This window comes from Cibotium barometz, chromosome 11 (assembly GCF_041138505.1).
Source record: "Cibotium barometz isolate CiBa-2024 chromosome 11, ASM4113850v1, whole genome shotgun sequence".
Taxonomy (NCBI): Eukaryota; Viridiplantae; Streptophyta; class Polypodiopsida; order Cyatheales; family Cibotiaceae; genus Cibotium; species Cibotium barometz.
This window is the reverse complement of record NC_141056.1, coordinates 52582876-52705481: the sequence shown is the minus strand read 5'-3', so window position 1 is coordinate 52705481 and position 122606 is coordinate 52582876. Positions and strand designations below refer to the sequence as shown.

The following is a 122606-nucleotide window of genomic DNA, read 5'->3' as shown; positions in this document are numbered from 1 at the left end:
TATACATAATGTAAAATCGTAAATTGGAAAAACTAATAGCTAATTTAATAAATTAACTATATAATCAAACACAAAAAAACATATATTAAACTTTAGGATATATTAATGTAAAGTAATGATAAATATAACAATAATTAAAAAATGAAATGTGAAATTAGCAACCCCTTCCTCTATACCATTAGGAGGGTAGACAATAAGAAACTCTTGCTCCTTGAGGCCCCTTTTATGTGAATCCAAAAATAATATCATTTAGTGAACTTTAGTGATTAGTATTTTTCGTAAAACACATATATCCATATCACCCAATGATTATATATTTACCCTAATAGACTTATCCCCATTATTCAATTATGTTTCTAAATGAGAGAGGTGGAACCATTGTCCATGTAACTATAAAATTTTAGAATGATTTTGAGGAAACCCATTGTTACGCTCTAAAAACAAATTCGCATGCACAACAAACAAGTTGCATTTTCTTTGGTGGAAATTTACCAAAATTATTGATTACAAGCACGAAGTCGTTAGATGTAAAAAATAAAGAAGGCCTATTTTTTAAGCAATGAAAGTACGGCACAAAGTCATTAGATGTACAAAAATAAAGAAGACCCTTGTCTTCGTTATTTTTAGAAGACCCTAGTCTTAATTATTTATAGAAGACCCTATTCTTCTAAAAATAGAAAAGGAATACAATATTTTAGTCTCTCATTATACGAAGATAAAACTGAGCAAGGGAAGTTGTGGGAAGGAGGGGGGGTGTTCATCATGCATACTTAAGAAATGATGAACACACTCACTTATCGCAAAACAGTGGCTCAGAGTGACACTCATGGAGGGTGTATATGTAATATCTATTGCAAAACTTAGTGTTGATAAAACCGAATTTAGTGAGTGCTTTAGGGTGGCATTCATGGAAGGTTTACTTGGCATTAATGATAAACATCATATACAAAGTGCTATTTAAGGGATATATATAAAATTCACAAAACTAAATCTAGGCCAAATCTTGATAGGAAAAAATTACTAACCCCTTGAGTTTATGAGATCAAAATAAAAAGGTTTGAATAACCTTAAAGTGCTTAAAAACCTTGAGTAGTAATGTTTCCATCGCTATTAAATCCTATCCATGAAAAGCTTTGATGCATCACACTTTACTATCCTTCATGCCCATTAAGCAAGACTTCTATAAAGCATGAAAGCTAGGCTTTGTAGTATATATGATAGAAAGGTATATAGATTGCTCTCAATGTTGTAAGCACTAAGACACTTATGACTCTTAAGTGCAAGAATATCTTGAAAAGGAGGCATGTTTAATTAATCCCCCACCACATTTGAGATGAGTGTTGGCTTAACATGTACTATAAGAAATTGTAGCTTTGATTTGTTATCTATAAACTCAAAGGCATTTAGAAAGAAGTTGGTGATATAAAGGATGGATGTAACTTGTTGGGTGACTGATAAGACAAATGCGCTAAAAGCTTATATCAAGGAATGGTGTAACGTAAGAGATAGATATGCAACACATCAATGTTTGATAAATTAACAATGCACTAAAAGGAGTTGCTATATGTTGACAAGAGACCCTTATGTTGGCGTTTGAATAAAATAAACGTACGAGGACAAACACGGTAAAGTTACCTAGTAAAGTGTTTTTCTAAACATGGTTGTCATGTTTTACATCCAAGTTCAAGATGCATGGACATTGGTAGTAAAAAGTGTCCAAAAACTATGCACTATTGAGGGACCAACTAGTATATATAGAACAAGAGACCAACTAGTTTGCATTTAGTCATGAGTTGTATTGAAATCAAATTAGATCTTGGGCAACTATGTCACCTCACACCCTACTTCACTTCTATTGGGGAAAACAAAGTCAGGGTCAATGTAGCTTCATAACATTATAAATTCGATCCTAGCTTTGCAACTCGTGTTATTCTTGTTCTCATGTCTGTGAGTGCAATTGGAGTGTTGGATTCCAAAAATGAAGGGAATCATGTGAACATACTCAAATTAGTAAATCTACAAACACTTGAAATTTTACCATATGTGCAAATGCACTCCCACCTTCACAAGATAAACAAAATTGTAGCCCCATGTATAAGCTCATATCTAATAAATCCATTTCATTTGTTGCATTTGTGTCCCCTCAAATTTGAAGTGTGTGACCAAAACCTCATTCCATCATGCATTTCTATGTGAAGAGATTGGAGGGCATAAACCATGACTTTCCTTGGAAGGGCAACTATTTTCACCATCTTGTGAGGTGTAAACCTCCCTTTTGAAACTATCTTGAGATTCTAGGCATCTAAATAAGAGGTGTGTTACATATTGTCCATGGGAATACATGGAAGGGATTGCACAATGATGTCTTCACTATTTCAACCCAACTTTTAGTGTATAAAGGGGAGTCCCAACATTCACCGTATAGTGAGACACACATGCAAGGTATACATGGGGTGTGTGTCTAAATTGTTTGGGATGGGTGGGTTAAGGAATCAAATGACTTGCACCCAAGAGATTCATTCTCCCCTTCATGGCTGTTTTGTCAAGCACCCTTCTTATCTTCTTGTGTTGTCCTTATGTTGGGAGTCCTTATCATTGTTATCCAATCTTGTTTATAGCAAGGATTACACTATTAACTTTAGAAAACCTTATGAAGTTCACAAAACCTCAGGTTGGGGAATGAAACGATATGCATTACAACCTCATGTAGCCATTGCATCTCTCTCTCTCTCTCTCTCTCTCTCTCTCTCTCTCTCTCGTATTAACTGCCCTCCTTGGGATACTAGTTCGCTTTAGATGTGGTGGCTTCGGGCACATAGCCAAAAGCTGTGTGTGGGGGGGGGGGTACACGTAAAACATGAGAGTGAAGTAAAGGAGATGGGAGAGACTTGTGGGGGTAATAGTGCTAAGGGAAAGGAGACATGCACTGGCAAAGCTGAAGAAGGAAAAGGGAAGGAGACCTTATTCAATGAAGGGGAAACTCAAGGTGAGGGAGCTTGGAAGGCTAGGAAAGCACTAAACAAAGGGGTTGTTAGAGAAAATCAAGGGAATTTGAGTCCTCTGTTGGTATTCAAATATCCTTTTAGCCCCTTAGGTGATCAGAATATTATAGCATCTCTAACTTTAGTGGAGAAGAGTGAATATATATGGTGGAATGAATGTATGCCAATGATTCTATACTGTTTTCAATAAAAAAAACTAAATTCAGCCACGTCAGCATCAAGTGGATAAAACTCTAAGATTGTTTAAGATCATTAATTTAGATCTGCGCTGAGATGAAAACATTTGAATAAAAAAATGATTCCTCTCCCCCCTCACCTACTGCGTGCTCATGGTGGAATTTTTGTCTCTCTTTCGGGGATGACGCGTTTTTGCCCTCTTTTTTTAAAAGCCCCCTGTTTTTCGTTGAGCTGTGTCTTTCGCCATAGCCACCGAGCTTTCTTGCCCCCCCCTCCTTCCTCCTCCTTTTCATCTTACCAAACTTTCTCCTGCTTTTAATGAATATCCTGAGTAGTTAAAATTTGCTTTTCTTTGCTTTTTGCCAGTAAACAGTAAACAGTAAACAGTAAACTGATTCCGGCCGGCTCTTCGTTTCGATTTACCCATAGGCATGGAAATGCATAGGAAGCAGGGTTCAAACCAAGGGACAGGGCAACACAGGTAACTTTTAATCTCCCTGATTAAGGCCTGAACCCCGCGCATTAGGTCATTTGCGCCTCTTGAAACCCTAATCTGCAGAGAATTCAGCAGAAACGTCAAGAGTTTCACCGCATCTCGTGTAGGCCACACAGCAGAGGCTTATGAAGAAGCAGATTTTGATGTTAACCTCAACCCTAATCTACAGGCCACTTCTGAATAAACAAGTTCTGTGGTTGACCCTAATTCTAGGTTACAGATCACATCAGAGACCTTTGAAGGGATTGAATTAGTGTTTCCTCTCAAATCTTAATCAGAGGAGATTAGGCTCCTAAATTTTCAACACAAATGCTTGCAAAGGAAGGTTAATCTGGCCTCCAAGTCCCTAATCAGCAGGTCGCATTTTTTGATAAACTTGTCTTTGCAAACCCTAATCAGCAGACGACTGCAAATTATGACCTCTGCTAACTCTGCCAGTTAACAAGAGCCTGGAAGGTTCTTGAAGAAGCTCAGGCTAATTTTGTCTCCAAACCCCAACGTGTGACTGCAGAACTCTTGAAGGAAGGAAGCCTGTTTCTGCCCTCACCATGTAACCGACTTTTTTCAAATGGTGATTTGTAGCGCTCCCCCTTAACTAGACCTTACAAGGTCAGCATTTTGTGTCAAGATGCCTTCATGGTTTGGCAACAAGTCTAGTATGAAAGACGTAAAGAAAAAGAAGAGCTTCGAAAACATATTCAATGGTGCCAAACGTAAACTTAAGCTCAACAGAGAGGAGAACAGGTCCTCGAGCTTGGACTCGGGCTCGGATGCTTCGAGCCTGTGGTCAGGATCTAGATCACCTGGCATTGTGGCACTTGATGATGCCCTGACACATGCCCCAGAAGCACAGCCTCATCCTTTGCCATGTGTCCCCCCTGCCAGAACAGACTCAGGGAAGTGTACTCAGACTGCGAGCTCACCTTCATTGCCGCTGCCTTCCCCTGAACAGTCATCGACTACTGAGGATGTAACAGAAGGTGAAGGATGTATTTCTGCGTATGGGTCGGGATCGACTTCAAGTGCGTGCTCTCAGGAGAGCATGTCCGTCACGGCGGATGCATGGTCAAACAATGGCTCTTCTAATTTGATGTTTCCTTCTCTGAGTACTCCTGCCGAAGACTCTACTAATGGGTTTGAACAGAAGGGTTTTGGGTGAGTTCGGCACCTTCACTCTCTGTTTTCTTTTGCTGCTCTTAGCCGGACAGCATTGCATTGTACTAGGTCTTTGACACCATACTCTCCTCCCTTTCTCCTCTCCACTTATTTTCTCCATTGTTCACATTGTTCATATGCTTTGAGAGAGAGAGAGAGAGAGGTGACACCAGTTTACGTTGGCATAGAATCTAACATGACTGCAAATGCAGGATTGTACAGGCAGGTTTGTCACCCAGATACAGCAGCATGAGTGCAAGGCAAGGCTATTCTCAAGCCAGCAGCCCCCATCTAATCCGGCGTTTCTCTGACAACCATGCAGATGCAGTTGCTCATGCTAGCAGCCCCCTTTTACACCGGCGTTACTCAGACAACCATGTAGATGCCGTTGCTCAAATCAGGAATGGAGTTACAAGCCATTTAGATAGCCCTGCAAGAAGTCCAAGAAATACATTTGGTGCAGATCCGTTATCTGGTGTCTTTTTCAAGGTGAGACTCAGGCGATGTTTTGCTGTTGGGTTGATGCCAGGGATCCTTTTTGTAGTATGTTTTAGCGTACAAATTGGATGATCATTAAATCAAGCAGTTCGTGTCTCAGCAGGGCAGAGTAAGTCCAGAGCCATCTGCAGCTCCAAGTCCAAGGGGAAGGAGCCGAGGTCCCAGTCCAGGTCCCAGCCCTCGGATACTAAGTGCTGCTGTGTCTCCATTGCATCCTCGGGCATCTGTTGGGGCTCAAGACGCTCTGAATGGTTGGCACGAAAGTGAAGCCCATCCCCTACCATTGCCTCCCAGTGCGCCATCTGGGTCATATCCTCCTTCACCCCCAGCTGTTCTCCGCAGTCCGGAAAGACCTGTTAACTTTCAGACTGGGTGGCGCAAAGGGACACTACTTGGCTCTGGGACCTTTGGTCAGGTCTACACTGGCTTTCACAGGTGGGCATAGTGAATCTTAGGTTGTCTCTCTAAGTAACCATTTTGAAAGCTGTTTTTATATGGATTGTGATCAATAGGTTTTTAGAAACATCTGCAAAGGTCTTGTGTTGGCATCATGATACTTTGTGGCAAGTTTGTGCATATGTTTGCGTGGTATTTTTCATGACTTTGAAGTCTTTACTTGAGCATTAAAGTGTGTAGATGACATTCAGGCTTCTATCAGCGGGCATCCATACTAGTTTCTTGTGGGTTGAATGTCTGTTTTGTCCTGATAGAAAGAATCTTTCTCTCTCTCTCTCTCTCTCTCTCTCTCTCTCTCACACACACACACACACACACACACACACATGTACACGCTTGTGCGCATGCATGCTTTTGGAATTCTAGGGATTTGATGTAATGCTAAGTTGAAGTTTGTGTTCTAAGACTCAAGCACGATTCAGCTTCCGCATGCATGTCGTAGTTGGTATCAAAGCATCTAGGATTTTTGTAGGCAGTGTTTTTTTGCATTAGATTTGTCGGAAGTGCATGCAACAAATTAGGGTATGCATTTATGCATGGGCTGCCAAATTAGGGTTTGTATTTTTGCATCTGCAACCAGTTCTGTGTATGTGCATAAGGCTTCTATGCATAGATCTTGCATGTAGGAATAGTTGCATACATTTAGGTCAAGTCTAGGTAGGCAGATCAGCATTACTCTTCATGGATTCCATATGGGAGCAGTACCTATACAAGAGTGTGAGGTTAAAAATGACTGGTATCGCTGGCACAATGAAGAATAGCTTGGCACAAATGGGAAGACGAGGAGTGCCAAGCTGGAGACAAATGGCAACACAAATGATCACATGGGAAAAGGAGGACTTGAAGCTTGGCATCGACAAAAGATGGAGTAATTTGATATCTTGCAAAAACAAGCGAAGAAGCGCGTCAAGCATGGCTCAGAGAGGAACACAAGGCCCAGATTTGCAAACAAATGACAAGCAACCTTGAAAAGATGACGAACGACTTTAAATATCACCGTATGTAGTTTACATACGGTGATATTCCAGCTGGGGTGCAGCTGGTTGAGATGTAGATGCCTGAGCCCGAATGGGTTTTCTAGATGTGGTTGTCAGAGCAGGAGCCTGATGACAAGCCAAACTCTGAGGATACTCTTGTGAGTCTCTCCAAATCCAGTGCGGAGGAGTATGAGATTACGGGTATACAATAGTTCCCATGATAGTCATGTCATTAGCGGACCTAATGAGCAAGTTTGGGCGAGGGCTTACCATTGGGCGGCAAGACTAGTGGAGGTTTGTTTTGTTCGCGTGTGGTGCTGCCCGACAAGCGGCTTTGACAGCCCTCCCTCTTCACCAGCTTCCCTACCTTTTGGTTGGGTGTTCCCGGTGAGTTTTATTGGGTCTGTTTTCTGCTGTCCATCCTGGCTGATTGGTTCTCGTGGTCGATTTCATTGAAAAGTGCGGGAGAGAAGTCTCGGGGTGGTGAGATTTGAGGTGGTACTTTGGCGTTCTTGTGGCAGTGTTCTCTTGCTGTAGATATGGGTCCCCTCTGCATGAACAAGGAGGACAAGCTGGACAGAGCTAACTACGCTTATTGGAAGCTGAATATATGGGCTTGGTTCATTTATAAGGGTTTGTGGAATATTAGAAGAAGCCCGAGCATCCGCAAAACTTGAGACGTTGGAGGATGAATTTCTTGTAGAGCTTGAAGGCTGTGAGGATCGTGATTCTAAGGCGCACTTGGTGCTTGTGTGGACCATTATGAAGGTTGTCTCACCGGCCGTGCAAACCCTAAGCAGTGCACATGAAGTTTGGTCCAAGTTGGCGGATCTCTATGCTCAGGATTCCTCGATGCAGGTAGGTACTTTGCAAGGTTAGCTCTATAGTCTGGTGTGTCCGACAGGAAGTTCTATGCAATCGTTTCTTATGAAGGCCAAGGTCATCCATGACTAGTTGCCTTGTCCTCTACTCAATTGGCTGCACTAATCCTCACGAAGCTTCCTTTGGAGTACGATGTGGTTTCTTGGGCTTTGTGGTTCGAGGTCAAAGAAAGCAAGCTGGATTTTGATGACCTCAGTTCCCTTCTCTTGGAAGAAGAGTTTGTCCTCGACTCATAGGGTAAGGTGAGGTGTCTCTTAATGGTCAAGATCAGGCACTTGCTACAATGCTAAGAAAGTTCGGAGCTGGTGCTACTCTTGTGGGAAGAAAGGTCACTTGGCAAAGGATTGATTGTCCAAGAAGAAGGACAAAGCCAAGGTCAAGGACGAGTCTTCATCAAAGAAGAAGGGCAAGGACAAAGAACAAGAAAGTGCATGTGATTCTTCTACTAGCACTTTCAGTGCTCCCAGGGCCCTCCGTGGATGGTGTACTTCTTTGGCCATAAGGACAGGTTTCCCCCCACGTGTCATCATCCCAATCCTGTCCCGAAGTCCCTCTGTCATCATCCATCCTTGGGCAACCGTTTTCTCTGAAAACCCGGTCTGTTCTCCAAACCACTCTGTCTCTGATGAAGATCTATGCATCTGGTCTTCCTCTAGTCCACAATCCATTCCTGCCCTGACTCTGAACACCGTCTTGGTCTTCTTTCCTGGAACTGAGTTTGGCACTCTCACATCACCCTTGGAGGATCAACCTCCCTTGGGACCGTTGCCTGAGAACCTATCTGGCTCATGGCACTGCCATCCCCATCTGGCACTCTTCTTTCAGCCCTAAACACTCTTGGAAACCTTCTGATGCAAAAACGCACCATCTGATGCAAAAACGCAGGTATAGAGAGAGAGTAGAGAGAGAGATGTGCTGGAAATTCAGTATATTTCTATGATACAAAAAGGTATCTGAATCTGCAGCCATGGGCTGCCTTACATAAAAGGTGATGACACCTAAATCTATCCCCTATGGGACCTCTAATGATCCAATCCCCTAGTGGGAGAGAATGAATGAATCTATGAGCACTTGGGCCTTTTTATATGGGTCTTTGACCCCCTTTATGCTGGCCAACTGCTGGTCGGCCAGTTCCACAATCATAAAATACTTTCAGCGCTGCTCGACTTGTTGTAAACGCTGCCTGACTAGATCTACTCCTTGCTCATGATGCGCCTGCTGCCCACACTCTGCTGACGTCAGCCGACAGCTCTTCTGGCAGCTAGCATCCTTTGTCCTGCACAGCCGACAGCCACCTGATCCATGCTTTGCTTCAATCTACACTGCAAAAAGGTGCTCTGTGTTCTGTGCTCTGTCATCCTGGTTTGTCTACCTGGTTCATACTCTTTATCTGGTTGCCTTTTCTGGATCTAGTCCTGAGAATGTCCATGGCATCTATGATGCACATGACAATTGTTCAAGGTTTTGGGACATGATATGTTCACAGTCCACTATTGGGAGATTATGGGCGTGGTATGTCTGTTAGCTCATCAGTCTATACTTGGAATTCATTGCATACTGGTGTGGGAATTCGGAGCCAAGCAGATTTCCTTGCTGTTCAGGGTGGCATTATGTTTTGAGGAGATAGGTTGGCAGGTGCATCTTCCGCAGTGCCAAGCACTCCCTAATTGGTGTAGCCAACTGCTGCAGTCTGCTATAGATTGCCACAATGTAACACGCGGAAGCTCTGAGAGTCTTCTTTCAGCCCTAAACACCACTTAGAACATGCTGATGCAAAAACGCAGACAGAAGGGAGAGTAGAGAGGGAGAGAGCTGGAAATTCAGTATATTCATATGGTACAAAAAGGTACTCTAGATCTACAGCCATAGGCTGCCTTCTTGAAAAGGTGGAATATACCAAAACAGTCCTATACTAAGGACCCACTCCATAAGGGAGTGAATGACCAACATAATGAGCATCTATGCCTTTATATAGGCTCTTGGACAATAGAAGAGCTGGCCGACTGCTGGTTGCCGACTGGCAGATTTCTCCATAAATGTTGATGCGCCTGTAGCCGCCTCTCATCTGGTTCAGCCGATAGTCCTTCTTGCAGCCAACAGTACCCTCCTTGCAGCCGACAGGTCATCCCTGTCCCCTTCTCCTAGTCCACACCAGCCAAAACAGCACTTTATGCTCCAACTTCTGGTTCTTATCATCTTTTTCTGGCTGCCCCTTCTGGACTAGCGTCAGGATATGCCCATGGGCAAACATGCACATGACATCCCCCTCTGCTAAACTTGATGACGGGATTCCAACTTGTTCTTGGATGACTGTCCCATTTTTTTCCCGAAGTCCCTCTGTCATCCATCCACCTTTGGCAACCCTTTTCTCTGAAAACCCGGCCCGGTCTCCAAAACCACTCTGACTCTGAATAAAATCTATGCATCTATTCTATCCAGTCCCCAATCCATTCTTGCCTTGACTCTGAACACTGTCTTGGTCTTCATTCCTTAGAAATGAGTCTGGCACTCTCACATCACCCCTTGGAGGATAATCCTCCCTTGCGACCGTTGCCCGGAAACCTATCTGGCTCACAGGACTGCCATCCCCTCTTGCTTTGTGGAACACCACCAACAAACCTCCTGGGAGCTCTTCCCGATCTTGTGTTCCTTGCCTTGGGCTTCGTACCCGTGCACTTTCCTGTACCTCGGACCTGGACACCATTATATGGGACTGAATCAGTGTTTAGCTTTGCTGAGCCTGATGCTCTTATACCAATGTAACACGCGGAAGCTTTGAGAGTCTTCTTTCAGCCCTAAACACCACTTAGAACATGCTGATGCAAAAACACAGACAGAAGGGAGAGAAGAGAGAGAGAGAGTTGGAAATTCAGTATATTCATATGGTACAAAAAGGTACTCTAGATCTACAGCCATAGGCTGCCTTCTTGAAAAGGTGGAATATACCAAAACAGTCCTATACTAAGGACCCACTCCATAAGGGAGTGAATGACCAACATAATGAGCATCTATGTCTTTATATAGGCTCTTGGACGATAGAAGAGCTGGCCGACTGCTGCTGGTCGGCCAGCCGATTGGCAGATTTCTCCATAAATGTTGATGCGCCTGCAGCCACCTCTCATCTGGTTCAGCCAACAGTCCTTCTTGCAGCTGATAGTACCTCCTTGCAGCTGACAGGTCATCCCTGTCCCCTTCTCCTAGTCCACACTAGCCAAAACAGCACTTTATGCTCCAACTTCTGGTTCTTATCATCTTTTTCTGGCTGCCCCTTCTGGACTAGCGTCAGGATATGTCCACGGGCAAACATGCACATGACACACAAACCAAGTGTGAGCTGTGTCTCTTTCACTTTTGGAGGCCAATAGTTGGTAGTGTCCCTCTTTGACTTAGAACTCTATGAGCAGCAACATAAGTAGTGATTTGCGAGCATGAAAGCTTGTACTCAACAAGCCTCACAATCAACAAACACTTACGGATCTTTGAGAGCAATGACACGTTCTGCCTGAAGTCGGTCTTCAGCCTCCTTTTGGCTTCATGACATTGATGTGGAGAAAGTCCTTAAGTTGCTGGAAAGCAACGAGCTCTACGTCAATGAAAAGAAGTCAGAATTTTATCTGTTCCAGGTGCATTACTTGGGATATATAATTAGTGTTGAAGGCATTCGACTTGATCCGGCTAAAGTGGCCGAGATTGTTAACTGGGAAGTACCTCAGACAGCTTATGACATTAGATCATTTGTGGGTATATGCCAGGCATATTCTACCCACATCGACAAGTTTTCTGATCTCTCGGCAGATCTCACCGACCTGCTAAAGGGAGTGAAAACAAGAAGGCAAAAGATTCGAATGACTCCACGAGCGTTGGAGGCATTCCAAAACCTCAAGGTGGCTTTATCAGAAGCGCCTTGTTTAGCCCTTCCTCGTGGGACGAACTATTTCAAGTGATCACCGATGCGAGTAACATCGCAATTGGAGGTGTATTGGAACAGAATGCCCACCAAGTAGCTTACATGTCTCGTAAGTTACTGCCCGCCGAAAAGAACTACTCAGTCTATGATTGTGAACTCCTAGCAGTTATACAGGCTTTGAAACATTGGAAACATTTCCTATATGGCCGTGACTTCGAGGTTCGCACTGACCATCAGGCTTTGCGCTGGATTCAGACGATGCCAAGTGCACAATGGAGTGATCGACAACACCGTTGGAGTCAGATATTCCAACAGTTCGGTGGTATGATTGAGTACCTTCCAGGAAAGGCCAATCCAGTGGCCGATGCTTTGAGCAGGAAGGGACAAGTATCTACGATTCAGACCACTAGACTTGACCTTGTTGGTACAGGACTAGAGGACATGAAGCACATGTACGCGGATTCAGAGGAATTCGGTACTCAGTGGGAACAGGCATTGGATGCCACAGGACCATGCCATTTTCTGATTCGCGATGGTTGGCTTTTCTACAAAGGCCGACTATGTGTCATGAAGTCATTCAGGGCAGCTCTTCTCCATGATGCCCATGACGCCATTACAGGTGGTCATAGGGGCATGAATTCGACTCTGAAGAAATTAGAACGGCAATACTATTGGCCAAAGATGAGGCGTGATGTGTTTACATATGTACAAGGCTGTGTCATTTGTCAAAAGGTGAAAGCTCCTTGTGGAAAGAAGATAGGGTTGTTACAGCCCTTGCCAATTCTTGAGGATCCTTTCCAGGACATTTCGATGGACTTTGTCACAAATCTGCCTCCCAGTCCGAGTAAGCGTAATACGCAGTGCTTAACTATTGTTGATAGGTTTAGCAAATTTGTTATGCTTATTCCTTGCAGGGCCAATGTGACCGCCGAGGATGTTGCCCAGTTATTCATTCGGCATTGGAACCCAATTGGCAGGATTCCTAGAACCATAGTGTTAGACCGAGATGCCAAGTTTACCAGTCATTTTTGGAGGGCATTGTTTGATAATTTTGGTACTAAGCTGAATTTTTCCAGTGCATTCCACCCACAGACAGATGGCCAGGCAGAGATTATGTCCACGATCAGCAAGGTAAGTGGGAATCGTATTTGCCTTTAGTTCAAGCTGTTTTGAATGACTCTTTTTCTTCAGCTATTGGCAGGACTCCGTATGAGGCAGCGTTTGGAAGACCTTTCCAGTCGTTGTTAACCAGGACTTCGTCTTCGGCACCGGAGGCGAACAGAGTGACGGAGTCTTACCAGGAGATTTTAGAGTCAGTAAAGGACAGATTGGCTAAAGCGCAAGAGGCCTACACTCGACAGGCCAATAAAGACCGAAGGGATATGAAGTTTTCGGAAGGAGATTGCGTTTATCTTCGGATTATGAAGCAAAGACTGAAACCGGTGGGCGAGCGATGCCCAAAGTTGTCTTTCAGGAGCTTCGGACCATTTCCCATCCGGAAAAAGATTAATGAGGTGTCTATGCAGTTAAAGCTACCTCCGAGTTGGACTATGCGCGATGTATTTCATGTCAGTTGGTTAAAGCCATATGCAGGTCCACCCCCTTCAGAGGTCAAAGACGAAGCGGAACCAAACATTGTGGATGAAGTAGAAGTAATGGTTCCAGAGCAGATCCTTCTGCACCGTTTCAAGCATGGCTCAGGCCGAAGACTACGACAGTTCCTCACGAAGTTTCAGGACCGAGGAACCCATGAAGCGGTATGGCTTAACAAAGAGTTCTTCGAAGACTATCCGGCGTTATTGACGGATTATTTGGAGGCTTTGCAGCTTCTGTCAAGTTAAGCAGAAGGGGATGTCACGTGCATCCCGCACTTGGATGCCACGTAGACATTTCTGTACAGAAGGTGCAGGACATGGGATGGTGAACTGGTCCCATGTGAGCCCAGTCCGGGACGAGTTAGCCAAGGATCCATCTCAGTCGTCTGAGGTCAGGTGTGCATTGTCGTGCACATGAGACTAAGGTCAGATGTACATTGTCTTGCACATGAAACAGTGCCAGTCCGCGATGTGAGTCTCCCTCTAGAATGATGACAGTGGTTCTGTGTATCTGGTATGGTACCGGATGCCAGATCACTGAGTAGATAGTGGTTAGGACAAGGGGCCAGCCCATAGGGCTACCCCGGGTCTAAGTGGGGGCATGGGAATGGTATAGAACCACCCCCATGAGGGCCAGGAAGGCCCAGGCTGAACCCACCAGCCATGGAGGGGCTGTAGGACAGCCCTAGGGCAAAGATAAGGCAATTTCCAGGAGTTAACAGCCTTTATATGGCTGTAGGGCATGTATGGGGCAGCCTATACAGGCTGCCCAGCCCTGGGATTGTGGGCAAAAGCTGCGTCCAGCCAATCAGAAGCAGGCGCATCATGTCCAGGCTTTTAAGGAAAAAAGGAAGCATTTTATGTGAATATTTTCAGCATTTATTGCTGAATTTTCATCAGTCGTGGGACATTTATGCTGGCTGCCTGTTTGTCTACTGGCCGACTGCTCCTGATGGGGTAGTATAAATAGTGGAGGCCACAATCCCATTCAATCATCTCATTATTCACCAAGTGCTCAAGCAAATCAAGGGCCAGACAAGCCAAGGGACTTGCTAAGCAAAGGGGTGGAGATCTGAAGGTCAAGGGCAGGAATTTCCAGCCAAGAAAAGATCCAAGATTGCTGTATTTTCTTTCAGATTTATCATCATTCTAATAAAGCAAACACCATCCGTGGGTGGGGGCCCTACAGAGGGTAATTGGGACCTAATACTGTGTCCTCTCTCTCTCTCTCTCTCTCTCTCTCTCTCTCTATTTTTTGCACTTCTCCTTTCAAGTGTTGTGCGTTAATTTCCGTCGCAAAAAGAGTGCTGAATTCTGAGTTTTGAAGTTACCGATCTTTCTCCGAAGCTTCCGCATATTACACCAGCTCCCGCTTGATGCCATGTTCTTCACAAAACCGCACAAAAGCATTAGAAGAGAATTCTCCTCCTTTGTCAGTCCGAAGAGTCTTCACCTGCAATCTGGACTCCTTCTCCACCATAGCATGCCACTCCTTGAACCGAGCAAAAGCTTGGTCCTTCTGGGAAATAAAATAAACCCATGTAAATCTGCTACAATCATCAACAAGCAGCATTAAGTACAAAGAACCTCCCAAGGGTGGGGTCTGCATAGGTCCACATAAGTCAGTGTGTACCAACTCCAAAGGTTTCAAAGCCGGCCTAGTAGCTTGCTTCGGAAAAGATTCCTTCTGTTGCTTACCACGAATGGAAGAACTACAGTGTCCCTGCCTGTTGCCAACATCTGGCAAGCCATTCACCGTCTGGTCCTGGAAAGCCCGTCGCAGTGCATCCACATTCAAGTGGCCAAAACGGAAATGCTACAAATCACCGATCTGAGTGCTGAGAGTTTGTAGATTCCATTCTCCACTCCGCCTTCTCAAACAACTTGGCCTGTTGCTTTGTCCCATAGAGCAACAAAATGCTCATCAAACTCCACCTGGATGCCAATCTTACAAACATCATGCATTGGCAAAAGACGAAAACCAAGTGTTGGGATGTAAAGAACACGAGAGGATTGCTTTCCCCCTTTGCCATTGGGAATAATCTCCATTTCGCCCTCTTTGTGAATCGGGATAGTGGAATTGTCGCCAATGAAAATGCAACGTGACTGTTGCTTAAGATCTTGTAATAACTCTCGGGAAGGAGTCATGTGCCTGGAAGCACCACTATCGAGAATCCACTCCCGAGTATCCTTGGCGGTGAAACCAACTGCCTCCCTGCTCGAAGAAGATGAAGCATTTGTGTCCATAATCTCCAAGTGCACAAAAGCTGGAGTCTTGGTAGCTGCAACTGAAGAATCAATACTCTTCTCGGTACTCCACTTAGGAATTTTCTCCAATAGTGGCCTTTCTCGCCACAATTGTTACAGGTCCGCTCGGCCTTCAAAGCATCACGCTCTGAAGCGGGCTTCTTCTCAGAAGACTTCTCCAATGAAGACTTTCTCTTGCCCTTATTGTTGTTGTTGTTACGACCTTTTGGTCGCTGGCCAATCAAGGCCTCAGAACCTCCGCCCTGTGGAGGGTTCGTAAAACGCTCTTCCTGGTCCAAGACCATAGGCACAAGCTCCTCCCATGTGATGGTGCTAAGCCTCCCATTGGTGATCAAAGAGGAGTAGAAAGCTGAATACTGAGAGGTAAGATGAGACAGCAAAGTGATGGCCATGTCCTCTGAAGATATCTCCTTTCCAACTTGAAGGATCTCCTGCTGAAGAGCCTGTAGCTTGTTGATGTGCTCTCGCATTGTCTCGAAGACTTTGCAGGATTCATCACCCGCATGTGTAGTTCCAAGGAAATCCGCTTCATGGGTGATACCATGTTATACAGAGAAGCCAAATGCTGCCAAATCCCTCTGGCCAGCTTATATGTTTGATATGATTAATCACATGTGGTGTGCAATTAAGGAAGATAAAAGAACGCACACGGGCATTGACATGATCCCATAACTGTGCTTGAGCCTCCCATTCTTTCCTAGTAGAGGGTAAAAGCTCCCCGTCCTCCAACTCTGGCTGTGGAACACCAACCACAATGAAATCAGGCTAGTCATAAGACAACAAGACAGACTCCATCATTACCTTCAAGATGCCATAGTTGGTCCCGTCCAACTGTCGATCCACAGGGAATGTGGGGATCTTCACGTGCTTCTCAACCATCTCAAGGGTTCACAAGGTCTTGTGAAGGGAGGGTGGGTGGGAAAAAAATGAAGAGTCTGCAAACACTATGCAAGGTGGCTGTCCAACGGTGATGGCTGCCTTCTACCCGATCTCCAAGTCGTGAATAGCCCAAGAAATCTCCAATCAGCCAACCCCCAAGCTCTCACTGTCTCCAAGCTTCAAGCCACTTGGGGCTTTGATACCATGTCGGAATGCATAGCGGAAAATGAGACAAGTGCTGTGGAAAACAAAACGCAGAAGTGTAGAGAGAGAGAAGTTGTATAAACTCTGCTATATACACAAGAATCTGATACAAAATAGGTGTGGGGGGAAAGGGTGGTATTTATACCACCCTCCAATACTGGTCAGCTAGGTCAAAACAGCCGACAATGTGCTTGGGTTGTCCACGACTGAGAAAAAATGCAATCGGCCAGCATATCATTAGTCGGCCAAGACAAACTCACAAGTCGGCCAGCACAAAACTGTCCCACGACCATAAAAAATAGGGAAAACATGGAAAAAATGGGGAAAAATGAGAAAATCTCTTGGGTGGACACACACACAGCAAAGGCCCTCATTGTACAGATAGGAGATGACTGCTAACAGAAGCATGTGCTGAAAATTTTGGAAACCCTACTTTGTACAGTGTAAACTGCTCCTTGGGTTGCTCTTTCTTTTCTTCGGCTTCTTTTGCTTGCTGTAGTTGTACCTTGAGTAACATGTTTTGCTCCATTAGCTTTTGAAGGAGTATATTTGCGCTTTGCGGAAGCGTTTCTTATTTGCTTGTGTCTTCGTGGACACTTTCTTCTATAGCGGTGCCTTCTTTGAAGCTTCTTTCTTCTTCTCTTGACATGGTGAATGGCTGGGTGGTTTTTCCTCACCTCGGTTTTACCATTCGTGGACTTGCTCTCTCTTTAGGTAGTCGAGCTGTGTCACAACTAGAAGCTCTGATACCAATGTAGCATGCAACTAGTTTGATTGTGTAACGCACAAGACCTTCTTTATACCTTTATGTTAGTTATAGATTAGATCTAATACCATTGATTAGATTCAATGTATACATGGCTATAGATAGAGTGTTTGGATCAAAAAATAAAGGGAACAATAATTGAAGTGACATAGTACTTTTACTTCGTGACGTTTGTAACATGCAATTGCTTTGATCGTGTAACACACAACAAGACCTTCTTTATACCTTTGTGTTAGTGAGTATGAAGCAATCCACTTTTATCTTTATACACAGGAGGTAGAGCTAGAGAGAGAGAGAAAGAAAGAAAGCTGTATTAACGTCTACTAGAGGCCGAACTTGACCTATGAGACAAATCAATGTACAACTGTCAATGTCTTCTGGATGTCTAGAAAAAAAAAAGGACAAAATGAACATGAAATAAACTATGAAAGTATTGAGCTAGTGGGGGGGTGTGATGGATGGAGCACTACTGCGAGAGGCTTAGTATGCAACCTATATGCATAGTGTCACGTGCATCCCGCACTTGGATGCCACGTAGACATTTCTGTACAGAAGGTGCAGGACCTGGGATGGTGAACTGGTCCCATGTGAGCCCAGTCCGGGACGAGTCAGCCAGGGATCCATCTCAGTCGTCCGAGGTCAGGTGTGCATTGTCCTGCACATGAGTCCAAGGTCAGGTGTGCACTGTCCTGCACATGAAGCAGTGCCAGTCCGCGCTGTGAGTCTCCCTCTGGAATGATGTCAGATGTGCTGTGTATCTGGTTTGCAACTGGATGCCAGACATCTGTAGGCATGTAGGTTTGCATGTAGAGATGGGGCCAGCCCATAGGGCTACCCCAGTGCAAGGATTTGCATGTGCATACTTAGTATGGGCATGGGGGAGGTATAGAACCACCTCCAAGGGGCCAGGAGAGCCCAAGCCTTGCCCACCAGCCAAGGCAAGGGCTGGGAGGGGCTGTCGGCCAGCTGTACTACTGCTGGACAGGCAGCCGACTGGGTCCAAAGCCCTAATCTGCAAGTCGGCCAGGTGTAGGGGCAGTCCCCACACCCATGCGCAGCATGCCCAGCAGCCAGGGGCTGTCCCAGAAGCATGCGCAGGCTGGACAGCAGGGTGGCCTAGTGTGGATGCATTTATATTTAGTGTGCAAGCATTTTATGGGAATAAACTCAGTCGTGGAGCTTTTATTAGCTGGCCGACTGGATGAAAGAGGGGGTATAAATACCCCAGCCCATAATCCCATCATTTATCTCATAATTCACCAAGAGCTCCAAGCAACCAAGGGCCAGGACAGCCAAGAACATTGCTAAAGCTAAGGGGTGAAGGATTGAAGGTCAAGGGCAGGTTTTCCAGCCAAGAAAAGGTCAAGTACTTTGTATTTGTTTCAGATTTACATCATTCTAATAAAGCAAATACACCATCCGTGGTGGGGGCCCTACAGAGGGTAATTGGGACCCAATACTGTGTCCTTCTCCATCTCCCCCTTCTCTCTCTATTTTCTGCACATCGTCTTTCAGTTTTTGTGCGTTAATTCCGTCGCGAAAAGAGTGCTGTTTTCTGAGTTTTGAAGTACCGATCCTTCTCCGAAGCTTTCCGCATATTACAGTGGTATCAGAGCTCACTTCAAGGACAAAGATTCAGCAAAGAAAACCAGAAAATTTTTTCGCTCGTGTGGTTGGTTTTTAGACGCCGGTGGACTACCCCTTTCGGAGTGACTCCTGTCCCTCGAAGGACGGTTGGTTTTTAGCCTCCGGAAGCCTCCGGAAGTCTCCCACACAGATAGTGGATGGTCAGATTGCGTTCCGGAAAGGAACTGCATTTTCCCGCTATGGCGAACTTCGGCGACGAGAGAGAACCAGAACCATGGGACCAGAGTGCACCAGGCAGCCCAGCTAGGGCACCCGGCTTGAGTGTACAAGACATGTTCCAGCAGATGATGCGAGCAATCGCAGACCAGACAACCAAGTTGGATGAGCAGAAGGCGCGGATTTTGGCTCTGGAGGAGCGTTCTCGCTCTCCAGCGTCGCGTTTTCCATCTCCTCCTCCCTCTCCTTCCGTACCCCAGATACCAGATCCTCGTCACAGGGACCCTCTCGAGGGGTCACAGCCGCAGCCAAGCTCCTTGCTTGAGATGCAGTTGCGCGCATTGGAGATTCGACAACGCGAAGACGACGCCATGCGACGAGTGGAACACGAGCGTTACCTCAGAGCCTTGGATGCCAGATTGACACCAGCGGCGCCCTCGAATCATTTTCCCGAGAAAATGAATTTCAGTAAGTATAATGGTAAACTCGATCCCACTACTCTGTATTCATGGTTACATCAATTTGAAGCTTACTTTGCCGCAGTTAGGAAATCGGATATTGACAAAGTGATCTTAGCCAGTTGGTACTTGGAAGGTGAGGCCATTCCTTGGTGGACTCAGTGGGCTCATGCCCACACCAGATCAGGTATGGCAGCTTATGGGTGGGACGAGTTCGTCCGTGACCTTAAGCAGCGGTTTTTACCGCCCCACTACCTTGAGCGACTTGAAGACGAGTTCAGGGGTGCGCGTCAGAATGCGCAACCAGTCCTTCAATTTGCCAATAGAATTTCGACCTTGTGTCTACAATTAGGCTTATCTGATGCGGACAAGAAAGGGCAGTTTCTGTATGGCCTGGACACGCAAATCCAATGGGAGGTGCGTATGTTTAGGCCAGCCACCTTTGAGGACGCACTCTCGCTTGCGCAGAGTGCAGAAATGAAACACAATGGTGGCAAGCCCAAGACTTCCCAGCCGGCTTCTCCCAAGGCTAACACCTCGGGGGGCAAAAGCCAGAACCAGACGGGGTCTTCCCTAGGACAGAGCCCGGTAGCCTCTGGCTCCAAGAACTCGAACAATGCGTCTAAGCTTACTCCAGACCAGAAAGCGGAGGCAGGCAAGACAGGTGGCAAGTTGAGTGCTGAGGAGCTTTCTCAGTACAGGAAGGAGGGTAGATATTACTTTTGTCACACAAAAGAACATACTTCTCGGGATTGTCCGAAGAAGCCTCCAAAGGCCGCCGCCGCCTCCACAGCTTCCGTGGTGAGCACAGCTCCCACACAGACCCCAGTGGCTACCCCTAGTTCTTCCACCCCCGGTGCTTCAGTTGGAGCAATTATTAGCCGGGAGCTCGAAGATAAGCAGAAGGGCGCCCATGACCAGGAGTATGAGCGCAACGAATTGCTCAAGTCCTTTGGCTACATAGGTGGCCAGAGAGTCGTTGTCTTGTTTGACAGCGGCAGTACGAAGGATGTGATCACGGAAGAGGCCGCTAGGCGTGCCCGTTTCGAGCTAACTCCGGTGGACAAACAAGTTGAGGGTTTTAGCACAGGTATGACAACGAGCGTCAAGTATGAAGCTCTAGGTGCTAAGTTAGTGATTCAGGGCATAGAGTTTGTGCGTGACTTTATGGTGGCCCCTCTAGTAGGAGCAGACATAATTTTGGGTATCCAGTGGTTTCACAAGTTTCTTCCTGATGTCAAGTGGGACAAGCACACGTTCCAAATCGATCGGAATGTGTCAAACACCTCGGTGACCATTAAGTGTGAGCCAGGTATTCCAAACTTTCCGCTCATAAGCCACTTGCAGGCTAAGTGAGCAGTCAGGAAAGGCGCACAGTGTGCGATGATTTACATCCAGACAGCCCAGACGGTGGCCAGTGCTTCCGAGAAGTACTCGGTGCTCCATGAAAAGTTCCAGAAGATTTTTCTTCGGGACAGTCTTCCTCCCCAGCTTCCCCCGTCCAGACCGGAGGATCACAAGATTGACCTCCTCCCAGGCTCGGAACCCCCAAGCAAGTTTCCGTATCGCCTTTCTAAGGCAATGGAATTGGAGTTGGACCGCCAACTCCAAGAATTGTTGCAAGCTGGCTTCATCCGCCCCAGCGTGTCGCCATTTGCAGCACCGATCTTATTTGTCAAGAAGAAAGATGGGTCTTCTCGGTTGTGTGTCGATTATCGTGCACTCAACAAGCTGACTATCAAGAGCAGATTCCCGATGCCTCGAATTGACTATATTCTCGAGAGGCTGAATGGAGCTAAGGTGTTCTCTAAATTGGATTTAAAGAGTGGGTACCACCAGGTTCGGATTGTTGAGGGGGACATCCCCAAGACAGCTTTCCGTACAGAACGGGCCCACTATGAATTTGTGGTCATGCCATTTGGTTTGACGAACGCCCCAGCTACATTTAACCGCATGATGATGCGTATTTTCCGGGAGTTGATCGGAGTGTGTGTGTTCATATTTCTGGACGACATACTCATATTTTCAGCTACAGTTGAGCAGCATGACATTGATGTGGAGAAAGTCCTTAAGTTGCTGGAAAGCAACGAGCTCTATATCAATGAAAAGAAGTCAGAATTTTATCTGTTCCAGGTACATTACTTGGGATATATAATCAGTGCCGAAGGCATTCGACTTGATCCGGCTAAAGTGGCCGAGATTGTTAACTGGGAAGTACCTCAGACTGCTTATGACATTAGATCATTTGTGGGTATATGCCAGGCATATTCCACCCACATTGACAAGTTTTCTGATCTCTCGGCAGACCTCACCGATCTGCTAAAGGGGGTGAAAACAAGGAGGCAAAAGATTCGAATGACTCCACGAGCGTTGGAGGCATTCCAGAACCTCAAGGTAGCTTTGTCAGAAGCACCTTGTTTAGCCCTTGCCTCGTGGGACGAACCATTTCAGGTGATCACCGATGCGAGTAACATCGCAATTGGAGGTGTATTACAACAGAATGGTCATCCGGTAGCTTACATGTCTCGTAAGTTACTGCCCGCCGAAAAGAACTACTCAGTCTATGATCGTGAACTCCTAGCAGTTATTCAGGCCTTGAAACATTGGAAACATTTCCTGTATGGCCGTGACTTTGAGGTTCGCACTGACCATCAGGCATTGCGCTGGATTCAGACAATGCCAAGTGCACAGTGGAGTGATCGACAACATCGCTGGAGTCAGATATTCCAGCAGTTCGGTGGTATGATTGAGTACCTTCCAGGAAAGGCCAATCCAGTGGCCGATGCTTTGAGCAGGAAGGGACAAGTATCTGCGATTCAGACCACTAGACTTGACCTTGTTGGTACAGGACTAGAAGACATGAAGCACACGTACGCGGATTTCGAGGAATTCGGTACACAGTGGGAACAGGCATTGGATGCCACAGGACCATGCCATTTTCTGATACGCGATGGTTGGCTTTACTACAAAGGCCGACTGTGTGTCATGAAATCATTCCGGGCAGCTCTTCTCCATGATGCCCATGACGCCATTACAGGTGGTCATAGGGGCATGAATTCGACTCTGGAGAAATTAGAACGGCAATACTATTGGCCAAAGATGAGGCGTGATGTGTTTACATATGTACAAGGCTGTGTCATTTGTCAAAAGGTGAAAGCTCCTTGTGGAAAGAAGATAGGGTTGTTACAGCCCTTGCCAATTCCTGAGGATCCTTTCCAGGACATTTCGATGGACTTTGTCACAAATCTGCCTCCCAGTCCGAGTAAGCGTAATACGCAGTGCTTAACTATTGTTGATAGGTTTAGCAAATTTGTTATGCTTATTCCTTGCAGGGCCAATGTGACCGCCGAGGATGTTGCCCAGCTATTCATTCGGCATTGGTACCCGATTGGTGGGATTCCTAGGACCATACTGTCAGACCGAGATGCCAAGTTTACCAGTCATTTTTGGAGGGCATTGTTTGATAATTTTGGTACTAAGTTGAATTTTTCCAGTGCATTCCACCCACAGACAGATGGCCAGACAGAGATATACAACCAGTTGGCCTTTGATGTGCTGAAGTGTTATGTCCACGATCAGCAAGGTAAGTGGGAATCGTTTTTGCCTTTAGTTCAAGCTGTTTTGAATGACTCTTTTTCTTCAGCTATTGGCAGGACTCCATATGAGGCAGCGTATGGAAGGCCTTTCCAGTCGTTGTTAACCAGGACTTCGTCTTCAGTACCGGAGGCGAACAGAGTGACGGAGTCTTACCAGGAGATACTAGAGTCCGTCAAAGACAGATTGGCTAAAGCGCAAGAGGCCTACACTCGACAGGCCAATAAAGACCGAAGGGACATGAAGTTTTCGGAAGGAGATTGGGTATATCTTCGGATTATGAAGCAAAGATTAAAGCAGGTGGGCAAGCGATGCCCAAAGTTGTCTTTCAGGAGCTTCGGACCATTCCCCATCCGGAAAAAGATTAATGAGGTGTCTATGCAATTAAAGCTACCTCCGAGTTGGACTATGCACGATGTATTTCATGTCAGTTGGTTAAAGCCATATGCAGGTCCACCCCCTTCAGAGGTCAAAGACGAAGCGGAACCAGACATCATTGATGAAGCAGAAGTAATGGTTCCAGAACAGATCCTTCTGCACCGTTTCAAGCATGGCTCAGGCCGAAGACTACGACAGTTCCTCACGAAGTTTCAAGACCGAGGAACTCATGAAGCGGTATGGCTCGACAAAGAATTTTTCGAAGACTATCCGGCTTTATTGACGGATTATTTGGAGGCTATGCAGCTTCCGTCAAGTTAAGCAGAAGGGGATGTCACGTGCATCCCGCACTTGGATGCCACGTAGACATTTCTGTACAGAAGGTGCAGGACCTGGGATGGTGAACTGGTCCCATGTGAGCCCAGTCCGGGACGAGTCAGCCAGGGATCCATCTCAGTCGTCCGAGGTCAGGTGTGCATTGTCCTGCACATGAGTCCAAGGTCAGGTGTGCACTGTCCTGCACATGAAGCAGTGCCAGTCCGCGCTGTGAGTCTCCCTCTGGAATGATGTCAGATGTGTTGTGTATCTGGTTTGCAACTGGATGCCAGACATCTGTAGGCATGTAGGTTTGCATGTAGAGATGGGGCCAGCCCATAGGGCTACCCCAGTGCAAGGATTTGCATGTGCATACTTAGTATGGGCATGGGGGAGGTATAGAACCACCCCCAAGGGGCCAGGAGAGCCCAAGCCTTGCCCACCAGCCAAGGCAAGGGCTGGGAGGGGCTGTCGGCCAGCTGTACTACTGCTGGACAGGCAGCCGACTGGGTCCAAAGCCCTAATCTGCAAGTCGGCCAGGTGTAGGGGCAGTCCCCACACCCATGCGCAGCATGCCCAGCAGCCAGGGGCTGTCCCAGAAGCATGCGCAGGCTGGACAGCAGGGTGGCCTAGTGTGGATGCATTTATATTTAGTGTGCAAGCATTTTATGGGAATAAACTCAGTCGTGGAGCTTTTATTAGCTGGCCGACTGGATGAAAGAGGGGGTATAAATACCCCAGCCCATAATCCCATCATTTATCTCATAATTCACCAAGAGCTCCAAGTAACCAAGGGCCAGGACAGCCAAGAACATTGCTAAAGCTAAGGGGTGAAGGACTGAAGGTCAAGGGCAGGTTTTCCAGCCAAGAAAAGGTCAAGTACTTTGTATTTGTTTCAGATTTACATCATTCTAATAAAGCAAATACACCATCCGTGGTGGGGGCCCTACAGAGGGTAATTGGGACCCAATACTGTGTCCTTCTCCATCTCCCCCTTCTCTCTCTATTTTCTGCACATCGTCTTTCAGTTTTTGTGCGTTAATTCCGTCGCGAAAAGAGTGCTGTTTTCTGAGTTTTGAAGTACCGATCCTTCTCCGAAGCTTTCCGCATATTACACATAGGGTATACAAGAATGTAATGCAGATCTGTCTAGCTCCAACCAGTACCATAATGGGGGTGTAATATGTGATACATAGGTGATATCGAGGCAAAAATACCTCGGAGCATCATCTCTGAGTGTGTGTGTGTGTGTGTGTGAGAGAGAGAGAGAGAGAGAGAGAGAGAGAGAGTAGAGACGACACTAGATTTGGTCCCAATCTACCCACTTAAGGCTTTCTTCCCCAAGCAGGAGTATTTGCTTTTATTACTTTGGAAAACTTATGTTACAATGCAGAGAACTTATTGAGTATGATTGATGGAGACTGCCAAACGCAAGGATGTTGTAGACTGGACGTCTGCCGAACCATCAAGCGGGTTGAAGACAACTTTGAAGCCACTTCGGAGAGCCTTATGCACACCTAGATCTGCTGAGGGAGATGCACTATCGAAGGCTGAATGCTGAAGCAAAGCTTTGGGCTGCCTTGGGACTGAAGCACTAGGTGCTTTGGCTGAGAATGATTCATGCAAAAGACAGGAGTCCTAAGCACACATATTCTGCATTGTTCTATGACTGAATTGGATGAAGAAACGATATGATTTTAGACAATGAACTGAGGGCTGCTTTTATATGCATCCGTGCTGCTGGTTGATAGCTTTATGCTGCTGTCGACCTGGTGAAAAAGCCCATGATTTGCTGAAAATGGTCATTTATGACAGCCGCCTTCACACGTGTGAAGCGCCTATCAATATGCTGGTGGCTGACTGCAGTTTACATACCACCGACTGGCTGTCCTATGCTGCCACTGCTACCGAGTGGATGCTAGGCACTTTGTATGCCCCTTAGGTATGGCCCATGGTGCCCACAAACCCCAAGGCTCATAGGCTGGCCCCCACGGGCTGGCCTAGAGCCTTAATACCTCTGTTGAATGCCTTTAAATGCTGGGTAATGCTAGGATGACCTAAATGAATTATTGTTCTCCAATTGGGTTAAGTGATAGACTCTTCTAACACCTATGGCTTGGAATGACCTACGTAGCTCATGCTTGACATAGGGCTCATAGACGTACGACAAATGTTCCTTAAAGTACACACACACACACACACACACACACACACACACACACACATACATACATACATACATATACAAGTATAGCAGTAATGATGTGATATGCATTGTGGAAGCATGTTCTTGATTAATGCTAAGCAAAGAAGATTAACGCTAATCCTATGTTTAGCAAAGACACAGAAGAGAAGGAGAGATAGACCTAATCTATTGTATATTGCCAAAACATGCTATATATACAATGATCTTGTTGATTCATAGCTTCATGAATCATGATGCATACCAAAGATCCGTGTAGCCCTCTACTTGTAATCGGACAAGAGAAGCTCTTGTTGATCCGCCATTGTGTCCTTGCTACCTTGCCGGCTCTGACAAATGTATCCTCTTGATGTTTGAATGATGATTCTAATGAATGCCTAATAATCGTATTTAAAGAGAAAAGATAGAAATTCGTTATTGAGTCGGTTTTGCCTTTTTTGCCCACAAAACTTTGTCCAAAAGTTATATTTTCTGTTCATAGTGTGTCCAACTTGTACACCAACCATTGGGCTATGTCGTGGGCACTTTTGGACATCGTTTGGGCTGCGAAGACTGCGCAAATTTTATCATATTCTGCCTCTTATCTTGCCCATACATGTGCTGATGAGGATAAGCATGTCCATGAGCATTAGGATTAACGGATGCACATGACATTCCCTCCAGCTAATCTTGGAGCACTGGGGTAATCTATACACCTTTGCTCCGATTTCATTTTGGTCCAGTTGAAGACTCCACTTCATATCCACCGGCTCAATCCCCAAGCTCTTTGACTTGGTCTTCAAGTTCTCTGGCTTGGTATCTAGATCTTCTGAATCACATGTAGTCTCATCCTCCTCCTCCCAAGATTCGGAGAGATTTTCTGGAAGCTCCTCTGAAATTGTCAAGCCGACCTCATCCTCCTCCAAATAGGATTTGGAGAGATCCACCTCCTTGGGAACTATCGGGCTGACCTCATCCTTCTCCGAATAGGATTTGGAAAGATCCACTTGCTTGATCGGTAGTTATGGTTCTGGTTGGGCATCTGGCTCTAGCTTTGGCTCAGGTTTTGGTTTTGGTTTTGGTTTTGGTTTTGGCTGTGGCACGTGCATCTCGAGTAATGGCACCTCCTTGAAAACACTTCCTTCTGTGGTCACGTCTCACGAGAACTCGTCTTGGAAGCTTTCCCTTTCTTGTGTCAGCGTTCTCGGTTTTGGTTTGCTTCACAACCCTACGTGATTCCTCATTGACCTTTGTTGATGTTGCCATGAATTGTACCCATGTTTCCCTAATTTGTGCTCAACTTTGCTTGTACAAAAGCTGGGCTTGATGTGGCTCTTTGTGAAGCTTTTCTTGACGTGCTTCTTTCTCGCGTTGTTGACGGTCCTCTTCTATGAGTTGTTGTCTATACTCGGCCACGGTTTGTTCATAGTGGGCTTGGAGTTCTTGTTCTCTTTTGTATCGTTCTTCATCTTCTCATCTCCAACACCTTTGCGTAGTCTCATACTAAAGCCGTAACTCTTCATTCCTAGCATCATTGCTCTCCATTGAGGTGAGGATTTGGTGGAGGGAGTAATTGAAAGAAGTCTTTTCCTTCCTAGGTGAGACCTGGGCTAAGACTTGTACATGCAAAAATGAGCTGAAACCCTAAAAACCAAAACCCTAATTTGCCTTTTCCACTTTCCACATTGAATCTAGGGCCGAAAACATTGTTGCTAGGGCTGAACTCATGCAAAATATTAAAATCCTAATTTTGGCATGCAAACCCTAAAATACAAACCCTAATTCAGCATGCACAAGATGCAAGCTAAGGGCTGTCCTAGGATGACCTAAGCTTTGATAGCAATGTGACATGCACGTGGAAGCGTGTTCTTGATTAATACTAAGCAAAGAAGATTTAACGCTAATCCTATGTTTAGCAAGGACATAGAAGAGAAGGAGAGATAGACCTAATCTACTGTATATTGCCAAAACATGCTATATATACAATGATCTTGCTGATTCACAGCTTCATGATGCATACCAACGATCCTTGCAACCCTCTACTTGCAATCGGACAAGAGAAGCTTGTGCTGATCCACCCTTGTGTCCATGCTGCCTTGCAGACTGTGATCTTTGAATGATGATTCTAATGAATGCTTAATGATCCTATTTATAGGGAAAAGATAGAAATTCGTAATGGAGTCGGTTTTGCCTTTTAGCCCACAAAACTTTGTCCAAAAAGCCATATAATGTGTTCAACTTGTGCCGCAACCATTGGGCTATGTCGTGGGCATTGTTTGGGCTGCCAAGACTTATCAAATCGGACCATATTCTGCCTCTTATCTTGCGCTGATGAGGATAAGCATGTCCATGAGCATCGGGATTAACGGATGCACATGATAGATGATGAGTTAGTGTGTCACATTGCAGCTGAGTGCATAGGTGCATGTGATAGGTCCCCACTATAATTTGGATTTGTGAGAACGCTGTTGCTATGTTGAGAATCTAGTACCTTTGGATTTTTATGGAACAGTTGCCAAAGCTTGCCTTCCATGCTTTTGCTGTTGGAAGGTGTATGTGAACCAACAAAAAAAGTTATTGCATGTATAAATTGCTTACTAAAAAAAGTACGCTTTGGATTCTAAAATTTTTCTTTGATTTCCAGTGAGAGTGGGCAATCTTGTGCAATAAAAGAGGTGGTGATTATTCCAGATAATGAGAAGTCTATGGAGAGTGCAAAGCAACTTATGCAGGTGCCTATAAGCCTGTGTTCAGTTGACTATATCTGATGTCCCTGTATGTACATCTCTAATGTCACATGGTTACATTCCAACATCCTACTCATAAAATGTAAAACCTCTGTCTTTTACAGGAAGTCTCTTTGCTAAGTCAGATGAAGCATGCAAACATTGTACAGTATTATGGGAGCGAAATGGTAAATCCCTCTCTAAGAATAAGTCCCTCATTCATTGGTTAGCTGACAAGTTGTGTCTGTGTCCAGGTGACTTATTTTTGTGTTTTTGCATTGGCTGGTGTAGATTGATGATCGTTTGTATATCTATCTTGAGCTTATGTCTAATGGATCTATTCATAAGCTTATCCAGCAATATGGCCCTTTGAGTGAGAGCTGCATGCGGGTTTATACCCGACAGATTCTTTCGGGGCTGTCCTATCTTCATGGAAAAAACACAGTGCACAGGTTCTTTTTCTGGACTGACTAAAGAGCATGAAAAAGTTGTTACACTTATGTTTTTTGCCATGTTGATATTCTAGCAAAGGTGCCTTTACAACACTTAATCACAAAGGGTAACTGATAATGGACAGGGAGAATTGTTAATTTAGTATGTGCTAATCGGTATCATGGGCTGGCTTTAGGAATGGGAAAGAAGCAAGAGAAGTTAGTAGCAGGAACCGGTAGTACAAATCGGCTAGAAAGGTGCTCGAAGTTGCCTTCACCTAAGAATATGGCTGGACCAAGGGATTTAAAAATTCTACACTTCAGATCTAGCCTTTTGCACGTTGGGACTAGACTGCTAGTATTCAGCTTAAATGAGTTTTTCTCTGGTTGCAGGATTTTTTAGAACAGTCAGTAGACCTGGCAGACCAACCACCTTCCAAATGTTCCACACTTTTTCAAATGCAGCCTCCAGCAAAGTTTGTCCACCAGCGGCATACTTTGCACAAATATAGAGTGGAGCCTGAGAGGGATGTTGGGACTCTTGTAGGAGTGGGGAATGTGTAAAAGGGGAAATTTGCAGCCAATGAGGTGATAGCTCAAGTGGTGAAGGTGTTTGCCTAGGACCAAGAGGTCTTGGGTTCAAAGCCCCCCTTGGTGCTTCCTCGGCGGCATCGCCTATACGGGTGGATAAATAAGCGCCTGCGGGCGGTTGTCTACGGACGGTGAAATTTGGTAACTATGGGAGGATCTTGGGCCAAAGGCCAATTGGAAAAAAAAAGGGCAATTTGCACTGGCATAGCTTGCTTATATACCCGAGTTTATTTTGCGATTCCAAGTTCTTCCCGCTCGGTGATCTTTGCGTCTCTTAGGAACTGATTGCTTTCTCATTTCTGGCTTCTCATTTTCACAACAATTATTCGTGAGTTTATATTGAAAGTATTTTGAAGCTTTGCAAGGGAGTCTGTTTACAGGTAATAATACAGTTTGGAATGGAAGAGTCAATTGGATAGATCACCCCTTGTCAAGGCGGAAGTTTTAAGGGCTCAAGATCCATCGATTCCGCTCAATCCTATTGAAAGTCTTAAGGAACCCTGCTTGTGATTAGGCAAAGACAGTCTTAAGGTGAATCAATGGGATAATATGTGCAACACTAGCATCTCAAAGGAGCTTCAAGCCTACACTCTTGGGCTTTAGATAGATGGAGGGAATTATATTTTTGCTAGATAGAAATACCATTCATTCTTTCATCCATTCCTTTAGAATGCACACTAGTGCAAGTACAACCTTGTTGGGTATTCGGAGCTTCGTATGTGTGAACCAGCCCTTGTATGTGTGTGTGAACACTCACTTATGTGAGTAAGTGTGTGTGAACAAACTCTTATAGCCGTTTTCTGCGAGAATATGATAAGCAGTGATGTCATTGCCCCAGTTAATGTGATGTTTCAAAGATAAGGCTTTTAAGCCTGTAAAAGCATGTACTTGCTGTAAGCTTTATAATCAATTAAGCATTTCATTCAGTCGTACAATCTCTGGTCCTCCATTTGAGTTTGTTACATTTTTCTCACTCTCTACTACCCATAGCTCTTGCTTCAGTTCAGTTCTCTAACCCTAATTTCTCACAATTGGTATCAGGGCTAGGTTAGGCTGCCGCCTATTGCAATCATCTGAAGATCTCTGTTAAGCTGGAGAGTTGCCACCTGCCAGATCCGAAGTAGTCTGGTGCCACCTCCTTCCAACTGCTGCTATTGGTGCCAATGCCTTTGAATCGCTAAGAATTGTGCCTGGCTGCTCTGCACCACTCTGCTGACAACCGACTGCTGTTTGTGAGAGATCATCACCAGCAGCCAACTTTACAGCCTGCCGATATTCACCTGGATTCTCTTGCCAATAGCGAGCTGCCACATGTGCGCTACTATCAACCACCTGGTGCTGCCTATTGCAGCCGCCTGCCTGCCACCTATGCTGTTTCCTGCCTAGTGCCCCTGCTATGCTGCTGCTCGCCGCCAACAATCTGCTGATATTGCTGTTGCTGTTGCGGCCCAGCATCACTCACACGTATAGGCATCAACTGCCTGCATCTGACGCTTCTGCTCTACCCGTGCCAATCATTCCTGTACATGTCGTCAGTAATTCGCCTGCTCTGGCAGCGACACTATCTCAGCACGTCTCCACAGCATGACCAGTTCGTGCAAATTCCAGAGTAAAAATCGTCTAATTAGAGCTCTCACATTTTTAAGATTTAGGGTTTTTTGCAGAAATCAATGAAAATCAGCCAAGTTGAAGATCTTGCATTCTCCTGAATTTGGGGGTTGTCAAAAATTAAGGCCACTTCAGTATGATAAATTTGGGGCTTTCCCATAAATGTTGATTAAGTCATCAATTCGGAGGCATTGCCACAGCAAAATTTAGGGGTTTTTCCCAAATATGGAGACAGTCAACAAATAAGAGCTCCTTTTCTTTGGGGCTTTTCCAAAATCAGGCATCCTGCATCAAATTGATGCCTATGCATCATCAAAAACCTTGGTTTCTTCATTTGTAGCTTCAAATTTGTGCACATCAAGGTTCTCTGCCTTGGTCCCTGAGCCTAAAAAGACAGCCCAAGCGTCAACGTCGATGCAAAAGGCCTACATTGACATATCGTTGGCATGGAAGTCATTAAACTTCCAAAAATTTACCTTTTCCAATTTATGTGTGAGTCATGGGTTCTCTTCCGAGTCCCCTAAAATCTGAGTGAAATAACCCCTATGTGTTCTTTCCTTTATTTGTATCGCCTTCACTTATAAAAGGTTCCATGTTATCTTTTATCCTTGCTAGGAGGGGTGACGAAGAGATGACTTTGCTAGCTCGGTCACTTGCTGATTGGAGGATGAGCATGGCACGGGAGGTGCGCATGGCTGGAACGCTCCCTTGTAGCGTGTGATGGAGTTAGAAGGTAGCTACTTCCTTTGCGTGTTGGGTCTCACCACCTCTGCTCTCCAAAGGGGGTTTGTTGGATAATTGAAGCTTCATGTGTGAACGAGCCTTCGTATGTGAACGCTCACTTATGTGAGGAAGTGAATAAGTGTGTGTGAACCACCTCTTATAGCCGTTTTATGCGCGAATGTGATAAGTAGTGATGTAATATGATGTGTCAAAGATAAGGCTTTTGAGCCTATAAAAGCATGTACATGGTGTAAGCTTTATCATCAATTAAGCATATCATTCAGTCGTGCATTCTCTAATTCTCCATTTGAGTTTATTACATTTTTTTTTCTCTCTACTACACACACCACCGTGGGCATCTTCAAGCCTCCATAGCTGTAGCTTCAGTTCAGTTCTCTAACCTTAATTTCTCACAAACCTTAAGCACAAAGCTCACGTATATCGACCAGCATGATGCACACATAATGATAATTATGGTTACTATTTCTGTGCAGATGCTAACGTAGATTATGACACAGGTGCACGCATCTTTACACAAATACACAGCTGGAAGATTTTGTAGTAGTGATTTGTTATGGACAATGCACACATGTCCTAGTTTATCTAGATACATATGGGTCCTTGTTTACCTATTATCAATGCGTATAGGCATGTCTTTAAAAAAAAATATCGAGTAGAAAAACGAGAAAATTATATTTTTAAAGATTGATTACGGAGCACAGTCGCGAAGACACAGCAGGCCACAACAGAGCAGCAAAGCCACCAGTGTCGACTGAGGAATCACCCAACACGAAAGAGTGGAAGCATACATGCAAACTTTTATGTGTTTAGATTCTGATTTTGCATTTTCATAGAACATGTCCAATGTAACATGCAACTTTATATGCAAACTTTATTTTAGGCATTCAGACAGGCTGCTGGGTTTTCCTTTTTGTTTGTCAGAGATTTTAGTGTCATGAAATGGTGCTAGATGTGAATATTTTGGTTACACTTTCAGAGATATAAAGGGCGCCAACATTCTTGTTGACAAAGGAGGTGTTGTAAAGCTTGCTGACTTTGGAATGGCCAAGCATGTAAGTTGCTTTGGTTTCAATATGTATTGCTTCTGACGATCAATTAAGTCAAGTTCACACTAACAAATATATGTCATGGCAAGAGACTTCACCTCAACACCTTTTACATTGCTTACACAACAAGTTTTCTCTCATGGGTTGGTGCAGATTTCTGCTCAATCGTTTCCTCTTTCATTAAAGGGGAGCCCTTATTGGATGGCTCCTGAGGTAAGTTCAACTGATGAATTCAGTAAGTTCTTAATGCTGGTATGATGCTTAAATTTCATTCCTTATCTTTGGATTGCTGTGCGCTATGCAATCCATTTGATTGGATTCCTTTCTTCGATTTGTAGTCACATGGATGATTGTTACACGTCCTGAGGGTTTTTCTTTTGGCCTAAGGGGGCTAGGTAATCAGGACCTAGAGGGCTGGCCAATGTGTGTGGAAGTGGCTGTGATTTGAAAATTAGGTCCAGTGTCTGTGGGGTTGGACCAAGGCGTAAATAATCAAAGCTGAAGGAATTTGTAAAGAACACCTAAATTAGGCTGAGGATCTCTTTCTTAAGCCTAAGTTAACCGTGAATATTAACGGGCTGATTATCTATGTAATATCTCTAATTAGGTTTAATTAAACGAGGTATTTCAGAGGAGGAGGGTGCACGTGTCTGCTGACGGCCTGCTGGAGTAGGAGGAGGGCAAGCGTGGTCAGGGCCTTGGCGGAGGAGGCGGTGGCGTTGTCTGTGGGCTGTTGCATGCTCGTCTCTCGCTGTTGAGCAGAGGCGTTTGCCAGACCGTAGGATACACTACGGTAGTGCGTATGAGCACAGGTGTTTGCCAGACCTTAGGATATGCTACGGTAGTGGGCATTAATAAATTAATATAGGGTTTAGAGTGAATATATATATATATATATATATATATATATATAGAGTGAATACATATTATATTCAGCAAATCCCTTCTTAAGATAAAGGAAAAAAAGAAATTTGAAAATACAGAAATGAATCAACCCACAGATAGTATGAAGGCCAAATATCAATTTGATGTACCTTGGTTATATGCTTGTGCATGGCCCAACTCTTAGCCTGTGTAAGGTAAGCCTTGCGGAAGCAATTTAGTCGACACGATTGAATTTACGTTTGGGTTGCATAGACAACAACAACAAAAAAAAAAACTGAACTATTAGTATCCACTTTAATTATACGAGAATGAAAATATGACGACCTCGTTGTGCACAATTTTCGGTCTACCTCCTTCCGGTTCCGTCCGTCACTTCCCGTCTGGTACTTTGCATTTGGATCTGTCCGTCAATTTTCATGGGGTTCTGATTGCCGTGACGGCGTGAAGGGGCAGGTTGGTTGCCTGCCTCTCATGATTTCAGGTGTCTGAGACTTCTCACAGGGCACATGTGGGAAAATTTGCTGCTCTGGGGGCTGAAGTGGAAGATGATGATGAATGAGAGGATTAGGGGCCTTTCATAGGGAAAATCCCTTCCAACTAACACAAGTCAGTCAGCCCGAAAAAACTGTGACAAAAGTCCCTTGGTGTGTTTTACTAGGTCTAAAATGTGCCCGGTTATAGCCAGCCTGGTCTGCACAAGATTTGGCTGCCCAAAATTGCTCCAAAGGCTAAAAATCTGTCCCCGTTAGTCAGCCTGGTCTGCACATGCTTAGGCTGCCCCAAATCGCTCAAAAACTGCTTCTAACCTGTCCATTTCTGCTCCATGCTGATTTGCTACTGATTTTGCCATAACGCAGCGTTGCGTATTCCAACCATGTCGAATAACCGTCTTCGTCGATCTTCAGTTCTCGGCTTTATCATACTCAAAGGCCATGTGCCTTGGGGCGGCTATAACTCCTCATAGGCCTGCATCTACATCTTTTGCGTGTGCAAGCCCTGACCTATACTCACACTCACTCAATGCCACACTAAGTTCCACCCTCTTTGCCTATGTTTACCCTTTACACGTCTTCATGAAGTCATGTCACATGCATGTGACAACTCGGAATTGTGCAGTTGACTCTCCTGCTGTTACATTGTTCTCTTCCTCCTGCCTTGCTGCATCTAGTCACCATCTCCTTATTCTTCTGATCCTCTTCTTTTTTCTCTTTCTCTTCCTCTATCTCCTCCACCTTCCTCATTTCTCCTCCCCCCCCCCCCCCCCCGCCAGCCTTAGACCCAAGATCCTCCCGTAGTTACCATTTTTCACCACCCACAGGCACATTTTATCCTACGTTGCGAAGGAAGCACCCTGTGGGGATTTGAACGCAAGACCTCTTGGTCCTAGGCAAACACCTTCACCACTTGGGCTATCACCTCATTGGCCCACTTTCCTCTTCTTTCCCTTCTCTCTCCCCTTTTTCTTCTTTTCTTATTCCTTTTCTTTCCCTTCTCTCTCCCCTTTTTTCTTCTTTCTTCTTCCTTTTCTTTCTCTTTTCTTCTTCCTCCTCTTATCTTTCTTCCGATTTCCAAATCACTGTTTAGCAGTACAATGTAGACATATCTTATTGCTTTGACGTTTGGGAGTGGATGCATTAGCCGACTCCATGTGACTTCAGGATGAATGTCTTTGCAATGCAAGTACCTGTAGACTCCCTTCTCTATCACATAGCTTATGTGGAAGAAGACAAAGCGGTGGGCATCCTGTGCCTCCCACATGATACAAGTTGTTTGGTTCATTGTAATTGGAGCAATTGAGCCCTATTTTCGTTGTTGGCAAGGCCTTGTTGATGGTGTCTGTGCAATGAATTGGGAAAATTTGAAGACCTAGTCGTGAATACTGGTTGCATTTAAGACACAGTCCCACTCCCAAATTGGGGACACTCAGTGGAAGGAGAAGATAGTGGCCCCGACATCATGCTCGGTGGGATGGGCTGATGTGGGAACATAGACACAAAGAGGCGCTAGCACTTTGATGAAGGAGCTCTTCTTGATTGGGAGGCACTTGAAGAACGCATAGTCCACTAGGTGCCCCACAATCTGAGGGGGCCACTAGGGTTGTGTGGGGGGAGAGCTGATGCACGAAAGGAAGCAATAATAGTCTCCCCAAGGTTGGAGAAGCGTTGAATCGATTGTGAGAATAGTAACATGAAAACCCGTTTTGTCCCCTATGGAACCTATGAAATGTTTCTATGTCGAAACGTTTCGAAACAAGGCGAAACGTCTTGTCCGAAACGTTGTTTCGCCCAAACATCTTTTCTTACCGAGCATAGAGGTCTTTTGGAGTGGTGATTTCGCTTCCAAAATTTCCTCAAGTGACTCATGCATTTTGTTTGGACCAAAACCAAAAAGATAGTCAAATTCCCAATGTCACTTTCAATCAATAGTCCTCCCCAATTTCTCATTCAGCTCTTCATTTTGACTATTTGCACTTCCAATCATTGAGATTTTTTGCAATTTCTCCACTACTTGCCCTATTTCTAACTTTTCTCCAATTTTTTACACTTTCTATGGTATAGAATCATATTTATATAACAAGTGTCACTTCAAAACCTCTCTATTTCGTCTAGGATTGACAAACAAAACCCTTTGAAGCGACGAAATAGATGAAATGTTTCTTGTGACTATTATTCTAGGGCAGGGGCCACCAACGGTTGGGGGGTGTGAATTGCTGAGTCGACTGGCAATGAATCTGCGGGAGCTTCGGTTTTCTGGTGTTGGGGGGGGGGGGTGTTCTCCAATGGGGTAGCCAATCGAGGGAGGCCCCTTGGTCTGGTGACACTCGTTATATGGGAGGGGGGCTTATGAAGGGCCCTTGTATGGGACCTCGCGGAGGAAACGGGAGTGGTCTCACTTGCCCGACTATTCCTCTTGAGGCTTTGGCGGGAGTGTACTAAAATAAATGTGAGTTAACACTTCATTGTGGGACCGTTATTTCGGTATGCTTGGTGAGTGGTCTCACTTGCCCGACTATTCCTCTTGAGGCTTTGGCGGGAGTGTACTAAAATAAATGTGAGTTAACACTTCATTGTGGGACCGTTATTTCGGTACGCTTGGTGAGTGGCACCGCCTTTGTCTAGTCCATTTCCATCATGGGTGGCGGTTGGGGGTATGCCATTCCTGCTTGGGTCCTTTCTTGCTCTTGCTTGTGTTTGTGCACTTTCTAGGAGGAGGCGTGTCCCACCCGTGAGGGGCTAGGGGTGGAGTGTTGGGATAGGGCGGCTTGTGAGGCGTCGGAACTCGGGGGATGATGCCTTGGGGGAGGGGTGTGCACTAGCCCTAAGTGAGAGCAATGGTGGTGGTGAGGGTAGGGGCGCACAGTGGGTGTCAGTGGCCCACATGTTGGTGGAAGAAACACTACCATGGTAAACCAAAAAACTCACTTTGCTGCAGGAAATGGGAAATGTCTAGCCATGGGATTGGGAGGTGCCAGAGGAGGTTCTTTGGAGAGGCTATGAGCACTTGAAGGGTAGGGAGTCCTATGCATGGCGGTAGTCACTACTGTTGTATGGAGTCTCTCTAGAAGTTGGCTGATGGAGCATCACCGGAAGATGCTCGAAGATAGGCCCGGGAAGCAGACCATGATTGGGAAGTTGTTTACACGAGCCACGGGTGAAAGTCTAGAGAGAAGAAGCCCTATCTCCACCTAGTAAGTACACATGGGTGCCTTGTACTGTTATGGAGCTCAATGCCATGGTATTTTTTGTGAGAGAGGCCTAGTCGATTTCAATGCAGATGTTCGCAATGCCAAGGAACTGGATGTCAACCATGCACCCCTGCTCGCAAACAAGGGTGGCTTGCAGATCTCAAATCTGGCCACAAGTGGGAGTGTTACCAACAAACTCGGAAACCAAGGTGGTGGTTCTCATGGAGGTATGGAAGAGGACAGAAGCTGGAGGTCCTCATCAGAAAATTGGCAGTTGAGGGCAGTACTGGTCGGGGACGATGGAGTGGCTGCCATGGAGTTCATAGTCATAGGAAACGGCCGTTTCATTCCCTAGAAACGCGTTTCTCCGTTTCAGGATCCCATCCGTTTCCATGGCCGTTTCTCGTTTCCCAAGTGATTGTGTCACAGGAAACGGCCGTTTCCACCCCTAAAAACTTGTTTCCCTGTTTCCATTCCTCGAATGTTTCCGTTCCCGTTTCTCGTTTCTGGTGACTATGATGGAGTCCTCCAAAAGGAAAAGATGAGAGGGGCACTCGTGGTCATGTGAAGAAGGTGTTAACTGGGCTCCCGGATGTGAAGTGGGGAAAAAAACAGGGGGGAAGTGTGGGCCAAAAAGGGGGGGCCAAAGAATGGGGAGTAGGGTGGAAAATCCAATAACAGGAAAGAAAAAGGGGGGGTCGTGAAACAAAAAACAGAAAGCGGGAGAAGGACGAGGCACAGGAGAGAAACAGGTGAGGGGGCCAGAACTAGGTGCAGAGGGGCAGGATACAGGGGCAGGGGGGGCAGAAGTAGGGCGGAAAATCCAATAACAGGAAAGAAAAAGGGGGTTTTGTGAAACAAAAAACAGAAAGTGGGAGAAGGGCGAGACACAGGTGAGGGGGCCAGAGGAGCAGGAAACGGGGGCAGGGGGGCAAGAATTTGGGGGGAGGGGGGGTGTGCACTTCAATGCAAAAAGCTTGTGGGAAGGGAGAAATGCCTGGGAAGGGCTGACAGTGTGGGCAGGAGACAAACGGCAGGGAGGGTGCGTTGGAAGGAGGGAGGTGGGGAGCTCATGTCTAGCGGGGCTCCCCCAGCGCTTCCTTCTATAACAAAGTTTCAAAAAAGTGAAATGGATAAAACCTCAAAATGTCTCTCGTGATAATGTTGGTTGGGTGTCATAAAGAAATTTAGGGTGTCAGCATGTGGGACATCATTACTTCAGGGGAACCATTATGCGGAAATGTCACTTTTTAAGAAAGTATAAGTCAAATTTCTGAATCTGATCCAGGCAGGTTTGGTTTTTTGAAGGTTGTTAGAAACATAAATGGTTATGATTTTGCTGTGGACATTTGGAGTCTTGGCTGTACAGTTTTAGAAATGGCCACCGGTAAACCACCATGGAGTGAATTTGAAGGGGTGAGTTCTTTTGCAACTCGATTCAGTTTGTCAATTGCGTTACTAAAGGAAGAGTAAAAGGAAGTTGCAAATCGGTGCTCCTTGTTCCTACATTTTTAATCAGCAGCTAACAAGGTCCTGTAGGCTAAACCAGATAGCAGCTGTGTTTAAAATTGGCAACAGCAAGGAGATCCCTTTCATTCCTAAGTTTTTGTCAGAAGAGGGGAAAACATTCTTAAGAAGCTGCTTGCAACGTGACCCACATAAACGCCCAACAGCTGCTCAACTTCTGGAACATCCCTTTGTTAATATACATCGATGCGATTATCAGCTGGGTGTAACAGAACTAGTAACTTCAGCCATGCAAGGAATGGTAAATGACACTCTCTGAATATGCTCTATGTCTATAACCTGGTTAAAAGCTAGCAGATGGAGTGTTAACACTGCTTTATTGGATTGCTTGTTGCAGAGAGTGATGGAGGCCAAGTGGCATCAGAGCACTGTTTCTTATGGTGGCAATATCTCTATTCCACCAACCCCTTCTGTGAGCTGTCAGCCTCAGTTCTACACTGAGGATCCGAATTTCAATGTTTTTCCACCACTATCTTCATCTTCTCAAGTGCCCAATTCAACCTTTCCGGCTGGAGTGCATGGAGGTGTTGCATATCATGGAAATACTCTGATGAAATCATCACCTCTTCATGAAATTTTCATGAAGTCTCCAAAGTCACCAAGGTCACCCAAATCACCAGTTAGAGTAGATTTGAAGAAGTACTCAGGTGCTAGAACTGAACCTCGTTGGGTCAATAGTCAGACTCCGGATAGCAGTCCAAGACACCAAAATTTGCACCCGTGGGGTGAAGAATTTTTGGCCACTGCTGCATGTCGCGCCCCAGGTGATGAAATAGAAGCATCTCAAAGATTCAATATGGGCAGTACGTATTACAGGATGGAACACCATTCTCAACGCTTTGCCCAAAGCCCTCAGCAGTATTATGCAATGCCCTTGCAACCAGGGTCTCCCACTTTACTTGGCCATGTCAAAAGCCATGATTCTAGCTATCATGCCGATTCTAGACACAGGATTTGACACGTGAAGTTGAAGGGCTTCCCATTTCTGAGGTTGCAATGGGTCTGGTTTGCAGACAACTCTCATAATGTTGGAGATTTATCTAGTGGATTCAGCTATTTTGATGAGTGCTGATGGAAAGTATCCTCCATTGGACAGTAAGCTGTAAGAAATTGCTACTGCAGGATTTCGAGGGCAATGCAAGATACTCTGAGGTAACTGCTGAGTTTTATTTCTGTTAAACAAATGTTCAACTCCGGAGGAGCAATTCAAGTTATGCTATGAGTGGGGCTTCATAGACTAGGTTTTTTTAAAGTGATTTTTTTTTTTTTTTTTGGGGGGGGGGGGGGGGGTTTCAGTTAACAAATTCCGAAGGTAGAAAACACACTTTTTTTCAACAATATTTCTTGATTGACATGAGTCAAACTGCATTCTCACACAAATGTCTTTGCTAGGGTTTTAAAAGCGCTCTCTTTCTTTCTCATGTAGCATCACATGGATACTTTAGCTTATGTTGCTAGTTTTGTACAATTTTTCTTTTCCATGGTTCAATACTCATCATGGATACACTTTTGGTCTTATAGACCCTTTGGGTCTTTTGAAGGCATTCTCTCTCTCTCTCTCTCTCTCTCTCTCTCACATCTCTCCCCTGCTCGCCGCCTGCTGTCGCCTCTCTCTCTCTCTCTCTCTCTCTCTCTCTCTCTCCTGCCTGCGCCCCCCCCCCCCCCCCCCCCCGCTGCCCTCTTCGCTCTCCCCTCCCGCTGCCTGCCTGCGCCCCCCCCCCCTCTCTCTCTCGCTTCCGCCGCCCTGTTAGCGCTGCCTGCTTCGCTTCCCCTCCCGCCTGCTGTTCGCCGCCCCCTCTTTGTTCGAACTTTCTGTCACCCCCTCCCGCCTGCTCGCTCCCGCCGCCTTCCCTCCCTGCTCGCCGCCGCCGCCCTGTTCGCTTCCGCCGCCCTGTTAGCGCCGCTTGCTTCGCTCCCCCCTGCTGCCCTGTGCGCCGCACAGTTGTGCTGGCAATGGCCAGTCTATCTATCCGTTAGGCTGTGCGGCCCCCCTTTCCCCACCCACCCTTGCTCAGGCCCCCAAGGCAGCAGCAACTCTCTCTCTCGCTTCTTCCATGGCTTCCCCCTTGCGCAACCCGATGAAGGCGACCTTTATGGTCACAAGCAAGAGGATAACAAATGTGGAAAAGGAAATGAAGGAATGGAAGGCAGAGATGGAGGGATGGTGGAAGGAGAAAGCCAACTTTCTCCAAATGGTATTCAATGAGGGTAAGCGGTGGAAAGAGGAGAAGGAGGACCTCTTAGCGGAAGTCAAAGACCTTCACGGGGAAGTCAACACGCTCAAAGGCGTAATTTCAGCTCTTCAGAGGGAGCTTGCAGAGGCCAAGGCAAATGGTGGACTTGAAGAAGGTGAAATTCAGCCATCAATGATAGAAGAGCTGAAGGTTATCAAAGAACAAGTACGGGCAATTAAGGAAGAAGAGAAGCAAAATGAAGCAAAGACTTCCTCATGGGTGGAAGTCATCACCAAGACGCAAAAGAAGATGGATGAAGCGGAGAAGTGGATAGAGGTCGCCAAGAAGGGTAAAGGTAAGGAAATAACAACTCCTACACCTACAATCATTAACATGACTTTGGAAGAGGAACAACGAAGACGTACACGTGCTTTGCATGTGAGGATTACCGGCCTTAAAGACAGGGATAAAGTTGAAGAGGAGGTGAAAGAGCTTATGGTGTTGATGGGGATTGACAGTCCGGCACACGCAAAAGCTTGGTGAGTGGGCAGAAAAAGCGGAGGCAACGGGGAAACATCAAAGGAAAGAGCTCTCATACTTCGCTTCCCCTCTATTGAGGCGAAGAAGGAGTTCTTGAAGAGACGACCCACTTTAAAGAATACAGGCATTTTTCTTGGTGATGATCTTACTCTTTCACAGCTTGCACATATGAAGGAAGTTATGCCAGAGATTAGAGCGGCAAGAGAAAAGGGAAAGATAGCATTTTATAGAGAAGGGAGGGTGGTCATCGTGGAGCGACGCTCTACATGACGGTGCGAGACCTATGGGACCAAATTAAAGCTGGCAGCCTGGAATTGCAATGGATCCCTCAGACTTGATGTAGGTGCCTTTGAGGACGGCTTTAGAGATAGAGATATAGTCTTCTACTCGGAGACTCACCAGGCTCCTGGTCAGATGATGCCACAGGTGACAGGATACAGATGGGAGACAGCTTGCAGAGTAGGGACGAGATCGGTACACAGTAGTAGAGGATCAGGAGGGGTGGCAGTTCTTTTCAGGGAGGAGCTGCAACCGCTTCTACACATCGTTAGGAGAGATGATCAGGCCAGATATATGTGGGTGAGACTGAGGGCCGACACAGGCAGATTCCTATATATTGCCATATGCTATTTTGCTCCTAGTACATCGACATATGCAGCACCTAGAGGGCAGTCTCCTTTCTCTGTGCTAGATGATGACATATGGGAGTTCTCTAGGGATGGAGACATCATCCTGTTAGGGGACTTTAATGCCCGGACGGGCAACCGCCAGACAGCCTTTTATGATACCTCGGAGGAGATGCTGAGAGAGCTGGACACTTTGGATATGGGATTAGATAGACGCTCACAGGATGTGGAGTGCACAGAGTATGGGAGATATTTGGTAGATATGGGGACTGCACATGGGTTGGCCATACTTAATGGCTTGCAGAGGTTTCCGTCAGCAGCTGGATTTACTTGCTTTCCACATAGACATGGTGCTAGCACAGTGGATTATGTTATGGCTATGCCCAGCTTTGTTTCATGCATTGAGGACTTCACAGTTGGACCTCGGCCCATTGGGGTAGTAGTGGATCATGCATTGTTGACATTGACTATCTCTTTTCACTTTACCACAGCTCAGAGGACACGAGGGGCAGATCACACTCGATATACTTTTACCTCAGAGACTGATGCTGTCTACACAGATGGGATTTATAAACGTCTGTACACAGAGGAGCCAGGGAGACCTTTGGAGGAGTTGACCCATATACTGACAGAGACTTTACATGATGCAGCGAGAGAGGCATATCCACATACTCAGCCTGGACAGAGACAGCGTTCTAGATGTATGCCCCAGAACAGCTGGTATGATGAGGAGTGCAGAGAGACCAGAGCCCGACTGCAGCGGGAGGTTGCTTTGGGAGTCACTACTCACCGACAGTCACGTATTGCCTTCCGACGTCTTGTGCGAAGGAAGAAGCGGGCCGGCCTTGCTCAGCTAGAGCAGGAATTATACCAGCTGTCCTTGAGCCAGGATTCGAGGGAGGCTTGGCGTCTGTTTCATGAGTCCTCCCCTGCTTTGGCCATCACTTCTACAGAGGGCTGGGGTAGTTATGCAGCATCTCTATATACAGTTCCTGGACAGACACCTTTTCCTGACCCGCCAGCACCATGCCCCCAGACATGTACTTTCTTTACCGCAGAGATGGTAAGGAAAGCCATTGATAGGATGAAGACTGGGAGAGCATATGATCATGATGGATTGGTCGCTGAGCACTTTATTCATGCGAGAGACATGCTGGCAGAGCTTCTAGCAGTGATGTTCAATCGTGCTATGTGCGAAGGCTTACCCGAGACTTGGAGTAGGTCCACCATCGTGCCTATCTTCAAGTCAGGGGACCCTATGGAGCCAGGGAATTATCGCACTATTATGATTGGTCACACACTAGCACGATTGTATGCATCCATTCTTGAGCAGCAGTTGAGTAGATGGGCAGAGAGAGTTGGCATTCGAGCAGAGGGACAGGCAGGGTTCAGGAGAGGTTTCTCTACTCTTGACCACATCTTGACTCTCCGGGCCATTATTGAGGAGGGCAGGTCGCATGGGCGACGGATTTATTGTAGCTTTGTGGACTTCCGCAAAGCATTTGATACAGTGCCCAGAGCCAGATTGATGAGGCGATTACAGGAGATGGGGGTACCCACAGAGCTCATATGGGGGATTATGGCTTTATATAGATCAGTTGCAGGACAGGTACGCACCCCAGAGGGGGTCTCTACTTTGGTTCACTCCACTATAGGAGTGAAGCAAGGTTGCCCGTTATCTCCTTCACTGTTTGGTATGTATGTGGATGAGGCTTCTGACTACATTGAGAGATTGGGGGACAGAGGAGCCCAGCTAGCAGGTACATGGATCCCACTATTGTTATATGCTGATGATATTGTGTTGATCTCTGATTCCCCTGAGGGTATGCAGCGTCATCTGGATGCTTTACATGAGTTTGCACATGATAGTGGATTGTCTGTCAACCTTGTCAAAACCAAGGTTATGGTGTTTAACACCACGCCACAGTGGGTTAGGCGATCAGCTTCCACATTTACATATGGGCAAGAGATTGTGGAGTATACAGATGCATATACATATCTTGGGGTAGTATTCAGTGGGCCAGTGTTTTCGATGAGGAGAGCAGCAGAGACTAGATTGACTAGAGCACATGCAGCCCTGGGTGGTTTGGAGAGGATGTGTTCGCAGGTTCAGTTTCAGGAACCTCGAACGAAACTTTGGCTTTTTGACACTCTAGTGACATCAGCTATGCTTTATGGAGTGCAGATATGGGGACCTTCAGTGGGCCATCACAGCACAGGCGGGTGGAGAGGTATGGAGAGGCCTTTGGTATCTATGATTGCTAGGATTATTAGAGCCAAGGCCGTGGTACCTCATGAGGTTATTCGAGCAGAGCTAGCGGCTGCCCCTCTGGTGATTGAGGCTCTTACGAGATCAGTCTCCTACATACATGGCTTGTGGGATCTCCCCCGAGACAGATATGCACGCCTCGCCCTGGAGTCCTCCCGACAGTTAGCTTTACAGGGAGACACGGCTTGTTGGTATGGACAGATGACATCTTGGTTCCAGGCACATGGTTTTAGCATGGACAGATTGCCTCCCTTCCAGTATTCTCTGGAGGCACCCTCTCTCACTCTCACACGGACAGAGATTACCAGACTCATCCGTCAGGATTTAGTTCAACTGGACATTAGGAGGACATGGATACAGCCGACTGAGGAGCTGGGCACGAAGATGGCTTTCTACAGAGAGCATTTTCTTCAGCTCACAGCAGATGGTTTTGTGATCAGACCCAGTTACATGGATGTACACTTGTCTCATGCAGTACGATGTGCTATTGGTCAGATTCGCACATCCTCACACCAGCTTGAGATTGAGATTGGCCGATATAGAGGTATACCAGCTGAGGCCAGGATATGCCGAGTATGCCATGGGGAGCCAGAGACAGAGCTGCATTATATATGCCATTGTACTGCATACTATGAGATATGTGGTCGTTTCCACTGTTTATTCAGAGAGGGTTTTGGACCACTTTCCAGAGGTGTTTGGGATTGTTCTTGCTTGAGCTGCGGAGACATAGAGATAGCCTGCTTAGGCGCACAGAGAGCCAGACTCAGAGGCACATTACAGATTTCTTTAGTCCAGCCATCACTGCGCCATAAGGACCACAGCAGCAGCAAGACATGGATACCGCCCACACCAGGGGTACACTGATTGATCGTGCGATTGAGCTTGGGTGGTCCAGACGCCCACGACTACGGAGGGGGGCATCCCAGCATAGACGGAGGTTGCAGCGGCAGATTCGGATTATTCTTGCGAGGCATGCGGGACACCCAGTCAGGGTGCTGACCACAGAGGATATTGAGGAGATCCGCCAGTGTCCGATGCGGCACATGTTATGAGATGGAGGCACCTCCATAGTGTACCCCTCCGTCCCACATGATATTGTATCCCCTCACTATACTCCACTCACCTCCATAGCGTACCCCCCCCCTCGCTATATTCCAGTTCCAGTTTCATTTTCTAGGTGCCAGTAGTATCATCTTTATTTTTCTTTTTCTGGGTTTTTTTATCCAGACATTGTATCAGATCCACCATGATGTAACTTTTGGTCTCATAGGTCATTATGGCCTTTTGAAGACGTTAATATAACATTTCATTTCATTTCATTTTTCTCTCTCTCTCTCTCTCTCTCTCTCTCTCTCTCTCTCTCTCTCTCTCTCTCCCCGGTGAGATAGCTATGTTTTGTTCTATTTTATTTTCCGTTCCATGATGACATATGCCATGGAAATTATTGTATCACTTTGGTCTCATAGGCCCATTGGGTTTTTAGTAGATGCGTAATATGTCTCTCAGATTCAGCTTTTTTTTGTTCAGTACTTTTTCATTTTGTTGGGATGACAGAGGATACCCCATACAAGTACTCCGATTTGTCTCATAGGCCGAGTTCGGTCTTTAGGAAGACGTTAATAAAATCTTTCTTTCTTTCTTTCTTTCTTTCTCTCTCTCTCTCTCTCTCTCTCTCTCTCGGTCTCATAGACCCATTGGATTTTTTGAAGACGTTTAATATAACTTTCTTTCTTCCTACCTCGACCTCTCATGGCAGGAGATCAACAGGTTAGATCTACTCAGACTACACATACATCAGAGGTGGGTGTCCTTGTCAGAGATTGGTAAGAAATGTAAGTTCTACAAAGATCACTTCTTGAGACTCTCTGAGAATGCATTCTTTGAGATCCCGAGATACATACAGATACAGAGAACAACTGCAGCAAGCTGTGATAAGTGGCAGCATGTTTGTTAAGGATTCAAAACAGCAAGGCAGAGATTAGTTCATTGGAAGAAGCGGTCTTTCTTGAAGATATAGGCAGAACACATGATCAGGAGTGTTGGAAATTTCTTGTCTCCCAACACGTATCACAGACCCAAATATTTTGAGAATATATGCACAGGCATTGCTTGATGTCCTTAATGAACTGCCACCTGATCTTTCAAACTTCCGAAGGCCTTCGAGCTCCTCTTTGTTTACCACAGCTAATGTAGGAAATGCCATCAAAAGAGCGAGCTAGAGATCATTGACTACACATTGAACCTTTTCCATATGGTTGCGAAGTGCTGGCTAGACTATGTAATGAAGCAATATGTCATGGTTCGTCTCATACTATGTTCTCGTGGGTAACCTCATGCAGCCCAATACTACAGGACAAGTATGGTGAGACACAATATGACAAAGATATATTCCTTTACTCTTGAGAACGGGTATGAAAATTTAGATTAGAAGAAATTAAGGAATAAATATTTTTAACATCTGCGAAAGGCAGGAGACTAAGAAAGTCCAACAATTTGTAAAAAGAGATGCTCTAAGAGCTATACCAACAAAGAAATAGAAGATGAATTGGGTAAGGTCAATGTAATAAAGCATATGCCTGACTAGTCCAAAGAAGCACTAGTAATAAAGCATGTGTCAAAATAGTCCTATAAAGCAGTAGTGAACTTTGGCCATGTGTGGCTTCTTCTAGGGCTGCAAGCTCACTCGATATATCAAGGCGATGGGTTTACAAAGGCAACCAAGCATCTTTCAAGGGATGAGATGGTGTGTTCTCCATGTGCTCATAAGAAGATGTTCATAATTCGAGAGCTTGGAACCAACTCCCAAGTGTTATTCTTCTCAATGGCATCCAATTCATCCAATTCCACCTGCATGGCTTTCCTCCAAGTATCCTGTGCAAGGGCTTCCTTGACGGTAGTGGACTCTTTGTCCCGCATGATACGAGACATCAAAGCATAGTTTACCTGTAAAAGCTCCGTTGAACGACTTTTATCACGAACTCTATGCGATCTTCGAGGTCCGTCCTCTATGGTCCATTCGGAGGGAAGCTCCGTAACACCTAACTCCCGAAGGGTGTCTACCAACCACTTGGGTAGTCGAACAGAACACGGAGCCTCCTGCTGTTGCGAGGGCTCATCTCCAGCTACGGGCTCAACCTCCTCAACTGACTGAGGCTGTCTAGCTGGAACAATTGACTGGGAATCATCATCAAAAGAATCATCTGGGTTTACAAGAAGTGGCGGCTCATCAACAATGAAAACCGAAACATGTTCATCAAAAACCACATCCCTGCTGACGACAACCTCGTTCCTCTGTGGATCATACAACCTGTATCCCTTGGAAAGAGAGTTATATCCCACAAAGACAAGCTTTTGGGACTTCGAGTCGAGCTTCCCCCTCTGCTTCTTTGGAATGTGAACATATGCATCACTCCCAAACACACGGAAATGGGAGACATCAAGTTTCTTGCCAAAATACGCCTCAAAGGGAGCCATGTTCGGTACTGAAGTCGTCGGAGACCGGTTGAGGATATGGACAACCGTACCCACAGTCTCTCCCCAAAGTGGACGAGGAAGATCACGATGCTCCAGCATTGTCCTCGCCATCTCCACCACAGTCCTGTTCTTACGCTCAACTACACCATTCTCTGACGGTGAACTTGTATTGGCCAACTCCCGCTTGATGCCATGTTCCGCACGAATGCATTGGAAGAAAATTATCCTTCTTTGTCAGCCCTAAGAGTCTTTATTTGCAAGCTAGACTCTTTCTCCACCATCACATGCCACTCCTTGAACCGAGCAAAAGCTTGGTCCTTCTGTGAAAGAAAATAAATCCATGTGAATCTCCTACAATCATCAACAAGTAGCATAAAGTACGAAGAATCTCCCAAGGATGCTGTCTGCATAGGCCCACACAAGTCAGTGTGTACCAACTCCAAAGGTTTCGAAGCCCACCTAGAAGAAGATTCCCTGTGCTGCTTACCACGAATGCAAGAACTACAACGTCCTTGCCTGCTACCAACATCTGGCAAGCCAACCACCATTTGGTCTCGTATTCACTTTCAAGTGGCCAAACCGAAAGTGCCACAAATCATCAATCTGAGAATCTGTCAAAGAGGAGAGTGTGGAGAGTTTGTATATGCCTTCCCAAACAACCTGGCCAGTCTCGCAATCCCGTAGAGCAACAGAATGCTCCTCAAACTCCACTCGGAAGCCAGTCTTGCACACCTCATGCACTGACAACAAATAAAAACCAAGTGTGGGGGCGTAAAGAACACGAGAAATGCTTCCTCCCTTTGCTATCGAGAATGATCTCCATCCAACTCTCACCATGAATCGGTATGGTGGAATTGTCGCCAATGAAAATGCGACCTGACTGTCGTTTCAAATCCTGAAAAAAGTCACGGGAAGGAGTCATATGCCTCAAAGCACCACTATCAAGAATCCATTCCCGAGTATATCCTTGGTGGTGAAGCCAACTACCTCCTCGCTCAAAGAAGATGAAGCATCGGTGTCCAACATCTCCAAGTGCACAAAGGCTGGAGTCTTTGTAGCTGAAGCTGAAGAATCAACATTCTTCCCAGTCCGCTTGGGAGACTTTCTCCAATAGTGACCTTTCTCGCCACAATCATTACAGGTCCTCTCGGCCTTCAATATCTCTCAGTCCGAATCGGGCTTCTTCTCAAAAGACTTCTCCGATGAAGACTTCCCTTTGCCCTTGTTGTTGTTGTTGTTATGCCAGTCAGTGCCTCAGAACCTCCGTCCTGTGGAGGATTCGTGAATCGCTCTTCCTGGTCCAAGACCATGGGCACAAGCTCCTCCCATGTACATGCCATTGGTGATTAAAGAGGAGTAAAAGACTGAGTACTGAGAGGAAAAATGTGACAACAACGTTATGGCCATATCCTCTGTCGATATCTTTTTCCTTGCCTGAGAACTTCTTGTTGAAGAGCCTGCAGCTTGTTGACGTGCTCTCGCATCGTCGACGACTTTGCAGGATTCATCACTCGCATCTGAACTTCCAAGGAGATTCTCTTCATGGGTGATACCCTATTGTAGAGAGAAGCTAAATGCTGCCAAATCCCTCTGGCCAACGTCATATGCTTTATATGATTGATCACCTGTGGTGTGCAATTGAGGAAGATGAAAGAACAGACTCGGGCATTAACACGATCCCATAACTGTGCCTGTGCCTCCCGTTCCTTCCAAATAGAGGGCAACTCCCCTTTTGCCAACTCCAGCTGTGGAATCCCAACAACAATGAAATCAACCAAGTCATAGGACTCCAAAACAAATTCCATCATTACCTTCCATATGCCGTAGTTGTTCCCGTCCAATTGTCGGTGCACCGGGAACGTGGGGAGTGTCAGGATCTTCACGTGCTTCTCAGCCATCTCAAGCAAATCTGCCATCTCAAGGGTTCACAAAGTCTTGTGAAGGGAGGCTGGGTGGGAAAAAGAATGGAAGATGGCTGTCCAACAGTGATGGCCGCCTTCTACCCGATCTCCAAGTCCCATACAGCCCAAATAACCTCCAATCAGCAAACCCTCGACGTCCCACTGTCTCCAAGCTTCAAGCCACCTGGGGCTCTGATACCATGTTAGAATGCACAGCAGAAATGAAGACAACTACTATAGAGGGCAATATACAGATGAAAGAGAGAGAGAAGCTAGTGTAACTCTGCTATATACACCAATAAAACCCCGGAATACAGAATGAAGAAGTGTGAGGGCAAGGGGCCATTTTATATGGCCCCTGGCTACTGGTCGGCCAGCTCAAAACAGGCCGACAGCAGCCTGACTACTCACGACCAGCAGAAAAGGTCAGTCGGCTAGATCAAACCCAGTCGGCCAGCATTGAGGGGTGGTCGGGTATCAGTAGAGCAGTTGGGCAGCCAGCAGACACAGTAGGCCAGCACCTGGGGGCAGCCAACAGCCCATACACAGCTCCAAATAAATGGAAAAAAATACGGAGAGTGAGGAAAAATGGGAAGACACCAAATACGGGTGGGCACACCCACAATAGAAGCCCTGACATAGTGTACAGACAGGAGATGACTGCTAACATCTTTCTCTCTCTCTTTCTCACTCTCACTCTCTCAAGCACCATGTAATCTCAACATGATATCAAAGCTTGGGTGACCTTCCCCTGCATTCTCTAATGCATTGTTTTCCCTTTACCTGTCTCTTTCTCACTCTCACTCTCTCAAGCACCATGTAATCTCAACATGATATCAAAGCTTGGGTGACCTTCCCCTGCATTCTCTAATGCATTGTTTTCCCTTTACCTGACAGCAGCCACCTCTACTCGCTTTGATGTAGCTGCTGCCATCACCTCATCAGCCACATCAGCCCACCGCTCTCCTGCCTGCAAACTGCCGAGAGCCTCTCACATGCCTGCGTTTTCTGTCCACGTTGCTTCTGTGCGTTTTTTGTGCCCTTCTATACCCTAGTGGCTGCCCTACGTTTGGAGAAGAGGCGGCTGTTTTTCAAGGTGGTGACATACATACTCCGCCTCCACACCCAAGACCCACACGTTATCCAGGCTTGTGCCTCTCACATGCCTGCATTTTCTGTCCACGTTGCTTCTGTGCATTTTTTGTGCCCTTCTATAACCCAGTGGCTGCCCCATGTTGCTGACATACTGCCTACGTTTGGAGAAGAGGCGGCTGTTTTTCAAGGTGGTGACATACATACTCCGCCTCCACACCCAAGACCCACACATTATCCAGGCTTGCTTGGAAGCCATCTTGACAGCTAGCAGAACAAGGGCATGATAGGGTATTGTATGCTAGACTCACCGGTCGGTTTCTCACATAGGGGCTCCATATGGACCATCTACATTTTTCTCCTCCCATTGTCTCACTCATAGGGATACCAACCGGATTATTCGATCCGGTCTCCTTGTTCTACGCACCCACGTCGGGTTATGTATGGAAATCAGCCCTCAGAGAGAAAAAACCCACCATTGGAGGGGTGTATGGTTCAGGAGAAGTGGCATGCCTATTTCGGCCTCACATGTGCCAGATGCTTACACTGGTTAAACGGCATGAGGCCACTCGGCTCACGTGGATCAGGCATGGCTTCAGATTGATGTACATAGTAGTATGCTATTTCTTGCTTGAGAAATCGGCATTTGCATGCAAAGAGAGTCCCCATATACACCGTTGTTTGTAGACATTGAAGAGCTTTCCCAACAATGAGATGTTTGTTGAGAACTGTGGCGCCAAATAGCACAAGGAACAGATAGGGAGTGAGTTGAGTAAGCCAAGCAAGAGCAAAGTCTAGCATGAAGCCACATGAGCAAGGGAATTATCCCACATGGATGTACAAGCCCAAGGGTGTACCTCATATAAAAGGGAGCATTTCAAACAATGAAATCATATCACTTGCACTTATCTTAAGTTTCTCTATGTCCAAGTTAATCTATCTTGAAGTCTAATTAACTTAAGTGCAATTTAATTAGCACACACTCATCATCATGAGTTCACTTAGGTATCACCCACCTTAGACTAGTCATGTTAATTGTGTTGCCATCAGAGTAGGATAAGCATCTAATTAGATAGTTGTCTTGTCTTTAGGAGAGCTCTATCCGTGTTCTCAACATGGTATCAGAGCTAGGGTAAGGTTCTCCGGTTTTTAGGAAGATTCCATAGCAAGTGTTAAGATTACATTAATCTCACTAGACTAGGAGTTACTCAATCCTTATCTCACTAGAGTTCTTATCATCTAGCTATAGCCAGCTAGTTGCCTTGTGTGAGAGAGGAGATTAGCTTGAGAGAAAGTAACTGTAGCATCTTCAGTGAAAGGAGCAAACATCATCCACGACAGAATATCAGCAAGCCATTCTCAGTAGCACTTGCGAGTAAAGATAGAGAGAAGCACCGCCCTGTAAACATGCAAGAAGGAGAAGCTGGCTTCTCTCAACTAAGCTAATATTCGTGCATAAACGAGCAGTGTAGTCCACAACAACGAGTCCACTTGGTACAGCTTCCCATTGCAAGAGAGAGAAACCTATAGAAGACGCTCTACAACCAGTGCATCCACATATAGAGGAGGCGGCCAACAGGTCAACAGCCCGTAGCGCTGCATCACAGCCAGCCGCACAAGGTAGCCAAATCACCAGCAAGATGGCCACAAATCACCAACCAACAGCATTCCCAGCAAGCTACACTGCCTCCACGACACAACCAGTGTGAAACTCCACCTCAATAGCACACGCCTTCTCCACATGAAAGGTGCAGTGATTAGCAGATCCTGCAAGAAGGTTGCATAGAGGGGGAGAGAATAGTTGTTGCATACAATAGAAAACGAATCGTCAGGAGACTGCACAGAGAGCAAGTACGCCATCGCCAAGCCATCGCGAGGAGACTCCAAAAGGAGAGAGAATGCCATCACCAAGTCATCGCAGGTTACATTTTAAAAATAAAAATAAAACTTAAAAAAGATTTTATTTTAATTTTTTTAAAGGAGAACCTAAGGTATTGAACCTTATTCCTCTTTTTCTTAAGAGGTGTTCACATGGGACAATCAAAAGATATGTGTATGGGTTTTGTATGCAGAGTTATCTCACCAGAACACTCGTCACTTGCATGGGTTGTCGTGGATTAGCATGATCTATAAGGTTATCACCGACAAATGTGTATATATGGTGGGATCTTCAATCAAATCAGCATCATCAACTTGGGCATTACCAAATTTCACAAATTTTTTTTTGTGTCTAATCATGAGTTGAATGTGATTGCAATCAGCGGCCAAATGAGCAGGCCATTGTATGTGTGTTAAGGAAAAGAATAGAAGAATCTTTGTAAAATTACTGCAACCAAATGAGTATGCGAGTGTGTATATATGCATAAGCAAAGCATAAGTGGCAAAGAGCACAAAGTCTCCACAAAGGACACAATGAAGAAGACAACGCCAAAAGGTGGACATGACACCGACATGAAAAATGAAGAAAGCAACAAAGGATCTTCATTAAGCAAGAGTAAGAAGATCTCAAGTAAGCAGTAGCACTGAGTAACAAAGAAGCTACCAATCACTACCTTAACCAAAATCATATGTTGTAAAAGCTACCAAATGAGTAGACAAATTAATATGCAAATGTAAAACACTCGACCACCAGAGAGTAACCAAAGTAGCACTCTAGGGGACTGAAAATCAACCCGACCATCTCTAAGTTAACCTGTGAGCTAGAGAGTGACCAAGCCAAAGAGCCTCTGCGTTACCTATCTAAGTTAGAAATGAGAGGGTGTCATGTGCATAAGCAATGCCATGGACCTTCTCAAGGCTAAATCCATTAGGGGGCAAAAGATAAAGACCATGAACCAGTAGAAGATAGGTAGAACCAGAATGTAGGAGCTTCTGGTGTAGCATCGGTGGTGGACATGGAGCAGGACAAGTGGGATCATGGAGGGAAGCAGACGGCTGAAGCGCATGATCCATATAAGGGCTGTCGGCTGATTCCAGAGGGGGCTAGGGGGTTGGAGCGCATCATAAAGACAAGAGCATCTAATAAAGTACTTGCGTTTTGGTATTTTTTGGCAGGGCTGCTGGCCGACCAGCAGTCGGCCAGTTTCCCAAGGATCCCAAGGGCTATAAATAGGCCCACTTGCTCATTGTTCTAGGCATTCACTCCCACTAGGGGTTTGGATCATTAGAGGTCCCATAGGGGACAGATTTTGGTGTTAACCACCTTTTCAAGAAGGCAGCCAAGGGCTGCAGACAAATACCTTTTTGTACCATAGATTATATCGAATTTCCAGCACATCTCTCTCTCTCTACTCTCTCTATATACCTGCGTTTTTGCATCAGATGGTTTCCAAGGGTGTTTAGGGCTGAAAGAAGACTCCTAGAGCTTCCGCGTGTTACATTGGTATCAGAGCATCAGGCTCAGCAAAGCTAAACACTGATTCAGTCCCAAATGATGGTGTACAGGTCCAAGGTACAGGAAAGTACACGGATTCGAGGCCAAAGGCAAGAACACAGATCGAGAAGAACTCCCAGGAGGTTTGTTGGTGGTATTCCACAGTGCTAGATAGGGATGGCAGTTCCGAGAGCCAGATAGGTTCTCAGGTAACGGTCCCAAGGGAGGTTGATCCTCCAAGGGTGATGTGAGAGTGCCAGACTCAGTTCCAGGAAGAAGACCAAGATCCTGTTCAGAGTCAGGGCAGGAACGGATTGTGGACTAAAGGAAACCAGATGCATAGATCTTCATCAGAGACAGAGTGGTTTGAAGAACGCTCGGGATTTCAGAGAAAAGGATTTGCCAGGGATGGATGGATGACAGAGGGACTTCGGGAAAAGGATTGGGATGATGACAGTCATCCAAGAGCAGGTTGGATTCCCGTCATCAAGTTTAGCAGAGGGGGATGTCATGTGCATAAGCAATGCCATGGACCTTCTCAAGGCTAAATCCAGAAGGGGGCAAAAGATAAAAACCATGAACCAGTAGAAGATAGGTAGAACCAGAATGTAGGAGCTTCAGGTGTAGCATCGGTGGTGGACATGGAGCAGGACAAGTGGGATCATGGAGGGAAGCAGACGGCTGAAGCGCATGATCCAGATAAGGGCTGTCGGCTGATTCCAGAGGGGGCCAGGGGCTGGAGCGCATCATAAAGACAAGAGCATCTAATAAAAGTACTTGCGTTTTGGTATTTTCTGGCAGGGCTGCTGGCCGACCAGCAGCAGTCGGCCAGTTCCCCAAGGATCCCAAGGGCTATAAATCGGCCCACTTGCTCATTGTTCTAGGCATTCACTCCCACTAGGGGTTTGGATCATTAGAGGTCCCATAGGGGACAGATTTTGGTGTTAACCACCTTTTCAGGAAGGCAGCCAAGGGCTGCAGACGAGTACCTTTTTGTACCATAGATTATACTGAATTTCCAGCACATCTCTCTCTCTCTCTCTCTACTCTCTCTATATACCTACGTTTTTGCATCAGATGGTTTCCAAGGGTGTTTAGGGCTGAAAGAAGACTCCCAGAGCTTCCGCGTGTTATAGAAGGGGTGAGAATATATTGTAAAATCGACATCCAACCACCTTGAGTAGCCCAAAGATTTGGCACCAAGGGAGGGTGTTGTGAAATGTGGTGCCAAATAGCACAAGGAGGAGATAGGGAGTGAGTTGAGTAAGCCAAGCAAGAGCAAAGTCTAGCATGAAGCCACACAAGCAAAGGGAATTATCCCACATTGATGTACAAGCCCAAGGGTGTACCTCCTCATATAAAAAGGGAGCCATTTTAAGCAATGAAGTCATATCACTTGCACTTATCTCAAGTTTCTCTATGTATCCAAGTTAATCTATCTTGAAGTCTAATTAACCTGAGTGCAATTTAACTAGCACACACTCATCATCATGAGTTCACTTAAGGTATCACCTATCTTAGATTAGTCGTGTTGATTGTGTTGCCATTAAAGTAAGATTAGTATCTAATTAGATACTTGTCTTGTCTTTAGGAGAGCTCGATCCGTGTTCTCGACAATGTTCTCCTATGGGGAGATCTAAATGCACAAACAATGGGAGAATAGGTCCGGATGTGTAATTTCCTGGATGATGCCGTATGTTGTAAGAGATCGATTTCGATGAGATGGGTTTACAGTGGGCCTCCCACATATAGGACATGTTACAACATAGGAGACCCTTCTTAGAGATGGGAGCCATGCATGAGCTGATTATATACAATGGGATGTCTCCTTGGCATATGTCTAACAACGTTACTTGCTTCCCACATGCAAGAGACTCTAGTAAAAGGGACTACCTTATGGGGTCTCCTACTCTCATGCCACATATCCAAGACTTTACGAGAAGTATGCCGTGAGGGAGGCAGCACGGAAATTAATTAAGTTATTTATACAATGTGCCTTGTCTTTCCACATTGTGTGCACTCCTCAATGGAGAAAGGCAATTAGAGCGGTCTTACATATCGGTTGTAAATGGGGTGGCCCGTCTTACGATGCCCTCCACACCAGAGAACTTCGCAAAGAGAAAAGTGCCATGGAGACTGTAACAAGACCAAGCGTGTCTCCGAATCAATTAACCGTAAACAAGATTAAGAACACTAATGACAACACAGCACACACTTAAACAATAAAAAAATATCGACACAATACACCACACTACGGGTTGAAGATGGGCCGACCCCCGCCCCTCCCTCCTTTAGGTTATACCAAAAGGAGTGTGCTCCAAATACAAGATCTCCGGTGCCCAGGGTTCTCCACCGGCCTGCACCTGACTATTCCAAGTATAAGCACTAAATACATTCAAACAGGGAGTCATCTCTGGATCCTTTTGCCCTACATAAGCAAATCCTTCCGCCCTGCATAAAAGTCTAGAAGCAAGCCGAACCCTGGATCCCATCTGCCCTGCGTAAGGATTCCAAGGCTTCGATTGTGAACTCTTCTGCCCTGCGTAAGAGTTCCCGAAGTCAAGCTATCCACACCATACATGGAGTCTTCACAAGCTTTATCAAGGGCCCCTATACCCAGACAATTGCGAGAGGCCTTCCTTAACAAGATCCCAAATTCCAATGCTCTCTTAGGGTTTTCTCACAACCCCAAGACCAAAGAAGATGCATGTGTAACAAATACAGATAGCAAGAGCCTCTCCACGCCAATCAAGAGCTCCCCGCACAAGATGATGTCTGCAAACTAGCCATACAGCATTGATGACGTCAGTATGAGCAGCATTCCATACTGCAGTCACATCAGCGAGTGCAGTCCATACAACAGTGATGTCAGCAAACAGGCCGTACAGAGTATGATGACGTCAGCAATGGGTATCTGCACCAGGCCATATAGGGGATGACAAGGCTGGCCATACAGGCAATGACATCAACAATCCTGTCTGTTCAGTGACGATGACATCTGCAACCCCCTGGTCATTCAGTTGGTAATGGCGATGTTCATGATGATGGCAGCTCCTGTCCGTACAGCTTTGCGATGGAGAAAGGAAAATCGTCCCTTGATATTATGCGTAAAGAGGCCCTGAGCACGTGCTTATATGTGGGTTCCCTTTGCTTTTACACGTTTTTGGTCCAAAAACTTTATAAACTTTGAAATTTGCTTTTCTTCACTTACAAGGGCCACTCCAATTTGAAAGGTGCCCAAATATAAATTATTCATGACCTTTGGCTGCAGTGTGTGTGAAAGCCTCACGAGCCCTTTTTGTTGATTGTCCAACCTTCTTTTTGATGTAATGTGGACCTACACGTAACATTATTGGTGAACATAAACCATAATGCTATAAATTATGTTAAGTGCGTACTTACCACCTGCAAAACCCACAAGACCACCGCTTTAGGCCCAAACAGGTGTGTGCACACGCATCCACTGAGGTGCCCAGGTGCCTCCAACCCCATGGACAATCACATACAAAATACCACGGATTGTCCAGGCAATAGAACAAGGTCACACACATAAAAATAAAGCCCAAGCAAGCATCAATGATGCATATGCACATGTAAAGTTGGATAGTCACCCATCTTATCTTCTTGTATTCCATAAACCTTACCTTGCCATAAAGTACGTGCTATGTACATGGCCATAGCGTACAAATCTTACCCTGCCATGGAGTACATCTTATGTACATGGCTAGAGCAAACAAATCCCACAGGTATCACTCGGAAAGTCCAAAGGTATGGGCCACGCCAGAGATCCCTTTGTTATCCCGCATATTCTAGATATCCATCATGGGTCTCGCCCAAAGTCTAGGCACATGCATGCACCATTAGTCAAGGTAATCATGTTCATGTCCCACATGATCCGAGAACTTCGAGGTTTGTGACATTTCCCCAGCTTCTAATCAATTGCGCACAACCGATAAGACCCAAGTTAAAAGATGCTCACACAACCTCAATTCTTCCAATGCTTTCAAGGTCTTCACATCCTTGCTTCATCCTTAGGATCCTTCTGTCCCAAACTCTTCCACCTTGCGTAAGAGTTCCAAGAATCAAGCAATCCATCACAAGCCCAACCTGTAATGCATAATAGTATCCATGACCCCTTGGTCATAAGCTCTTGAAAACACCTGCTATCAAGTACTCCATGACAACCAACCAACAAGCCCTCATGGTCATCTGTCATGCCTCATTATACATGTCCAATTCTATTTCAAAACAAAACTCCATAGTTGTCCCATGTGCGGAAGCTTTGTGTGTCTTCTTTTAGCCCTAAGCAACTGAATAGGAACCTTGATTCAAATTATGAACAAAGTCAGAGAGGAGAGAGAGAGAGAGATAGCTGTATTTTATATAGTACGTAAATTGTCAAAGACGACTATACAAGATTGTGGCCTTTGGCCTTCCAAAAGGAGTAATCTAAAGACCCCTAAATTCTAGACTCTTGACCTCCCCGTAGATCTTCATGTCACTTGAATTCTTGCATAATGAAGAACCTATATCTAATCTCTTGCTCCAAAGCCTCTTAACTAACATTAAGAATAGGTCTTCAACCTGAGAACAAATTCCATGTGTGCCATATTTACTTAGAGAAGAAAATGCACACCTTGCTAGGACGGTTCCGTACCTCAGCTTGACCTAGTCTACATGCAAACTATCACTACATGCTAGACCTGTGCATAGAACCCTAATGCACATGTAGAATGCCAATTGTGAATGAAAAAATGCAATTCCTAATTTGGTGCCTATGCAAAACACAAACCCTAATTTTCTTTCCAACTTTGCAAACTAAAATTGGGGCTGAAAACACTGTTGAAAGGGTTTATTTGATGCAAAACAAGAACATCCTAATTTTGGCTAAAAATACAAACCCTAATTTCAAAAGTCCTTATTCAACATGCACACCTACTACTTTGAATTGACCTACATTCTTTAATACCAGTGTAACATGCTAACTACGCATTTTTAATGATGATTAACACTAAGCTACATAGATTCCCGCTAATCACGTGTGCAATGATGACACAGAGAAATAGGGAGGAGGAGAAGAGAGAGACTCTTTATCTAACTTACTCCTACTACATATTACTAAATGAATGAGTAATTACAATGATTGGCAAAGATCCAAATTAGCTCTAAGCCATGTTTGCTATGCATGAACTAATGCTTACTTGCCTCCTCAATGTGTAAATGGAAAACGCTGATATGAAGGTCTAATCTACTGATCTAGATGGTGTGAATGCATGCCCTTGGTCTTGGCTCTACAATCTCTACCCCATAACTAACCCTTGACTTGCCTTTATATAGGGATTTTGTCGATCTAGATGTTGTGAATGCATGCCATTGGTCTTGGCTCAGCAACCTTTGCCTCTGAATGCTCACAAATGACCCTTGACTTGCCTTTATATAGGGATTTTAATAGCAAGTCGTAGTCAGGTCGGCCAGCCCTTTTCAAGCCATAAAAAGTCATTAAAAATGTCATGTTGTGCCCAATAGTTGTCCAAACCATTGGTGCACGTCTTGGGCATGTCTTGGGCACCTCTCGGCACCTATAAGGCTGTCAAAACTTCTCGAAACTGCCCATATACGGCCTCAAACTTTGCCCTTTAGGCAGCTGCAAGGAATATTCATGTCTATGTGGCATCAGATTAAGGTGTGCACATGACAAGGATCAAATGTACATGAGAGGCCAAGGGAAGTGGCCAAAGGTAGCCTATGGGCACCCGTCTGGGTGCCAAAAATACCTAGTAAAGGGGCTAAGGAATAGTCAATAGGAGGCGACCATAATAAATAAAAAAAAGGGAGGGGGGAGGGGGAGGGGAACACATTTTTTGCAATATTTGTCCATTTTGCCCGATCGGTCTGTGTAGGGCTGGTCGACAAGCTATCTGGAGGCTATGAAAAGCTGCCCTAAGTGCCCCCATATAATTCATTCATTCCCAACTTTCATGCATTGACGTTCCAGCCTCATGCAAGCTAGAGGGGCATTAACGAAAGGTAGAAGGGGGTGGTTGTGCAGTGTTTTCCAGACAACAGTGTACGCAGATCCTCATCATTCTAGTGGTCGCCTACAGAAAAGGATTTTACACTTAAATCCCAGGCAGCCATTACATCAAGAAAGGAGGGTGTTTCCTCTGCGAAAACCCTAATTCCATTCAGTTCTCTGTTTGGATAGAATTCAGTCCAATTCTTGTACTTATCAATATAAGCAAATACACAGTGAGGGCCCTTAAGTGGGTGATTGGAACCCAGTAACGTGCAATGTGCACTCTCCCTATTCTCCTATCTCTTCCGTTCACCCTTAAGTGGGTAATAACGTGCACTCTCACTATTCTCCTATCTCTTCCATTCTCTCTTCCGAATCAGGCGGTCAATGGACTCCTAAATCATAACTAAAAGCTTCTGATACGCCTCATGTAACACCCACAACATGTGATTGGTCCCTTAAAGGCATGATTGTAACCTAGTAACGTGCACTCTCCCTATTCTCCTCTCTCTTCCATACTCGGTTATGCTCAGCGGCCTGGCATCGACTATGAGGATACCTTTGCTCGGACCGTTCTTGCCCTTGCTTCCTCTCAGCGGTGGCCCATATTTCAGATGGATGTTAAATCTGCGTTCCTTAATGGTGACTTGCAGGAGGAGGTGTATGTTGAGCAGCTTTAGGCTTTGAGGTTCCAGGATCAAAGGGGATGGTTTATAGGTTGCAGAAAGCCTTGTATGGTCTTAAGCAAGCTCCCAGGGCTTGGAATCAAAAGATTGATTCCTTCTTTCTACGGACTGGATTTTAGAGATCGGTTGCAGATTCCAACATATCTCTCTTTCGAGAACGCGGTATGGTCACGTTGATCATCCTTTATGTGGATGACCTCATTCTCACTGGTGGTCATATGGAGCACATTGCAGTGACGAAGGTTGCCTTGTCAAAGGAGTTTGAGATGACTGATTTAGGCTTACTCCACTTCTTCTTGGGATTGGAGATCTGGCAGAGACCCAGAGGGGGTTCTTTGTCTCTCAGCAGCGGTATGTTCATGAGTTGCTTGAGGCCTTTGGGATGGAGAATTGCAAGCCTATCACGTCACCGATGGACCCAAACACAAAACTTACAGTGAATGATCCTTGTGAGCTAGTTGATGCCTCTCTATATCGGAAGCTGGTTGGTTCATTGATCTGGTTGTTGAACTCCAGATTGGACTTGAGCTTTCCTATGGGACTGCTGAGCTCATTTATACAGATGCCGTTGAAGTCTCATTGGGACGCAGGATTGTGGATCTTGCGGTATCTGCAGGGCACGAAGGATCTTGGACTCTTCTACATCACTAGAGGTGAAACAAAGGAACGAGTTCGACTCCAAGGTTGGAGTGACTCAGATTGGAGAGGAGATCCAGACACAAGGAGATCTACATCGGGCTGAAGGTTTTACCCTTGGCTCAGGAGCTGTTTCATGGAGCGGCAAGAGGCAGCCAACTATTGCCTTGTCGGTCGTCGACAGAGGCAGGGTACCGGGCCGCTTGTGGTGCTTCTTGCGAGGTTGTGTGGCTACGAAGGTTGCTTGGCAAGATTGGGTTTCCACAGAAGGAGCCCATGGTCATCCAGTGCGATAACTAGAGCTGTATCGCTATTGCTCGCAACCCGGTCTTCGATGATTGGACCGAGCACATAGAGATACAATATCACTTTGTTTGTGAGAAGATCTTGGCTGGTGACATCTTGCTTCTTTATTGTTCGACAGAGAACAATGCAGCGGACCTCTTCACAAAGTCTCTACCTCAGGCTATGCTCCGGCGGCACTCCAGCTCACTGGGGTTGGTTCCACATCCAGGAGCTGAGAGGGGGTGCTAGGAGTCATCTCCTATCTGTACACTATTATTGTGCCCGCCTATATTTGGTGTCTTCCCATTTTTCCTCACACTCCGTATTTTTCCCCATTTATTTGGAGTTGTGTATGGGCTGTCGATTGCCCCCAGGTGCTGGCCGACTGTGTCACCTGGCTGCCCGACCGCTCTACTGATACCCAACCACCCCTTAGTGCTGGCCGACTGGGTTTGATCTGGCCGACTGACCTTTTTTGCTGGTCGTGAGCAGTCAGGCTGCTGTCAGCCTGTTTTGAGCTGGCCGACCAGCAGCCAGGGGCCATATAAAATAGCCCCTTGCCCGCACACTTCTTCATTTTGTATTCCGGGATTTTATTGGTGTATATAGCAGAGCTACACTAGCTTCTCTCTTTCATCTTTGTATTGCTCTCTACAGCAGTTGTCTTCATTTCCGCTGTACATTTTGACAAAAGAGTGGGAGCACAGGAGAGAGAGTGATTGCACAACACAATGATGAATGAATTATAATAATACTTCCACCACATACAATTCTTTTATAGGCACCAAGGCCCTTATCTTTTATCTCTCAATAAGAGGGTGTTCACACCATTGGACACACTATTGGACTCCTTTTTTACATTTCAGGTTTGTTCTTAGGGTACTTGTGGTTGTACACATCGTATCACTTCATTCAGGTATATCCATACTTCCAAGCTCTCTATTGCTCCCTACCTTGTGTTCTTGTTGTATCTGTGTATTTTTGCTGAACATTAGGGTTTCTTAGAACCCAACAGTGGTATCAAAGCTCCAGGTTGATTCTACCTTGAGCTCGTATCCAACCGTACATTCTCGTGCTGCCTCGTATCTGTCCGTATGCCTGTTCAAGCTTGTACCTAACCGTACATCCTTGCGTTGCTGTGAACCTGTTCATGTATCCTCGTACGATGCCCTTGTAGTCATCGTACATGCACTGTGTATTATTCGTACCATCGGTACTTGCTTGCATTTGTACTTGCATACTTCTTAATTTTAAAATTTGGGGCTCTCTGCAATTACAACACAAATTGGGTCATTCAACCTTCAAGTTAGAAATGACACAAAATGCGAGAGATGTATTTGGTGTATTGGCAGAGAAAGACAAGCTTGACGGGAGTAATTACGCTTATGACCAAAAACTTTCTTGTGATGTAGCAGGGCCTATGGGGTTTTGTGAGCGGAGGTGATACTTGGCCTGTAGACATTGTGCCTAGCATGCCTCAAAGAGGTGATGGGCGAGGTGGTCAGCAAGTCCAAGCCCAACCTTCTACAACACCTTTTGTGCCCTCACATGAGCAAAGAAGATGGGATGCGAGAGATGCACAGGCGATGTCCTTAATTGCTTTTTTAGTCAAGAGGTCAATTATACGACATATCTTGTCTTGTAGGATTGCAAAGCATGCTTGGGATACTTTGGAGGCCATGTACCAGGCCAGGATTGAGGCTGGGCTTATGTATTTGAAATGATAGCTTGATGGTATGTATATGAATGAGAGAGACAGCATGTTGGATCTCTTGACGAAGATCGAGGATCTTCGTGAGCAGTTGTTAAACATTGATGAAGTGATTGTGGATAGCCAGCTAGTGTCTATGACACCTAACTTTTTGCCTGAGTCATACTTGAGCTTCCAGACGTCACTCAATTTGTCTACAAGGGGAGACCCTAACCCATTGCATTCCAAGAATTGCTGGGGCTTTTGTTGCAGGAAGAGTAGACAAGGAAGAACATGTCTATGGGTATGCATGGCCATGATCAGGCATTTGTGGCACATAACGAAGGCAAAAACAAGTGGCTATCAGCCAATGGATGATTTTGGACAGCCATCAAACAAGGAGAAGGATGATGCAGGCAAGCCCAAGAAAAAGGGCAAGTGTCATTATTGCAATAAGCCAACCATTATATTGATGAATACAGAAAGAGAATAGCCAAAGAGAAGAAGAAAGAATTTGGTATGGTTGTTGGTTACTCTTCTACTACTTCTGCAGGTAAAGATGATGCATCAACAAATTATGTGTAGGATGATTGGTCTTTTCTTGTATGCGGTTACGATGCTTCTCAAGAGCATATGTCTCTCAGTGTGGATGAGAAACAAGTTGTATGGTATTTTGTTAGCGGGGCCTCTAGACACATCACCTCTAGGAGAGATTTGTTCACAAAGCTAGGGGCTGCCTCAGAAGGTCTCGTGTGCAAATAATCATTCTTATCTTGTGAAAGGCATTGGTGAGATTTTACTCACAGTAGAGCTGATGGTATAGATTTATGCTTGCCAGATGTACTTTTATGTGCTTGGGATTAAGAAGAATTTGTTGTCAATGTCCTCTTTTGCTTGAAGAGGGTTTGTTGTCAATTTCGAGGATGACAAATGCATAGGAGACTGAGAAAAGGACTATGTGCTAGTCACTTCTGGAACACTATACCACGGACTCTATCATCTTGATAGTTTTGATAAGAGAGGGCATGACGCTTGTGTGGTTACTACATCTACTTGTGCCATGCAAGATACGGAGTTGTTGCATGCCAGGTTTGGGCATGTAAATTATGGCTGTTTGATGCGCTTGTAGAGGCAACAAATGGTGCATGACATGCCACATGTTGAAATACCTCCCAGACATGTATTGAGGGATGCATTCTTGGCAAAATGCATCGTAATGCTTTCCCAAAGGATGGTTTGGTGAGAGCTGAACGGAAATTGCAGCTCATACACAATGATGTATGTGGTCCTATGAGGACACTGTTACTTGGAAAGCATATGTACTTTATAACATTCATTGATGATTACTCCAAATTTGCTTGGTATAACCTTTAAAAGCAAAATCGGATGTTTTTTTTTTTTTTTTGGGGGTGTTTTCAACATTATGTTGCAAGGTCTGAAAATGAAACATGTTGCAAAGTGCAAACCCTCTGTACAGATCGAGGGGGGGAGTATATGTCTGATGCTTTCAAAGCATACATGGCTGAAAAAGGCATTAAACACCAGTCTTCCATGCCATACACACCACAACAGAATGGTGTTGCAAAAAGGAAGAACAGGTCTTTGATGGAGATGGCCAGATGTATGGTTAAGGGCAAGGGTTTGCCTCATAAATTTTGGATGGAGGCAATCATGTGTGCTACGTCTGTTTTGAATAGATGCCCTACAAAGGCATTAAAAGCCATAACTCCATATGAGGCCTGGTATCATAAAAAGTATAAAGTTGATTACTTCAAGGTTTTTGGTTGTCTTGCATATGCCCATGTGTCTCAGCAAATAAAAAGCAAGCTTGATGACAAGATGCATTTTTGTGGGGTACAACAGTGGTAGCAAAGGCTACCGTCTCTATAATCCACTCAGCCAAAGGATTTTTGAGAGTAGCGATGTGGTGTTTGCTGAAAATGTAAATTAGCCCATGGCTAATTTGGTAGACAGCTGTACGGGGGTCAACAAGACATGTTTGAAGGGCTACTGCCACTTGCAATTGATGGTATAGCAGTACAACCTACAGTGGAACATGTGTTGCAGCCAAATAGACATCATGTGGATGGTGAAATTTAGCAAAATGAACAGCCTGTTATGCATGATGATGTATAAGAGGTTGTGAGAGAAGAGCGAACAGCTCTACAGGAGGCCAAATCAGTCCCTAGATGGCTGGTCTGAACTTTGCAAGAGAGCAAACTCTCAACTCCTCTCATTAGATGCGTGATTGCATTGGCTGCCCATCATGGTTGGAAAGTACATCAATTGGATATGAAAAGGGCCTTCCTTAATGGGGATTTGCAGGCAGAAGTGCATGCATCTCAGCCCATTGCATTTGAAGTGGGTTACGAAAGAAAAGTATGTAGATTGAAAAAGGCATTGTATAGCCTTAAACACGCTCTCCAAGATACTGCTTATTTGGCCAGCTAAGTCTATCAAAACAGTCTGACTGAACTTGTGGTTGTACACATCTTATACTTCATTCTTGTATATGGACACTTCCTGGCTCTCTATTGCTCCCTACTCTATGTTCTTGCTGTTTTCTGTATATTTTTGCTGAACATTAGGGTTTCTCGGAACCCAACAACAATTCCATGTGGCTGTTTAATCATGTGAGTGGTGTCTTATAGACCTTGCAGGTGTGTTTGGGACGATGCTCTACCCAACCATCCCTGTAGACAGTCCATTTTCTGGAATTCTTTTACTTGGGTCATCCAAGTTTCCTATGCTCCACCTGCAAGGGGGTGAGATCCTCACCAATGTGCACCTTGGTGGTCCGTAGAGCGGCAAAAGAGAGAGAGAGAGAGAGAGAGAGAGAGAGAGAGAGAGAGAGAGAGCTAACACATCATACTGTCTCACATAATAGATCCCATTAGATTTTAGAGAGAGAGAGAGAGAGAGAGAGAGAGAGAGAGAGAGAGACTCAACTACCTCGTCATGTGCAGGATATACTACTGTCTCCCATAATTGATGGCATCAGATCTTTGTAAAAGATAAAAAGGGCAGTCTAACCCATTGGATGGACTGTTGATGCAAATGCTTTCGGCAGTTTGTTCTTATCCTGAAATGTATACATTGCTTGATTCAATTGCATGCTAATTTTCTTTTATAAGCTTGGTTGAATTTCTAGTCAGGTGATGCCCGATTTGGGCTCTTGGCAATTGCTGTCGGAGGTTTACTCGTCATCATTTTCCCTCCCTGCCTTGGCAATGTAAACTGATCTGTGCCTTGGCAGTGGAAACTGCCAGGGAACTGGTGTGTTAGTGAGGAGCCGTATTGTTGCTCCTAGAATCTGAAACAAAGTTGCTGTTTGCATTTTTTGCACTCATTGAGATGCCAGATTGTCCATACATTGACAGTTGTGGATGGAAGGGGTTGATAATTGAGTACAGGAAAACCATTTGCAAGATCTGGAATCAGGTGCAAGTAGTGTTAAGTTTAATCTGGTGTGAACTGCAAGTTTGACAGCCAATGTCTTTAGCTTGGTGTAGTGGAAGTATTTTGAGTGCTCGTAACTTTTACAGAGCAAGTGTATTTCAATTAGCCACTTCTAATGGTTCCTTATGTTGTTGACATTCAAAGCTTAGAAATGGGGAGCTTTGTATGATGTGAAGCAAGCAAGCAAAAACTGCTTGCTCATTAAGAAAGAAAGGACTTTCTTGAGACCCAAATTGCAACTATTAATTTCATCTCCACCTTCATTAATCTCCTATTAAGCCGCAAAAGATCTGACAAACTTCTGACTTTCATCTTGCAACTTTCTAACATCTTCCAATGCTACCGTCAACTCTCAGAAGCACAGACTTCTAGGTACAGGAAGTGAGTGGGAGATCTATCAGAATCGGGAAGCTCCTTGGAGTTTTAAGTTTTTGAAGTCGGAAGTGCGTGCAGTTTGCTATCATAGGATTACCTTAAGGGTTGTGACTTAATAATTTTTTGAAATTAACTATATACAGTTTTGAAGATGGAGGGAAATCTACAGAAGAGAGTCCACCTACTGAATAATGAGTGTAAGTCAATGTCAAGGGACCGGTAAATGCACGAAGAACAGGAAGAAGCTCGAGCGTGTCCTAGCAACTCGAGGTCTGTCAAGGGGAGCCATGCTTTATAAATCTCTTTTTGCACCTACAGGGAAAAGGGTAGCAGTGCTCACGAGACTCTCTCTCTCTCTCTCTGTCCATGCATCGTTGTCACTCTCTACCAGGAGGCTTAGCAAGCAGGATAGCCAAACGACACTCTCTGTGTCTCTCTCTCTCTCTCTCTCTCCATTGTGGAGGCATCAAAACTGCTTTGCGAGAGAGTGGAGGCGAGAGGCGCATAGCTGGAGAGGGGGAAGTAGAGGCGGCAGGTTCGTGGGTAGAAAGAAAGATATATTAAGCGTCTACTAAAGACCCACTGGGCCTATGAGACCAAAGTGATGCAATGATGTCCATGGTATATCTCATCATGGAATGGAAAATAAAATAGAAAGAAAACATAAACATAGCTATCTCACTTGGGTGATACAAAATTGTGCATGGAAACTCATTATGGAAATACTAAATGGAAATACTAAGAACATAGAAACATGAGAGCAGCATCAGCTTTGAGTAGATGGTATACCACTCTCCGAAATATCAAGCATGTGGCTAATGAGTATGGCCGAGAGGTCTCCATCAGCTGTGTCACGTGGAAACGTAGCTCGATGGCAGTGGAGCATGTCCTGGATTTGGAATTGATGAGGTGATCGTGGTCGATCGGGGGGGATGGGGGGCGTCGGGCACATTGGAGTGTGGAGACTCGGTCTTAGTTAACTCCTCTCGAGCGAGGTAGGTCCGGAGCAACTCGTGGAGGGTCAACAAGATCCATTATATCGGTGTACTCCACCTCCTGGGTCCGGAAGAAACTGGTGATGGTTGGTTGGCGAGGGAGGGGGCGGGGTGGTTGGGGCTGAAGCTCTCTCAAGAAGGTGTCCCTATGTCTGTGGATCTCAAGCAAGAAGAGGCCTAGGTAACATTGGTCTTGGAAGTCAATGATCTTGGAGAGTGGATCAAATCCCTCATGAAATAGACAGTGAAACCTCCTGCGGATCTCATAGCACATTTGCATATGTAATGTTCCTTCGTCTCAATCTCTGTGTGGCATAATCGGCGCATCCTCTCCTCTCTGGGTCTCCGTATGAGCTTCCCGGCTCTGAAGATGCTATCAGCTCTACCTATCTCTACTTTGAGGCAATGGGACGAAACCCGTATCTGGCCAATCGCAATCTGCATGGCATGGAACACGTGAACAGTGAAGTAGCCCAGTTGCTAGATGAATCCATTCTCAGTGAGTGTGAGGAAGTGATCTTTGTAGAAGTGCATCTTCATGGGGAGCTTCGAAGGTGTGTTCCATGCGCAATGGGTGTAGAGGCCGAGAAGATCTAACTTGATAACCCAGTTGGTATCCTTGTGAGAGGGAGTCACAGAAAAGGGGAGTCCAAATTGTACTGAAGGGGGGTAGGCGGTCTACGCGGAGCCCATATACTGAGAACCAAGTGGAAACTAGTGCATACCATACTCCAGAGTGGCCCTCAAGTGCTAGCTGTCTTGAGGACTCCAAGGCAAGCCTCGAGTACTTGCGGGGATCCATGTGACTGATGCAATGGAGGTATGTGATTGTTTGGGAGAGTGCATCCACTACCATCGGGGCTGCATCAAACTTTGCCTGGATAATATGGTGTGGGACTGATGGTTTGTTGCGGATCATACGGGAGAACATCATGACTTAGGGCTTCTCAGCTCGTTGCCAATCCTCATCAGCCAAATCTGGCCCCCAAGAAGGTTGCTCCATACATCAAGGCTGGTGTGATGAGGGTGTCAAAAAGCCAGCCCTTCATCTTGGGCTCTTGGAAATGTGCTTGGAAGCACTGTCGCTCAGGCTGCATAACCCCGTGTCACACTGGCATGTGCTGCGAAGCGTGGGCCACTGAAAGTGACACCAAGGTAGACATAGGATGAGACAATCTCCACAAGATTCCCTCTATATGTGAAGCTCAATTTGGATGTGAAGGGGCGAGAGGTATTGAAGACCATTACTGTGGTTTTACCAAGGTTAACAGAGAGGTCCCGCTGAGTGCAAAAGTCCTGTAAGGCATCGAATCGTCTTTGAAGCCCCTCGGCTGAGTCTGAGAGGAGGACGATGTCATCTCCATAAAGTAGTATGGGGATCAATATGCCTGCCAGTGTGGTACCAGCCCAGCCTAATCCGTGAATGAAGCTCGAGATCTCATCAATGTAGAGGCCGAAAAGAGTGGGTGATAAAGGGCAGCCCTATTTCACCCCAATAGTGCTGGAAATCTCTTATGATGTACCTCTTGGGGCTCTCACTCGTCCGGTGATGGACTCATAGAGGGCGATGATGCTCCAAACCATGTCAAATGGGACTCCTATCTCCTGTAGACGGTGTAGGAGGCGGGCTGGGTACAGTATCAAAAGCTTTGCGAAAATCCACAAAGTAGCAGTAAATCCTCTGATGTCGTGCTCTACCCTCCTCGATGATGGCACAGAGGGTGAAGTTGTGGTCAAGGGTAGAGTAGCTCCTCCGAAAGCCAGCTTGTCCTGAGGCTTTGCATCCTTGGCTCTCTACAAATGAACTGAGCTCAGCCTCTAGCGCTGATCCATAGAGTTTGGCCAATGTGTGGCCAATCATGATAGTCCTGTAATTATTAGGATCAAGTGGATCTCCGGCTTTGAGGATGGGGGTGATGGTGTTGGTGGACCAAGAGCGTGGAAATCCTTCACAAAGGGCTCTATTGAACATGTAGGCTAACAGGGGCGCCAGGGTATCATCAGCATGCGAAGATGTACTCGGCAATGAGTCCCTGATGATCTTGGGCTCGCCCATTGCGTAGTCTACGAATGGCCTTGAGGACCATGCCCTTTGTGAAGAAGGTGGAGGTGGTGGGACAAGGATTTGATGGTGTGGGTAGGGGTGGCTGATGGGGGATATGATAGAGAGAGCGTGCACAGGAGTGCCATGTGTCCGGGCATGTGATATGTATGGGAGGGCAATGTTCTCGGAGTTTCCTCCAGGCCTCTTTGTAGTTCGGTCCTAAGAAAAGTCGATATAATTGATCCTCTTTCCGAGCATAGAACTCCCGTTTCTTGTGTTGGGTGAGCCATTGAGAAATCCGTTGCGCTTCGCGCTTTGTGATTTGCCCAATCTGTACCTCATGCTTAAGACTGGAGCGTGTGGCCCGAAATTTGTCATCATACCAACAATTCTGGGGCATGGAACCGCAAGGTGGCTTGGCGGTAGACCGTCGTGTGCAAATGAAAGAAGTGGTGGCGGATGTGTGGAGTATGGTGGTGAGTTGTGCTGTGAGGGTGGATAGGGGGACAATAGGTGGCGTTAGATGTGGTTGGAGTAAACATGGTCAAGCTCATGATCAAAAAGGGCATGAGTGTAATATGAGATGGGGGGTGGTGGTGGCGGAGGGGCTGGTGGTGTGCATGTAAGAGTGAAAGAAAGGTAGGCATGGTCAGCCTCAAAGGGGGGTGGTGGGATGGAGAAGTTGGGGAGAAGGTGTGCCAAAGTCGGAGATCCCATAAGGTAGTCCACTGTGCTAGTACCTCTTGAGGGAGGGAAGGAGGTGAGGGCGTCGGAGGAGGGCCATCCAGACATCCCGTTATAGATAACGAGACCATGTGTAGCTCCCAGCTCTAAGAAATATCTCCCATACACCGTGACCTCCTCACGGTCCTGTGATGATCTCTGTAGCCCCGTGTTAGTGATGTCCAACTCTTGTAGTCTGATAGGGTCATCTAGATCGAGTAGTAGGACCTGTTGACTTCTCCTCCTAGCGTTGAAATCCTCGAGTAGGACTTCCCCCTACTGTGAGAACTCCATAATATCCCCATATAATGGTAAGTACGATGACTGGCCATGTTGTGTGGCGTAAGGGGAGTGGCGTGGTGCAAAATAACACACAGTAATGTGGATGACTCTGTCACTCCTAAGTTGCAGCCGCACCCAAAGATACCGTGTATCCTCGTCCTTCCGGATGATGCTAAGAATCTGTCAAAGATGGGATCTAAAAAGGACAGCTACCCCTCCAGAGCCACGTACTCTTGATGTGCGGGTCTTATCTCGGAAAGCTGACTCCCACTTATACCTGGCTATATATGGCAAGCCCCTCTCATGGCTCTAATGAGTCTCGGTATAAAAAACGACATCCTTGCCTGTGAGAATCTCGCTCAAGCCTCCTAGATTCGACCACAACATGCCATTGCAGTTCCGTACTGCCAACCTCAGGTGTTTGGTCTCATAGACCCCGCGTCCCTATTTGGGACGGCGCTCAGTGATAATGACCCTAACATCTCTGTAGATATAGCCCACTTGCTTGCTCTACGGGCCTCATGAATTTTCACCATCGCCTCACGTCGGTGTGCCACCTGTGTTGGGGTGAGATCATCTCCCATGTACACCTGTGTGGCCTTGAGGGCAGCCCGCCTATCTAAGAAGGCATGTCTGCTGGTGGCATCAAGTAATCTAATGATGAGGGGCCCCTCTCGTGTCGTATCCTTGCCTGCCCTCCATGTATTTGCAAAGTGGGGAAGTGGGGGGGGGGCGATCCCTACCATCTGGCAAAGCGTCATGGCATCCTCCTTGGGGGAAGCCCCCACCTGTAGCCCCTACACTTGCACATGGAGGGCCCTATCCTTCATGCATTTCTCCTCCTCGAGAGTCTCATGTATGATACTCTGTGGTGGTTTGTGCTTCTTCACCACTTCCATGCAATCTTTCTTAGTGGTCTACAGTTCTTCCCGCACTCAGCTTTCAACTGCTTTAAGTCAGTCACATTAGACCCTCCTGAATATTTAGTTCCCCTTTCTCCATTGTATGGTCCTTGACCATAGCCTTTAGGGCTTCCATTTCTGCCCGGAGTTCCCCTATCACTGGGGCAGCCTCTGACATTCCTTGTTGTTGCAGCTGGGTCTCTTTCAAAATCTGAATCACCTCCTCTTGGTGGTTCACCCATGCTACTAATTCTTTAATCTTGTTGTTCTTTCCTTGTATCTCCTTGCGTAGGCCTTCCAATTGCTTTTCATGTTGGTTCAAGAACCTGTCGAGCACCTTCTTCAATTCGCCCAAAAGCTTCTTGGTGTTGTCATTGTGGCTATTTCCCCCTAGTTGCTACCTTGGGGGCGGGAACAGATGGGCGGGATGACTCACCACAGTCAAGTGAAGTGGAGCAAGGGTGGGCGGGACCAAGGAGGCGGAATGACTCACCACAGAAGGGCAAAGAGAGAGAAGATGGCGAAGAGCAGTGCGAAGAAGCGAACTGGGTAGCGCAAAGAGAGAGATGGCCACCTGCGCGAGACACGATAGCAGTGGAGCTGAGGGTCACTCCATGGTGCACAGAGAGAGAGAGAGAGAGAGAGAGAGAGAGAGAGAGAGAGAGAGAGAGAGAGAGAGAGAGAGAGAGAGAGAGAGAGAGAGAGAGAGAGAGAGAGAGAGAGATGGTGAGACATTTAGGAATCCAACACCTCCGTCACCGCCCACCACCTCTCCAGTCTCCTTAAAAACTGTAAACTGGTTTTGAGATGGAATCAGCATAGACAATTCATCCAAACATTTATAAATGTCTAAAATATACAATTCATATTTAGCTATGGACCACCAACAAGTTAAGAAGGTAGAAAAAGACTCCATATAGATGAAATGAGAGCCTTTAGATAGATAGGTACAAAATATATATGCATTTTGTGTGATAAATATGTATATCCAATCGATAGTATCGCCAAAAAATTCCATTAAAAAACGATCTAAAAAGGAGGCCATATTTCAAAGAAATGAAAATTCTATCTTAAGGAGTTATTATAGTTTCGTAATGCATAAATATCAAGAAAGCAAGCTTTGAGAAATTCCATTTGTTCAAGTCAAGAGCTTACCTTAGCTTGCCGAAGCATGTGTCCTTGGGCTTTGCAACTTTCTTATGTGAGTGCGTTAGCTCAGCCGTTGCGTCCTCATCCCATTGTCGCATCATAATGCTCCTTGCCAATGGGATAAAGGGAGAGCTCTCTTCGTCTAGATGGAGGTGAATAGGGACGATTCTTCACGATGGTTCTCTCTCACAAAAGGTGGAGAAAGTAGAGGAAGCTAAAGCAAGAGCAAAACCTACAAACAATTCTATCTAGCATGCATGTATCTACTAAGCAAGATTCAATAGTATACATACAAGCAAGAAGAGAGAAGATGAGACCTTACAAGTATTCTATTGTGTATTGTTGATTGTAAAAAATGACTTATATACAAGTGGCTAACTTTCACAATAAGTCGGTCGAACTTAAAAACGATCCAGCCTCTATAAGTATGTACATAGAGTCCTTATACTTTCCTCTATTTGACATTAAGCACAAGGTTGTTGGAATTAGGGTTAGGGTTGCAACAATGCACAGACACAAGATAGAGAAGCTTGAGAGCACACAAACTCACTAGAATAAAATGAACAAATGTGTGCTAGATACAAAAGATAAGTACACACCCCAAAATGAGAAGATAAGAGGGTGTACATACGTACGGGAAAAAAAACCTTATAATGAGGAAAAAAGTACCCCGGCAGTCCTAAGCGTGTTCACACACATCACTACCATATAATGCTACAAATCCCCCCTGGAGTAATAACGTGAACATGTACAGGGTATGGCCGATCAATCTTGAAAAGGCAGTAAGCTCAAAGCTTTACGAAAGGCTTCTAACTTTTGATGAGGAAGAGCCTTTGTGAATAAATCTGCCATGTTATCATGTGTAGGCAGCACAGACCAAATTGATCTCTGCTCTGCAAAGTCTTTCCCTGACATAGTGGTAATGCACCTGAATGTGCTTAGTGCAAGCATGAAACATTGGATTCCTCGCAACTGCTAATGCGCTCTGGCTGCTGTCAGTGAAAATCATAGTGCTAGACGACTCTCCAACACCCAAATCAGCATAAGATGTCTGAACCACACACACTCAACTGTAGCTATAAAAGCTGCCATCATGTACTCAGCTTCACAGCTGGAAGTGGCCAGTGTAGGCTGCTTCTTGCTGAGCCATGATATACATGAATCACCAAGGCAAAAGTAAAACCCACTAGTGGAGACTCGTGTGTCTTAACATCCAACCCAATCTGAATCACTAAAAGCATGAAGCTGTGACTCATCTCCTAAAACAATCCAAAATACTGAGTGCCCTGTAAATAGCAGAAAACCCGCTTAACAGCCTGCCGATGCTTTGTACTTAGGCTATGCATAAATCTACTCAACTGTGAAACCGCATACTGTATATCTGGCCTCGTGTTGCATACATAAAGAAGGGATCCAATAGCCTGCTGATACAAACTAGCATCAAAAGAGTCTCTTGCATCTTGAAGACTAAGTTGAGTACCTGTCTCCATAGGTGTAGCCATAGGTTTACAGTCTTCAAGATTAAACCTCTTCAAGAGCTTCTATATATATTTAGACTACAGCATAACAATGCCATCATTGTGCTACATAAACTGAATCCCCAAACAGTAATGCAAGGGCCCCAAATCTGACATCTCAAAGTGTGACTGCAAATCAGCCTTAAAGGCTGAAATTTGATCTATATCTGGTCCCGTGATAGCATGTCATCTACGTATAGGAACGATGACCAAAAATGTGTCCTTACTTCTCTTCACATAGAGGGTACTACTCTCTATTGGACTGTTTGTAAAAATCATTTGCAACCAAGTATGCATGAATCTTCTCATACCATGCTCTAGGAGATTGCTTAAGACCATAAAGAGCCTTTTCCAATATGCATACCTTAGAATCTTCTCCTTTCACACAACAAAACCAAGAGGCTGTGATACATACACCTCCTCATGTAAATCACCATTTAAGAATGTAGTCTTAATGTCCAACTGATTTACATTCCACCCATGATGTGTTGCCAAAGTAATGAGACACCTAATGGTAGTCATACAAGATGTGGGTGCAAAGGTCTCATCATAATCAATGCCCTTTTGCTGGGCATACCTCTTTGCGACAAGTCTGGCCTTGTAGCGATCAATGCTACGATCTGCTTTGCATTTTAACTAATAAATCCACTTAGTACCAATGGCCTTCTTACCATGAGGTAGATCTGTCAAATACCAGGTGTCATTCTTGAGTATAGAGTTACACTCATCCTACATAGCATGCATCCAATGATCATCGTCCTGTGCTTTCTCAAAGGAAACAGGTTCCTCCTCATTACATAAAGTAGAAATGAGAACATGATCCACATGAGAATAATTTGCATGATGAGAACCTGCACGAGTTCTGCTAGTAGGTAAAGGAGCTGCCAACTTGCTATCCCTCAATGTCTGCACAAGCCATTTTGGCATACGCCTAGATTCTTATGTTGCTACTCTCTCCTCATCCACCCACTACATCCTCAGTAATTGCCTCATCAAAAGGCTGATTTTGCACGTGCAAAGGCTGAATTTCAGCACTTGGTTGAGTATTCAATTGCTCACATATGGCCATCCTCCATTAAACAAAGGTAGGCGCGAATTAAACATGTCTTGTGAGCATACATTTTGCTGTTTTTTGCATGAAAGCATGGAGTGAACTGAGTTTTTGACAAAAACATCTCTACTTACCAAAATCCGCTTTGAGGCTGGATGGTAGAGTCTATATCCCTTGCTTTCTTAGCTGTATCCCACAAATCTGCATTTAACTACCTTATCATCAAGCTTACTGCATTGTTGCTCAAGCACAAGAGCATAAGCAAGGTAACCAAAAACTCGCAAATGAGCCACAAAGAAGGCTTCCTGCCATGCCAAGCTTCATAAGGAGTTTTAGGCCTTGGTAGGGTATTTGTTCAACACATAGTTTGAGCACATAGTTGCCTCTAACCAAAAACCATGAGGTAAATCTTGGGCTTTCACCATACATCGTGCCATCTCCGTGAGAGATCTGTTCTTCCTCTCAGCCACACCATTTTGCTGAGGTGTGTATGGCACTATACATTGATGCCTTATGTCTTTTTCAGCCATATATGCATGAAATTCCTTTGACATATACTCCCCCCCTTGATCTGAATGAAGGGTGCCAACTTTACATTCACATGCATTTTCAACCATGGATACGAAGTGCCTAGAGCACATAAAAGCCTCTGACTTCTTCTGCTTTAATGGATACACTTAACTATATCTAGAGTAATCATCAAGAAAACTGACGAAGTAGAGATATCTCCCAATAGATGGTGTCCTCATAGGACCACATACATCACTATGTATAAGCTGTAATTTCTTAACAGCTTTCACAGATCCATCCTTTGGAAATGATGCCCGCCGATACATTTTACCAAGAATACACCCGTCACATACATGTCTAGTAGGGGTCTCAAGAGTTGGCAACTCAAACACCATATCATACCTTTGAAGGCATAACAAAATATTGAAAATGTGGTGCCTAGATGTACAAGGAGTATTATCAAGTGGGGATGTGTGTGAACAGCCTCTAGTGGAGATGAGATATTTGAGATGTTGCGATGTTGAGGTGGCATGACTTGTGTCCACACCTTATTGTAAGCCTTGGCTATATTAGAGCCACTTTTAAATGAATGGAGAATACCACTTTGCCTTATCCAAGTCGTGGTTCCTTGATTATGCACTCACAAGGTGATGAGTACACTAATCTCCTACTCCTCACATGCACTAAATCATGGCATTCCTCACCTTCTATCCACCAGAGCTTCTTCCCCTCTCATTTGTTCATGCTCACACCTCTAATTTCAAGTTGGTATCAGAGCTTCAAGGTCCTTGGGAATCATTCCAATCTCCTCAGTCATCATCTTGCAGCACCATAAGCACTTATATGGTGCTAAGCAGATCTAAATCCCTATCTTATCCCCTTCAAGGTTCCATGAAAGCTAGACAACGACTTTGTCTTTTGACGATAATCTGAGCATCTGGCATCTCTTTTGAAGCTTTTTGATTCAGACTAATGCTGAGATTAAGCACAAGGTTGTTGAAATTAGGGTTAGGGTTGCAACAATGCAGACACAGGATAGAGAAGCTTGAGAGCACACAAACTCACTAGAATAGAATAAACAAATGTGTGCCAGATACAAAAGATAAGTACACACCCCAAAATGAGTAGATAACAGGGTGTACATACGTACGGGAGAAAAAACCTCATAATGAGGAAAAAAGTACCCCAGCAGTCCTAAGCATGTTCACACACATCACTACCATATAATGCTACAAGTCCCCCCTGGAGTAATAACGTGAACATGTACAGGGTATGGCCGATCAATCTTAAAAGGGTAGTAAGCCCAAAGCTTTATGAAAGGCTTCTAACTTTTGACGAGGAAGAGCCTTTGTGAATAAATCTGCCATGTTGTCATGTGTAGGCACCACATACCAAACTGATCTTTGCTGCAAAGTCTTTCCCTGACATAGTGGTAGTGCACCTGAATGTGCTTAGTGCAAGCATGAAACATTGGATTCCTCGCAACGGCTAATGCGCCTTGGCTATCAGTGAAAATCATAGTGCTAGACGACTGTCCAACACCCAAATCAGCATAAGATGTCTGAACCACACACACTCAACTGTAGCTATAAAAGCTACCATCATGTACTCAGCTTCACAGCTAGAAGTGGCCAGTGTAGGCTGCTTCTTGTTGCTGAGCCATGATATACATGAATCACCAAGGCGAAACTAAAACCCACTAGTGGACACTCGTGTGTCATAACATCCAACCCAATCTGAATCACTAAAAGCATGCAGCTGTGACTCATTCCCTTTTGGATAAAATAATCCAAAATACTGAGTGCCCTGTAAATAGCAGAAAACTTGCTTAACAACCTGCCGATGCTTTTTACTAGGCTATGCATAAATCTACTCAACTGTGAGACCGCATACTGTATATCTGGGCTCGTGTTGCATGAAAAGATGCAGGGGGGAGGAGAGCTTGAGCTCTTGCAAGCACACACACACACTCACAAAACCCTAATAGAGAACACACAAGGTGAGAGGCTGAAAATCTTCTCCTTCTTCACTCAACACTCAACACACCATATACAAGAATAAGAGTACACACAATATGAAAGGTACTCAACCAATACATACACGGGTTCTCTATAGTGTGAACCCGACTAAATGAGCTGGCGCTATAACTATGCCAGTCTCTAGAATGGCTGTCACATAGCCTGTCATCCCACTGGCCGCATATCTCCCATGATCTCACCAACCATGCCAGTGGTGTAAGTGTGGGGCCTATCCCCCAGGCGGGTCATCAGTGGCCACCGCCTCACTAAACGAGCTCGATATCTCAACACTCCCCCTCGAGCTCAACTCCATCTCATGTACACCAAGCGAAGCCCTGAATCTGCGGAGCTTCTTTGTACCCAATGCTTTGGTGAAGATGTCAGCTACCTGATCCTCTGTGCTGACATAAACAAGGTCAAGGTCTCCTGCTAAGACCTTCTCTCTGACGAAGTGGTAGTGGACCTCTATGTGCTTCGTACGAGCATGAAAGACTGGGTTCCTGGCCAACTGTATACTGCTAATGTTGTCACAGAAAATGACAACTTGTATATCCACTGATAGACCCAAATCTGCAAGTAGCTTTCTCAACCAAGCTACCTCACATGCTGCCATAGCAACTCCTCTGTACTCGGCCTCTATACTCGATAGAGCAACCGTAGGCTGCTTCTTGCTGCTCCAAGTCACAGCAGCACTCCCCAAAGAAAACATGAATCCACTGGTAGATCATCTATCTGAGATACTACCAGCCCAATCAGCATCTGTGTACCCATGTACACATATCTCTGTCCCAGTCTCATAGAATAGTCCACAATGCAAGGTAGACTTCACATACCGCAGTATGCGTCTCACTGCATCCAAATGTGGTTTCCGTGGAACCTGCATAAACTGACTCACCAACCCAACAGCATAGCTCAAATCTGGTCTGGTGATCGTCATATAGTTCAAGCTTCCTACTATGCGCCTGTACATAGTAGGATCCTCCAAGTTCTCTCCTGAATCTGCACTCAACTTGCCATTCTGATCCAATGGCACAGAAATAGGCTTACAGCCTGTCATACCATACTTGGACAACATGTCCAAGCCATACTGTCTCTGCAGTAATCCAATACCATGTGGTGACCTAATCACCTCAATGCCCAAGAAATATCTGAGCTCCCCCAGATCCTTCATCTCAAACTTCTGTCTAAGCAAGATCTTTACATCAAAGATCTCTGCATCATGGTCCCCCGTAATGATCAAGTCATCTACATAGATGACAACAAGCACAACCCCTCTATCACCATGTCTCACATACAATGAGAAATCTGCATTGGCTACATGAAAGCCAATAGTGAGACAAGATATTCAGAAATCTTGTCAGACCATACTCTTGGTGCTTGCTTTAAGCCATACAAGGCTTTCTTTAACCTGCAAACATGCTCGGGGTGACCCACATCCTCATAACCAGGTGGCTGCAACATATACACCTCTTCTTGCAAATCCCCATGCAAGAATGCATTCTTTACATCCATATGATGTAAAGACCATTGCTTTGATGCAGCCACTGCTATCACAACTCTCACCGTTGCCATCTTGGCAACTAGGCTGAAAGTTTCCTCATAATCAATCCCATATGTCTGCGCATATCCTTTGGCTACCAATCTAGCTTTGTACCTGTTTATGCTTCCATCACTGTTATGTACTTTGTACACCCACTTGCATCCAATGGCTTTCTTGTCTTCAGGCAATTGCACTAAATCCCAAGTCTCATTTCCATATAGTGCATCCATCTCCTCATCCATAGCTTTCTCCCAACACACATTTTCAACAGCCTCATCAATGCATGTGGGCTCAACAACCTGCACAACCTTTGCCATATATGCATAGTGATGTGCCACATAACCATCATAAGTAAACCTCTGCACAGGGTTCTTCACTCTCCCAGATCTTCGTAGCTTTTCATTCATGGCTTCCATAGCTTTCTTTACACCAGGTGTTCTCATAGCTGGGATCCCAAGCTCCTCATCAAGGCTCATATCTGAGCCACTAGACTCTCCATCAACATGAGAATGCCCTGCAGAAATGTCAGGCATACCAAGGGGCTCAACCACTTTCTCTTTTCCTTTACGTGATGTACTAATCACATTTGCAGGACTGGTATTATGATGCAGCCTGCCACTCCATGGTCTATCAATAGACCCACAGATGAGGACTCTCCTGGTCCACTCAAAGACTGTGATTGCTGACCTGCATTCTGTGCAACCACACTTCCACTCACATCAGCCCCAACAGCTTCTTTTTCAGCAGCATACCAGCTGCTCATCTCATCAAAGACAACATCCCTGCTTACCCTCAGCTCACGTGTAGCAGGGTTATAACACCTCTATCCCTTTTGCTCAAGGGAATATCCAATAAACACACATTTTTCAGCTTTCGGATCCAGCTTAGTTCTCAGCTCATCTGGCACATGCACATATGCAATGCATCCAAAGACTTTCAGATGAGACAAATCTGGTTTTCTGCCAGTAAACCTCTCCTCTGGAGTTACATCATGTATGGCTGCAGTTGGAGTCCTGTTCACAATGTATACTGCTGTAGAAACAGCCTCTGCCTAATAGCAATGCGGCATATTCTTCTCTTCCATCAATGCTCGCGCAATCTCAGCAATGTGCCTGTTTTTCCGCTCAGCAACTCCATTTTGCTGCGGAGTGTATCTGCATGTGAACTGTCTCCGAATACCATTCTTCTTCAAAAATTCAGAGAACTCATTGGAGAAGTACTCTCCCCCTCCATCTGACCTTAGGCACTTTACATATTTCCCTGTTTGCTTTTCAACCAAAACTCTGAAATTCTGAAAGTGAGTGAACACCTCACTCTTCTCTTTCATGAAATATACCCACACTTTCCTCGTGTGCTCATCAATGAAAGTCACATAATACCTGCAGCCTCCCATAGATATGGTCTTCGTAGGACCCCATACATCTGAATGCACAACATCTAGTGCATTTCTACTCACATATCTATTATGTGGAAACACATGCTTTGTTTGCTTCCCAAATTGGCATGCTTCACATATTTTCTGCATACCTTCCACTTTAAATTTTGGCAGCCCTGTCACAATTCCTTTTGTCTGCATAGACTTCAATCTTTGCACATTTACATGTCCAATTCTTTTATGCCATATGTCTGTGTCTGCAACAACTCCTGAACCATTTGCAAACATCGCAGCACTCATTTCAGGCATGTCTACATTCAATGTAAACATTCTACCCACTCTGTTGCCTTTTGCAACCAACCTGCACTTGTCTTTGAAGTCTTCGACATAACAACCATCGGGGTTAAACCGAACCTGTAACCCCTGCTCAATCATCTGGCCAACTGAAACCAGATTCTTTGTTATGTTCGGTACATGAAGTACATCTGCAAGGTACTTCACTTTGCCATCCTGCATCGACAATGGCACATCTCCAACATGGGCAATTGGATGAGCAGTGTCATCCCCTGTTTCCACAAAACCTGGTCTTTTCGGGTTTTTCATCTCCTTGAACCACTCCCCATGACTCGTCATGTGGTTCGAAGCGCCTGAATCCACATACCATACATTATCTTTTTGTGCTGCATCAACATTTTCAGACATGGCATTCACAACATGCTGCATAACAAACAACCTTTCATTATCCTCATTATTTCTGCTTGAGGATGCATAGTTGTTTTGCTGCACTTTCCCATTTTGCATGTCAGCCTGCTTCTTATAACATTCTGACTGCACATGTCCAGGCTTACCACAATAATAGCATTCACGTACATCATTATATTGCCTTTGCCAATTTCCACGGCCTCTTTGACTCCCCTTGCCTCTGAATTTGCCTCTTCCACCTGCGTGTTGTTGTTGTTGTTGATTCTGGGACTGTTGTTGTTGCTGCTGCTGCTGGCCATAATTCTGATTACCTGTTCGGCCACCTCCTTGACCGCGTCCACGGCCTCCTCTACCTCGTCCTCTTCCTGAACTCGTGTAGAAGGCCTGTTGCTCTGAACTGTTTTTGCTTTGTGAAGACTGTTGGTCTTCACCCAAGTTCTTCTCTTCGATAATCAGCATAGACACCAAATCTGTAAAGTTGGGAATGTTTTCCCGAGTCTGAATAGACGTCTTGAACGCCTTGTATTGTGGCCCAAGACCACGTAGATAGACCTCCACCTTATCATCATCATCTACTGACACACCAATAGATGCAAGGGATTCCACAATACCCTTTATCTTCAGCGCATAGTCATTCACAGACATGCTCTTTTTCTCCACAGTATGAAGTTCATTCTTCAACTGTATCTTGCGTGCCTTGGTATTTGTTTCATAAAGCTTTACCAAGGTGTCCCACGCCTCCTTGGGGGACTTGGCATCCTGAATGTGCCCAATCATGGTGTCCTGTATACTAATGGAGAGCCAATACATAACCTTCCTGGCTCCTTGGTTCCAGTCTTTAAACTCTTTCATATCTGCAGTAGTCGGATTTATATCCGGTATCTCTGGTGCCTCTTCATGCTCACCTTCTATGTAGTCCCAATAGCCTTTTCCCATCAGGAAATTCGTCAACCTGAACCTCCAAGCATGGAAGTTATTCTTGTCAAGCTTCTCAGCCACAATCTGAGTTATCCCATCATTTGACATCTTGCCAAACACACAATTTTACCAGAAACTGCACTCTCGTTTTTCTGCACAAACTGCTGTATTTTCTACACAGCGGTACTGTAGTACTCTCAAATGTCACAACCAGTGACTTCAATGTGCATACATACACCCAATGGCAACTGTAGACCTCTTTGTAGCACCCACAGTGTCTGCACAGTCAATCTGTCTTCCTGCAGTTCTTAAAACAGAGTTCTGCAGAGAATCGATGACTTACCCGCAGTGCTCGAAATCGCCTGCTTTTTGAAAAAAGGAGGTCCAGACGCGCCCGAAACGCGTTTTCGGCCCGAAAATTATAGTGCGATAGGACTGTATAGTTGCCCTATAGCTTTACTCCCATGAAGAAAGCTCCTCAATCAAAGATCGTTGCCGGTGCCTCCCGTAGAGCTCCCGACAAGGGTGTAGTCACCAACACAATAGGGAAGAGTAGTTGAAGCTCTTACCCTCGTACCGCTTCCTGTGGTTCTCTTGCTTGCAGCTCAGTCCTTAGCACGAACCAGGCTCTGATACCATGAAAAGATGCAGGGGGGAGGAGAGCTTGAGCTCTTGCAAGCACACACACACACTCACAAAACCCTAATAGAGAACACACAAGGTGAGAGGCTGAAAATCTTCTCCTTCTTCACTCAACACTCAACACACCATATACAAGAATAAGAGTACACACAATATGAAAGGTACTCAACCAATACATACACGGGTTCTCTATAGTGTGAACCCGACTAAATGAGCTGGCGCTATAACTATGCCAGTCTCTAGAATGGCTGTCACATAGCCTGTCATTCCACTGGCCGCATATCTCCCATGATCTCACCAACCATGCCAGTGGTGTAAGTGTGGGGCCTATCCCCCAGGCGGGTCATCAGTGGCCACCGCCTCACTAGACGAGCTCGATATCTAACATTGCATACATAAAGAAGGGATCCAATAGCCTACTGATACAAACTAGCATCAAAATAGTCTCCTGCATCTTGAAGACTAAGTCGACTACCTGTCTCCATAGGTGTAGCCATATGTTTACAGTCTTCAAGATTAAACCTCTTCAAGAGCTACTGTATATATTTAGACTACAGCATAACAATGCCATCATTGTGCTACATAAATTGAATCCCCAAACAGTAATGCAAGGGCCCCAAAATCTGACATCTCAAACTGTGACTGCAAATCAGCCTTAAAGGCTGAAATTTGATCTATATCTGGTCCCGTGAGTAGCATGTCATCTACGTATAGAACGATTACCAAAAATGTGTCCTTACTTCTCTTCACATAGAGGGTACTACTCTCTATTGGACTGTTTGTAAAAATCATTTGCAACCAAGTATGCATGAATCTTCTCATACCATGCTCTAGGAGCTTGCTTAAGGCCATAAAGAGCCTTTTCCAATATGCATACTTTAGAATCTTCTCCTTTCACACAACAAAACCAAGAGGCTTTGCGATACATACACCTCCTCATGTAAATCACCATTTAAGAATGCAGTCTTAATGTCCAACTGATTTACATTCCACCCATGATGTGTTGCCAAAGCAATGAGACACCTAATGGTAGTCATACAAGATGTGGGTGCAAAGGTCTCATCATAATCAATGCCCTTTTGCTGGGCATACCTCTTTGTGTTGTGACAAGTCTGGCCTTGTAGCGATCAATGCTACTATCTGCTTTACGTTTTAACTAATAAATCCACTTAGTACCAATGGCCTTCTTACCATGAGGTAGATCTGTCAAATACCAGGTGTCATTCTTGAGTATAGAGTTACACTCATCCTACATAGCATGCATCCAATGATCATCATCCTGTGCTTTCTCAAAGGAAACATGTTCCTCCTCATTACATAAAGTAGAAATGAGAACATGATCCACATGAGAATAATTTGCATGATGAGAATCTGCACGAGTTCTTCTAGGTAAAGGAGTTGCCAACTTGCTATCCCTCAATGTCTGCACAAGCCATTTTGGCATACGCCTAGATTCTTCTGTGGCTACTCTTTCCTCATCCACTACATCCTGAGTAATTACCTCATCAAAAGGCTGATTTTGCACTTGCAAAGACTGAATTTCAGCGCTTGGTTGAGCATTCAATTGCTCTACATATGGCCATCCTCCATTAAACAAAGGTAGGTGCGAATTAAACATGTCTTGCGAGCATACATTCTGCTGTTTTTTGCATGAAAGCATGGACTAAACTGAGTTTTTGACTAAAACATCACTACTTACCAAAATCCGCTTTGAGGCCGGATGGTAGAGTCTATATCCCTTGCTTTGTGAGCTGCATCCCACAAATATGCATTTAACTGCCTTATCATCAAGCTTACTGCGTTGTTGCTCAGGCACAAGAGCATAAGCAAGGTAACGAAAAACACACAAATGAGCCACAGAAGGCTTCCTGCCATGCCAAGCTTCATAAGGAGTTTTAGGCCTTGGTAGGGCATTTGTTCAACACATAGTTTGCGCACATAGTTGCCTCTAACCAAAAACCATGAGGTAAATCTTGGGCTTTCACCATACATCGTGCCATCTCCGTGAGAGATCTGTTCTTCCTCTCAGCCACACCATTTTGCTGAGGTGTGTATGGCGCTGTACATTGATGCCTTATGTCTTTTTCAGCCACCCTATATGCATGGAATTTCTTTGACATATACTCCCCCCTTGATATAAATGAAGGGTGCCAACTTTACATTCAGATGCATTTTCAACCATGGATACGAAGTGCCTAAAGCACATAAAAGCCTTTGACTTCTTCTGCTTTAATGGATATACTTAACTATATCTAGAGTAATCATCAACAAGAAAACTGACGAAGTAGAGATATCTCCCAATAGATGGTGTCCTCATAGGACCACATACATCACTATGTATAAGCTATAATTTCTTAACAGCTCTCACAGATCCATCCTTTGGAAATGATGCCCGATACATTTTACCAAGAATACACCCGTCACATACATGTCTAGTAGGGGTCTCAAGAGGTGGCAACTCAAACACCATATCATACCTTTGAAGAAGGCGTAACAAACTATTGAAAATGTGGTGCCTAGATGTAGAAGGAGTATTATCAAGGGGGGATGTGTGTGGAGATGAGATATTTGAGGTGTTGCGATGTTGAGGTGGCATGACTTGTGTCCACACCTTATTGTAAGCCTTGGCTATATTAGAGCCACTTTTAAATGAATGGAGAACACCACTTTGCCTTATCCAAGTCGTGGTTCCTTGATTATGCACTCACAAGGTGATTAGTACACTAATCTCCTACTCCTCACATGCACTAAATCATGGCATTCCTCACCTTCTATCCACCATAGCTTCTTCCCCTCTCATTTGTTCATGCTCACACCTCTAATTTCAAGTTGGTATCAGAGCTTTAAGGTCCTTGGGAATCATTCCAATCTCCTCAGTCATTATCTTGCAGCACCATAAGCACTAATATGGCGCTAAGAAGATCTTAATCCCTATCTTATCCCCTTCAAGGTTCCATGAAAGCTGGACAACAACTTTGTTTTTTGACGATTTTGTGAGCATCTGGCATCTCTTCTGGAGGTTTTTGATTTAGACTAATGCTGACATTAAGCACAAGGTTGTTGGAATTAGGGTTAGGGTTGCAACAATGCACAGACACAAGATAGAGAAGCGTGAGAGCACACAAACTCACTAGAATAGAATGAACAAATGTGTACCAAATATAAAAGATAAGTACACACTCCAAAATGAGTAGATAAGAGGGTGTACATACGTACGGAAGAAAAAACCTCATAATGGAAAAAAAGTAGACACTCGTGTGTCATAACATCCAGCCCAATCTGAATCACTAAAAGCATGTAGCTGTGACTCATCCCCATTTGGATAAAACAATCCAAAATACCGAGTGCCCTGTAAATAGCAGAAAACTCGCTTAACAGCCTGCCGATGCTTTGTACCTAGGGTATGCATAAATCTACTCAACTCTGTGAGACCGCATACTAGATATCTGGCCTCGTGTTGCATACATAAAGAAGGGATCCAATAGCCTGCTAATACAAACTAGCATCAAAAGAGTCTCTTGCATCTTGAAGACTAAGTCGAGTACCTGTCTACATAGGTGTAGCCATAGGTTTACAGTCTTCAAGATTAGACCTCTTTAAGAGCTTCTGTATATATTTAGACTATAGCATAACAATGCCATCATTGTGCTACATAAACTAAATCCCCAAACAGTAATGCAAGGGCCCCAAATCTGACATCTCAAACTGTGACTGCAAATCAGCCTTAAAGGCTGAAATTTGATCTATATCTGGTCCCGTGAGTAGCATGTCATCTACGTATAGAACGATTACCAAAAATGTGTCCTTACTTCTCTTCACATAGAGGATACTACTCTCTATTGGACTGTTTGTAAAAATCATTTGCAACCAAGTATGCATGAATCTTCTCATACCATGCTCTAGGAGCTTGCTTAAGGCCATAAAGAGCCTTCTCCAATATGCATACTTTATAATCTTCTCCTTTCACACAACAAAACCAAGAGGCTACGATACATACACCTCCTCATGTAAATCACCATCTAAGAATGCAGTCTTAATATCCAACTGATTTACATTCCACCCATGATGTGTTGCCAAAGCAATGAGACACCTACTGGTAGTCATACAAGATGTGGGTGCAAAGGTCTCATCATAATCAATGCCCTTTTGCTGGGCATACCTCTTTGTGACAAGTCTGGTCTTGTAGCGATCAATGCTACCATCTGCTTTACGTTTTAACTAATAATTCCACTTAGTACCAATGGCCTTCTTACCATGAGGAAGATCTGTGTCATTCTTAAGTATAGAGTTACACTCATCCTACATAGCATGCATTCAATGATCATCGTCCTGTGCTGTCTCTCAAAGGAAACAAGTTCCTCCTTATTACATAAAGTAGAAATGAGAACATGATCCACATTAAAATAATTTGCGTGATGAGAACCTGCAGGACTTCTGCTAGGTAAAGGAGCTGCCAACTTGCTATCCCTCAATGTTTGCACAAGCCATTTTGGCATACGCCTAGATTCTTATGTGGCTACTCTCTCCTCATCCTCTACATCCTCAGTAATTGCCTCATCAAAAGGCTGATTTTACACGTGCAAAGGCTGAATTTTAGCACTTGGTTGAGCATTCAATTGCTCTACATATGGCCATCCTCCATTAAACAAAGGTAGGTGCGAATTAAACATGTCTTGTGAGCATACATTCTGCTGTTTTTTTGCATGAAAGCATGCAGCTGTGACTCCAAAATACTGACTACCCTAATAGCAGAAAACCTGCTTAACATTTGTACCTAGGTTATGCATAAATCTACTCAACTGTGAGACCGCATACTGTATATCTGGCCTCGTGTTGCATACATAAAGAAGGGATCCAATAGCCTGTTGATACAAACTAGCATCAAAAGAGTCTCCTGCATCTTGAAGACTAAGTCGAGTACCTGTCTTCATAGGTGTAGCCATAGGTTTACAGTCTTCAAGATTAAACCTCTTCAAGAGCTTCTATATATATTTAGATTACAACATAACAATGTCATCATTGTGCTACATAAACTGAATTCCTAAACAGTAATGCAAGGGCCCCAAATCTGACATCTCAAACTGTGACTGCAAATCAGCCTTAAAGGCTAAAATTTGATGTATATCTAGTCCCGTGAGGAGTAGCATGTCATCTACGTATAGAACGATGACCAAAAATGTGTCCTTACTTCTCCTCACATAGAGAGTACTACTCTCTATTGGAATGTTTGTAAAAATCATTTGCAACCAAGTATGCATGAATCTTCTCATACCATGCTCTAGGACCTTGCTTAAGGCCATAAAGAGCCTTTTCCAATATGCATACTTTAGAATCTTCTCCTTTCACACAACAAAACCAAGAGGCTCTGCGATACATACACCTCCTCATGTAAATCACCATTTAAGAATGCAGTCTTAATGTCCATCTGATTTACATTCCACCCATGATGTGTTGCCAAAGCAATGAGACACCTAATGGTAGTTATACAAGATGTGGGTGCAAAGGTCTCATCATAATCAATGCCCTTTTGCTGGGCATACCTCTTTGTGTTGTGACAAGTCTGGCCTTGTAGCGATCAATGCTACTATCTGCTTTACGTTTTAACTAATAAATCCACTTAGTACCAATGGCCTTCTTACCATGAGGTAGATCTGTCAAATACCAGGTGTCATTCTTGAGTATAGAGTTACACTCATCCTACATAGCATGCATCCAATGATCATCATCTTGTGCTTTCTCAAAGGAAACATGTTTCTCCTCCATTACATAAAGTAGAAATGAGAACATGATCCACATGAGAATAATTTGCATGATGAGAACCTACACGAGTTCTTCTAGGTAAAGAAGCTGCCAACTTCTATCCCTCAATGTCTGCACATGCCATTTTGGCATATGCCTAGATTCTTCTGTGGCTACTCTTTCCTCATCCACTATCATCTTGAGTAATTGCCTCATCAAAAGGCTGATTTTGCACGTGCAAAGGCTGAATTTCAGCACTTGGTTGAGCATTCAATTGCTCTACATATGGCCATCCTCCAGTAAACAAAGGTAGGTGCGAATTAAACATGTCTTGTAAGCATACATTCTGCTCTGTTTTTTGCATGAAAGCATGGACTAAACTGAGTTTTTAACAAAAACATCTCTACTTACCAAAATCTGCTTTGAGGCTAGATGGTAGAGTCTATATCCCTTACCTTCTGAGATGTATCCCACAAATATGCATTTAATTGCCTTATCATCAAGCTTACTACGTTGTTGCATAGGCACAAGAGTATAAGCAAGGTAACCAAAAACACGCAAATGAGCCACAAAGAAGGCTTACTGCCATGCCAAGCTTCATAAGGAGTTTTAGGCCTTGGTAGGGCATTTGTTCAACACAGTTTGTACACATAGTTACCTCTAACAAAAAACCATGAGGTAAATCTTGGGCTTTCACCATACATCGTGCCATCTCCGTGAGAGATTTGTTCTTTCTCTCAGCCATACCACCATTTTGCTGAGGTGTGTATGGCACTGTACATTGATGCCTTATGTCTTTTTCAGCCATATATGCATGAAATTGCTTTGACATATACTCCCCCCCTTGATCTAAATGAAGGGTGCCAACTTTACATTCACATGCATTTTCAACCATGGATACACAACTATGGATACGAAGTGCCTAAAGCACATAAAAACCTCTGACTTCTTCTGCTTTAATGGATACACTTAACTATATCTAGAGTAATCATCAAGAAAACTGATGAAGTAGAGATATCTCCCAATAGATGGTGTCCTCATAGGACCACATACATCACTATGTATAAGCTGTAATTTCTTAACAGCTCTCACAGATCCATCTTTTGGAAATGATGCCCGATATATTTTACCAAGAATACACCCGTCACATACATGTCTAGTAGGGGTCTCAAGAGTTGGCAACTCAAACACCATATCATACCTTTGAAGGCGTAACAAACTATTGAAAATGTGGTGCCTAGATGTACAAGGAGTATTATCAAGGGGGGGATGTGTGTGAACAGCGTCTAGTGGAGATGAGATATTTGAGATGTTGCGATGTTGAGGTGGCATGACTTGTGTCCACACCTTATTGTAAGCCTTGGCTATATTAGAGCCACTTTTAAATTAATGGAGAACACCACTTTGCCTTATCCAAGTCATGGTTCCTTGATTATGCACTCACAAGGTGATTAGTACACTAATCTCCTACTCCTCACATGCACTAAATCATGGCATTCCTCACCTTCTATCCACCATAGCTTCTTCCCCTCTCATTTGTTCATGCTCACACCTCTAAGTTCAAGTTGGTATCAGAGCTTCAAGGTCCTTGGGAATCATTCCAATCTCCTCAGTCATCATCTTGCAGCACCATAAGCACTAATATGGTGCTAAGAAGATCTTAATCCCTATCTTATCCCCTTCAAGAGGTTCCATGAAAGCTGGACAACAACTTTGTTTTTTGACGATTTTGTGAGCATCTAGCATCTCTTCTGGAGTTTCTTGATTCAGACTAATGCTGACATTAAGTGCAAGGTTGTTGGAATTAGGGTTAGGGTTGCAACAAAGCACAGACATAAGATAGAGAAGCTTGAGAGCACACAAACTCACTAGAATAGAATGAACAAATGTGTGCCAGATACAAAAGATAACTACACACCCCAAAATGAGTAGATACGAGGGTGTACATACGTACAGGAGAAAAAACCTCATAATGAGAAAAAAAGTACCTCAACAGTCCTAAGCGTGTTCACACACATCACTACCATATAATGCTACAAATCCCCCCTGGAGTAATAACGTGACCATGTACAGGGTATGGCCGATCAATCTTGAAAAGACAGTAAGCCCAAAGCTTTACAAAAGGCTTCTAACTTTTGACGAGAGGAAGAGCCTTTGTGAATAAATATGCCATGTTGTCATGTGTAGGGATCACAGACCAGACTGATTTCTGCTACAAAGTCTTTCCCTAACATAGTGGTAATGCACCAGAATGTGCTTAGTGCAAGCATGAAACATTGGATTCCTCGTCGCAAACTGCTAATGCGCTCTGGCTGTAAGTGTGAATAACTTTCCCATGTTGTCATGTATAGGCAGCACAGACCAAACTGATCTCTGCTGTAAAGTCTTTCCCTGACATAGTGGTAATGCACCTGAATGTGCTTAGTGCAAGCATGAAACATTGGATTCCTCGTAACTGCTAATGCGCTCTGGCTGTCAGTGAAAATCATAGTGCTAGATGACTGTCCAACACCCAAATCAGCATAAGATGTCTGCAGAACCACACACACTCAACTGTAGCTATAAAAGCTACCATCATGTACTCAGCTTCACAGCATTCATTTTACCAAGAATACACCTGTCACATACATGTCTAGTAGGGGTCTCAAGAGTTGGCAACTCAAACACCATATCATACCTTTGAAGGCGTAACAAACTATTGAAAATGTGGCGCCTAGATGTACAAGGAGTATTATCAAGGGCGGATGTGTGTGAACAGTCTCTAGTGGAGATGAGATATTTGAGATGTTGCGATGTTAAGGTGGCATGACTTGTGTCCACACCTTATTGTAAGCCTTGGCTATATTAGAGCCACTTTTAAATGAATGGAGAACACCACTTTGCATTATCCAAGTCGTGGTTCCTTGATTATGCACTCACAAAAGGTGATTAGTACACTAATCTCCTACTCCTCACATGCACTAAATCATGGCATTCCTCACCTTCTATCCACCATAGCCTTCTTCCCCTCTCATTTGTTCATGCTCACACCTCTAATTTCAAGTTGGTATCAGAGCTTCAAGGTCCTTGGGAATCATTCCAATCTCCTCAGTCTCATCATCTTGCAGCACCATAAGCACTAATATGGTGCTAAGAAGACCTTAATCCCTATCTTATCCCCTTCAAGGTTCCATGAAAGTTGGACAACAACTTTGTTTTTTGACGATTTTGTGAGCATCTAGCATCTCTTCTGTAGCTTTTTGATTCAGACTAATGCTGACATTAAGCACAAGGTTGTTGGAGTTAGGGTTAGGGTTGCAACAATGCACACACACAAGATAGAGAAGCTTGAGAGCACACAAACTCACTAGAATAGAATGAACAAATGTGTGCCAGATATAAAAGATAAATACACACCCCAAAATGAGTAGATACGAGGGTGTATATACGTACGGGAGGAAAAAACCTCATAGTGAGGAAAAAAGTACCTCGGCAGTCCTAAGCATGTTCACACACATCACTACCATATAATGTTACAAATTCCCCCTGGAGTAATAACGTGAACATGTACAGGGTATGGCCGATCAATCTTGAAAAGACAGTAAGCCCAAAGCTTTACGAAAGGCTTCTAACTTTTGACGAGGAAGAGCCTTTGTGAATAAATCTGCCATGTTGTCATGTGTAGGGAGCATAGACCAAACTAATCTATGCTGCAAAGTCTTTCCCTGACATAGTGATAATGCACCTGAATGTGCTTAGTGCAAGCATGAAACATTGGATTCCTCGCAACTGCTAATGCGCTCTGGCTGTCAGTGTGAATAAATTTTCCATGTTGTCATGTGTAGGCAGCACAGAGACCAAACTGATCTCTGCTGCAAAGTCTTTCCCTGACATACTGGTAATGCACATGAATGTGCAATGTGCGCTTTTGCCGCACAGGTCGTAGCTGGGGACTTGCCGGACACCGTATGCGAGCCACAAATGGCTGCAAGCATACAACCAGGGAAGGAAGCTCAAACAGAATGCCAAAGGGTGTGTCACTCACCGCTCAACCGCCGCCTTGAAGGATTCCCGCGTCGCAGCCGTGAAGGAGGAGCCGCCGTCGCCGCTCTATCGCCTCTCCGCCACCGTGCCGCTACACAGTGCTCGATCGCTCTCTCACTCTCTCTCTCTCTCTCTCACACGCAGGAGAAGGAAACCAAAGAGATAAGGCAAGAGCACTCTTGTATTCACAACACATGAGAATGAGGATTTTAGGGTTACATTTGACTCTTATAGGTGACTTGGCCATTCACACTTGGGCACCCATACATGGCCGGTCGACCCTAACCCTTATCCTACTGATATTCAAGGTGCGCCTCTCATCGGCGATCACCCAATCCCTTCATCCTTAACATATGGTGCCGACAAGCCCGGTCCATGACTCAGAATATTTAAATTAATGATGTAAAACATAGTACATCTGAATGTCCGCTTTTGCCGCACAGGTCGTAGCTGGGGACTTGCCAGACACCTTATGCGAGCCACGAATGGCTGCAAGCATACAACCAGGGAGAAGGAAGCTCAAACAGAATGCCAAAGGGTGTGTCACTCACCGCTCAATCGCCGCCTTGAAGGATTCCCGCGTCGCAGCCGTGAAGGAGGAGCCGCCGTCGTCGCTCTACCGCCTCTCCGCCGCCGTGCCGCTACACAGTGCTCGATCGCTCTCTCACTCTCTCTCTCTCTCTCACACACACGCAGGAGAAGGAAACCAAAGAGATAAGGCAAGAGCACTCTTGTATTCACAACATATGAGAATGAGGATTTTAGGGTTACATTTGACTCTTATAGGTGACTTGGCCGTTCACACTTGGGCGCCCATACATGGCCGGCCGACCCTAACCCTTATCCTACTGATATTCAAGGTGCGCCTCTCATCGGCGATCACCCAATCCCTTCATCCTTAACATATGGTGCCGACAAGCCCGGTCCATGACTCAGAATATTTAAATTAATGACGTAAAACATAGTACATCTGAATGTCCGTCACATAGGTTAACATGCCTCCCTTCCTGATGTAGATTCCGTCCTCGGAAGCTATGGTATGGTAAGCTCAAGAGGGTTGTTGTGGTAGACCGTCTGCAAAACAGGGAAGTAGAGTGAAAGTATGCTAGAATTCAAAAGATATAAAGTGTATAAATTCAAGCATGGTAGACCACAATGGATGTTGCTATGAGAACTTAGTTTAAGGGTCACATGAATGAGCTAGTGTAGCAAATTAACAGGAGTTTAAAATTATTGAAAGTAAATCAAGAGTAAGCAAGGTGTCAAAGGTTAATCAAGGTTTATAACTGGCCTAAGTCAAGGAAAATAACCAAGCTTAATAAATAAACAGATGACCACACTGTGTCTACTCTAAGAACAAGTTAATACCACAAGCCTAGGGACACAAGAAACATCAGAGTTACAGGAGCTTTTTGCCTTTTTTTTTTTGCACGTGACAATTTTTACACACAATGGCGACCTTCCTAAGGCAAAACTAACATCGATCCTGGTACCATGTTTAACACAAGGCATTATCCAGGAATCTATTAGCTCACTTTAGGCAAGGCTACCTCCTATTAACCAAGGCATCAGTCTGGAGTAGAATACTCCTCGCCTACCAAGTAGTATCAATAAGGCGATAGGCCAACATTAAAGCACATCATAGACTTGTATTGCCATTTATTGTAGGCCTTTAAAAAAAAAAATCTATTTCTTTTGATCTTCGCTCTCCCGAACTATAATTTGTCTTGCATCCTTTCAACAAAGGGGTAATAGCTATATCCTAGAGGTCAACACACACATGGCCAGGTGTCAAACATTAAGATGGTTTGACCCTAGACCTAAGACAATCGTATTCCAAGGTTAACTAAAGACGTCATGCTGCCTAGGAATATTTCCAATAAAGTTAAGCTCATTAATGATTTACACTAGCATGCAAGCAACTTCAAAAACTAAGTAGTACATTGACAATTTCCATGTGGTCATGCATTATAGTTTATGCAATTAATTGAACAGTAAAAACGAAAGAGAGTGGGTATGGAAGAATTACACCTGTAATTGGAGATCTCCTTGATTTGATGAGACAGCTTGCAATTTGATGTAGATATATTTTGATGAACGTTGCGGCAGTCTCAGGACTTGAAAGCGAACCCACCTCAAACTTTTCAACCTGTACAATCAACTAACAAGCACTATATTTCGAGAGGCACATCAGTGTGAAAATTTCAAGACTTGTTTAAGGAATCTAAACTAGAAAAAACTTGAAAACACTAACCTACCTACCAGTCACCACACTATTACTGAGGATACGGTAAGAGGATGTTGTAGAGTCCTGGCTCTAGCCCTAAGGCTAAGCCTCTATCCGCATCATCCAAACAAATAAAGTCAACCTCAGTATAGTGCCATGAGTTTCATCCGTCCATTCATCATTGTCAGATATTTCCTTTTCATTTTCCCATCCACATAAACTCATAAAAAATGTAACCATGCGAGGATAGTCATCTTGTGGAAAAGGAAAGCATTGGGCTATCGGGGATATGTCCTCTACGGAGTAGGGGTCAGTCATGGTCAATAGGCGAATTAGCCATTCTAATTCCTCAACATTTTCCTCTCTGGCTAGTACATCTATATGATCCCATTCAGTTTCAATTACAGGATAGCACATGTGGAATATCTGAGAAAGGTACAGATGATACCTCTCACCAAAGGTAGGAGTGGATGAAGTGTATGATGATCGGGCATCTGCCATATCTGCAAACACAGATATAGCATCAGTAGGTTTATGACAGGTCAATCTAGTTCTTGATTGTATACGGATATTTCTCTTGTTCTGGTGCTCTTGCTCTTTTTACTATTTTTTATTTTTCTTTTCTTTGTTTTTTTTATATAAAATGTATGAAGCTATATATATACATCCCCTTGAATTTGGCAATTACATGGTTAGGGGAGAAGGTTAAGGAGGAAGCATTAGAATGTCGAGCATGAGTACATGCTCTCCCTTTCCTTAGGTAGATTATAATTTTTGCAATGATGTTGCAGCCTCTTGGAACCAATTTGTCCAGCAGGTCATAGGTTGTGATGTGGGCAAATAGCTTTTTATGACCCTTGTGGCCACATCCAATTGCAGAGATGGTAGTATACGCTCCCATTGACAAATGGAGGAAATGGTTTCCGAGGATACTATTACAAGGGGAGACGTAGACTCATCGGTTTTTTGTTGGGTGTTGACAAGAGTAGGTGTAGAGCATGTAGAAACTTCTATATGAGTGTGTGCCTGGCATGAGGAGCTAGAAGCTTCATGTGGCTCCCCCCTTCCTGAGCTAGGTGGTAATGATCGATATCGTTTGGGAATCCAAACTAACTCTGGAAGAAGTGGTGCAGAGCACTCTATTACCTTTTCCTTACCACGGTCTTGAATTGTTATTGGGGTGGCAACAATTGGTTTGCAAGGTTTTACAGGTGATGTAGAGGGATTCAACTTATGTTTAGGGACCCAAATCTGGTCATTCCCCTCGTAGTACCCTTGGGCTACTAATAATTTTTTAGGGATCCATCGCGATGTTACATTGCCCTTTCTCGGGTGGGTAGCTACTTTCCTTTTACGAGGCTTCTTGGTGGCTGAACGAGATTGAGCAGGGGAAGTAGCTGTTAACAAAGCTTTGGGGACCCATTTGTATGTACTCTTTGGCATAGTAAGCGAAGCTTTAGGGACCACCTTGCCTGTTTTCACTCTTGGCGTTGAAGCGTTAGAGGGGTGGCCAACAATCGAAGATGGTTTTGCCACTGGACTTTGTGATTTTTCGTTATCTAATATTTGAGTGGATGACTTAGGTGCGGGATTTTGAGCGGTCAGACCTAGTGTTGGTTCTTGCGTTGTGACTTGTCTAGTTGCCCAATCGATATTGCACTTGGTGGCTATCATCCATTTGCACCCTAAGATTACAGTCCCTTCCATGGTACCAGCAGGCATAACCAAAAAGCTTTGAATTATGGTTCCCTTTTCATAAGCAACCGGAGTGTGGAGAATTCCTGAGACAGGGGTTTTCTTCTTGTTGATTCCTTGAACTTGGATAGAACTCTTGGATAAAGGTGGTTTTCCCAATTGACACCACACGCCATATGATAGCAAATTGTGTTGAGCTCCTGTATCCAATAATGCATTATACAGCACCTCCCCGTAAGGACTCTGTAACTCAATTGGGTATCTTAGAGGTGGGTCAGATTCCAGTGCATCCTCCTCTGCCTCCTCGAAAAATACTTGCGTAATTCCCAAGTTGGCTTCTCGTTGTCTCTTAGCACGCTGTTGACGTTCTTTGGCTTCGACTCTCGCTTGTATCTTTTTAAGCTCAGCTTGTTCTTTGGCTGCCTTCTTTTGATGGATTGCATGTAACTCCTCTTGGCTCAGGGGGTCATAGTATCTTTTGAATTTACTCCCATTAAGGAATCCAATGGTTTCAACTCCGTCGAGAGTCTCCACTCTGATGGTACCTTGCGGGGTAATTTCACATACTCTATACGGTCCCTTACCAGCATATTTGAGCTTCTTCTTTTCGTTACGCACTCCATACATCAGGACTTTATCCCCAACCTTGATGTCCTTGTCCTTTCGGTGGCGATCAAACCATTTTTTCCTTCTATCCTTCTCCACAAGGGCATTGTACACAGCCAATTGTCTTTCTTCGTTTAGCCGCTCAAGGATATACAGACGCTCTGCTAAGGGATTACCATCCCAACCCTCTTGAGTAGCAACACGAAGACTAGGAATGACAAATTCCCACGGCATGACTGCTTCTTGGCCATATACCATTTTGAATGGTGTGCAATTAATAGCCACTTTGTATGTAGTACGATAGGCCCATAAAACTGTCGTAAGCTTTAGATCCCAATCCGTTCGATGAGCTTCAACTGTCTTTGTCAAAACAGAGATTAAAGTCTTGTTGGTACTCTCAGCTTGGCCATTCACTTGCGGATAGTAAGGAGTAGATTTATGATGGGATATCATGAAATTTGTTGTGAGCTCCTTAATCACTTCATTTATAAAATGCGTACCATTGTCGCTCACAAGTTCAAAAGGACAACCGAAGCGTGTGATTATATTTTCAAAGAGGAACTTGGCTGTTGTCCTCGCATCTGCCTTACGTGTCGCTTTCGCTTCAGCCCATTTGGTCATATAGTCAGTGGCCACAATAATATAGCGAGATTGTGTGTTTCGGGCCGCTGGGCTAATTAGACCTACAAAGTCTAAACCCCACTTTTCAAATGGTTGGTTTACTTTGATTGGATGTAGGGGCATCTGATCTTTCCGTTGGGGTTTCTTGTATCGTTGGCATTCATCGCAACCCTTCACAAAGAGTGATGCATCTTGGAACATAGTGGGCCACCAATACCCTGATTGTAAGATCTTTCGCGCAGTTAAGTCTCCTGAGAAGTGACCACCGGCTACGCCCATATGTGCCTCTTGCAAAATGTATAGATACTCATCCTCTCGGGCACAACGCCTAAGAACGTCATCCTTTCCTCTTTTATAAAGAGTCCCGGCTATCAGGCAATAGGGTTCGCATTCTTTTATTAGCTTTCGAGCTAGATCTTTACGAAGCTCCTTGGGTGGAAAGCCATTAACCAAAAAGTTAACAATCTTCTCACTCCATTCAGGCATTGTCTCCACCATGAACAGGGAAGTGTCAGGTAAGTCATCATCAACCCCCGTAGGAGCCTCACCATTAGGTATGCGAGACAAATGATCAGCCATAACATGTTTCTTGCCAGGTCTCACAACAACCGTGAAATCAAACTCAAGAAGAATCAATAGCCATCGTGTGATTCTTCCTGTGGAGCATGGTTTGTTTACCAGATACAACAATGCTTGATGATCCACATAGAAAACAAACTTGGTGGCAAGGAGGTAATAACGAAATTTCCTTACTGCATATATCATTGCCAACCCTTCTCGCTCCGTAGTGGTGTAGTTCATCTCAGCATCGTTCAACTGGCGACTGGCAAAGCTAATGGGGTAGTCTAGCTTATGTTCTCCAGGTTGAGTTAACACACACCCAATAGCAAAGTTTGATGCATCAATATGCACATGGAAGAGTAAATCCCAGTTAGGCATTCTCAAGATTGGAGCACTCGCCAAGGCCTTCTTTAATAGCTCATAGGCACGGTCACATTCTTCGGTCCACATAAACTCGATGAGAAGCTTATACAATGGTCGAGCTATCTCGGCGAAGAAGAGAATAAACCTTCGATAATAACCAACGTGGCCCATAAAGCGTTGGACTCCCTTGTAGTTGGTGGGTGGGGGTAATTCCAGAATGACCTTGATTTTACTCTCGTCCGTGGAAATCCCATTTTTGGACACTATATGCCCTAAGATAACTCCGTGTTTAACCCAGAATTGGCATTTGAAAGGATTCAAGGAGATGCGATATAATCTACACCTTTCAAATATTTTTCGTAAACACATCATGTGCTCGTCCCAAGAGGAATGAACACAAAGATCATCTAAGAAAACTTCACAGAAGTCCCTTAGATATTCCTTAAAGGCCGTGTTTATCAATCGTTGGAATGTTGCAGGTGCATTGGTCAAGCCAAAAGCCATGACGCGAAAGGCAAACACTCCAAACTCCATGATAAACGCTGTTTTAGCTTGGTCCTCGACGACTGCAATTGTGATCTGATTGTAACCCGAGTACCCATCTAAAAAGCTATATGCCTCCTTGCCTGCCACTCTTTCAAGCACATGTTCAGAATATGGCAAGGGGTAATGATGTGTCGGTGGAGTTTGCCACGTTCTCGCCATCAGTCAAGTGCATAATACCTATCATGTTTATTGGCACTAACAGTGGCATATCTTGCCCCTCAGGTGTTACCCAGCTTGTGCCTCTATTTCCCCATGTGTCTATGGTTGTCGCTAGGTGTACCCAATCCATGTTATCCGACTCAGTCATACCTGGTAGGACATCCATATAAGGAGAATCTTTCCCATCATCAGTCTCTTTTTTGCATGTATAGCAATACCTTAATGGGGCGGAGTGAACAGTGGTATCCGATCGATTATCGATGATAACCTTGCTTCCTAAAGGATGCGCATGACCATTCTCAAGATCAACTCGAATGACAGAGTCCTGGAATTGTAGATAGACATGGTTTTTCGACCAGTCATGCACCATTTATGCTTCCCTCATGAAAGGACGTCCTAAGATCATTTGATATGACATAGGATGCTTGGAGAAATCCATTACAATGAAGGTATGTTTTACCTTGTATCCCAGGACCTTGATCTTAAGGTCCCTTAACATTCCAATAGGTTTAGCAATAGTTCCGTTTGCCATCTTAACCACTATGTTTGTGACTTCGAGGTGAGGTCTTCCCATAGATTCCCAACAGTTTTTAGTCACAATGCTCACGCCAGCACCACCATCAAGGATTCCCTTTAGAGTTAATCCCTTGGTAGTAATGGGGAGAGTTGCATTAGATTCGTCCCCTTCAAAGTACTGTCCCAACTTGTTAACAGGTATTTCAACGATCGAGTTTTCATCTAGGTTGGGTTGTAGATCCCAATGCTCCCCTTCATCTTGAAGTGTGTCGGGTCTATCCATATTTGCAAATTGTGGTAGCCCCGCCTTTAGTTCTCCATTGAGAAATGCCCGAAGAGCTAAGAATAGCTCAGGATCTCCGTATAATTTGGATACGATCGTGGTTCTGATTTCAGAGGACATGAAATCCATTAGCTTAGACACATTCAACGGTACTTTTCGAGACATCGCCCCTTGACTAGGGATTGGTGAAGATGGAATCACTTCTTCCTCGATGGGGTCAGGCATTCCCTCACTAAACATTCGTTCAAGCAAAAAGGGTGTTTGCCCACTTCCTGATGTCCTATCCTCACTTTCTTCCCGAATGATACTAGGTATCGCTAACGGTTTATGGTTCCTGTGAGGTTGAACTTGCGTAGGAAACACTGTGTCTGAAATTTTGATTTTTCTCGGGTTTGGCTCCAGTTCTCTTTGTGTTTCTTCCACCAAACCCCTTAAGTGTTGCACTTGTTCGATCTCCTCAACTGGATTTGGGTAAGTTCCAATCTTTTTCTTGAGGGTTTTTGGCCCACGTGGCTTGTCTTGGGGAGTCTCAGTCAGTTTGGGTGGTCGAGAGGGCATAAACTGACTTGGTTGTGGAGCCGAGGAAGTTTCCTTCTGTTTTCCCTTATTTATGTACTCACTTGATTCTCCTTCGTTGAGCTCCCGAGTGGGTTCCTCCCTTAAGGTAGTGGCTTTGGTCCCCATGGTTTCTATTGAATCAGAATCATCTTCAGGATCATTCATATACACGGGGTCGTCTCTTGTCCCTATGTTAGTCTTTGAACTGGGCTTGGAGCTCGTGGCATTAAGCGATCTCTTTCGCCGTGTTTTCTTTTTCTTTGTCTAAGCGATTGATGCAGTATCCCTCTCTTCAAGAATGTAGTTTTGATTTTGAAGCATTGACCGTGTAACTACATTTGCGGGTACAACGGGTGTGGTTCCTTGTGCTTGGTTGGTGACCTCAACCAAATTCAATGGCGTAATCTTGGGTGCATTAGGATTATGTGGACATTGAGCGATCAAATGATCTATGCCACAACGATTACATGTAAGTACCGGCATTCCCGATGTGCTCCCTTGATTTGGTTGCATTTGAGTAGCGATCTTCTGTAGCCTATTAGGGCACTCCACTACACGATGCGGTCCACCACACTCATAGCATTGAAGAGGTGGTCTCCTCGCCAAGGTATTAAGGTTTTGCCCTCTTGTGGCGAGAGCAGTCGCTTGATATACAGGCTTAACTTGCCCGAAATGATCCTCCATGTAGTACTGGGGAATCATTTCAAACGTATCAATCCCGTATGGAGCAGTGGGGTCTATCTCCTCTTCATAATCCCCACATGCACTATGTGACTCACAACCCATCTGGTTTATAGGGGTAATCCTTGGATGTGGAGGTTGTGGTCCTAGCACTGGCGGTGGTAACGGCACAGACTAGACTACATTCGGGTTCCTTGGAACTATGTGCTGTGAGTGACGGTTGCTCGACAGGTTGTGCAGGCATGAGCGCGGGTACTTGAGGTGTATTTGACTAAGCTAGTGGTGCCTGGTTTGCCAACATTCGCTTAAGTACTAGGCAATCCTTAGATTGATGGCCGTACTTACCACATGCATTGCAATTCCCATTGAATTTAACTCTGAATGTGGGACATTCACTCGTGCTATGTGGTCCTAAGCACACCGAACACCATTGTTGCTCTCTCCTTGGGTACATATGGCTATTCTGAGGAGCTCGATTATCCCTAAAGTATTCTTGGAGAGCCTTAGTAAGGTCGGTCATAGACATTTCAGATATCTTGGGCTCCTTGGCAATAGGTTTTACCGTCATTGGCTCATGCCCAGATACTTGCGAACTAACGGATTTTGTTTTTGAAGACACCTTTTTACCTGCAATCATCAAGTTGTCTTCTAACTGGATTGCATTGGCAGTGACTGCTTCCCACGTTGTAAGACCTCTAATGACTAGGCCATTGTAAATGTCCTCGTGGTGCAATCCTCGGATGAATCTATCGAGGAGTTGGTTGTTATTGAAGCATTCATCAGGAGTGCAGCGAGAATTTAGATGCTTCAATCGACTTATAAAGTCTCTCACTGACTCCCCTTCCTCGCGTTCAGCCTTTTGGAGTTGAGATGCTACCCCCCAAAGCACACCCTCGCGTATGTATTCTTTCAAGAACAATCTCTTGAGAGTGGGGTAGTGAGTGCGCTCTTCAACCCTTAAGGTTTGATACCAATCTCCGGCCTTCCCACTCAAGGTTAAGCCTAAGGCTTTACACTTATGCAACTCATTGTGCTCTTCCCCAAGGAATCACACACGTGTTCAAAGACTTCAATGTGCTTCCTAACATCCTCGTTAACACTGAAGTTTTGAGTGAGCTTAGCCACTTGTACTGCCTTGCTTCTAGGTTCTCTCTCAGGCATGCCCTGTATGTTTTTCGCAATGGATCGTCCGATCGTCTGAGCAAACGCTGCGAGATCACCTAAGTGAGCAAGCATAGTTGGTGGAGGCACTTCTGGGATAGCCTGGCTGATAGGAGTTGGCGTTGGTCTGAGTATGTTGGCAAATGACGTAGGATATGATATGTGACTAGGCCTAGCTCCTCTTGGATAAGGGTGGTGATAAGGCACTCGTGGAGCATACGCCATTGGCATACTAAGAGGCGTAGGAGCTACATGAGCATGAGTAGCGATAGGTACATATGGTTGATAGGCACTGGCACGCACTGCTGTAGGTACTGTTCCACTAGGTAGCGGTGTCGTACTAACTACAGCGGTAACAGGTGCACTTTCAGCTATGCTCATCATTGGGGTAGGCATTGCGGATTCCCTAATGGAAAGTTGAGCCAAGGTTGGAAAGCTAAAGTTACTACTCGTGGGCTCAACTTGCATTGAGACTCCAGGCGAAACAACATACGAAGGGTCTATGGGACTCACCGAGGGAGTTTCCCCAATTGTGATAGGGTTGGTTGTTTGGCCTTGCCCGTATCCAAAAACCTCATAGGGCCAGTGGAAACTAGGTCCACTCCCCTATTTTGCCTCTCAATTTGGATAATTCTATGAATAACCTCACATATCATTTGCTGTTGCTCTTCTAGATTAGTGGCGCTAGATGTAGATCGTAGGACTTCTAACCAACCTACATGGTATGTGTAACCCGTGTATAGGTCCGTTAGAGTCTCTGTGTGTGTAGATCATATTCCCAATTTTCATTGAGAAATATCCCATCTAGACTTGGTGTGCCAAACGGTTCTCTTGAAGTGGACGCAATGTCACTTCTTATGGATTGGCTTCTAGGGACCTCTACTTTAGGAAGAGCATCGGAATGTGGTAGCTCAGTAGGGCCCTCATTAAACGAAGTGGGTAGAATATCCACATGGAGGGTAGGGTCTACATAAGATGTGAATGGCAAATCTACTACCCCTCCTTCCTCATTTACTTCACTTGTCGCATGTTCAGAGCGTGTAGCTCTACTAAAGGTCTCTATTAGACGACTAAACATGCTAGATCCGGGTTGTGGGGCCCACACTAGCATGTTTTGGCTTGTCTCCTCAGGGTTCTTGGTAGGGTGCCCTTCCATGGCTTCTGAGTCAGAGGATAAGTCACTATCCACTATTCGTGGATCTTGGGTTGCACTCCCTTAGGTTCCAGCCGAAGGCCAAGATGCTAACGTGGAGGGATGGTGTGAGCCTGCGTAGACTAAAATGCTTTCTAGTGGTTCAGGCTCTAGCACCCGACCAGAACGTAGATACATGTGACGTGGGTACCCTACGTGCGTTGGTAACTACCCTTGAAACTCACACAAGTGGTTTCTTAGGTGTTTCGCACCCCGTTTTTACTTGTTTTTAGATTGTTTTTAACTCGTTTTTGACCCCCTTACTTATGGTCGAACCTGGACTAGGGCGTGTGATAGCTCAAAACGAGCGTATCGTTCAAAGGGTCCTAGTGTGCTTTACAGCACCATGTTCGCCTATCCAGAGCTCTCGTGGTCCTCAAAACAGTCCGTTTCCCTTGGGGGGAAGGGGCAAAAGCCTATTTGCTTGTGGAGGAAAGGGTGAGGGCTTTATCCCACATGCTCACTTTACTCCTTGGGGAGTGGGCTACATATAGGGCACGACTTCCCATAAGCTGTCACTTGAAAGAAAGCTATGGAGGCTCACTCTCCTATATATATATATCAAAAGACCGAGACCGAGACCGAGGCCGGGGTCGTGGGTCAATTGGGGTTCTTTCTTTTCAAAATTTTTTTCTCCAATTAGAAAATCTTTCCTCTCCACACGTTTGGTTCTTTCTTTAAAAATAAAATTTAATTTTTTATTTTTTATTTTTTATATTTTTTATTTTTTATTTTCTGTTTTTTTTGTTTGGGATAAGTTTTCTAGGGTTTCTATCTAGGGTTCAACCTTGGCCGCGGTGCAGTTCGCACACAGCACAGGTCTAGGGTTTCAGAAATCCCCCCTCACACGCAGAAAACCAGATAACAGAATGCACGCCCACACGCGGAGCGGAAAAATAACAAAAGAAACAGAAATGCAGAAGACAAATTGCAGAAACAGAGATTGAAAACCACAAAAACACCTCAACAGCAACACAGACGCCTTTCCTATAGTGTAAATTAAACTTCACGCAGCAGCCCGAGCTGCAAACTGGAGCTTGGTGCAGGGCAACTCCCCGGCAGCGGCGCCAAAAATGTGCGCTTTTGCCGCACAGGTCGTAGCTGGGGACTTGCCGGACACCGTATGCGAGCCACGAATGGCTGCAAGCATACAACCAGGGAAGGAAGCTCAAACAGAATGCCAAAGGGTGTGTCACTCACCGCTCAACCGTCGCCTTGAAGGATTCCCGTGTCGCAGCCGTGAAGGAGGAGCCGCCGTCGCTGCTCTACCGCCTCTCCGCCGTCGTGCCGCTACACAGTGCTCGATCGCTCTCTCACTCTCTCTCTCTCTCTCACACACGCAGGAGAAGGAAACCAAAGAGATAAGGCAAGAGCACTCTTGTATTCACAACACATGAGAATGAGGATTTTAGGGTTACATTTGACTCTTATAGGTGACTTGGCCGTTCACACTTGGGCGCCCATATATGGCCGGCCGACCCTAACCCTTATCCTACTGATATTCAAGGTGCGCCTCTCATCCCGATCACCCAATCCCTTCATCCTTAACATATGGTGCCGACAAGCCCGGTCCATGACTCAGAATATTTAAATTAATGACGTAAAACATAGTACATCTGAATGTCTGTCATAGGTTAACATGCAAGCATGAAACATTGGATTCCTCGTAATTGCTAATGTGCTCTGGCTGTCAGTGAAAATCATAGTGCTAGACGACTGTCCAACACCCAAATCAGCATAAGATGTCTGTAGAACCACACACACTCAACTGTAGCTATAAAAGCTACCATCATGTACTCAGCTTCACAGCTGGAAGTGGCCAGTGTAGGCTGCTTCTTGCTGAGCCATGATATACATGAATCACCAAGGTGAAAGCAAAACCCACTAGTGGACACTCATGTGTCATAACATCTAACCCAATCTGAATCACTAAAAGCATGCAGTTGTGACTCATCCCCTTTTGGATAAAACAATCCAAAATACTGAGTGCTCTGTAAATAGCAGAAAGCCCGCTGCCGATGCTTTGTACCTAGGCTATGCATAAATTTACTCAATTGTGAGACGGCATACTGTATATCTGGCCTCGTGTGTCATAACATCTAACCCAATCTGAATCACTCAACTGTGAGACTGCATACTGTATATCTGGCCTCGTGTTGTATACATAAAGAAGGGATCCAATAGCCTGCTGATACAAACTAGCATCAACAGTCTCCTACATCTTGAAGACTCAGTCGAGTACCTGTCTCCATAGGTGTAGCCATAGGTTTACAGTCTTCAAGATTAAACCTCTTCAAGAGCTTCTATATATATTTAGACTACAGCATAACAATGCCATCATTGTGCTACTACATAAACTGAATCCCTAAACAGTAATGCAAGGGCCCCAAATCTGACATCTCAAACTGTGACTGCAAATCAGCCTTAAAGGCTAAAATTTGATCTATATCTGGTCCCATGAGTAGCATGTCATCTACGTATAGAACGATGACCAAAAATGTGTCCTTACTTCTCTTCACATAGAGGGTACTACTCTCTATTGGACTGTTTGTAAAAATCATTTGCAACCAAGTATGGATGAATCTTCTAATACCATGCTCTAAGACCTTGCTTAAGGCCATAAAGAGCCTAAGAGGCTCTGCGATACATACACCTCCTCATGTAAATCACCATTTAAGAATGCAGTCTTAATGTCCAACTGATTTACATTCCACCCATGATGTGTTGCCAAAGCAATGAGACACCTAATGGTAGTCATACAAGATGTGGGTGCAAAGGTTTCATCATAATCAATGCCCTTTTGCTGGGCATACCTCTTTGTGACAAGTCTGGCCTTGTAGCGATCAATGCTACTATCTGCTTTATATTTTAACTAATAAATCCAATTAGTACCAATGGCCTTGTTGCGTGACGAGTGGTGATCAATGCAAGGATGCAACACAAAGATGCAAGTAGGAAAACAAGTGACATTCTTATTTAGGGCTCTTGTAAAGAGTTCGAAGTTGTAGATGAGTGTGGGAGTGGGCTTAAGAATAATCCCACATGGGAAGTTTTGGGAGTTTTAGGAGTTTTAGTATAAAAAGTGACTCATTTGAGAGCTTAGGCACACTTTGGGCTAAGTTCATACACAAGAGCTCCTTTGAGAGAGCTACTCTCCCTCTTCTCCATAGAGGTGAAGACTCTTCTCTCACCCATCTACATCTTTGTATGAGATAAATCTCTTCATTGAATTAATAGCAATGTCATGAGTCTTTCTCATCCTCTTCTCTAATCATTTTACTCTTATGCATGCTTTTAGTATTTCGTTTTTGTGTATGTGGGCTGATTTGAAGCTTTCATGGAAGCTTGATGCTTGAGTGTGTGCATGCTTGTAGGAAGATAGGAGTGGAGTGAGGTCTTTCTCTTTGCTTGTGTGCATAGTGAATGTGTTCCTCTTGCTTGTATTTGTTGTGAATGAATGGGTGTGTAGGAATGAGGGTAAGTTGACCTTGTGTGTGTACTTAGTCTAGTGTCATGTGATGGTAGCCATAAGCATTCTCTCCATTTGTGGATAAGCTTTTGTGCACCGGTAGTACGGGTTGAATCCCTAGCTCCGAAAGGGATGCAAATCCCATTGGATTGAGCTACACACGGATCATACTACTCATGCTACAAGTGATGAGTGGTGATCAATGCAAGGATGCAACATAAAGATGCAAGCAGGAAAACAAGTGACATTCTTATTTAGGGCTCTTGTAAAGAGTTCCAAGTTGTAGATGAGTGTGGGAGTGGGCTTAAGAATAATCCCACATGAGAAGTTTTGGGAGTTTTAGGAGTTTAAGTATAAAAAGTGGCTCATTTGAGAGCTTAGGCACACTTTGGGCTAAGTTCATGCAAGAGCTTTTTTGAGAGAGCTACTCTCCCTCTTCTCCATAGAGGTGAAGACTCTTCTCTCACCCATCTACATCTTTGTATGAGATAAATCTCTTCATTGAATTAATAGCAATGTCATGAGTCTTTCTCATCCTCTTCTCTAATCATTTTACTCTTATGCATGCTTTTAGTATTTTGTTTTTGTGTATGTGGGCTGATTTGAAGCTTTCATGGAAGCTTGATGCTTGAGTGTGTGCATGCTTGTAGGAAGATAGGAGTGGAGTGAGGTCTTTCTCTTTGCTTGTGTGCATAGTGAATGTGTTCTTCTTGCTTGTATTTGTTGTGAATGAATGGGTGTGTAGGAATGAGGGCAAGTTGAGCTTGTGTGTGTGCTTAGTCTAGTGTTATGTGATGGTAGCCATAAGCATTCTCTCCATTTGTGGATAAGCTTTTGTGCACCGGTACGGGTTGAATCCCTAGCTCCGAAAGGGATGCAAATCCCATTGGATTGAGCTACACACGGATCATACTACTCATGCTACAAGTGAGAGAGTTTCCGTCTCTCCATTGGCACCGCTACCGGGGAGAAGACTCAAAACCGGTTGAGAAGCTTGCATTACTACCACTATTTCTTTTTGTTTTTAGGTTTAGGGTTAGCACGAGTGTGGAATCTCGGAGCTAGTGATTAGAAGAGAAAAAGTAGATTAGTACTTGTGCGGTTGAGATCTACTCCCGCTAATGTTTTCTCATTCATGTATATGCTTTCCATGGTTGTTTTCATCGTTGGGTTCATTTTTTGTTCATAGATTAGAAACGAAAATCTGAATAATACATTAAGCTCAATGCGTTATGTGTGAGCGTATTTATTATGCATTAAACTTGTGCTTAATGCAATATTGCATAATGCATAATGCTCTACCTGTGCAGGCAGTAGAGGTGTGAAGCAGGCCGGTGCGAAGACTGGCCACAGCGGAAAGTGGGGTGGCCGCAAGTAAGCAAGGCCGCTGAAGGCCACGAAAGCAAAGGCCGGCTGAAGGACCGTTGAAGGCGGAAAGTGGGGTGGCCGCAAGTAAGCAAGGCGGCGGCTACTGCTGCTGTAAGCGATAGAGTGGCCGGTTGTGCAGGGCGGTCGCGTGGAAAGAGCGCAGGTCGGTGCGAAGGCAGTGGTGGCCGGGCCTCAGCTGAAAGCGAAGGAAGCAGTGGTAGAGGGCGGCTGCACAGCGGTGAAAGGCCGTGTGGGAGGCGAACACCTCAGTTCACCCGCGCGGGTGGTGGCGCAGCAGCGTAAAAAAAAGGCAAAGAGTGTTGACGGCGGTGGTGAAGGTGGCCGAAGCCGGCTACTACTGAGGGAGTGAAGAAAGCGAAGGCGGTGAGACGGTGAAGATCCAGTGGTTAGAAGGCTGAGAGCAGAGGAGATAAAGGTGGAGAGGTTGAAGGCGGAGAAGTTGCAATAGATACCGAGGCAGCGGGTGGCACAGTCGTCAAGGCGGATGGGATAGGAGTTGTAGCATAGGAGAGTGCTGGAGATAAGGTGGGGCTGCAGGCGAAGGCGAAGGACGTGAAGGCGAGCGAAGCAAAACGGAGGCTGCACGATTCGAAGGATAAGGCGCCGAAGATAAGGCTAGTATTTTTTTATTTTTTTATTTTTTTAAATTTCCTTGTTCTTTGTATTTTTTTAAAAAAATAAAAATAAAAATAAAAAAAGAAAGAAAAAAACAATAAAAAATAATTTTTAAAAAAAAAAGAAAAGAGAAAAGAAAAGAAAAGAAAAGAAAAGAAAAAAATAAATAAATTCTGTAAATTACATGTTTTATTTTGAGTCCATATTTTTTGCATATTTTGCATTTTTTTTAAATTTTTGTAATTTTTTTGTATAATTAGTGTAATTTACATAATTAGTATTTTTTAGCATAATTCGTATTTTGTGTAATTAGTAAAAAAGTAAAAAAATCAAAAAAAAATAAAAATAAAAAAATAAAATAAAAAAAATAAAAAAAAATAAAAAAAAATAAAAAAAAAAGATAGTTACTTACATATTCATGTTAGATGCATTTAGTGGTTAGGTAGGGTTTATATATATATATATATATATATATATATATATATATATATATATATATATACATAAATATATATATATATATATATATATAACAAACCTTAAAATTTGACCTTATGCACTTGCGGTCGGGACGTCATATGCAGGAAAGTGGGACCCAATCGGTAGAAAATTTGGCAGATATTGTTGAAACCTTTTCCGAATCCCAATCTGATACCCTTTCCAGAACAACTAGCTCATTGTCCATGGACAATCTAGGGCCGTCAAATAGTCATCCCTTAGCCCCAAATAGGACACCCACAAGATCTTTTAATCCATTTGAAGCCGACACCATGGGGTTACCACTCAATGTGAGACTTCAATATGTCTACACGAATGCTCAAGGAGCTGAGATCTTTAGGGATCCACAACAACGGTATCTTGTTAAGATCGCAGACTTTTTCTTAGAACTTGATAGAGCACCTCTAGTCAATGACCAGGGTAACATGTACATGGGTGGAGATGGTGTTCGCTACGAAGTCACCTATCATCCAGAGAATGTAGACAAATTAGGGGAGCTCTCTAAAAGCGAGTTCTTAGACTTATCAAAGCTTTCTAGAGCAAGGGAGTCTAGAGATGATTGGCTCATTGAGCCGGACATGCTTGGACCATCCAATGCCCAGTCCTCAAAGCCATCCATAGATGATTTACTTCTTGTAGATCTAAATTTGGAAAGGGATAGGAAAGGCAAGAGAAAAATGGATCAGGGGACTGAGAACCAATGGGAGTTTGTACGACAAATTCCAGTGACAAAGGTCTTATAAGATGACCCACTTCAAGAGGTCTATAAGGACTCTTTAGAAGGATATTATGCCACAACTAGATTGCCAGAGCTAGATCTTCCTCTATAGCTTCTTCCCCTCTCATTTGTTCATGCTCACACCTCTAATTTCAAGTTGGTATCAGAGCTTCAAGGTCCTTGGGAATCATTCCAATCTCCTCAGTCACATCATCTTGCAGCAGCACCATAAGCACTAATATGGTGCTAAGCAGATCTTAATCCCTATCTGATCCCCTTCAAGGTTCCATGAAAGCTGGACATCAACTTGGTTTTTTGACGATTGAACAAATGTGTGCCAGATACAAAAGATAAGTACACACCCCAAAATGAGTAGATAAGAGGGTGTACATACGTATACGGGAGAAAAAAGTCATAATGAGGAAAAAAGTACCCCGGCAGTCCTAAGCGTGTTTACACACATCACTACCATATAATGCTACAAATCCCCCCTGGAGTAATAACGTGAACATGTACAGGGTATGGCCGATCAATCTTGAATCTAAAGTTTTATGAAATGCTTCTAACTTTTGACGAGGAAGAGCCTTTGTGAATAAATCTACCATGTTGTCATGTGTAGGGAGCACAGACCAAACTGATCTCTGCTTCTGCAAAGTCTTTCCCTGACATAGTGGTAATGCACCTGAATGTGCTTAGTGCAAGCATGAAACATTGGATTCCTCGCAACTGCTAATGCGCTCTGGCTGTCAGTGTGAATAAATCTGCCATGTTGTCATGTGTAGGCAGCACAGACCAAACTGATCTCTGCTACAAAGTCTTTCCCTGACATAGTGGTAATGCACCTGAATGTGGTTAGTGCAAGCATGAAACATTGGATTCCTCGTAACTGCTAATGCGCTCTGGCTGTCAATGAAAATCATAGTGCTAGATGACTGTCCAAACACCCAAATCAGCATAAGATGTCTGCTGTCTGCAGAACCACGCACACTCAACTATAGCTATAAAAGCTACCATCATGTACTCAGCTTCACAGCTGGAAATGGCCAGTGTAGGCTGCTTCTTGCTGAGCCATGATATACATGAATCACCAAGGTGAAAGTAAAACCCACTAGTGGACACTCGTGTGTCATAACATCTAACACAATCTGAATCACTAAAAGCATCCAGTTGTGACTCATCCCCTTTTGGATAAAACAATCCAAAATACTAAGTGCCCTGTAAATAGAAAAAAACCCGCTTAACAGCCTGCCGATGCTTTGTACCTACGCTATGTATAAATCTACTCAACTGTAAGACCGCATACTGTATATCTGGCCTCGTGTTGCATACATAAAGAAGGGATCCAATAGCCTGCTGATACAAACTAGCATCAAAAGAGTCTGCTGCATCTTCAAGACTCAGTCGAGTACTTGTCTCCATAGGTGTAGCCATAGGTTTACAGTCTTCAAGATTAAACCTCTTAAAGAGCTTCTGTATATATTTAGACTACAGCATAACAATGCCATCATTGTGCTGCTACATAAACTGAATCCCCAAACAGTAATGCAAGGGCCCCAAATCTGACATCTCAAACTGTGACTGCAAATCAGCCTTAAAGGCTAAAATTTGATCTATATCTAGTCCCGTGAGTAGCATGTGATCTACGTATAGAACGATGACCAAAAATGTGTCCTTACTTCTCTTCACATGGAGGGTACTACTCTCTATTGGACTGTTTGTAAAAATCATTTGCAACCAAGTATGCATGAATCTTCTCATACCATGCTCTAGGACCTTGATTAAGGCCATAAAGAGCCTTTTCCAATATGCATACTTTAGAATCTTCTCCTTTCACACAACAAAAACAAGAGGCTCTGCGATACATACACCTCCTCATGTAAATCACCATTTAAGAATGCAGTCTTAATGTCCAACCGATTTACATTCCACCCATGATGTGTTGCCAAAGCAATGAGACACCTAATGGTAGTCATACAAGATGTGGGTTCAAAGGTCTCATCATAGTCAATGCCCTTTTGCTGGGCATACCTCTTCGGTGACAAGTCTGGCCTTGTAGCGATCAATGCTACTATTTGATCTACGTTTTAACTAATAAATCCACTTAGTACCAATGGCCTTCTTACCATGAGGTAGATCTGTCAAATACCAGGTGTCATTCTTGAGTATAGAGTTACACTCATCCTTCATAGCATGTATCCAATGATCATCATCCCGTGCTTTCTCAAAGGAAACATGTTCCTCCTCCATTACATAAAGTAGAAATGAGAACATGATCCACATGAGAATAATTTGCATGATGAGAACCTGCACGAGTTCTTCTAGGTAAAGGAGCTGCCAATTTGCTATCCCTCAATGTCTGCACATGCCATTTTGGCATACGCCTAGATTCTTCTGTGGCTACTCTTTCCTCATCCACTACATCCTGAGTAATTGCCTCATCAAAAGGCTGATTTTGCACGTGCAAAGGTTGAATTTCAGCACTTGGTTGAGCATTCAATTGCTCTACATATGACCATCCTCCATTAAACAAAGGTAGGTGCGAATTAAACATGTCTTGTGAGCATACATTCTGCTGTTTTTTGCATGAAAGCATGGACTAAACTGAGTTTTTGACTAAAACATCTCTACTTTCCAAAATCTGCTTTGAGGCCGGATGGTAGAGTCTATATCCCTTGTTGCTTTCTGAGCTGTATCCCACAAATATGCATTTACCTGCCTTATCATCAAGCTTATTGCGTTGTTGCTCAAGCACAAGAGCATAAGCAAGGTAACCAAAAACACGCAAATGAGCCACAGAAGGCTTCCTGCCATGCCAAGCTTCATAAGGAGTTTTAGGCCTTGGTAGGGCATTTGTTCACAACACATAGTTTGCGCACATAGTTGCCTCTAACCAAAAACCATGAGGTAAATCTTGGGCTTTCACCATACATCGTACCACCGTGAGAGATATGTTCTTCCTCTCAGCCACACCATTTTGCTGAGGTGTGTATGGCACTGTACATTGATGCCTTATGTCTTTTTCAGCCATATATACATGAAATTCCTTTGACATATACTCCCCCGTGATCTGAATGAAGAGTGCCAACTTTACATTCACATGCATTTTCAACCATGGATACGAAGTGCCTAAAGCACATAAAAGCCTTTGACTTCTTTTGCTTTAATGGATATACTTAACTATATCTAGAGTAATCATCAAGAAAACTGACGAAGTAGAGATATCTCCCAATAGATGGTGTCCTCATAGGACCACATACATCACTATGTATAAGCTGTAATTTCTTAACAGCTCTCATAGATCCATCCTTTGGAAATGATGCCTGATACATTTTACCAAAATTACACCCGTCACATACATGTCTAGTAGGGGTCTCAAGAGTTGGCAACTCAAACACCATATCATACCTTTGAAGGTGTAACAAACTATTGAAAATGTGGTGCCTAGATGTACAAGGAGTATTATCAAGGGGGGATGTGTGTGAACAGCCTCTAGTGGAGATGAGATATTTGAGATGTTGTGATGTTGAGGTGGCATGACTTGTGTCCACACCTTATTGTAAGCGTTGGCTATATTAGAGCCACTTTTAAATGAATGGAGAACACCACTTTGCCTTATCCAAGTCGTGGTTCCTTGATTATGCACTCACACAAGGTGATTAGTACACTAATCTTCTACTCCTCACATGCACTAAATCATGGCATTCCTCACCTTCTATCCACCATAGCTTCTTCACCTCTCATTTGTTCATGATCACACCTCTAATTTCAAGTTGGTATCAGAGCTTCAAGGTCCTTGGGAATCATTCCAATCTCCTCATCATCACCTTGCAGCACCATAAGCACTAATATGGTGCTAAGCAGATCTTAATCCCTATCTTATACCCTTCAAGGTTCCATGAAAGCTGGACAACAACTTTGTTTTTTGACGATTTTGTGAGCATCTGGCATCTCTTTTGGAGCTTTTTGATTTAGACTAATGCTGACATTAAGCACAAGGTTGTTGGAATTAGGGTTAGGGTTGCAACAATGCACAGACACAAGATAGAGAAGCTTGAGAGCACATAAACTCACTAGAATAGAATGAACAAATGTGTGCCAGATACAAAATATAAGTACACACCCCAAAATGAGTAGATAAGAGGGTGTACATACGTACGGGAGAAAAAACCTCATAATGAGGAAAAAAGTACCCCAGCAGTCCTAAGCGTGTTCACACACATCACTACCATATAATGCTACAAATCCCCCCTGGAGTAATAACGTGAACATGTATAGGGTATGGCTGATCGATCTTGAAAAGGCAATAAGCCCAAAGCTTTACGAAAGGCTTCTAACTTTTGACGAGGAAGAGCCTTTGTGAATAAATCTGCCATGTTGTCATGTGTAGGCAGCACAGACCAAACTGATCTTTGCTGTAAAGTCTTTCCCTAACATAGTGGTAATGCACCTTAATGTGCATAGTGCAAGCATGAAACATTGGATTCCTCGCAGCTACTAATGCGCTCTGGCTGTGAGTGAAAATCATATTGCTAGATGACTGTCCAACACCCAAATCATCATAAGATGTCTGAACCACACACACTCAACTGTAGCTATAAAAACTACCATCATGTACTCAGCTTCACAGCAGCTGGAAGTGGCCAGTGTAGGCTACTTCTTACTGAGCCATGATATACATGAATCACCAAGGCAAAAGTAAAACCCACTAGTGGACACTCGTGTGTCATAACATCCAGCCCAATCTGAATCACTAAAAGCATGCAGCTGTGACTCATCCCCTTTTGGATAAAATAATCCAAAATACTGAGTGCCCTGTAAATAGCAGAAAACCCGCTTAACAACCTGCCGATGCTTTGTACCTAGGGTATGCATAAATCTACTCAACTGTGAGACCGCATACTGTATATCTGGCCTCGTGTTGCATACATAAAGAAGGGATCTAATAGCATGTTGATACAAACTAGCATCAAAAGAGTCTCCTGCGTCTTAAAGACTAAGTCGAGAACCTGTCTCCATAGGTGTAGCCATAGGTTTACAGTCTTCAAGATTAAACCTCTTTAAGAGCTTCTATATATATTTAGACTACAGCATAACAATGCCATCATTGTGCTACATAAACTGAATCCCCAAATAGTAATGCAAAGGCCCCAAATCTGACATCTCAAACTGTGACTGCAAATCAGCCTTAAAGGCTAAAATTTGATCTATATCTAGTCCCGTGAGTAGCATGTGATCTACGTATAGAACGATGACCAAAAATGTGTCCTTACTTCTCTTCACATAGAGGGTACTACTCTCTATTGGACTGTTTGTAAAAATCATTTGCAACCAAGTATGCATGAATCTTCTCATACCATGCTCTAGGACCTTGCTTAAGGCCATAAAGAGCCTTTTCCAATATGCATACTTTAGAATCTTCTCCTTTCACACAACAAAAACAAGAGGCTCTGCGATACATACACCTCCTCATGTAAATCACCATTTAAGAATGCAGTCTTAATGTCCAACCGATTTACATTCCACCCATGATGTGTTGCCAAAGCAATGAGACACCTAATGGTAGTCATACAAGATGTGGGTTCAAAGGTCTCATCATAGTCAATGCCCTTTTGCTGGGCATACCTCTTCGGTGACAAGTCTGGCCTTGTAGCGATCAATGCTACTATTTGATCTACGTTTTAACTAATAAATCCACTTAGTACCAATGGCCTTCTTACCATGAGGTAGATCTGTCAAATACCAGGTGTCATTCTTGAGTATAGAGTTACACTCATCCAACATAGCATGCATCCAATGATCATCATCCTGTGCTTTCTCAAAGGAAACACGTTCCTCCTCCATTACATAAAGTAGAAATGAGAACATGATCCACATGAGAATAATTTGCATGATGAGAACCTACACGAGTTCTTCTAGGTAAAGGAGCTGCCAACTTGCTATCCCTCAATGTCTGCACATGCCATTTTGGCATACGCCTAGATTCTTCTGTGGCTACTCTTTTCTCATCCACTACATCTTGAGTAATTGCCTCATCAAAAGGCTGATTTTGCACGTGCAAAGGCTGAATTTCAGCACTTGGTTGAGTATTCAATTGCTCTACATATGGCCATCCTCCATTAAGCAAAGGTAGGTGTGAATTAAACATTTCTTGTGAGCATACATTTTGCTGTTTTTTGCATGAAAGCATGGACTAAAGTGAGTTTTTGACTAAAACATCTCTACTTACCAAAATCCGCTTTGAGGTCGGATGGTAGACTCTATATCCCTTGCTTTTTAGTTGTATCCCACAAATATGCATTTAACTGCCTTATCATCAAGCTTACTAGGTTGTTGCTCATGCACAAGAGCATAAGTAAGGTAACCAAAAACATGCAAATGAGCCACAGAGAAGGCTTCCTGCCATGCCAAGCTTCATAAGGAGTTTTAGGCCTTGGTAGGGCATTTGTTCAACACATAGTTTGCGCACATAGTTGCCTCTAACCAAAAACCATGAGGTAAATCTTGGGCTTTCACCATACATCACCATACATCGTGCCATCTCCGTGAGAGATCTGTTCTTCCTCTCAGCCACACCATTTTGCTGAGGTGTGTATGCCACTGTACATTGATGCCTTATGTCTTTTTCAGGCATATATGCATGAAATTCCTTTGACATATACTCCCCCCCTTGATCTGAATGAAGGGTGCAAACTTTACATTCACATGCATTTTTAACCATGGATACGAAGTGCCTAAAGCACATAAAAGCCTTTGACTTCCTCTGCTTTAATGGATACACTTAACTATATCTAGAGTAATCATCAAGAAAACTAGCAAAGTAGAGATATCTCCCAATAGATGGTGTCCTCATAGGACCACATACATCACTATGTGTAAGCTGTAATTTCTTAACAGCTCTCATAGATCCATCTTTGGGAAATGATGCCCGATACATTTTACCAAGAATACACCCATCACATACATGTCTTGTAGGGGTCTCAAGAGTTGGCAACTCAAACACTATGTCATACCTTATAAGGCGTAACAAACTATTGAAAATGTGATGCCTAGATGTACAAGGAGTATTATCAAGGGGGGATGTGTGTGAACAGCCTCTAGTGGAGATGAGATATTTGAGATGTTGCAATGTTGAGGTGGCATGACTTGTGTCCACACCTTATTGTAAGCCTTGGCTATATTAGAGCCACTTTTGAATGAATGGAGAATACAACTTTGCCTTATCCAAGTCGTGGTTCCTTGATTATGCACTCACAAGGTGATTAGTACACTAATCTCCTACTCCTCACATGCACTAAATCATGGCATTCCTCACCTTCTATCCACCATAGCTTCTTCCCCTCTCATTTGTTCATGCTCACAACTTTAATTTCAAGTTGGTATCAGAGCTTCAAGGTCCTTGGGAATCATTCCAATCTCCTCAGTCATCATCTTGCAGCAGCACCATAAGCACTAATATGGTGCTAAGAAGATCTTAATCCCCATCTTATCCCCTTCAAGGTTCCATGAAAGCTGGACAACAACTTGGTTTTTTGATGATTTTGTGAGCATCTCGGCATCTCTTCTGGAGATTTCTGATTCAGACTAATGCTGACATTAAGCACAAGGTTATTGGAATTAGGGTTAGGGTTGCAACAATGCACAATCACAAGATAGAGAAGCTTGAGAGCATACAAACACACTAGAATAGAATGAACAAATGTGTGCTAGATACAAAAGATAAGTACACATCCCAAAATGAGTAGATAAGAGGGTGTACATACGTACGGGGAGAGGAAACCTCATAATGAGGAAAAAAGTACCCTGGCAGTCCTTAGCGTGTTCACACACATCACTACCATATAATGCTACAAATCCCCCCTGGAGTAATAACGTGAACATGTACAGGGTATGGCTGATCAATCTTGAAAAGGCAGTAAGCCCAAAGCTTTACGAAAGTCTTCTAACTTTTGACAAGGAAGAGCCTTTGTGAATAAATCTGCCATGTTGTCATGTGTAGGCAGCACAAACCAAACTCATCTTTGCTGCAAAGTCTTTCCCTAACATAGTGGTAATGTACTTGAATATGCTTAGTGCAAGCATGAAACATTGGATTCCTTGCGACTGCTAATGCGCTCTGGCTATCAGTGAAAATCATAGTGCTAGATGAGTGTCAAACACCCAAATCAGCATAAGATGTTTGAACCACACACACTCAACTGTAGCTATAAAAGCTACCATCATGTACTCAGCTTCACAGCTGGAAGTGGCTAGTGTAGGCTACTTCTTGTTGAGCCATGATATACATGAATCACCAAGGTGAAAGTAAAACCCACTAGTGGACACTCATGCGTCATAACATCCAGCCCAATCTGAATCACTAAAAGCATACAGCTGTGACTCATCCCCTTTTGGATAAAATAATCCAAAATACTGAGTTCCCTGTAAATAGCAGAAAACCTGCTGAAGAGCCTGCCGATGCTTTGTACCTAGGCTATGCATAAATCTACTCAACTATGAGACCGCATACTGTATATCTGGCCTCGTGTTGCATACATAAAGAAGGGATCCAATAGCCTGCTGATATAAACTAGCATCAAAAGAGTCTCCAGCATCTTGAAGACTAACTCGAGTACCTGTCTCCATAGGTGTAGCCATAGGTTTACAGTCTTCAAGATTAAAACTCTTCACAAGAGCTTCTGTATATATTTAGACTACACCATAACAATGCCATCATTGTGCTACATAAACTGAATCCCCAAATAGTAATGCAAGGGCCCTAAATCTGACATCTCAAACTGCGACTGCAAATCAGCCTTAAAGGCTAAAATTTGATCTATATCTGGTCCCATGAGTAGCATGTCATCTACGTATAGAACGATGACCAAAAATGTGTCCTTACTTCTCTTCACATAGAGGGTACTACTCTCTATTGGACTGTTTGTAAAAATCATTTGCAACCAAGTATGCATGAATCTTCTCATACGATGCTCTAGGACCTTGCTTAAGGCCATAAAGAGCATTTTCCAATATGCATACTTTAGAATCTTCTCCTTTCACACTAGTCCTTTCACACAACAAAACCAAGAGGCTCTGCGATACATACACCTCCTCATGTACATCACCATCTAAGAATGCCATCTAAGAATGCAGTCTTAATGTCCAACCGATTTACATTCCACCCATGATGTGTTGCCAAAGCAATGAGATGGTAGTCATACAAGATGTGGGTGCAAAGGTCTCATCATAATCAAGGCCCTTTTGCTAGGCATACCTCTTTGTGACAAGTCTGGCCTTGTAGCGATCAATGCTACCATCTGCTTTGCGTTTTAACTAATAAATCCACTTAGTAACAATGGCCTTCTTACCACAAGGCAAATCTGTCAATGCTAGATGCTAGAGTTGCAAGAGAGACGGAGAGAGAGAACACTCCACTTCTATTGCACAAATGGGAGAATGAGTTACTCATTCTTGAGTATAGAGTTACACTCATCCTACATAGCATGCATCCAATGATCACCGTCCTGTGCTTTCTCAAAGGAAACAAGTTCCTCCTTATTACATAAAGTAGAAATGAGAACATGATCCACATGAGAATAATTTGCGTGATGAGAACCTGCACGAGTTCTGCTAGGTAAAGGAGTTGCTAACTTGCTATCCCTCAATGTCTGCACAAGCCATTTTGGCATACGCCTAGATTCTTATGTGGCTACTCTCTCCTCATCCACTACATCCTCAGTAATTGCCTCATCAAAAGGCTGATTTTGCACATGCAAAGGCTGAATTTCAGCACTTGGTTGAGCATTCAATTGCTCTACATACGGCCATCCTCCATTAAACAAAGGTAGGCGTGAATTAAACATGTCTTTTGATCATACATTCTGCTGTTTTTTGCATGAAAGCATGGACCGAACTGAGTTTTTGACAAAAACATCTCGACTTACCAAAATCCGCTTTGAGGCTAGATGGTAGAGTCTATATCCCTTGCTTTCTGAGCTGTATCCCACAAATATGCATTTAACTGCCTTATCATCAAGCTTACTGCATTGTTGCTCAGGCACAAGAGCATAAGCAAGGTAACCAAAAACACGCAAATGAGCCACAGAGAAGGCTTCCTGCCATGTCAAGCTTCATAAGGAGTTTTAGGCCTTGGTAGGGCATTTGTTTAACACATAGTTTGCGCACATAGTTGCCTCTAACCAAAAACCATGAGGTAAATCTTGGGCTTTTACCATACATCATGCCATCTCTGTGAGAGATCTGTTCTTCCTCTCAGCCACACCATTTTGCTGAGGTGTGTATGGCACTGTACATTGATGCCTTATGTCTTTTTCAGCCATATATGCATGAAATTCCATTCACATATTCTCCCCCCTTGATCTGAATGAAGGGTGCCAACTTTACATTCACATGCATTTTCAACCATGGATACGAAGTGCCTAAAGCACATAAAAACCTCTGACTTCTTCTGCTTTAATGGATACACTTAACTATATCTAGAAAACTGACGAAGTAGAGATATCTCCCAGTAGATGGTGTCCTCATAGGACCACATACATCACTATGTATAAGCTGTAATTTCTTAACAGCTCTCACAGATCCATCCTTTGGAAATGATGCCGGATACATTTTACCAAGAATACACCCATCACATACATGTCTGGTAGGTGCCTCAAGAGTTGGCAACTCAAACACCATATCATACCTTTGAAGGCGTAACAAACTATTGAAAATGTGGTGCCTAGATGTACAAGGAGTATTATCAAGGGGGGGATGTGTGTGAACAGCCTCTAGTGGAGATGAGATATTTG

The 122606-nt window shown here is 44.4% G+C and overlaps 1 protein-coding gene across 2 annotated transcripts; it reads left to right on the top strand.

Moving 5' to 3' along the window:
- The first annotated feature begins 3276 nt into the window (after positions 1 to 3276).
- Positions 3277 to 67707, top strand: LOC147634320 (mitogen-activated protein kinase kinase kinase YODA-like). 2 transcript variants are annotated; one of them, XM_086805464.1, is made up of 12 exons: positions 3277 to 4830; positions 5043 to 5319; positions 5432 to 5763; positions 28637 to 28724; positions 28844 to 28906; positions 29010 to 29170; positions 33069 to 33144; positions 33292 to 33351; positions 39017 to 39124; positions 39258 to 39476; positions 39573 to 40387; positions 66964 to 67707. In XM_086805464.1, exons 1-11 carry the CDS (start codon positions 4304 to 4306, stop codon positions 40191 to 40193), a joined length of 2532 nt encoding a protein of 843 aa, XP_086661590.1. In that variant the 5' UTR covers positions 3277 to 4303; the 3' UTR covers positions 40194 to 40387; positions 66964 to 67707. The 2 variants fall into 2 exon arrangements, with proteins under 2 accessions (XP_086661590.1, XP_086661589.1); XM_086805463.1 differs by having other exon boundaries at positions 3320 to 4830; positions 5429 to 5763.
- The last annotated feature ends 54899 nt before the right edge of the window (positions 67708 to 122606 follow it).

Coding starts and splice junctions, on each gene's coding strand:
- LOC147634320 (XM_086805463.1), top strand. CDS start 4,304: ATGCCTTCATGGTTTGGCAACAAGTCTAGTATGAAAGACGTAAAGAAA. Junction 5,320..5,428: donor TATCTGGTGTCTTTTTCAAG/GTGAGACTCAGG, acceptor TTCGTGTCTCAG/CAGGGCAGAGTAAGTCCAGA. Junction 29,171..33,068: donor GGAAAAAACACAGTGCACAG/GTTCTTTTTCTG, acceptor TTACACTTTCAG/AGATATAAAGGGCGCCAACA.